Source organism: Lolium perenne, chromosome 1 (genome assembly GCF_019359855.2).
Source record: "Lolium perenne isolate Kyuss_39 chromosome 1, Kyuss_2.0, whole genome shotgun sequence".
NCBI classification, from domain to species: domain Eukaryota; kingdom Viridiplantae; phylum Streptophyta; class Magnoliopsida; order Poales; family Poaceae; genus Lolium; species Lolium perenne.
The window spans coordinates 24,506,950-24,651,128 of record NC_067244.2 but is presented as its reverse complement, the minus strand read 5'-3'; the positions used below and the strand labels follow the sequence as shown (position 1 = coordinate 24,651,128).

At 42.7% G+C, this 144,179-nt stretch overlaps 3 protein-coding genes, 1 long non-coding RNA gene, 1 other non-coding gene and 1 pseudogene across 6 annotated transcripts; 2 read left to right on the top strand and 4 right to left on the bottom strand.

The window, feature by feature from the left end:
• The first annotated feature begins 68,615 nt into the window (after positions 1-68,615).
• LOC127344551 (uncharacterized) lies at positions 68,616-78,322 on the top strand. Of its 2 annotated transcripts, none has more exons than XR_007878058.2 (3): positions 68,616-68,899; positions 69,521-69,611; positions 78,012-78,322. It is a non-coding gene; the product is annotated as an uncharacterized lncRNA (long non-coding RNA). The 2 variants fall into 2 exon arrangements; XR_011752476.1 differs by lacking the exon at positions 78,012-78,322 and adding an exon at positions 70,219-70,476.
• On the bottom strand, positions 70,023-72,751 carry LOC127344539 (obtusifoliol 14-alpha demethylase). Its single transcript, XM_051370842.1, has 3 exons — positions 72,595-72,751; positions 71,784-72,324; positions 70,023-71,167 (listed from the first exon to the last, which is right to left on the bottom strand). Exons 2-3 carry the CDS (start codon positions 72,279-72,281, stop codon positions 70,163-70,165), a joined length of 1,503 nt encoding a protein of 500 aa, XP_051226802.1. The 5' UTR covers positions 72,282-72,324; positions 72,595-72,751; the 3' UTR covers positions 70,023-70,162.
• A 2,204-nt stretch (positions 78,323-80,526) lies between the features above and the next one.
• LOC127330481 (receptor-like protein EIX1) lies at positions 80,527-82,788 on the bottom strand. The gene has a single exon (XM_071826398.1). The coding sequence runs from the start codon at positions 82,551-82,553 to the stop codon at positions 81,075-81,077; it is 1,479 nt and encodes a 492-aa protein (XP_071682499.1). The 5' UTR covers positions 82,554-82,788; the 3' UTR covers positions 80,527-81,074.
• Positions 82,789-87,643: 4,855 nt separating this feature from the next.
• On the bottom strand, positions 87,644-111,140 carry LOC127330389 (uncharacterized; annotated as a pseudogene).
• Positions 111,141-123,091: 11,951 nt separating this feature from the next.
• Positions 123,092-123,216, bottom strand: LOC127328032 (U5 spliceosomal RNA). The gene has a single exon (XR_007868939.1). It is a non-coding gene; the product is annotated as a U5 spliceosomal RNA (small nuclear RNA).
• A 4,477-nt stretch (positions 123,217-127,693) lies between these two features.
• Positions 127,694-129,725, top strand: LOC127330297 (uncharacterized). The gene is made up of 3 exons (XM_051356580.2): positions 127,694-127,776; positions 128,592-128,657; positions 129,090-129,725. The coding sequence occupies exons 1-3, from the start codon at positions 127,770-127,772 to the stop codon at positions 129,599-129,601; spliced, it is 585 nt and encodes a 194-aa protein (XP_051212540.1). The 5' UTR covers positions 127,694-127,769; the 3' UTR covers positions 129,602-129,725.
• Positions 129,726-144,179: the final 14,454 nt, after the last annotated feature.

Below are 144,179 nucleotides of genomic sequence, written 5' to 3'. Positions count from 1 at the left end.
GGGAGCGAAAATGCGAGAGGAGAATGAAGCAGCAATTCAACTTGAGATTGAAGCAGACGATTCAACATGAGGAGATTGAAGCGACAAATGCGAGAGGAGATTGAAGCAGCAGTTCAACATGAGGAGATTGAAGCAGCAAATGCAGAGGAGATTGAAGCAGCAGTTCAACATGAGGAGATTGAAGCAACAAATGCAGAGGAGATTGAAGCAGCAATTGAACATGAGGAGATTGAACCGATGGATCGAGAGCAGAGGGAATAGATGGATGTAGAATGGCTTCAACCGATGAGTCTAGAGGAGAGGGAACAGTATAGTCGAGAATGCCTCGAAAGTAGTAAGGCCATGATAGAAGCTAACTTCGAAGAGTACATGGCAGAAGAAAAAGCACAAGCTTTGCAGAAGAAGAAGAACAAGAAAGAGGGCAAAAGGAAGGTAGACACCGGTAATATCCCTGGTAGGGTTACCCGGAGTAAGGTGGTGGCCCCGGCGAGTCACACCAGGAGCAAGAGAAAGATTTTACTCTGAACAACTAATTTGAATTTGTATGAACAATTTGTATTGTGGTTCCCTTTGTATTGGGGATCCCTTTGTGTTGAACAATTTGTATTGGGGATGCCTTTGTGTTGAACAATTTGAATTTGTATGAACAATTTGTATTGTGGTTCCCTTTGCATTGGGGATCCCTTTGTGTTGAACAATTTGAATTTGTATGAACAATTTGTATGCCACATTTAAGCCACATTTATCATTTTAGGGTTTTAGGGTTTTAGGGTTTTAGGGTTCAATTCAAAATAATTCAAAACATGGTGGAACCTTCCCATGGAGCCTTGTTATGTTACCTACAACCTAGAGAAATAATAATGGAAAAGGAAATATAGAGATATGAAGTTTTTATGCCAAAAGCTTCAAAACCACTTCCTAGTCCATGAGCTACTAGATATGAAGATGCAGGGCTTTCTGCTCAATACACCTCCCAAATACCCACTATGCTTACAAACTTTGTCCAAATGAGTCCAAATTCGTCACACTTGTGTATCTTTGAGTTGCAAACAATATCTAGTCGGCCAAAATGTAATATATTGTTCAAATAACACAATTTTACAATTTTTATGCCAAAAGCTTCAATTACCCTTAGTCCGTTTATTATTTGGGTGCCTGTTTTACTTAGTGTTACTCAGTTTTCCTCCGGGCCCACTTGTTTTACTCAGTCATACTCAGTTTTGCCCTTCCGATAAACATTTCCTCACTTTTCCCCCTCTTAGTTCTACTCGGTTTTCCTAACTTGTACTCACCGGCTGATCTTTGATTGAGTCGAGATGTATGTCACACGGATCTTGGTTAGTTGAAAGCTCAACGAACGCTTGCACCGTTCGATCATTTATGATCGGACGGCCTCGTATCTCTCTCTCTACCACGATGGACGCATACGGAGACAAGAGCGAGCACATACCTACCAACCACGGCAACGCATATTCCGCCGCATCCTCCTCTCTCGTATTTCCTCTCTTACTACGGCGGATCTAACCGTGCGTCTGGCGGCGCGGATCTAATCTGTGCGTGCGGCGGCGTGCGGCGCGCGGAATCTAACCGTGCGTGCGGCGGCGAGCGGCGGCGCGGATCTAACCGTGCGTGCGGCGGCGTGCGGCGGCGCGGATCTAACCGTGCGTGCGCCGTGGATCTAAGAGTGCCGGTGAGGATCTAACCGTCAGAAATAGTTGAAATGTCTCTCTCTGTCTCTCTCTGTCTCTAACCGGTGAGGATTCTATTCTCAGATCTGTTGAATGATGAAGAACACCAAGACGGCGGCCGTGCCGACAGTGGTCATCGATGCCACGAACATTGAAGCCATCGCCTACAACATCGCTTCGACGGCGCAGACCCAGCCTTCAATGTTGGAGCCTGTTGATGTCTCACTTCCGGTGCCGAGAGTGCGAATCGATGCCAAGACGATTGAAGCCATCGTCTACAACCGCGCTGCAAAGCCGCCGATCCAGCCCTCCGTATATCCGTCGCTGATGAAGTACACCAAGACAGCGGCGGTTCCGACACTGGTCATCGATGCCACGAACATTGAAGCCATCGCCGATAACATCGCTTCAACGTTTGATGGCGCAGATGACCGTGTTCGACGCCGCAAATTGGGATAAATTATGATAAATTTGTATTTTTCAATTTCCAAATGGGATAAAATTGTTCGAACTACTACCTCCGTCTCAAAAAAAGCTTCTCCACGTTCTTGATGTGTCCATGTACATCCGTATGTATGATTTGAATTCTATCCCAACTTGATTGGGAAGATATTGATATGTATTTGATCCGGAGGCTGGTACATGCTTTCACTTTTGGGATCCCTTCACTTTTATAAAATGTTCATGCATTCTAAAATTATCGTGCGCATTACTTAGCACAAGTAGGAAATTGTACACCAAAATACAAAGGTTTAGAGCCACAACAAAATACGGTGGTTAGAGCCATCTACTTGAATAACAATTCTATACTAAATCGTCTACCGAGAACCACATAACTGCTAGGACAGGGATGACACCTAATAAAACTGCACAGATGAATCTACTTTTCTCCTCTCCCATCACTTTAAGTTCATGTTCTAGATTTTCTACCACTTGATCAAATACGGCAAGATCTGTCTCAACTCTCAACTTCTCCTTGCGAATAAGCTCTGAATTCTTCTTTTCTTCCTCCACAATACGCTTCAGCTCGAATATCATCAGGTTTTACGGGCCAATTCATCACCTAAATTGGCCACCTTCTCCTCCAAATCCATCCTCTGGCTACACCACCGGGTTGATTCATCTTGGTATGCAATGTACCATGGATCATCGGCTTGCACAGCTAAGCGTAACAATAATGGAAAAAAGAACAACTGAAATCACCCCAACAAGGCCATGGCGGAACTTCAAATTCAACGGTAGTACGAGAGAGCTGAAGCTAGATACCTGCACTTCCGACGAGGTAGGAGAAGTAGAACGTGGCCACGACATGATCGAATCCCCACCCTCGCCGGTGTACCCGCTACGACCAGACATTGAGGACTATTTCGTACCTGCAAACTCCAATAAATTACGGGAACCGAATCGATTAGGGGGCGGGGAGGCGAAGCGGAGGTCTTACCAAGCTATACCAATTGGTGCGCGGAACAAATCCCGGTCGTCGTGGGCGGCGGATCTGCTTGCGGCGGACTTTCTGCGGTGGGTACAATGCGTGCGGACGAAACAAGTGCTGGAGCCGTGGTTGACGTGCAGCGCCGCAGTTCGTCCGACGCCGCCGGGGGACAGAGCCGGCGGCGCGACGAGCCGCCGGCGATGGCTGCTCCGTCCGACGGTGGGGAACGAGCTGCCAGCGGTTCTCCGGTCTAGCTTAAGAATAATTAATTAGCGAACTTGTTGCTTCTCTCTATGATATTCTCTAAAGACATATATCAGAGCGGCAATATGTGAGTTTTCCTGAAAAATAGATGACCCCTTTGGTCATTGGCTGCGCAGCCCCACAGAGCGGCAATATATGATTTTCTCTCTAAATAAGTAGACGATCCCACTGGTCATTGGGCTGCAGCGATACAGAGCGACAATATGTGTCTTTTCCTGAAAAATAGACGACCCCACTGGTCATTGGCTGCGGAGGCCCCACAGAGCGGCAATATATGATTTTCTCTAAATAAATAGACGACCCCACTTGTCATTGGCTGCGGCAGCCCCACAGAGCGGCAATATATGTCTTTTCCTGAAAAATAGACGACCCCACTGGTCATTGGCTGCGGAGGCCCCACAGAGCGGCAATATATGAGTTTCTCTAAATAAATAGACGACCCCACTGGTCATTGGCTGCGGCAGCCCCACAGAGCGGCAATATATGTCTTTTCCTGAAAAATAGACGACCCCACTGGTCATTGGCTGCGGTAGCCCTATAGAGCGGTCCCATTTGTCATTGGCAGCACCGCGTATGAAATCATGAAATAAAACGGCCCACACGTCAGCGATAGATGGATGGCTGCTCCGACGTGTCTCCTGACCCTACCCGTCAGCACGAGACGGTCAGGGAGGAGCTGCCCCTGTGCGGCCCCACCCGGTCAGACTAACGGTCAAGGCCTCTGACCTGACGGCTACCGGTCGTTCCAGCACTTGTGCGTGTTTCAAACTAGAGGAGGGGAAAACTGAGGAAAAACTAAGGGACTGGGGAAAACTGAGTACAACTAACGAACCAGGGGCACAAAAATAGAAATCCCTTGTTCAAATTATGACATTACTCCATGAACGATGGATGAGTTATTATAAATCTTAATGGTGAAACACACATACATAACACTGACGCTAAAATGCCATAAGGCAAATGATTTGAATTCCACTTATTTGTGGAACCGCCATTTAGGTCATGTTAGAAAAGAACGCATGAAGGAACTCCATGCAAATGGATTTTTGGAGTCATTTGATTTTTGAATCATTTGGCGCTTGCAAATCTTTTCTAAAAGAGAATGACTAAAATACCGTTTATAGGCCAAGAGTTGAACGGGCAACTAACTTAGTGAAAACATACATGATGATGTATGTGGTTCACTGGACATAGTTGTGTGCGGGAGATTCTTCTACTTCGTGAAAACTTCAAACAATGAATTGAATATATATATGTGGATATATTCGATAAGGAAGAAGTTTGAAACATTTGAATAGATTCAAATAAATTTCAGCATGAACTGGAAATCATCGTAATAGAAAAGTCAAATATCTATGATTGGATCATGGTGGAAATATTTGAATTACGAGTTTTAGCGAACATCTAAGAGAGTTATGAAGTTGTTCTACAACTCACGTTTCTTGGAGTATCATAGTGATGATGAAGTATCCAAAAGACGTATCCAAACCTTGTTGGATCAATGATGAGATAAAATATTGATGCCATTATAATTTTTGTGGATTATGCTTTAGAGACTACCGCTTTTACACTTAATAGAGCATCATCATGATCCGTTGAAATGACCCCATACGAGTTATGGCATGGGTATGAATCCTAATAGTTTTTTTTATTAAATTTTTTGGTATGCATAGCTGATACGTCTCCGACGTATCGATAATTTCTTATGTTCCATGCCACATTATTGATGTTATCTACATGTTTTATGCACACTTTATGTCATATTCGTGCATTTTCTGGAACTAACCTATTAACAAGATGCCGAAGTGCCGATTCTTTGTTTTACGCTGTTTTTGGTTTCAGAAATCCTAGTAAGGAAATATTCTCGGAATTGGACGAAATCAAAGCCCGGGGGCCTATTTTTCCACGAAGCTTCCGGAAGTCCGAAGACGAGACGAAGAGGGGCCACGGGGTGGCCAAACCCTAGGGCGGCGCGGCCCCACCCTGGCCGCGCCGGCCTATGGTGTGGGCCCCCGTGCCGCCTCTTGACTTGCCCTTCCGCCTACTTAAAGCCTCCGTGGCGAAACCCCCGGTCACCGAGAGCCACGATACGGAAAACCTTCCAGAGACGCCGCCAACGCCGATCCCATCTCGGGGGATCCAGGAGATCGCCTCCGGCACCCTGCCGGAGAGGGGAATCATCTCCCGGAGGACTCTACGCCGCCATGGTCGCCTCCGGTGTGATGTGTGAGTAGTCTACCCCTGGACTATGGGTCCATAGCAGTAGCTAGATGGTTGTCTTCTCCCCATTGTGCTATCATTGTCGGATCTTGTGAGCTGCCTAACATGATCAAGATCATCTATCTGTAATTCTATATGTTGCGTTTGTTGGGATCCGATGAATAGAGAATACTTGTTATGTTGATTATCAAAGTTATATCTACGTGTTGTTTATGATCTTGCATGCTTTCCGTTACTAGTAGATGCTCTGGCCAAGTAGATGCTTGTAACTCCAAGAGGGAGTACTTATGCTCGATAGTGGGTTCATGCCTGCATTGACACACAGGACGATGTGAGAAAGTTCTAAGGTTGTGTTGTGCTTTGTTGCCACTAGGGATAAAACATTGATGCTATGTCTAAGGATGTAGTTGTTGATTACATTACGCACCATACTTAATGCAATTGTTCTGTTGCTTCGCAACTTAATACCGGAGGGGTTCGGATGATAACTTTGAAGGTGGACTTTTTAGGCATAGATGCAGTTGGATGGCGGTCTATGTACTTTGTCGTAATGCCCAATTAAATCTCACTATACTCATCATGATATGTATGTGCATTATCATGCTCTCTTTATTTGTCAATTGCCCAACTGTAATTTGTTCACCCAACATGCTGTTTGTCTTATGGGAGAGACACCTCTAGTGAACTGTGGACCCCGGTCCAATTCTCTTTCTTTGAAATATAATCTCTTGCAATCTTTGTTCTACTGTTTTCTGCAAACAATCATCTTCCACACAATACGGTTAATCCTTTGTTACAGCAAGCCGGTGAGATTGACAACCTCACTGTTTCGTTGGGGCAAAGTACTTTGGTTGTGTTGTGCAGGTTCCACGTTGGCGCCGGAATCCCTGGTGTTGCGCCGCACTACATCCCGCCGCCATCAACCTTCAACGTGCTTCTTGGCTCCTCCTGGTTCGATAAACCTTGGTTTCTTTCTGAGGGAAAACTTGCTGCTGTGCGCATCATACCTTCCTCTTGGGGTTCCCAACGAACGTGTGAGTTACACGCCATCAAGCTCTTTTTCTAGCGCCGTTGCCGGGGAGATCAAGACACGCTGCAAGGGGAGTCTCCACTTCTCAATCTCTTTACTTTGTTTTTTGTCTTGCTTAGTTTTATTTACTACTTTGTTTGCTGCACTAAATCAAAATACAAAAAAATTAGTTGCTAGTTTTACTTTATTTGCTATCTTGTTTGCTATATCAAAAACACAAAAAAATTAGTTACTTGCATTTACTTTACTTATTTCATAATGTTTCCTCCTAAGTTTGTTCTTAAAGATGTACCGGTAGGTCGAGGGTCTATCCTTGGGAAAGACAATATAGAAGATTTTTTCACTCATATTAGTACGATCGAAGATTTTGAAGATAGACACTTGGCAGAACTTGCCCCCACTTATGAAATTGCTGTTGCTTCTTTAGTACACGCATTAGAAGCTAGATTTGTTAATCTTAATCCTGTGATTCAACATATGTTTCTTACACTTAGTGATATGGAAGAAGGAGAAAAGAAAGATTTTGTATTAGAAACCCTTCTTAAGGAATTTGGGGGAATAGCGAGAGAAGCTAGAAAAGTTTTCACTAAATATAATATGCTAGGTTCTTATACCAACTTTGCCAGTACCCTTGAGAAGATGGAAAAGGATAGACAAAAGTACACTAATAAAGTTAATTATGAGGGGGATATTAAAACATCAATACCTTGCAAGCTCTTGGGAATGTGTGAGGCACTAGAAAAGAATTTTGATTGGATTGTTCCTGAAGATTTGTTTGATGAGAGTAGCAAGCCCAAGACTAATGAAAAGGGAGCCTCTGAAACTCACATAGAAAAGATAATATGCATAGTTGAGAACACTCCGCACCCCGCTGAGGATGTACCACCCTTTGATAATACTTGATACACACTTTCTGCGCCTAGCTGAAAGGCGTTAAAGAAAAGCGCTTATGGGAGACAACCCATGTTTTTACCTACAGTACTTTGTTTTTATTTTGTGTCTTGGAAGTTGTTTACTACTGTAGCAACCTCTCCTTATCTTAGTTTTGTGTTTTGTTGTGCCAAGTTAAGCCGTTGATAGAAAAGTAAGTACTAGATTTGGATTACTGCACAGTTCCAGATTTCTTTGCTGTCACGAATCTGGGTCCGCCTCCCTGTAGGTAGCTCAGAAAATTAAGCAAATTTACGTGCATGATCCTCAGATATGTACGCAACTTTCATTCAATTTGAGCATTTTCATCTGAGCAAGTCTGGTGCCATTTTAAAATTCGTCAATACGAACTGTTCTGTTTTGACAGATTCTGCCTTTTATTTCGCATTGCCTCTTTTGCTATGTTGGATGAATTTCTTTGATCCACTAATGTCCAGTAGCATTATGCAATGTCCAGAAGTGTTAAGAATGATTGTGTCACCTCTGAATATGTTAATTTATATTGTGCACTAACCCTCTAATGAGTTGTTTCGAGTTTGGTGTGGAGCAAGTTTTCAAGGATCAAGAGAGGAGTATGATGCAACATGATCAAGGAGAGTGAAAGCTCTAAGCTTGGGGATGCCCCGGTGGTTCACCCCTGCATATATCAAGAAGACTCAAGCGTCTAAGCTTGGGGATGCCCAAGGCATCCCCTTCTTCATCGACAACATTATCAGGTTCCTCCCCTGAAACTATATTTTTATTCCATCACATCTTATGTGCTTTTTCTTGGAGCGTCGGTTTGTTTTTGTTTTTGTTTTGTTTGAATAAAATGGATCCTAGCATTCACTTTATGGGAGAGAGACACGCTCCGCTGTAGCATATGGACAAGTATGTCCTTGGTTTCTACTCATAGTATTCATGGCGAAGTTTCTTCTTCGTTAAATTGTTATATGGTTGGAATTAGAAAATGATACATGTAGTAATTGCTATTAATGTTTTGGGTAATGTGATACTTGGCAATTGTTGTGCTCATGATTAAGCTCTTGCATCATATGCTTTGCACCCATTAATGAAGAAATACATAGAGCATGCTAAAATTTGGTTTGCATATTTGGTTTCTCTAAGGTCTAGATAATTTCTAGTATTGAGTTTGAACAACAAGGAAGACGGTGTAGAGTCTTATAATGTTTTCAATATGTCTTTTATGTGAGTTTTGCTGCACCGGTTCATCCTTGTGTTTGTTTCAAATAAGCCTTGCTAGCCTAAACCTTGTATCGAGAGGGAATACTTCTCATGCATCCAAAATACTTGAGCCAACCACTATGCCATTTGTGTCCACCATACCTACCTACTACATGGTATTTTCCGCCATTCCAAGGTAAATTGCTTGAGTGCTACCTTTAAAATTCCATCATTCACCTTTGCAATATATAGCTCATGGGACAAATAGCTTAAAAACTATTGTGGTATTGGATATGTAATTATGCACTTTATCTCTTATTAAGTTGCTTGTTGTGCGATAACCATGTTCTTTGGGACGCCATCAACTTTTCATTGTTGAATTTCATGTGAGTTGCTATGCATGTTCGTCTTGTCTGAAGTAAGGGCGATCTACACTGAGTTGAATGGTTTGAGCATGCATATTGTTAGAGAAGAACATTGGGCCGCTAACTAAAGCCATGATCCATGGTGGAAGTTTCAGTTTTGGACAAACATCCTCAAATCTCTAATGAGAAAAGAATTAATTGTTGTTGAATGCTTAAAGCATTAAAAGAGGAGTCCATTATCTGTTGTCTATGTTGTCCCGGTATGGATGTCTAAGTTGAGAATAATCAAATGCGAGAAATCCAAATGCGAGCTTTCTCCTTAGACCTTTGTACAGGCGGCATAGAGGTACCCCTTTGTGAAACTTGGTTAAAGCATATGTATTGCGGTGATAATCCAGGTAGTCCAAGCTAATTAGGACAAGGTGCGGGCACTATTGGTACACTATGCATGAGGCTTGCAACTTATAAGATATAATTTACATGATGCATATGCTTTATTACTACCGTTGACAAAATTGTTTCATGTTTTCAAAATCAAAGCTCTAGCACAAATATAGCAATCGATGCTTTTCCTCTATGGAGGACCATTCTTTTACTTTCAATGTTGAGTCAGTTCACCTATTTCTCTCCACCTCAAGAAGCAAACACTTGTGTGAACTGTGCATTGATTCCTACATACTTGCTTATTGCACTTATTATATTACTCTATGTTGACAATATCCATGAGATATACATGTTACAAGTTGAAAGCAACCGCTGAAACTTAATCTTCTTTTGTGTTGCTTCAATGCCTTTACTTTGAATTATTGCTTTATGAGTTAACTCTTATGCAAGACTTATTGATGCTTGTCTTGAAGTGCTATTCATGAAAAGTCTTTGCTTTATGATTCACTTGTTTACTCATGTCATATACATTGTTTTGATCGCTGCATTCACTACATATGCTTTACAAATAGTATGATCAAGATTATGATGGCATGTCACTCCGTAAATTATCTCGTGTTATCGTTTTACCTGCTCGGGACGAGCAGAACTAAGCTTGGGGATGCTGATACGTCTCCGACGTATCGATAATTTCTTATGTTCCATGCCACATTATTGATGTTATCTACATGTTTTATGCACACTTTATGTCATATTCGTGCATTTTCTCGGAACTAACCTATTAACAAGATGCCGAAGTGCCGATTCTTTGTTTCTGCTGTTTTTGGTTTCAGAAATCCTAGTAAGGAAATATTCTCGGAATTGGACGAAATCAAAGCCCAGGGGCCTATTTTTCCACGAAGCTTCCAGAAGTCCGAAGACGAGACGAAGAGGGGCCACGGGGTGGCCAAACCCTAGGGCGGCGCGGCCCCACCCCTGGCCGCGCCGGCCTATGGTGTGGGCCCCCTGTGCCGCCTCTTGACTTGCCCTTCCGCCTACTTAAAGCCTCCGTGACGAAACCCCGGTGCGAGAGCCACGATACGGAAAACCTTCCAGAGACGCCGCCAACGCCGATCCCATCTCGGGGGATCCAGGAGATCGCCTCCGGCACCCTGCCGGAGAGGGGAATCATCTCCCGGAGGACTCTACGCCGCCATGGTCGCCTCCGGTGTGATGTGTGAGTAGTCTACCCCTGGACTATGGGTCCATAGCAGTAGCTAGATGGTTGTCTTCTCCCCATTGTGCTATCATTGTCGGATCTTGTGAGCTGCCTAACATGATCAAGATCATCTATCTGTAATTCTATATGTTGCGTTTGTTGGGATCCGATGAATAGAGAATACTTGTTATGTTGATTATCAAAGTTATATCTACGTGTTGTTTATGATCTTGCATGCTTTCCGTTACTAGTAGATGCTCTGGCCAAGTAGATGCTTGTAACTCCAAGAGGGAGTACTTATGCTCGATAGTGGGTTCATGCCTGCATTGACACCAGGACGATGTGAGAAAGTTCTAAGGTTGTGTTGTGCTGTTGCCACTAGGGATAAAACATTGATGCTATGTCTAAGGATGTAGTTGTTGATTACATTATGCACCATACTTAATGCAATTGTCTGTTGCTTCGCAACTTAATACTGGAGGGGGTTCGGATGATAACCTGAAGGTGGACTTTTTAGGCATAGATGCAGTTGGATGGCGGTCTATGTACTTTGTCGTAATGCCCAATTAAACCTCACTATACTCATCATGATATGTATGTGCATTGTCATGCTCTCTTTATTTGTCAATTGCCCAACTGTAATTTGTTCACCCAACATGCTGTTTGTCTTATGGGAGAGACACCTCTAGTGAACTGTGGACCCCGGTCCAATTCTCTTTACTGAAATATAATCTCTTGTAATCTTTGTTCTCTTGTTTTACGCAAACAATCATCTTCCACACAATACGGTTAATCCTTTGTTACAGCAAGCCGGTGAGATTGACAACCTCACTGTTTCGTTGGGGCAAAGTACTTTGGTTGTGTTGTGCAGGTTCCACGTTGGCGCCGGAATCCCTGGTGTTGCGCCGCACTACATCCCGCCGCCATCAACCTTCAACTTGCTTCTTGGCTCCTCCTGGTTCGATAAACCTTGGTTTCTTTCTGAGGGAAAACTTGCTGCTGTGCGCATCATACCTTCCTCTTGGGGTTCCCAACGAACGTGTGAGTTACACGCCATCAATAGCATAAGTAAATAAGTTTACAACCAAAATCGGATGAATGTCTTTGTTGGTTATTCCAGAGAATTAATTGGGAATTCTTCCCACTATGTAGACAAAGACAAAAGTGTTTGTCAATGTTTCTTATTTCCAAGAAATTGTTTCTAGCGAAGTTCTTGAGTGGGAGGACAATAGAACTTGATAAGGTTTATGAACCTGAGCATAATGATCAGAGAAGCGCAGCATCGGAAATTGGTTCCGGAAGCGGCCACAACGATCATGGCTCCCATGACTACAAAGTGTTTTAGCCATGAAGATCGAAGTACATATTGAACCTTGTAGGTATGGTTTACTTTGTGATCAAATAAATGATTTGTGGACAAAGGATTGATTTTGAACAATGATAAACCAACTACAAACAAAGAAGTTATGATGGGCCCTGACTCCATTAAAATGGCTATACGCCATGAAATCCAAGATAGATGAATACTTTTTGAAAGTAAATGGATCTATAAAAATTGATGAAATCTTGACTTGTTGAAAAGTTGTTTACGACAAAGTTCAAAGAGTTGACTACGATAAGATTAGATCTTCCGTAGCAATGCTTATAGTCTATGTGGATTATTCTAGTAATCACTACATATTTCTTTTATGAGATATGCTAGTAGGATGGCAAAATACATTGTTTATAAGAAGTGTGTATTAAAGGTGTATACAAGATACAACCAAAAGTTTTGCTAGTCCGTAGAATACTAGATAGGTATACAAACTTCAATCGGATGAAATAAGTATCATGGAGTTGGAATCTTCACCAGATGAAATAGTCAAAGAGTTTTTTATTTCATCAGAGACGATGAAGAGACTTGCATTTGCAAGAAATTAAGTGGGAGCGCTGAGACATATTTATAATACTTTATGTAGATGACATATAGTTAGTTATAAATGATGTAATTATATACTTGATTAAAAAGGTTTCATTGAGAAATTAACTTCAATGAAAGGATATGGACTGAAACATATCTAGTGTCAAAATCTATGAAGATAGATTGAAACACAAAATAAGTTTAAGTCAAAGTACATAGAATGGATATTGAAATAGTTCAATATAGAAATATTAAGAAAATGTTCTTGTCATGTGAAGTTTTAACAAGACTTGAGTGTATCTGACACTCAATGAGTAAAAACACATGAGTGATTATAGATCACGGATAATATGTACACAATCAGATGTCCTATGCTCTTAAAAGCGTTATGAGCATGTACCAAAATGATTCATGTGATGATCATTGAAAAACAGTAAGAATATTCTTGAGTACTTAAGAAGAACCAAGGATATATATATAGTTTTGTATGGAGAAATGACAAACAAATTGCTGTAAGGTGTTGCACCGATATTTGTTTTGTCACATATGAAAATAAAATTTCAATCTCAAATTAGACTAAGTGTTGTTTGAAAGGTAGCACAATGAGCTAGAAGTTGTCTATGCTAGATTTAGAAGAGTTCTAAAATATTGTGACGGATTCTACAAAAGAAGGCAGAGTATGTCATTGTTTTGACAATGACAAAGGATGTTAAGTCAAGAGGTTCTTTGAGAACTTGGTGTAGTTAAAATGATCGAACTTTGAAGCTATATTGTATATGACAATATTAGTAACATATTTCAGACCGCGGAATTAAGGTTCCACCAGAAGACCAAACATATTTAATGCTGACTCATTTGGAAATGAGTGATGCGTTGAGACGCAAATGAATTACAAAATACATACGTTTCTGAGCATGTCAGATCCGTTGACTAAAACCTCTCCCGTGAGCAAAACATGATAAAACACCAGAAGGCCAAGGTGTTATATCTTTACAAATGTAAACTAGATTATTGACTCTAGTGCAAGTGGGAGACTGAAGGAGATATGCCCAAGAGGCAATAATAAAAGTGGTTATTATATATCTTTATGTTTATGATAAATGTTTATATATCATGCTATAATTGTATTAACCGAAACATTAGTACATGTGTGATATGTAGACAACAAAGAGTCCCTAGTATGCCTCTTAACTAGCTTGTTGATTAATGGATGATTAGTTTCATAATCATGAACATTGGTTGTTATTAATAACAAGGTTATGTCATTGTATGAATGATGTAATGGACACACCCAATTAAGCGTAGCATAAGATCACGTCATTAAGTTATTTGCTATAAGCTTTCGATACATAGTTACCTAGTCCTTATGACCATGAGATCATGTAAATCACTTATGCCGGAAAGGTACTTTGATTACACCAAACGCCACTGCGTAAATGAGTGGTTATAAAGGTGGGATTAAGTATCCAGAAAGTATGAGTTGAGGCATATGGATCAACAGTGGGATTTGTCCATCCCGATGACGGATAGATATACTCTGGGCCCTCTCGGTGGAATGTCGTCTAGTGTCTTGCAAGCATATGAATAAGTTCATAAGAGACCACATACCACGGTACGAGTAAAGAGTACTTGTCAGGAGACGAGGTTGAACAAGGTATAGAGTGATACCGATGATCAAACCTCGGACAAGTAAAATATCGCGTGACAAAGGGAATTGGTATCGTATGTGAATGGTTCATTCGATCACTAAAGTCATTGTTGAATATGTGGGAGCCATTATGGATCTCCAGATCCCGCTATTGGTTATTGGTCGGAGTGAGTACTCAACCATGTCCGCATAGTTCACGAACCGTAGGGTGACACACTTAAGGTTTGATGTTGAAATAGTAGAACTTGAATATGGAATGGAGTTCGAATATTTGTTCGGAGTCCCGGATGAGATCCCGGACATCACGAGGAGTTCCGGAATGGTCCGGTGAATAAGATTCATATATAAGAAGTCATATTCCAAGTTTGGAAATGATCCGGTGCATTTATGGCAGGTTCTAGAAGGTTCTAGAAAAGTCCGGAAGAAATCACCATGGAAAGTAGAGTCCCGGAGGGACTCCACCTTGCATGGCCAGCCAACCCTAAAGGGGAGGAGTCCAAGGTGGACTCCCCAAGGGTGGCCGGCCAACCCCCCTCATGGAAGGGGGGAATCCCACCCCAAGTGGGATTCCCACCTTGGGTAGGTTTCCCTACACATGGAAGGTTTTTGGTTCGGGTCTTATTCGAAGACTTGTAGTCCAACACTTGGGGCTTCCACCTATATAATGAGGGGCATAGGAGAGGGGGCTGACCACTACAAGCCCATAGCTTGGCCGCACCCATAGGTGGCCGGCCACCCCCTCTCCCAAACCCTAGGCGCCCCTCTCTCCTCCTCTTCTCCCGCACGCTTAGCGAAGCTCCGCCGGAGATCTCCACCGCCACCGCCACCACGCCGTCGTGCTTCCGGATTCAAGGAGGAGCTACTACTTCCACTGCCCGCTGGAACGGGGAGAAGGACGGCGTCTTCATCAACACCGAACGTGTGACCGAGTACGGAGGTGCTGCCCGATTGTGGCACCGTGATCAAGATCTTCTACGCGCTTTTCCAAGCGGCAAGTGATCGTCTACCGCAGCAATAAGAGCCTACTCTTATATGCTTTGGAAATCTTCAAGGGTTAGTCTTGATCATCCCCTCGTTGCTCCCGTCTTCTAGATTGCATCTTGGCTTGGATTGCGTTCTCGCGGTAGGAAATTTTTTGTTTTCTATGCAACGAATCCCTACAAGACATCCATACCGGGACAACATAGACAACAGATAATGGACTCCTCTTTTATGCATAAGCATTCAACAATTATTAATTTTCTCATATGAGATTGAGGATATTTGTCCAAAACTGAAACTTCCACCATGGATCATGGCTTTAGTTAGCGGCCCAATGTTCTTCTCTAACATTATGCATGCTCTAACCATTCTAGTGGTAAATCTCCCTTACTTCAGACAAGACGGACATGCATAGCAACTCACATGATATTCAACAAAGAGTAGTTGATGGCGTCCCCAGGAACATGGTTATCGCACAACAAGCAACTTAATAAGAGATAAAGTGCATAAGTACATATTCAATACCACAATAGTTTTTAGGCTATTTGTCCCATGAGCTATATATTGCAAAGGTAAAGGATAGAAATTTTAAAGGTAGCACTCAAGCAATTTACTTTGGAATGGCGGAGAAATACCATGTTGTAGGTAGGTATGGTGGACACAAATGGCATAGTGGTTGGCTCAAGGATTTGGATGCATGAGAAGTATTCCCTCTCGATACAAGGCTTAGGCTAGTAAGGTTATTTGAAACAAACACAAGGATGAACCGGTGCAGAAAAACTCACATAAAAGACATATTGTAAACATTATAAGACTCTACACCGTCTTCCTTGTTGTTCAAACTCTTTACTAGAAATTATCTAGACCTTAGAGAGACCAATTATGCAAACCAAATTTTAGCAAGCTCTATGTATTTCTTCATTAATAGGTGCAAAGTATATGATGCAAGAGCTTAAACATGGGCACAACAATTGCCAAGTATCACATTATCCAAGACATTTTACCAATTACTACATGTAGCATTTTCCGTTTCCAACCATATAACAATTTAACGAAGAAGATTCAACCTTCGCCATGAATATTATGAGTAAAGCCTAAGGACATATTTGTCCATATGCAACAGCGGAGCGTGTCTCTCTCCCACACAATGAATGCTAGGATCCATTTTATTCAAACAAAAACAAAAACATACAGACGCTCCAAGCAAAGTGCATAAGATGTGATGGAATAAAAATATAGTTTCACTAGAGGAACCTGATAATGTTGTCGATGAAGAAGGGGATGCCTTGGGCATCCCCAAGCTTAGACGATTGAGTCTTCTTAAAATATGCAGGGTGAACCACCGGGGCATCCCCAAGCTTAGAGCTTTCACTCTCCTTGATCATATTGTATCATCTCCCTCTCTTGATCCTTGAAAACTTCCTCCACACCAAACTCAAAACAACTCATTAGAGGGTTAGTGCACTATTAAAATTTACATGTTCAGAGGTGACATAATCATTCTTAACACTTCTGGACATTGCACACAGCTACTGAAAGTTAATGGAATCGAAAAATCCATCAAGCATAGCAAAACAGGCAATGCGAAATAAAAGGCAGAATCTGTCAAAACAGAACAGTTCGTAAAGATGAATTTTATTGAGGTACCAGACTTGCTCAAATGAAAATGCTCAAATTTAACTAAAGTTGCGTACATATCTGAGGATCACTCACGTAAATTGGCATAATTTTCTGAGTTACCTACAGAGAATTAGGCCCAGATTAGTGACAGCAAAGAAATCTGTTTCTGCGCAGTAATCCAAATCTAGTATGAACCTTACTATGAACGACTTTACTTGGCACAACAATGCACAAAACTAAGATAAGAAGAGGTTTCTACAGTAGTAACAACTTCCAAGACTCAAATACAAAATAAAGGTGCAGTAGTAAAAACATGGGTTGTCTCCCATAAGCGCTTTTCTTTAACGCATTTCAGCTAGGCGCATAAAGTGTATATCAAGTATTATCAAGAGATGATGCACCAATATTACCTTGGGTTTTGCACCTACCTTTCTTGTTCCTTTTCTTACTCTTTGATTTAGGGAATATATGTCTACCCCCCGGTGTAGAGGTGAATTTTAGGGTGCCTTCTCCCATATCTATGACTGCTCCCAATAGTTTCAGCAGGGATCTTCCGAGTGTGATTTGTCCTGTTCCTACACATTCAATAATAAGATAATCAATGGATATTGTTCTTCCAAGAATGGTTGTATGCACACCCGCAGCTATTCCCTTAGGAATTATAACAGAGTTATCAATAAGAGTTATTCCTTCTCCCCCTTCAACGAATCCCCAAAGTGCCAAAGATTCATGAATACTCTTAGGCATAAGTCAAAATTCAGACATAATATCACAATTGGCATGAAGAGTTTGATCACCGATAACAACTTTAATAGTAGGATCCCATAATGAAGGTTCAGAGTTCACTAAAACTTGATCAAGACGGTTACGAACATATCTATAATTTTCGTTCAAGCGAGATGCACTTGTCTCAAGAGTGTTTAATCTATTATAAATGCTAATAAGGGCTGAATCAAAGTTATTAGCTGAATCATGTGATGCAACCAACTTCTATATGGCATTAAAAGCTTGATCCCCATTGCAATGAAGGAAATCTCCTCCCACTAAAGCATCCAAAGCATATCTATAGCGAATCATAAGACCAAAATAAAAGTTACTAAGAAGCAAACTTAGAGTCATTTGAGGTTCAGCTTTACGATAAGAATCAAAATTCTGGACCAAGCATCTTTAAAACTCTCCTCATCCCCTTGTTTAAAAGTGAAGACTAATTCCTCCGGTGAAGAAGTAACAGGTGCAGAACTAGACATGGTAACAAAAGTAAAATGCAAGTAACTAATTTTTTTGTGTTTTTGATATAGAGTGCAAACAAGACAGTAAATAAAGTAAAACTAGCAACTATTTTTTTTGTATTTTGATTTAGTGCCGCAAACAAAGTAGTAAATAAAATAAAGCAAGACAAAAACAAAGTAAAGAGATTGGAATGTGGAGACTCCCCTTGCAGCGTGTCTTGATCTCCCCGGCAACGGCGCCAGAAAATCTGCTTGATACGCGTACAACACGCGTCCGTTGGGAACCCAAAGAGGAAGGTGTGATGCGTACAGCGGCAAGTTTTCCCTCAGTAAGAAATCAAGGTTTATCGAACCAGTAGGAGCCAAGAAGCACGTTGAAGGTTGATGGTAGCGAGATGTAGTGCGGCGCAACACCAGGGATTCCGGCGCCAACGTGGAACCTGCACAACACAACCAAAGTACTTTGCCCCAACGAAACAGTGAGGTTGTCAATCTCACCGGCTTGCTGTAACAAAGGATTAGATGTATAGTGTGGATGATGATTGTTTGCAGAAAACAGTAGAACAAGTATTGCAGTAGATTGTATTCGATGTAAAAGAATGGACCGGGGTCCACAGTTCACTAGTGGTGTCTCTCCCAAAAAAATAAGCATGTTGGGTGAACAAATTACAGTTGGGCAATTGACAAATAGAGAGGGCATGACAATGCACATACATGATATGATGAGTATTGTGAGATTTAATTGGGCATTACGACAAAGTACATAGACCGCTATCCAACATGCATCTATGCCTAAAAAGTCCACCTTCAGGTTATCATCCGAACCCCCTCCACTATTAAGTTGCAAACAACAGACAATTGCATTAAGTATGGTGCGTAATATAATTAATAACTACATCCTCGGACATAGCATCGATGTTTTATCCCTAGTGGCAACAGCACATCCACAACCTTAGAACTTTCTGTCACTGTCCCAGATTTAATGGAGGCATGAACCCACTATCGAGCATAAATACTCCCTCTTGGAGTTAAGAGTAAAAACTTGGCCAGAGCCTCTACTAATAACGGAGAGCATGCAAGATCATAAACAACACATAGGTAATAGATTGATAATCAACATAACATAGTATTCTCTATCCATCGGATCCCAACAAACACAACATACAGCATTACAGATAGATGATCTTGATCATGTTAGGCAGCTCACAAGATCCGACAATGAAGCACAATTAGGAGAAGACGACCATCTAGCTACTGCTATGGACCCATAGTCCAGGGGTGAACTACTCACTCATCACTCCGGAGGCGACCATGGCGGTGAAGAGTCCTCCGGGAGATGATTCCCCTCTCCGGCAGGGTGTCGGAGGCGATCTCCTGAATCCCCCGAGATGGGATTGGCGGCGGCGGCGTCTCTGGAAGGTTTTCCGTATCGTGGCTCTCGGTACTGGGGGTTTCGCGACGAAGGCTATAAGTAGGCGGAGGAGATAGGTCAGGGGGCCACACGAGGGCCCCACATGCTAGGCCGACGCGGCCATGGGCCAGGCCGCGCCGCCCTAGTGTGTCGCCAGCTCGTGGCCCCACTTCGTATCATCTTCGGTCTTCTGAAAGCTTCGTGTGAAAATAGGCCCCTGGGCGTTGATTTCGTCCAATTCCGAGAATATTTCCTTACTAGGATTTCTGAAACCAAAAACAGACTTGACAAGCGGCTCTTCGGCATCTCGTTAATAGGTTAGTGCCAGAAAATGCATAAATATGACATAAAGTATGCATAAAACATGTAGATATCATCAATAGTGTGGCATGGAACATAAGAAATTATCGATACGTCGGAGACGTATCAGGGCTCTACCGGTAGCTATGTGGTTCATCTCTCTCTCCCATGGTGTGATCTTTATGTGATCATGAGCTTTGTATCACTATTAATCTATGTGCTACTCTAGTGATGTTATTAAAGTAGTCTATTCCTCCTCCATGATGTAAAGTTGACAGTGTGTGCATCATGTAGTACTTGGCGTAGGTTATGATTGTAATCTCTTGTAGATTATGAAGTTAACTATTACTATGATAGTATAAATGTGATCTATTCCCCCTTTTGTAGCTATTGTTGACAGTGTGTATGCTATGTTAGTACTCGGTCTAAATTGCAACGGTCTATTATGCACTCTAGAGGTTACTTTAATATGAACTCCGGATGTTGTGGAGCTTGTTTACTCCGGCTTGAGGTGTGCTTTTATAGCCCTACACAATAAATGGTGTTTGTTATCCAACAAGAGAGTGTGAGAAAGTAGCATTTATTTATTCAGTTATGTGATCATTGTTGAGAGTGTCCACTAGTGAAAGTATGATCCCTAGGCCTTATTTCTAAGCATTGAAACACCGTTTCCAACAAGTTCTGTTACATGTTTGCTTGCTGCCATCTTTATTTCAGATTGCAATTACTACTTACAATCATCCATATTACTTGTATTTCACTATCTCTTCGCCGAACTAGTGCATCTATACATCTGACAAGTGTATTAGGTGTGTTGGGGACACAAGAGACTTCTTGTATCTTAACTGCAGGGTTGCTTGAGAGGGATATCTTTGACCTCTACCTCTCTGAGTTCGATAAACCTTGGGTGATTCACTTAAGGGAAACTTGCTGCTGTTCTACAAACCTCTGCTCTTGGAGGCCCAACACTGTCTACAGGAAAAGAAGCGTGCCTAGACATCAGAGGCCATATTTCGCACGTGCGTGGTTCCTGGGATGGGAAGCAAGGCACCGGTAGAGGATTTCCAATCCGACCCATGGGCGATGGTTTTTTCGTTTTCGGGATGCCAAAACGGGTTTTTTTTGTGAAGCAGCTACATGAGCTGCATAGTGGTAGTACACCGCCTCCGCACCACATATCACATGCCATATGTGCATGCTAGCTATCTGGGAATCCATGAGGCTTTCTGCGGTGTCCCGCCGAATCCGCTAGAAAGTGACCGGATTTGAACTAGGGCTACACTTTCTGTCACTCAATAAATTCCAGGAAAATGGTTTTAAATCTACGACACATCACTTTATGTGCTAAATTTTTCCCGTTTAGCGCGATGGTGAACGGGTGCACCAGCGCGCTCGGTACGGCCATACCGCATCTCCGTGGGGGGCCCGTTTTTGTCTGATGGCAATTTAAACGAAGTCAGAAAATTCCGCGGAGCCGCATGGCGTCATGTTATGTGTCCTAGTAACCACTCAGAAAGTCGGAATTAGGATACGACAATTATTTTGAAAAAACCCTTCACAAACAGAGCTATCACGTCCGGAGTTCTATGACTTTTGGGGCGAAACGATAGGTGACACCGCATAGTTTGTCGGAACGAGGCCATATTTGGCACGTTTGTGGTCTCTGGGATCGGAAGCAAGGCCCCGGGAGCGGATTTCCAATCCGACCCATGGGTGATGGTTTTTTTCATTTTCAGGGTGCCAAAATAGGTTTTTTTGTGAAGCAGCTACATGGGGCGCATTTTAGTATTGCGCGAGACCTCCGCGTAGTGGTAAGAAACCGCTTCCGCACCACATATCACATCCCATATGTGTGCGCTAGCTATCTGGGAATCCCCGCGGCTTCCTGCAGAATCCGCTGGAAACTAATCGTATTTGAACTAGGGGTACACTTTTCCCGCTCAATAAATTCTGCGATTTTTTTTTGGTCTATAACACATCACTTTATGTGCTAATTTTTGTCCATTTAGCGTGTTGGCGAACGGTGCACCAGTGCGCCCGGTACATCCATTTCACATCTCCCGAGGGGCCGTTTTGGCAAGATGGCAAACTTGACGTCATATTTGGATTACTCTAATTTTTAGGTTCAAATGATGATATGAATGTTATATTTAGATTCCTCTCATTTTTTTGATCGATTTAGACATATTATTTGTGGAATTTCGATTTTCCGATTTAAAGATATTAATTATTCCATATTAAATAGTAAAAGACCAAAAAATAAAATAATTTTATTGTTATTTGAATTTAATGTTATTATTACTTATATATTCATTATTGTTTACTTAAGTAATTGTTTAGAATTCAAAAATAAATAGGTGTGACATCACGGTCCAAGGGGTAATAGGGTTGATATGCTATTATTAGCACCTAGGTGTCAACTCTTTAATGAAAACTCATCCGATCAGGAAGTTAAGCGTGCCGAGGCTGGAGTAATATGAGGATGGGTGATCGACTGGGAAGTTTAACCATGATTGTAATTTAACCTACTTAGAGTTAAAAGTGTCTTGGGTGAAAGCTAAACAAGTAAAAAAAGAAATTAAAAGAAAAAGGTGTAAAATAAATTAAAATTTGAAAAAACTTAAAACTATATGCCAAGGGTTTTGCCGTCGGCATAGCCAAAAGTATATATTTTTTAATTTTTTTAATTTAATTTTTGAAAATGGAAATTTGAATTTTTAAATTTGTATGCCGACGGTTTTGCCGTCGGTGTAGCGCCCTACGCCGAGGGCCGTGCTACGCAGACGACAATAGTGACTCTGCCGAGGGAGGTAGTCTCCGAGGAGATATGCCGAGGGTGACTCTCGGCGTAGCCTATGTCGACGGTCAAAACAGGCTAAGCCGAGGGTTCCCGGCCCTCGGCATATCGGCCCATTCTTGTAGTGAGACAAATTGTAAACCGAACACGTTAATCTAATGACTTTTTTGTGATTTTTGTGCACTCACTGGTTGCAGATGAAGATGCTGGAATCAATAAAATCTTCACTTCAAAAATCTGACGAAAAGGAGGCAAGGATGTTGGTACAGTACCTGCCAATACTACTGTAGTAATCAAGGAAAGCCTACGGTTGTTGGACCAGCCTACACCTTACGGATCCAACATCCAGAAGCGTAAATCTCAGTTTGTACACAAAAATGGTACGGTGTTCGATCCCATATGCGTGATCATTGATCAGCCTGCCCAATCTTTTGCAATGAACATTTATGAGAAGCATCTTAGCTAGTAATACCTCTACAGTAGCCAGTTCTACTATTACAGTTAGCAGTTCCCGTGAAAAATGGTAAAATTGCGCAAAGCTGTAACACTAATTAAGATACTGCTTCTCCTGTAAGCTCGTACGTGTCTCCCCTACTTAAGTAATTGCTTAGGTCCCGCAGTTTCAGATCATGATGATTTGCCTTAAGCACTCAATTTCTTGTATGATGCTGATTCTTCCCCGTGCTCTCTTTTACTTTACAGGGCATCCACCGTGCACTAGTGTACCTTTCTCCCCATATTTCTGTTGTCATTGCCTTGGTCGGATCTCTGCCGGCAATAATTTGTGGGATGTAACTTTTCGTGAAACATGTAATTACTCCAAATGATGCGTAAATGTATTTGGTGTTGCTCATAGCTCCTACTGCTAAAGCCTCATCCATATTGGTTGAGCAAAGTCTGTGCTACCATCACATTTGCATTCAGGCTGCCAGAGGTTCCCATGCGGCTGGTTCACACTCTAAAGTGATAACCACGTATAGATCCAATGAGCAGCCTCGTAGATAACTTGGAAAAATAGAAGTTCAGATTTGTTAAAAGCAATATAACATGGTAATTTTTGATAGTTCAAAGTGAAGTGCATGGATCCGAGCCTTTAATTAGTTGCTTACCTCAGCTGATTCCTAAATATATTGGAAATACTCGTTGGTGGTGGTAGATTTGTTGGCGGTGGTAGATTATAAATAGAAGTTTAGATTTGTTAAAAGATATATATTCTGGTAATTCTAATAGTTTAAACTGAAGTGTATGCTCCACCGTGGATCCGAGCCTTTAGTTGGTTACCTCAACCAATTCCTAAATATATTGGAAACCCTCGTACGGTTGTGGTAGATTATACATGAACAATACTCCTAAGAACGGGCGGAAACAGGCAGAAAAAATGTTTTATCGTTTCACTCTCACCATAGAAACAATTGTTGGATGTAGATGGGCTGCAAACAATATAAGCAGTCTATATAGCTTACAATTTCTAAAATTTTAATGCCAGTGGTGGCATCTAGTGGAGCACTAAAATTTAGTCACATTGTCAGTTGGGAGTGAGTTTGAGTGGTTTATAAGGTAAGATGTTCTAATCCCACTAAGTGAGTTCACGCGCAATTCTCCTCCTCCGTCGCCCGCCTCGCCACGCACCCATGTCACGTGAATTGAGTTCGAGACCTGTTTTGTGGAAGGCTAATTGTTTGATCGGTGCACCGACTGGGTGTGTACGTGTCAACACATGTGTGCATGCTTGCACCGGGAGACATGCAATAGGATTTCGGAGAGCGTCTTGACGTGAATGCTTGCTGCTTTCAAGTTCTTCATCGCAGGTTTAATTCATTACCGCATGTTAGTTTCTTTTGTTTCCTTGCCGACTTCTCGACCCGGTAACATTATGGGCCACATCAACAACGAAGCTAGTGCAGCGACCTTTTCGGCCGCGATGTATGTGTTTATCCTATCTTACTTTGCACTATTTGTGGTTCCGTATGCAAATCCGGTAAATGTACCCAGTCTTATGCATGTGGTTAAGTCGGCTATTGCTTGCATAATGTTTATTTCGGTAATTAAACCCACACAAAAAATTTCTAATAACCTAACAACAATAATCTTTTCTTGTTCTATTTACGCATTGCCAAACGATCTTTAGCTATAGTAACTACCAGTAGAAGGTACAAAACAAACATTTCAACTTTAAGCTTGTGCTTCCATAGACTCCTAAATCTTAAAATAGTGTAAACCATCAAAGAGGTATCTTCCTGAGTGAAACACAAGAATGGTTGAGATTAAACGATACCATTCGGGATTAGGGGCAGGATGGCTGAGATTAAATCATATCATGATACCTCTTCGTAGGGTTACACTGTTTTGAGATAGGGTCTATGGAAACACACGCCTTAACTTTAATGAAACTACAAGGTTTCAAATGAGTTTACTTCGCAAATTATGGCCGTCGCTAATCATATCTATATACATTGACATGGTAGAAAATAATATTGAAGGCTCCATGCTCTAGTAGAAAACACCAGGCTCGTGGAGTGTGGTTTGTCGTGCTAAAGACCAAGGGGGGCTCGAAATTCATGACCTTGAGGTCAAGAATAGCATGGGTAAGTGGATTTAAGCTTCTTTCTAAAGATGGGGTGTGGCAAACCTTATTTAGGAGAAAGTATGTTGGCTCAAGTGTGTTATCTTAGATTTATTAGAAACTAGGAAACTCGCACTTCTTAGCTGGTCTTGTGGCAACGAAGAAAATTTTCTTCCCATATGGTTCTTTCTCAATTAGAGATGGCTCGGAAATTAGGTTTTGAGAGAAAAAAATGGCTAGGTAACACCACGCTTCAAGAAAAATATCTGGCATTGTACAAGATTGTGCGCTATAAAAGCGATACACTCGCTAAGGTGTTGTAAACGTCACCACCAAATGTGTCACTCAAAAGATATCTCGTTGGCCCTAGGCTAGCATCTTGGAATGCTTTGCTACAACATCTGGCTTTGGTCCATTTGGCGAAGGGGTCCGATGAATTTCGATGGAATCTACATGAGAGTGGAAAATTCTATGTGAGTTCTATGTACAAAGCTCTAATCCAACCGAAGTTGCCAATTGATAATAATAAGAAAGTTTGGATGATGAAAATCCCGCTTAAAACTAAGATTTTCGCATGGTATCTTCATCGAGGTCTAATTCTTACCAGAGATAACCTTGCAAATTTTAATTGGCATGGAAGTAAAACATGTGTCTTATGTCATCAAGATGAGGCTATAAACACTTAATCTTCCAATACAAATTTGCTATATCTAAATAGTCTGTCATCCAGATAGGTTCTACCTTGTATCCACCAAGAAGCGTCGTGAATATTTTTGGAATTAGCTCAATGGTGTGGATCCTATATTTAAGGTGGACGGGAGCGATTGCTTTATTTGGTCGCTATGTTTATGTAGAAATGATAAGATTTTTAATGATAAAAATGTTTCTCTTATGCATATCATTTACGGTGCATAGCTCCGCTCTGCTCATTGTCGTATCTACACATGTGGACAACCACGACCTGTTTATGGGAGGTATCTATACGGTTGGCGGATGCGGCAAGAGATATTTTTCCCCTACAAGGATACCAGCAGCGTGATCTACGAATTTGTCTTTCGTCCCCATAGGAGCTCTCAAAAGTTGTTGCCATGATTATTTTCCGAGAGCCTAAGTTTTTCTTTTTGCTACTCTTGAATTGGAACGGCTGTGTCTAGGCTGGTGTAATGCTTAAACTTTTTAATTAATAAAACGTTTTTGTCAAAAAAAAAGTCAGACTATCTATTTATCAATCAAAATCTTCTAGTGAAACTTACATTTAGCAGAGACCTAGTCAACACTGCAGGTGTGTTTCAAACTTCTCATAGTTGTGTGCATCAGTCGTTGCAGAAAATATCACTTTGAAAAGAGAAATCAACAAGAAACCTGTCGAAACTATATGCCTTGCATTATTGAAGGAGGGAGAGTACTGATTTCTGACGAACGTTGTGACTCCGGGTGGACGTTCGGTTCAGTCCACCAGAGAGTTGGCCAGTTGGGATGTGGTCACTTTCGGACAATGGATGTTCAGCTAAGCAGGAAGGCGATGGATGGCTTCAGACTCGCTTGGCTAGCTTGCAGATGCTCTGCAGGCAGACTGCTACTACACGTCCGTATTTGATGGTTGCAATGCAAGACGTTGTTTTCGTAGCTTCGTTCAGACACCAACACGCTACCTACCTTCATCTTCCGCCTCCTGGTCACACAGGTCGTTGACATGTGGTTCCTCCTCATGGGGCTCATAATATATACCAATACCCTCTAATATATATCAACATTCGCTTTCTATTTCTCTATGCAAAACAGAAAGTAAGTGATTCTATAAATCTAGAATAATATTTTCCAATAATTTTCTGTTCTTCTCCTCGAAATAGGCTTTCGCCCCGCTATATTAATATAGCAACCACGATACAACAAGCATGCTGGAGTCACAGCACAACCAAGCCCAAAGGAACCAACAGAGAAAAAGAAAAAGAAAAAGAATGCCAACACCAGCAGATCAACAAGAACGAGGACAACCCGCGACCGCTGCGCCTCCCGGAAAAGTCCTACCACACTCCTAGCACTCCAAACTACCGCGTACCAAACAACACCTTCAACAAGGAGGACGACGATGACGCCGCTGCTGTCCGGACTAATCATAGGGTTTCCCCCGGTCCACAGAGGGGATTGGGCGAGGGGGTACACCCGACGCCCTCCAGGAAGGCAAGGCGGCGCCCTCGGGCGTCACCGCGACGGCGTCGGCAAGGCCAACAAGGATTTCTCCCAACCCCCAACACCACCACCCCGTTCATCCGAAGTGCTCCGCCCAACCAACCGCCCACAAGCACGCGCCACCACGATCTTGACGTCGTCCTCGCTGTCTCCCCGGTGGTCCTCGACGCAGGGCCTAGGATGAGGTGACCGAAGATGGCAGGGCCGGGGAAGCAGCACCATAGCCTAGCGGGAGGGAACTACCTCCACCGCAATCGCGGGAGCCGACCGGACATGGCAGCACGGGACAACTAGGCCCGCCTGGCCTGGTACGCCCACGCCGCCAAGCTGCTACTAGCTGGCCATGGCGCCGCCGCCACCCTGCCACCACCGCCCCAGCCACCAAAACCCAGGAGCACCGCCGCCGGTCAGGGGGAGCTACGGCCTGCCCAGCCCAGATGGGGCCCGAACTGGCCCAGATCCGGGTGGAGCAGGATCCGCCGCCACCACGCCGGCCGCGCCGTGCCGCCGCCAACGGCGACGCCGCCGCACCTCCAACCACCCCGGCGCGCGAAAACCACGCCGCCGCGCCGGACCGCCGCCGCTGATTGCACCGCCGCCGTCCCGAGGCCCCCGCGCCCCCGTCCTAGCCGCTGGTAGAGTCCGGCCCGCCACCGCCGGCACCGCACGGGCAAGGCCCGGCGGCGCACGCCGACGGCGGGGGAGGGTTTTTTTTTTCCAATCTTCGCCAGGTCTTCTGTTCTTCTTAATCGGTGATTTCTTGCGTGGAGAGACGGCCCTCACAAATTGGAAATACTGTTTTTTGTATATTAAGAATCCATTGGATTGAATTCCTGGCGTTGTCGTTGGCTGTTTTGGTTATCTGTGGACGCAACTTGTTCTATTATATAGTACATTTTTTCCAAGCAAAATGATCCAAGCTAGCTTCATGTTCTTTTTCTGTTGAAAATATGTCAAGTAAGATTATTATGAAAAAAAATGTGAATTATGGTGTGCTATCAAAGAGCCGCCTAGGTCTAGGGAAGCTGTGGGATGTTGCGATCCATCGACGTCCAGATTAGCTACCTAGTCTATTCAAAATTGACACAATTCAAGTGGGTAGACACCGACGCAGACACCCTCCACACCGCACTCAATGACAGGCGCCCGGTTGCAATTTTGGAACCACGAAGAATTTTTGTGTTGAAATGTTTTTCAGCAATTTTACAAAGATAGCACAGTTCGATTTTCTGCCGTGAATCAATTAAAGAAAACCCAGCAATTCGTGCACGTGTGGAGATGGATGCATGCCATGTCTTGTGGTCATGCAGCTCATGCTATAGTAGCTAGTACATACTAGCTAGCTTCCAGAATCGAGTTATATCACGTACTAGTATCTGAGATCGCAACAGGCCCATGCATCGTTGTAAATATGGACCGATATATTGGACATTAATTTGCACGGGCATTTCTGATTACAATCCGGACTCATCTTCAACACCTACCCTTGCTTGGCCAAAGAAAGTAACGAAAAAAGATGAAGCTCGGAATCACCAGAAAGATTAAATATAAGTTTGAGTTTGATATTGCCGTGATTAAAATTATCAAGATCGTTTGCATGTCTCATCGTCCAAAGTCTACTTAAACCTTATTTTTTCCATTTTATGTTTTATAGGTCGCGGAACAAGTTCACCATAACACATAGAAATAACCATTGACTCGTCTTAAGCCGGACCGGATATCTAGAGATCTTTGTGGGATGTATAAGGTGAGGTGTGAACATAATACAATACCCTAATTGGTGTGGTATACTTATCTAACCCTCGTGGGGTTTATATAGGCATCGTCCTTAAGGGAGAGACTTGAAATACAAGACAAGTTAAAGCACATCAGTGGTGTTGATCCTCTATTTTCTAGCTATGTGTATCTGATCTACCTCTACAATTTTATGAGATACTCCTTTATCTCTAACCACATCCAGTTATACTTCTAACATGAGGTTGGCTAGAGTAATTTTATTTAAAAATCCACTTTCGTTCGAAATTATTGCATTTGCTCTCGTAGTTTTAGCTAACTTAATTAATTGACCCCTAAAGCATCGTTCAATTGCACCTAGCAAGTTTATGGAAGTACGGATGATATATTCAAAATGTAAGTTTAGTATATGCATATAAATTTAGGATACAATTTTGTTTTTTCTTCTTATTTGTAATACTCCCGCTTTAAGAAAATTTAAATGTTAGAAGGTTTCAAAATGTGTATTCTTACAACTAATTTACACTATGATATATGCATAAAGCCGCAAGAAATTATACTACTTTATAAATAATTTAGAGATGGATTAACATATAAGATTTCCTAATTTTACATAGAAATATTTGTGATAATACAATATGTAAGTTTCTGAAGTGTGGTCAAGCTATATCTGGAAGATCACTTATTTATAGGTTCGAGAGAGTATGTACATTTATTTGGTACCTAGTTCAAAACCTTTAAAATAGTTTGCTAGCACTCACCAGTTGATACCAAAAAATGAGTTGGTAAGTGTCTTGAAGTAAAAATAAATGCATTTCCCTTTCCCCCTCAGTTTAAGCCTCTAGGTGACTTGACATAAGTTTGAGTTTCTAGGTAGGTGAACCGGTTTGGCGCATGTAATTCATTAATATGGTATCAGATCCAAAAGTTCTTAATTGTAAGACCTTCCCAACACGCTATTAATAAAAATAATCGTGACCTTTATTAATCTCATGTGCAAGCTCTTGAGGGGCCTAGACGTGAGTGGGAACATTGGAATATATTGTGCTCTTTCCATTGCTATTGAATGGCAAGAGTTGTATTTAGGTTCGAATCGTCCAAAGAAAAATTCAGGCACAAGCAGAATAATAGACTGCTACTTATAAATGTAGCTTCAAGATAACACGGATTCAAATGCAAATTATGTTGAATTAATTCATGTTTAATATAGAACAATAAACTTCTAATTTTATGTGTGTATTTATTTCATTATATGCTCTCGATCCGAGTCCGCGCCGAATCTGCTCCATATCCCTAATCCAATATAATGCGCATTCAAATCCGCATCAAAAGATATGGTACATGATATGAAAAGAGCAATATCGGATCTGATCTGTTTACACCCATAGTTGTAGGAATATCTAGGAAGCTCTCATGTTCATCAAGCTCACCAAGAACAGACAAAATGAGAAGTACATGACAGTGCGCATTACAATGTCGAGTACAGAGCCACATGAACTTAACCCCAACATTCAATATTTAAGGGCCCATTAGATTCCTGGATCTTCAAATACATTAATTAAAAAACCTCAAAGTTAGAGTGCCATGTCATTTCAGTGGATTTAGGAAACTAAGGAAAATTGCAGTAAAGAGTGTTTGACATCACAAGAAAAGCAAAGAAATTATGACAAGATGTGCGAGTTGATGGAAATTTCCTCCAAAAATAGTCTAATGTAATCTTTAGAAAAAATTCTAAGGATTCTAATCTACGGATCACACGACATGTAGAGAAAATTCCTAAAAATTAGAATGCACCAAATTTTCTATGAAGTTATTTGGACCAAAGGATCACTAACTATGTGCAATCTAAGATGACATTTATACATGTAATACTTGTCATCCAATCTATGAGCAATCAAACAGAATTCACAGAAAAATATTTTGAATGAGCAATCAACAACCAATCAAGCTCCAAAAAGTAGATGACCATCTTTTGCAAGAGGGAGCGAATTTTCTGGCGATTTGCACAAAAATAACCCAAAAGTTAAAGAAAAGCACAGACTGACCCTCCGGCGAAACTATTTCACCAATCTAACCCTTTTGTGTGGCGCCCCTCACATCGGCGCCACACATGCCAGTGTGGCGCCCCTCCTGCCGGCGCCACTCTCCCAGCCGACGTGGCGCCCTCGACGCTGAGCTGGTCTGCCGATCCGACGTGGCATCACATGTGGCGCCCCTCCCAACGGCGCCACACATGCACTTGTAATTGCCCAAAACATACTGTGAGTCAATTAGTCTGGGACTTAGCCGTTTTGCGAGGCTCAATTTGTGGCGCCGATGCCACGGGCGCCACACTAGCATGTGTGGCACCGATGCCACGGGCGCCACACATCCACTTAAGTGTGGCGCCCGCACCCGCCCCAGCCCGACCCAGCCAGTTCTTCTCTCTTCTTCTCTGTTTCTCCTCCCCCAACCGCCGCCGCCGCCCGCCTCCCCTTCGGCCCCCCCACCAAATCGACCAAGGATTCGTCAGATCTATCTGGCCAACTCCTTCCTCCTCCATTCCTCAAGGTATTCCCCTTCGATTCCCTCCGATTCATCCACTAGTGTTGGTGGATTTGGTAGATTTGGATATGAACCCTAGATTTGGTAGATTTGGTGGATTTGGATATGAACCATTGATATGGAAATTTATGTTGGTGGAATCTACATTGTAGTATATGTGTTTGAACCAAAGATTTGTTGGAACCCTAGATATGAAATTTTACATGTATGTGTTGAAATCCTATGTATGTATGTGTTGAAATGTTGGTTGTGTTTGAACCAAAGATGTTTGAAATGGCTATGTATGTGTTGAATGTGTATGTGTAGGAACCCTAGGCATCAAATTTCATGAATGTGTATGTGAAGGAATAACTCATATGGTGTTCTATCCCTAGATATGAATGTATATGTATGTATTTGATGCATTTGTGATGGCTTATTTGGATATATTCTCATGTATGTGTTGCTCATAATAAACATGTAGGATGGTGTGGCTCCTGGATCAAGAGTATGACAGGGATCACCGGGCTGTTCATATGACGGAGAGGACAACGGATCTTCACCCTTTGAAGATTCGTTACCATGGCACAATTGATATAGCGTATGACGAGAGGTACACGGAGTTCATCCAGCCTACCGGTCTTATGCCGTTTATATCCCTTATAAGCCGTGGGGGGGGGGGGGGGCGAACATGAACCCCTCGGCACTCACCGCCCTTGTCGACCGGTGGAGACCGGAGACTCACACCTTTCACTCGGCGAGATGGCCCCTACTCTCCAGGATGTTTCCATGATCCTTGGACTACCTATTGAGGGCGAGCCACTGTGTATGAACACAGCTTCTGATGGGTGGCGCCAGCAGATGGAGGCGCTTATTGGCAGGGCTCCTCCACTGCCAGCACAACCAAAGGAGAGAGCTCCCGCCGGCGCGTCTTTCTCTTGGATCAGGACTAACTTTGGAGTATGCCCGGAAGGGGCCAACGAGGACACTCTGAGGACGTACACCAAAGTGTACCTATGGTACATGATTTCGAGGACTCTCTTTCCTGACAGTGGGGGGAAGCTGGCCCATTGGTGTTGGCTGAAGACGCTTACGGTGTTGGAGCACCGGTGGAGTTGGGGAACAACGGCACTTGCCTACCTCTACCGGCAGGTGATGATTTGTTCTATGTACTATTTTCCTATAGTAGTGTGCTAGACAAAGTACTAACCAAATGTCTTATGTGCGCAGTTGGACGAAGCTTGTCGCAGGACTGGGAGCAGGACTAGGAGCGGCGGTATTGGTGGAAGCATGCTCCTACTTTTCGTATGGAGCTGGGACCGCCTATCAGTTGGGCGTCCCAGGGTACTCAACGAGAGGCCATGGCCTCATCACCATGAGAACCTTGATCGGGAGCCCACTTGGGCATACCTTTGGGACAATGTCTCGGAGATGACGAGCGATCCAATGGTCATGTACAGGCAGTATACTGCGGAGTTGTACACTCTTACCGCTGAGCAGGTAACCGATCACTCTTTTGCAATCCTGGTTTTCATTGTTCTAAATTCTGAAATATTTGTATGCTGCAGGTGGAATGGGAGCCATATGGTGGCTACTACCGTATTGGCGCGGGGATGCCTGACCTCAACCACAAGTGCACGGAGGAGGCGCCCATCGAGTTCGATGAGGTTGCGCAAAGCCAGCACGACACCTTTGCTCGCAGAGGGAGATCGACTTCTATTGCTTCGGAGCTGAACTTCGTGGTAATGGATTCTCTCACTAACTAGTACATCATCTAGATTGCCATGTGCTCGCTTCAATTGTGTATGCTATGTTTGTCACAGCGGGAGGAAATCTAAAAAACAGCTCACGAGTGCGAGATTATGTGGGAGCAGAGCGGGACAGATGAAAAGCATGTCGGAGCGTTGCGGCATTTCATTAAGGTATGATCACCAACTTTGAATGTACGCTATTATGTTGTGGTGGCTTTGTAACCATGAGTTCCATGACGCAGAACACTGCACGAAAGATGCGGCGGTTAGCCAGCTTGCTAGGTTGCCGCGAAGGCGAAATCGCTACATCTTCCTCTTCAGAAGAGCGGGAGGTATGTACTATTTTGTTGCTGTCAAACATGTTCTTACTAATTTCAACTTTTGTAATCTCATGTGTTCATGTTTGTGAAGATTCCTGAGGACGAGCTAATTCTGAGTCAAAGCATACCTCCAAAGCATACCTCCAAGCAAGCCCCACGGTCAGCTTACCAGTTGAAGCCAAGGGGCAAGGGTCCAAACCGGTACACTCCGGAAGATTATGTCAACCGAGGAAAGAAGGTTGTCACTGAGGAGGATGAGGGGCCGCCACGGAGATCATCTTTGTCGAGGATGAGGAACGACGAGCCGTTCTCTTCAGAGGAGGAGGAGCAGCAGGAGCAGCAGGAGCAGCAGCAACAAGAGCCACGGCAGCAGACGAAGATGATGGCCGTCCGGAAGCAGCCCGCGAGGACGGCACGTCGAGGACGACACTAGGATGTGCTACGTGTTGTTGTGAACTCTTCATAATTATCGAGTTGTGAACCCTATGTCATTTCGAACAATGTCTGTAATGGTACTTGTTGTTTGAATTTAATTGCTACGATGTAGACTACATCTTCTGAGATTGCTACTTGTTGTGTATGTTCTGAGATTGCTACTTATTCTGAGATTGCTACTTGTTGTTGTTGTTTGAAAACTGTTTGGTAGGATTTTCCATGTTTTTAACACAAGCCAATGTGTGGCGCCCTTCACACTGGCGCCACACTGCACTGTGTGGCGCCCGTGGCATCGGCGCCACACGTGACAACTTATATCAACTATGGGGTCGAAAACATCCAGGGGCTTCGGACGATAAGTCCTTAGCCGTTTTGGCGACCCTCTTTGTGTGGCGCCCGTGGCATCGGCGCCACACATGCTAGTGTGGCGCCCGTGGCATCGGCGCCACAAATTGAGCCTCGCAAAACGGCTAAGTCCCAGACTAATTGACTCACAGTATGTTTTGGGCAATTACAAGTGCATGTGTGGCGCCGTTGGGAGGGGCGCCACATGTGCTGCCACATCGGATCGGCAGACCAGCTCAGCGTCGAGGGCGCCACGTCGGCTGGGAGAGTGGCGCCGGCAGGAGGGGCGCTGTAATAACCTAGAACATAGGAACAACGAAGGGTAGATTTAGAAATGGGATGTGCATTTCATCGCAAAACGGGGGAAATTTTCGCGCCTTATTGCAACTAAACCTAAGAGGGATCGAGGTTCTCTCTCATTTTGCACTTAGGGTTAGGCAATGTGAGTTAGGGTAATTTCGACATGATCTCTTTTGTATCTTGTTACTTTGGGGAATGATTGCATTTGATAAGTGTTAAACATTTAACTATACACATCACACAATATAAACAATGAATTCAAAATTCAAATACAATATATAAATTCAAATTACTTTGAATTTCAAAGTGAATATCAAATACAATATTTAATCAAGAATATAAACATTACATAATACAAAAGCTCATAAACCAAAACTTGAGCTTTATTGATATACAACACAATTACAAAGTCTTTACAATATTCTTGATACAAGAATTGAGACATAATGATCAGTAATAAAAGAAAAGGAAAATTACAAGTTTATTCTACACTAAACCTAAACTAAGTGGCTTGAGGATGATCTTCTGGCCATAGCATAATTCAAACCTGCACAACACATAGCAAAGAACTAGCCAGAATGTAAGTGTTAGCAAGGATCACAGGAAAATTCAGTTTGGACAGTTAGCCAAATAACACAGAGATTCAGTTTGGACAGTGCACACTGTCACAGCACACTTGTGCTTGTCCAAATTTCTGGACAGCACAAGATAGGCATAGGCAGACCAACACTGAGCAAGCCACATGGGCTCAAGTTTCACCATATGAAGGCTGTTGCTAGCCAAGCAACAACAAGGCAATGCAAGAGGTGAGTCATAAAGTAACCAGGCTTGTGTGTCATGGCCAGGGAAGAAGTAGAGACCATATAAATAGCACACAAACCCTAGAACCATGACAGTCGACCACATATGCAAATCACCAGGTAAGGGTGAAGCAAGAACCAGCACCAGTTCTTACTCAAGAACAGAAACCAACACAACCACTTAGCTCCAGGAATCATGGTGACCTGAGAAGCTCAACCAGAAACTGGAGGTGAAGGGTTGTGCACAAAAACCCCAAGTCTGCATCAACCAAATATTTCACACTAGGAGCTTGAACAAGGTATACCAAGTTCCTGGACAGATCCAATGGATCTGATCCATCATATATGCATGAGATAATCATGGGATTGAGCAGATGCTCAATAGGGTAGATCATCACTTGGTTTTCACCAAGGATTACTGCCACTCTAAAAGCTACTAAAAATAGAAAGCATCTAGGTACAGATCTTGTACACAGGAACTAGCACACATGCACAGATGCACACACTAGCCAGATCAGATGCACAGATAGCACCAGTAGATGAATTGCAAGGATTATCAGCTAATAAGACTACACAGTAAATCCTAAGCTATGAACCATCAGTAAACCCTAGATTTTCATCAGGCAAGCATATTGGCATTCATATCAAGTATGATTCCCAAATATGCAAGCAAAGGTTGAGTAGCCACAAGATCCAACTAAATAAGTGAGCAACCAATCAGTAGCAATACTACTGAGGTCACATCACACTTAAGCACCATTTAAATGAAAGCCAAATATAGCACATCATTATCCAGGAATGGATTCAGATTCAATTGCTTGCTAGACAATCATGAATAGCCAAATCATTTGCAAGCAAGTCATTTAAATCATTACTGCATAAGCAGTGCATCATCACTTAATTAATACAAGCATTAATTTATCACAGATCCATGCTTAGTACTGACAGCAGCATAATACAAGGCAACACAGTTTAATCACTGCATCATAGCCACTGGAGCAAGTCCAGGTAGCTTGAATGAGCAACAGCACAAGTAAGTAACAGCATAGTGATGCTTGAGCATCAACATCACAAGGAAATTGAATCACTTAGCCACAGAATTAATCAGTAAGCCATCACTGATATTGAATTGATCAATTAAATCAAGTCAAGCTACACAGGGAAGCTAGCCAACAAGCAAAGAATGATCCAATGGATCACTAGCTTGCATGGGAAGCACAGAAGCATATCACAAGCACCACTGGCACACACAAGTGTCACTGATGCATCACAAGTACACCTAGACAAGCAAGCATGATATGCCAGTAAGCACAAGCAAGCCATAATCAAGCATAGCATGGCATAGCAAGCTCATAAGCAAGCACAGCAGAGCATGGCAAGTACAGAGCATGCTAGGAGCAGCAGAGAAGCAAGTAAAGCATGAATCGCAAGCAAAGCAACACTGGCCAGTACCAGTAACTGGTAATTTTGGCCATGAGCTTGCAGTAGATAGCAGCACTGGAAGATTAAGCAGCTATGGCATAGCTCTGTGTGATCATAGGATCACCAGAGAGCAACAGAGCATGAGGAGGAAGAAGAACAGTAGCAAGGGAGGCGCACAGAAGAGAAGGAGGAGGTGAAGTACTTACTTGCGCCTGGAAGCAGAAGCTAGGGCATGGCGAGGCAGTGCTCGCGCGGCCCTAACAGCTGCAAGTCCAGGGTAGGCGGCGACGTTACGCCGGCGAACCCAAACACGAACCCAACACCACCGTAGCGAGCACCTGAGGCGACGGCACGAGTACTGCGAACAGCACCCGCGCCAGGTCAACCCCAGGAGCGCATCCATCGTCGGCGAGGACGAGCGCTCGCCGGAGTTCGTCGAGGCGATTCTCCTCGAGATCCAGAACGGAGGCGATTCGCCAGGAGAGGAAGAGAACGAGAAAACCACGCGGACAGATCGATAGATCTGCACGCGGCGGTTCTGGTTTGGTAGGTGGCTACGGCGGGGGAGCTCGGAGCTGGCCGGAGCGCGGCGGCGGCCATGGCGGCGACGCCATCGCCACGGGCGTCGCAGGAGATTAGGGTTAGAGGTGAACGAGAGAGAGAGGGCCGAGTGAGTGAGAGAGGTGGGCCATTCGGCGCCACCGACCCATAAGGGAATAGCCTTATTGGGCTGTCCCTGGGCTTTAGTTAAATGGGCTGGGCCCAATAGGGGCCAGGAGGGTATTTTGGTCTTTTAATAATTAATAAAAAGCCAGAACTTTACCAATTTTTAGTAAATAAAATACAACTCTAAAAATCCATTAAAAATTGGATTAATGAATGAAAAAAAATCTTAACAAGAATAAAATATGAAGTGGAATTTATGAAACACATTCAAAATTATGAATTTTAAGAATTTAAATAATAACTTGGAATTTTAAACTATTATTTCCTTGTATTTAAAATTCAAGGAAAAATCTCAAATAAGTTCAAATACTTATTTTCAAACATTTCAAAATGAAATTCTATTATTCCAAGTCATTTCTATTGGAAAAGGGTATTTTTCCAAGAAAAATACTATATTCCTTTTTATTCCAAAAACTATAGAGGTAACTCTATGATTCCAAATTATTTTTGGAATGATTAAGGAAATCACCAAGTAAAATAGTTTTACTTTGAATTGTTGTACTTTGTGTGAATTAAAATAGTTTATACTTTTAAATCAATTGCAAGTTACCGTCAAAGACATAAATCTTAAACTCAACCCTAAATTGATATAACTCAGCGGGGTAAAGGGATTCAACATAAAATAATACATCCATGATTGCATTATTTGGATTTATAACATTGTCCTTACCGGACAATGATGCTTCTTACAGAACCCGAGGTCCAGGTTCCATCAACTGCATTGAACTGCACTATCTCGCAGTCCACAGGCAAGTTCACCCTTGCTCATGTCAACTTGAGTATTTTCTACTACTTTAATGCAAAGCTATATACTTATCATTCCTGCATCGCAAATGAAATGTTACTTTCCAATTATGAATATGACTATGTGGCTGGCAATGGAACCATGGTATGTGTTGATATGGTGGAGGTTCCATTGCAATGGGTTATATCACCCTAGGATTAAATTACCAATGTCGTCCAGTGATTCTAGCGCCGTACAAACCGCGTTGACCATGAGATCTATAATGGCTCTGGGGAAGCCAGCCGTATCTTTTCCCTTCTGCACGCCAACGGATTGGTAGAGCCGGTGGGGTGTTGGAGGCACTGCCGCAATAGGTTGGGATATCCTTTTAAATCCCCATCCATTAGTGATGATAAGCTCTACCATCTATGAAGGATTGTCCGGAGTACACCGTGAGTAAATCCGTATTATCGGGAGAAGTCTACTGGGGGTGTACGGTTGGACAAAAGGGTGGGTTTGCAGTCGCGGAGAAGGCGGTGTGGGCTTGGATCTTTATACCTGGCCTCACACCAAAGGAAGTGTGAACGGGGGCAAGTCCCTGCGGATGGCAAAAAGGGTGAGATCTCTTGTGGGAAAAGTAACGCACCTCTGCAGAGTGTATCAAATTATGGCTGTCACTCCTTGTTCCGGGAAGGGAACTACGAACGCGGCAGGAAAGGAACTCCACGAAGTTCTAATCAACCTGTGAAGACTGACGGGCATAGTTTTCATAATAAAAGCAACCTTTTGAAGAAATGATTTCAAAACATGCATTGACCTGCGATTTCCTGATCAATGGTCGTAGCTAGTGCATCAAACACCTTTTCACTCTTTTAGAACTTGCTGAGTACCCCTGTACTCACTTTCTTTCGACACCCTTGCTAGACTGTGATCCGGAAGTGGAGGCCATCAACGATGGAGCACCAGAAGGAAGTTACGAGCTGGTCTACGAAGAACCTGATCTTATCGACGGAGTGGAAGGCGTAGACTATGGGATAGTCTACGGATCAGATGACACGGAGGTGGAGGAGTAGTGACATACCCTAGCATCATTGAGCCGAGCAACGTAGAACTTACCTAAATAAGTTGTTTTGCTCTCTTCATATTTAGTTATGAGTTGTAATCGTACTTAAGTAGTATCTTAGGATGTTCTCACAGGACCTGTGAGAATATCAACTTGTAAGACAATGTTTGTAATAATGTATGGAGTGTTATGACCTGCAATGTTTCTGTTGTACCACTCTGAGGGATATGGCAATTTGTGAAGAAGTCCCTTCACAAAGATCATATCAACGACTTGTATACTACAACATGTAGTGGTATACTGGGTCACCGTAGCTGGTATCAGAGCAAATGTTGCGACCTTAGGTTGGAAAAACCTAGTATAGGGAAGAAACCTGTAGGAGTCTAGTAGAAATAGTAAAGGATTCTCTAGAAGTATGGTGATTATTCACATGAGAATAGCAAAACCATATATTTTAGTGCGATAATTCTTTATTATAGCTATTATGATGCATTATCACTACTAATATTCTGCTTTTGTATACAGCCATAATGGCGAACACTTTTCCTAAGAGGACTTTGAGGAAGGTTGAGGGATGGCTCGGTGATTATGATGGACCAATCACGGCTCTCATGTGTGGGATGCTGAAGGAACTTCATTGTGACCCACGGATACCTGTTATCAAGTATACCTACTATGATGGGGAAATCCTAGCCAAGTGCAAAGTATTGGTCCAATTACCGACAAAACTGCTGATGAGTCGTGTAATGCCATACGGAGAAGCCAAAACTATCACCACAGCCTATCACATGGGCCTATTCAAGGCAATCCTTGAGATAAGGCAGCACAAGTCAGTAGAACTGCTATGTTCAGAATTTTCTCATATACCTCATGCCGAGGAAGATGAGGATCCCACTCTGAATCATTTGGTGTTAGCACGCAGAAGTCCTGAAGCTGCAGCACAGCACATGGATAGCTGTAAGTCTTTATTGACCACGATGTACCTTTTACACATGAAGATGAGAGGTGAGATTGACCACATGCTAGCTGAGTTCACGGACCCTGATAAAGTCCAAACTCGGATGCGTGATCTGAGGGCACAACCACAACATACTACACCTTTCTTTAGCCTAGACAGCTATGTAGATTTGAGTGACCAGTTGTCCCATAAAGATCCACTCACACCCAACTTTGTTCCACACTATCCACATGTGTCAGTATCATATGAGTCCGGATATGGGGGAGATGATTCCAGGAACCTAAACTGCTCGGAGTCACCAATCGAGAATTCGACTAGTTGGCGTTTCGGGAAACCATTTGGAGATGAAGGAGAACCCATCACTTGTGAATCAGAGGATGAAGGAGGCGCGGTTAACCAGAATGTTAATCAAAGCTTTGGGCAGGAAGAGAAAGATACCAACTCCATTTCTTTAGATTTGGAGATGGGATTACCCAAAACATCCCAGTACGTCATAGGTGAGAGTTCTGGAACCAAGAAAAAGAAGAAGAAGAAGAGGGGTCAAGTGAATAGGAATCCTCCATGGATGGCAGAAGAAGATGAGCTGTATCCCACTGGGGATACATATGAGTCTTTATCTAGATACTTTGGCATGACAGATCTCTGTCTCGGCACTTCGTCCGATTCAGACTACATACCTACTGGAAGGACCTTCATCCCGGACGGGGTTCGGAAGACAAACCGCTGTACCGGATGGACCCCAGGGATGTACGCGGAGGCAAGTTATGATGACGAGGAGTAGAGCTCCAAGGAAGAATAAAGTAATCTAGGTGGTATTTGATACGTCTCCGACGTATCGATAATTTCTTATGTTTCATGCCACATTATTGATGTTATCTACATGTTTTATGCACACTTTATGTCATATTCGTGCATTTTCTGGAACTAACCTATTAACAAGATGCCGAAGTGCCGATTCTTTGTCTGCTGTTTTTGGTTTCAGAAATCCTAGTAAGGAAATATTCTCGGAATTGGACGAAATCAAAGCCCAGGGGCCTATTTTTGCACGAAGCTTCCAGAAGTCCGAAGACGAAACGAAGAGGGGCCACGGGGTGGCCAAACCCTAGGGCGGCGCGGCCCCACCCCTGGCCGCGCCGGCCTATGGTTTGGGCCGCTCACGCCGCCTCTTGACCTACCCTTCCGCCTACTTAAAGCCTCCGTGACGAAACCCCCAGTACCGAGAGCCACGATACGGAAAACCTTCCAGAGACGCCGCCAACGCCGATCCCATCTCGGGGGATCCAGGAGATCACCTCCGGCACCCTGCCGGAGAGGGGAATCATCTCCCGGAGGACTCTACGCCGCCATGGTCGCCTCCGGAGTGATGTGTGAGTAGTCTACCCCTGGACTATGGGTCCATAGCAGTAGCTAGATGGTTGTCTTCTCCCCATTGTGCTATGATTGTCGGATCTTGTGAGCTGCCTAACATGATCAAGATCATCTATCTGTAATTCTATATGTTGCGTTTGTTGGGATCCGATGAATAGAGAATACTTGTTATGTTGATTATCAAAGTTATATCTATGTGTTGTTTATGATCTTGCATGCTTTCCGTTACTAGTAGATGCTCTGGCCAAGTAGATGCTTGTAACTCCAAGAGGGAGTACTTATGCTCGATAGTGGGTTCATGCCTGCATTGACACCTGGGACAGTGACAGAAAGTTCTAAGGTTGTGTTGTGCTGTTGCCACTAGGGATAAAACATTGATGCTATGTCTAAGGATGTAGTTGTTGATTACATTACGCACCATACTTAATGCAATTGTCTGTTGCTTTGCAACTTAATACTGGAGGGGGTTCGGATGATAACCTGAAGGTGGACTTTTTAGGCATAGATGCAGTTGGATGGCGGTCTATGTACTTTGTCGTAATGCCCAATTAAATCTCACTATACTCATCATGATATGTATGTGCATGGTCATGCTCTCTTTATTTGTCAATTGCCCAACTGTAATTTGTTCACCCAACATGCTGTTTATCTTATGGGAGAGACACCTCTAGTGAACTGTGGACCCCGGTCCAATTCTCTTTACTGAAATACAATCTACTGCAATACTTGTTCTACTGTTTTATGCAAACAATCATCTTCCACACAATACGGTTAATCCTTTGTTACAGCAAGCCGGTGAGATTGACAACCTCACTGTTTTGTTGGGGCAAAGTACTTTGGTTGTGTTGTGCAGGTTCCACGTTGGCGCCGGAATCCCTGGTGTTGCGCCGCACTACATCCCGCCGCCATCAACCTTCAACGTGCTTTTTGGCTCCTCCTGGTTCGATAAACCTTGGTTTCTTTCTGAGGGAAAACTTGCTGCTGTGCGCATCATACCTTCCTCTTGGGGTTCCCAACGAACGTGTGAGTTACACGCCATCAAGCTCTTTTTCTGGCGCCGTTGCCGGGGAGATCAAGACACGCTGCAAGGGGAGTCTCCACTTCTCAATCTCTTTACTTTGTTTTTGTCTTGCTTAGTTTTATTTACTACTTTGTTTGCTGCACTAAATCAAAATACAAAAAAAATTAGTTGCTAGTTTTACTTTATTTGTTATCTTGTTTGCTATATCAAAAACACACAAAAAATTAGTTACTTGTTTTACTTTACTTAATATCATGCATGTTTTTATTTCACTAGTTTGGCATAATGGACAAGAATGAGCTTCTATTTCTATTTCCTGATTTAAAACATGGATTGTTTGATGCGAAAATTAAAAAACCTATGGAATCTTATTTGCATGCTGGTAATAATATTAGTATGAACACCTTGAACACCATTTTTGATAATAATATAGAAAGTTCTAAGCTTGGGGAAGCTGGTTTTCATGATCTTTTTATTCCCCCAAGCATTGAGGAGAAGATTTACTTTGATGATACTTTGCCTCCTATTTATGATAATGATATTGGTCTTTTAGTACCGCCTGTTATGGAGGATAAATTTGATTATGATTACAATATGCCTCCTATATTTGATGATGAGAATAATAATGATAGCTACTTTGTTGAATTTGCTCCCACTACAACTAATAAAATTGATTATGCCTATGTGGAGAGTAATAATTTTATGCATGAGACTCATGATAAGAATGCTTTATGTGATAGTTATATTGTTGAGTTTGCTCATGATGCTACTGAAAGTTATTATGAGAGAGGAAAATATGGTTGTAGAAATTTTCATGTTACTAAAACACCTCTCTATGTGCTGAAATTTTTGAAACTACACTTGTTTTATCTTCCTGATCTTGTCACTTTGCTTTTCATGAATTTACTTGTGTACAAGATTCCTTTTCATAGGAAGCATGTTAGGCTTAAATTTGTTTTGAATTTGCCTCTTGATGCTCTCTTTTGCTTCAAATACTATTTCTTGCGAGTGCATCATTAAAACTGCTGAGCCCATCTTAATGGCTATAAAGAAAGAACTTCTTGGGAGACAACCCATGTTTTTACCTACAGTACTTTGTTTTTATTTTGTGTCTTGGAAGTTGTTTACTACTGTAGCAACCTCTCCTTATCTTAGTTTTGTGTTTTGTTGTGCCAAGTAAAGCCGTTGATAGAAAAGTAAGTACTAGATTTGGATTACTGCGCAGTTCCAGATTTCTTTGCTGTCACGAATCTGGGTCCACCTCCCTGTAGGTAGCTCAGAAAATTAATCCAATTTACGTGCATGATCCTCAGATATGTACGCAACTTTCATTCAATTTGAGCATTTTCATTTGAGCAAGTCTGCTGCCATTTTAAAATTCGTCAATACGAACTGTTCTGTTTTGACAGATTCTGCCTTTTATTTCGCATTGCCTCTTTTGCTATGTTGGATGAATTTCTTTGATCCACTAATGTCCAGTAGCATTATGCAATGTCCAGAAGTGTTAAGAATGATTGTGTCACCTCTGAATATGTTAATTTATATTGTGCACTAACCCTCTAATGAGTTGTTTCGAGTTTGGTGTGGAGGAAGTTTTCAAGGATCAAGAGAGGAGTATGATGCAACATGATCAAGGAGAGTGAAAGCTCTAAGCTTGGGGATGCCCCGGTGGTTCACCCCTGCATATATTAAGAAGACTCAAGCGTCTAAGCTTGGGGATGCCCAAGGCATCCCCTTCTTCATCGACAACATTATCAGGTTCCTCCCCCCGAAACTATATTTTTATTCCATCACATCTTATGTGCTTTTTCTTGGAGCGTCGGTTTGTTTTTGTTTTTTGTTTTGTTTGAATAAAATGGATCCTAGCATTCACTTTATGGGAGAGAGACACGCTCCGCTGTAGCATATGGACAAGTATGTCCTTGGTTTCTACTCATAGTATTCATGGCGAAGTTTCTCCTTCGTTAAATTGTTATATGGTTGGAATTGGAAAATGATACATGTAGTAATTGCTATTAATGTCTTGGGTAATGTGATACTTGGCAATTGTTGTGCTCATGATTAAGCTCTTGCATCATATGCTTTGCACCCATTAATGAAGAAATACATAGAGCATGCTAAATTTGGTTTGCATATTTGGTTTCTCTAAGGTCTAGATAATTTCTAGTATTGAGTTTGAACAACAAGGAAGACGGTGTAGAGTCTTATAATGTTTTCAATATGTCTTTTATGTGAGTTTTGCTGCACCGGTTCATCCTTGTGTTTGTTTCAAATAAACCTTGCTAGCCTAAACCTTGTATCGAGAGGGAATACTTCTCATGCATCCAAAATACTTGAGCCAACCACTATGCCATTTGTGTCCACCATACCTACCTACTACATGGTATTTTCCGCCATTCCAAAGTAAATTGCTTGAGTGCTACCTTTAAAATTCCATCATTCACCTTTGCAATATATAGCTCATGGGACAAATAGCTTAAAAACTATTGTGGTATTGAATATGTAATTATGCACTTTATCTCTTATTAAGTTGCTTGTTGTGCGATAACCATGTTTATCGGGGACGCCATCAACTATTCATTGTTGAATTTCATGAGCGTTGCTATCCATGTCCGTCTTGTCTGAAGTAAGAGCGATCAACCACCTTATGGTTAAGCATGCATATTGTTAGAGAAGAACATTGGGCCGCTAACTAAAGCCATGATCCATGGTGGAAGTTTCAGTTTTGGACATATATCCTCAAATCTCAAATGAGAAAATTATTAATTGTTGTTACATGCTTATGCATAAAAGAGGAGTCCATTATCTCGTTGTCTATGTTGTCCCGGTATGGATGTCTAAGTTGAAGAATAATCAATAGCGAGAAATCCAATGCGAGCTTTCTCCTTAGACCTTTGTACAAAGCGGCATAGAGGTACCCCTTTGTGACACTTGGTCAAAACATGTGCATTGTGATGATCCGGTAGTCCAAGCTAATTAGGACAAGGTGCGGGCACTATTAGTACACTATGCATGAGGCTTGCAACTTATAAGATATAATTTACATGATGCATATGCTTTATTACTACCGTTGACAAAATTGTTTCATGTTTTCAAAATCAAAGCTCTAGCACAAATATAGCAATCGATGCTTTTCCTCTATGGAGGACAATTCTTTTACTTTCAATGTTGAGTCAGTTCACCTATTTCTCTCCACCTCAAGAAACAAACACTTGTGTGAACTGTGCATTGATTCCTACATACTTGCTTATTGCACTTATTATATTACTCTATGTTGACAATATCCATGAGATATACATGTTACAAGTTGAAAGCAACCGCTGAAACTTAATCTTCTTTTGTGTTGCTTCAATGCCTTTACTTTGAATTATTGCTTTATGAGTTAACTCTTATGCAAGACTTAATTGATGCTTGTCTTGAAGTGCTATTCATGAAAAGTCTTTGCTTTATGATTCACTTGTTTACTCATGTCATATACATTGTTTTGATCGCTGCATTCACTACATATGCTTTACAAATAGTATGATCAAGATTATGATGGCATGTCACTCTGTAAATTATCTCGTGTTATCGTTTACCTGCTCGGACGAGCAGAACTAAGCTTGGGGATGCTGATACGTCTCCGACGTATCGATAATTTCTTATGTTCCATGCCACATTATTGATGTTATCTACATGTTTTATGCACACTTTATGTCATATTCGTGCATTTTCGGAACTAACCTATTAACAAGATGCCGAAGTGCCGATTCTTTGCATTTTCTGCTGTTTTTGGTTTCAGAAATCCTAGTAAGGAAATATTCTCGGAATTGGACGAAATCAAAGCCCAGGGCCTATTTTTCCACGAAGCTTCCGGAAGTCCGAAGACGAAACGAAGAGGGGCCACGGGGTGGCCAAACCCTAGGCGGCGCGGCCCCACCCCTGGCCGCGCCGGCATATGGTTTGTGCCACTCGCGCCGCCTCTTGACCTACCCTTCCGCCTACTTAAAGCCTCCGTGACGAAACCCCCGGACCGAGAGCCACGATACGGAAAACCTTCCGAGACGCCGCCAACGCCGATCCCATCTCTGGGATCCAGAGAGATCGCCTCCGGCACCCTGCCGAGAGGGGAATCATCTCCTGGAGGACTCTACGCCGCCATGGTCGCCTCCGGAGTGATGTGTGAGTAGTCTACCCCTGGACTATGGGTCCATAGCAGTAGCTAGATGGTTGTCTTCTCCCCATTGTGCTATCATTGTCGGATCTTGTGAGCTGCCTAACATGATCAAGATCATCTATCTGTAATTCTATATGTTGCGTTTGTTGGGATCCGATGAATAGAGAATACTTGTTATGTTGATTATCAAAGTTATATCTATGTGTTGTTTATGATCTTGCATGCTTTCCGTTACTAGTAGATGCTCTGGCCAAGTAGATGCTTGTAACTCCAAGAGGGAGTACTTATGCTCGATAGTGGGTTTATGCCTGCATTGACACCTGGGACAAGTGATAAAGTTCTAAGGTTGTGTTGTGCTGTTGCCACTAGGGATAAAACATTGATGCTATGTCTAAGGATGTAGTTGTTGATTACATTACGCACCATACTTAATGCAATTGTCTGTTGCTTTGCAACTTAATACTGGAGGGGGTTCGGATGATAACCTGAAGGTGGACTTTTTAGGCATAGATGCAGTTGGATGGCGGTCTATGTACTTTGTCATAATGCCCAATTAAATCTCACTATACTCATCATGATATGTATGTGCATGGTCATGCTCTCTTTATTTGTCAATTGCCCAACTGTAATTTGTTCACCCAACATGCTGTTTATCTTATGGGAGAGACACCTCTAGTGAACTGTGGACCCCGGTCCAATTCTCTTTACTGAAATACAATCTACTGCAATACTTGTTCTACTATTTTCTGCAAACAATCATCTTCCACACAATACGGTTAATCCTTTGTTACAGCAAGCCGGTGAGATTGACAACCTCACTGTTTCGTTGGGGCAAAGTACTTTGGTTGTGTTGTGCAGGTTCCACGTTGGCGCCGGAATCCCTGGTGTTGCGCCGCACTACATCCCGCCGCCATCAACCTTCAATGTGCTTCTTGGCTCCTCCTGGTTCGATAAACCTTGGTTTCTTTCTGAGGGAAAACTTGCTGCTGTGCGCATCATACCTTCCTCTTGGGGTTCCCAACGAACGTGTGAGTTACACGCCATCAGTATTGTAATAGAGCGTATTTTAAATTCCCGTTGGCTTGGGCTTTGAGCCAAATAAGTGGTTTATATATACCACATGTAATATAAGTTTGTGAGTGTGTTATGTATTATACAAAGTATATGCATAATAAATGTTTGTTTTGTATTTGCTTCTTGATTTCATTGTGTGACTAGTTCTGGGCATTGAGTTGAGCTCAGAAAGCAATTGCATGGTGTAATTATGAGTAATCGCTCTTTGTTACAGGACTAGGGGGAAATGGCGTTAGTAGAAACCGAAGAGGCTCACAGAGAGCGGGAAGCAAGAGAAAAAGAGGAGGCAGATGCAGCAGCTAGAGCAGAGAATGCACCACCACCACCACATCCAATGATGCACCCAGACTTCCAACAGTATATGAGGGTAATGGAGGAAGATAGGAGGCGTTACCAGGAAAGCCAGAGCAAGAACATGCAAGATTTCTTTACCCACGTCATCAATGATAGGGGTAATGAAGGCAAGGGAGTAACTCTATCGGACTTCCAAAATGCAAGACCACTACCGTTTACATCAGCTCCAGAACCAATGGACGCTGAAGATTGGCTTATGGATACGGAACGGAAGCTGAAGACCGTTGGTTGCAACGATGAGGAGAAGATCAGATATACTACTTATCTGTTGTCAGGACCAGTAGCATCATGGTGGGAGAATCTTGTAGCAGTACACCCTCCAGATAAGGTGTTCACCTGGGAGGAGTTCAAGAAGAAGTTCCGGGATGCTCATGTTCCGGACAGCGTGGTGGAGCTGAAGAAGAGGGAGTTTGAAGAACTACGATGTAATCGCACCCATCATGCAGTATGTTCGGGATTTCAACAGGTTATCCAGGTATGCACCTGAGGATGTTGATACGGAGGAGAAAAGGAAGAAGCGGTTCATGAAAGGCATGAATCCATACATGAAGATGCAACTAAGGTTGGCACGGACTGCCGAATTCCAGGAACTGATTGACTCGGCAATCACTTTCGAGGATGATTACAGGCAAGTCCAGGAGGACAGGAGGAAGAGGGCTCGTATCGAGCCAAGGAAGTACCCAATTAGTAAACCAACACCTGATCGGAGTTTCAAACCCCGATACCGACCTACTACTGGTAATCAATACAACCGGGAGGTCGAGTCGAATCCAATCAACGGATCATCTGCAACAATTGTGGCCTAAGAGGTCATTTGCAGAAGGATTGTCAGAAACCCAGAATCATCTGTTATGGTTGTGGGAAGGAAGGACACATCAAGCCGGATTGTCCAAACAAGGCGTCCTGGAGCGGACAGAGCTCTGGAGGACGAGGTGGAAACAATAACAACAACAACAACAACCGCAACAACAACAACAACAACCGCAACTACAACAGCAACAACAACAAGAGGGGAAAGCCTTATGGAAAGCTGAATTGCACATCTTTGGAACAAGCGGAAGAGTCGGATCAAATAGTCTTAGGTACGCTAAGCATTCTTACTCATCCTGGCAAAGTATTATTTGATACTGGAGCAACCACATCATTTCTTGCATTGGAGTTTGTGGAAAAATTCGGGCTTAGATGTTCTAAGTTAGAAACTCCTATAACTGTTCTATCCGCGGGGGGAACGATCTTAGTAACCCACGTGAAAGAAGCACAAGTCCTAACCATATGTGACTGTGTGTATTTCGCGGACCTATTCATCATACCCATGAAGGACATATCTGTCATCCTAGGGATGGATTGGTTGACAGAGAATGGAGCGGTGATTAACTGTGGAGACAAAACAGTATCACTTCGCAATTCCATCGGAGGTCGAATAGTGTTCCAAGGAGATAAGTACAGTGAGTTGGAGATCGGATTGGAACTCAATAGTCTGAAGGAGGTGAGAATTGAAGATATTCCTGTAGTGAATGAGTTTCAAGATGTATTTCCTAAGGAACTACCGGGGATGCCACCCGATAGGGAGATTGAATTCACAATCGATCTGATTCCGTGCACAAAGACCAATAGCTCAACCACCATATAAGATGGGGCCCAAGGAATTAGTGGAACTGAAAGCTCAGATTGATGAGTTAGAACAGAAGGGATTCATTCAAGAAAGTGTGTCACCATGGGGTACACCAGTTATTTTTGTGGATAAAAGAGATGGAGGAAAGAGAATGTGTGGAGATTACAGAAATTTGAACAATGTAACTATCAAGAACAAGTATCCTTTACCTAGAATCCAAGATCTTTTTGATCAAGTTCAAGGAGCTGGAGTCTTCTCGAAGATAGATTTAAGGTCAGGATACCATCAAATCAAAATCAAGAAGGAGGATGTACCAAAAACAGCGTTCGTATCAAGGTATGGACACCATGAATACTTGGTTGTACCATTTGGACTAACAAATGCACCAGCAATTTTCATGAATTTTATGAACAAGATATTCATGAAGTACTTGGACAAGTTTGTGATAGTGTTCATAGATGATATTCTAATCTATTCCAAAGATAAAGAAGAACATGCCAAGCATTTGAAGATAGTTCTGCAAACTTTGAGAGAACATCAGCTATATGCAAAGTTTAGTAAGTGCAAATTTTGGTTAGACAGTGTTGAATTTCTTGGACATGTCATAACTAAAGAAGGCATAGCGGTGAATCCAAGCAAGGTTCAGTCCGTATTGGAATGGAAATCACCTAAAAATGCTAAGGAGATACGAGGATTTTTTGGTATGGCAGGCTATTATCGGAGATTCATAGAGGGATTTTCGAAGATTGCAGGACCAATGACCAAGTTACTCAAGAAGAATACTCCATTTGTGTGGACTGATGAGTGTGAAGCCAGCTTCCAAACACTCAAAGATAAGTTAACCACAGCACCAGTGTTAGCAGTTCCTGAACCTGGAAAGGATTACACGGTGTATTGTGATGCTTCCAAGAATGGACTTGGATGTGTTCTTATGCAAGATCGGAAGGTAATAGCTTATGGATCAACGCAGTTAAAACCACATGAACACAACTACCCAGTACATGATCTAGAGTTAGCGGCAGTTGTGTATGCTTTGAAGAGTTGGATACAATTTCTATATGGATCCAAGTGTGAGTTATACACCGATCATAAAAGTTTGAAATATTTCTTCACTCAGAAGGAATTAAACATGAGGCAGAAGAGATGGTTAGAGTTGATTAAGGATTACGACCTTAAGATCAACTATACACCAGGCAAGGCTAATGTAGTAGCAGATGCCCTAAGTAGGAAGAGTACGGAGAATCAACCTACGGAATGGGAGATTCCAAAGGAACTTCGGAAAGAGCTAGAGGAGGCTCAGATTTTGTTTATTCAAGGTGATGATAAGGGAAGTATAGCAACCATGAGGATTATGGATGCGATGTATTCAGATTTGAAATATGAGATTATCCGAAGGCAAGCGGATGATTTGTTCATCCAAGAGGAAATCAAGAGGATTGGAGAAGGAAAACCATCAGAATTCCATCTACGGGATTTTGATTCATTATACTTCCAGAAAAGGATCTGTGTACCGGATGATCCAGAAGTGAAGTCAATCATATTAAAGGAAGCACATGAAACCCCTTATTCAATACATCCGGGAAGTACTAAGATGTATATGGATTTGAAGGAGATGTTCTGGTGGAACAACATGAAAAGAGAAATAGCACAATATGTCTCGGAATGTCATACATGTCAACGAGTGAAGGCAGAACATCAGAGTCCTGCGGGATTACTCAAACCACTAGAGATACCGGAATGGAAATGGGATGAAGTCGGAATGGATTTTGTTACTGGTCTACCAATGACTAGTAAGAAGAAGGATATGATATGGGTAATAGTGGACAGGCTTACCAAGAGTGCTCATTTCATAGCCGTAAATACAAAGGATACTGCAGAAAAGCTTGTGGATATATATGTGAAGGAGATTGTGAGTAAGCATGGAGTACCAAAGAAGATAGTCTCAGATAGAGGTTCAATTTTCACATCAGCATTTTGGAAACAACTCCAAGAAGCTTTGGGATCCAAGTTGGATTTCAGTACAGCATATCATCCACAAACCGGAGGACAAACCGAAAGAACTAATCAGATACTTGAGGACATGCTTAGAGCGTGTGCTCTGAACTTTGAAGGCTCATGGGAGGATCATTTACCTTTAGCGGAGTTCTCATATAACAATAGTTATCAGAGTAGCATCCAGATGGCACCGTACGAAGCATTGTACGGAAGAAAGTGTCGATCACCAATTTGTTGGTTTGAAACCGGAGAAAACAAGGAGTTTACACCGGACTACATCAAGGAGAGACAAAAAGTCATCGAGGTGATCCGGGATAGACTCAAAATAGCTCAGAGTCGTCAGAAGAGTTACGCACCTGAAAAGAAGGGATTGGGAACCAAAAGTGGGAGACATGGTTTATTTAAAGGTTAGCCCAATGAAAGGACTTAAAAGGTTCGGAGTGAAAGGAAAGTTAAGTCCTCGATATATAGGACCATTTAAGATACTCAGTCAAAATCGAGGAACAACTTTTGAGTTGGAGTTACCAGCACAACTAAGTCAAGTTCACAATGTGTTTCATGTTTCACAACTCAGAAAGTGTTTGAAGGCACCGGATGATCCTATTACATATGAAGAAATAGAATTGCAATCTGACCTAACTTATGTGGAGAGACCGGAAAAGATCTTAGAAGTACAGTGGAAGAAGTTAAGAAACAGAGCAATCAAATACTGCAAAGTTCAATGGCAACATCATCCTGAGCGAGAAGCAACTTGGGAGACGGAACAAGAATTAAGGAAGTCTTACCCCGAGATGTTCAGGTACCAATCTTAACTTCGGGACGAAGTTTCAAGTTAGGGGAGAGGCTGTAATAACCCAGAACATAGGAACAACGAAGGGTAGATTTAGAAATGGGATGTGCATTTCATCGCAAAACGGGGGAAATTTTTGCGCCTTATTGCAACTAAACCTAAGAGGGATCGAGGTTCTCTCTCATTTTGCACTTAGGGTTAGGCAATGTGAGTTAGGGTAATTTAGACATGATCTCTTTTGTATCTTGTTACTTTGGGGAATGATTGCATTTGATAAGTGTTAAACATTTAACTATACACATCACACAATATAAACAATGAATTCAAAATTCAAATACAATATATAAATTCAAATTACTTTGAATTTCAAAGTGAATATCAAATACAATATCTAATCAAGAATATAAACATCACATAATACAAAAGCTCATAAACCAAAACTTGAGCTTTATTGATATACAACACAATTACAAAGTCTTTACAATATTCTTGATACAAGAATTGAGACATAATGATCAGTAATAAAAGAAAAGGAAAATTACAAGTTTATTCTACACTAAACCTAAACTAAGTGGCTTGAGGATGATCTTCTGGCCATAGCATAATTCAAACCTGCACAACACATAGCAAAGAACTAGCCAGAATGTAAGTGTTAGCAAGGATCACAGGAAAATTCAGTTTGGACAGTTAGCCAAATAACACAGAGATTCAGTTTGGACAGTGCACACTGTCACAGCACACTTGTGCTTGTCCAAATTTCTGGACAGCACAAGATAGGCATAGGTAGACCAACACTGAGCAAGCCATAGGGGCTCAAGTTTCACCATATGAAGGCTGTTGCTAGCCAAGCAACAGCAAGGCAATGCAAGAGGTGAGTCATAAAGTAACCAGGCTTGTGTGTCATGGCCAGGGAAGAAGTAGAGACCATATAAATAGCACACAAACCCTAGAACCATGACAGTCGACCACATATGCAAATCACCAGGTAAGGGTGAAGCAAGAACCAGCACCAGTTCATCCAGTTCTTACTCAAGAACAGAAACCAACACAACCACTTAGCTCCAGGAATCATGGTGACCTGAGAAGCTCAACCAGAAACTGGAGGTGAAGGGCTGTGCACAAAAACCCCAAGTCTGCATCAACCAAATATTTCACACTAGGAGCTTGAACAAGGTATACCAAGTTCCTGGACAGATCCAATGGATCCGATCCATCATATATGCATGAGATAATCATGGGATTGAGCAGATGCTCAATAGGGTAGATCATCACTTGGTTTTCACCAAGGATTACTGCCAGTCTAAAAGCTACTAAAAATAGAAAGCATCTAGGTACAGATCTTGTACACAGGAACTAGCACACATGCACAGATGCACACACTAGCCAAATCAGATGCACAGATAGCACCAGTAGATGAATTGCAAGGATTAGCAGCTAATAAGACTACACAGTAAATCCTAAGCTATGAACCATCAGTAAACCCTAGATTTTCATCAGGCAAGCATATTGGCATTCATATCAAGTATGATTCCCAAATATGCAAGCAAAGGTTGAGTAGCCACAAGATCCAACTAAATAAGTGAGCAACCAATCAGTAGCAATACTACTGAGGTCACATCACACTTAAGCACCATTTAAATGAAAGCCAAATATAGCACATCATTATCCAGGAATGGATTCAGATTCAATTGCTTGCTAGACAATCATGAATAGCCAAATCATTTGCAAGCAAGTCATTTAAATCATTACTGCATAAGCAGTTCATCATCACTTAATTAATACAAGCATGAATTTATCACAGATCCATGCTTAGTACTGACAGCAGCATAATACAAGGCAACACAGTTTAATCACTGCATCATAGCCACTGGAGCAAGTCCAGGTAGCTTGAATGAGCAACAGCACAAGTAAGCAACAGCATAGTGATGCTTGAGCATCAGCATCACAAGGAAATTGAATCACTTAGCCACAGAATTAATCAGTAAGCCATCACTGACATTGAATTGATCAAATGGATCAATTAAATCAAGTCAAGCTACACAGGGAAGCTAGCCAACAAGCAAAGAATGATCCAATGGATCATTAGCTTGCATGGGAAGCACAGAAGCATATCACAAGCACCACTGGCACAAACAAGTGTCACTGATGCATCACAAGTACACCTAGACAAGCAAGCATGATATGCCAGTAAGCACAAGCAAGCCATAATCAAGCATAGCATGGCATAGCAAGCTCATAAGCAAGCACAGCAGAGCATGGCAAGTACAGAGCATGCTAGGAGCAGCAGAGAAGCAAGTAAAGCATGAATCGCAAGCAAAGCAACACTGGCCAGTACCAGTAACTGGTAATTTTGGCCATGAGCTTGCAGTAGATAGCAGCACTGGAAGATTAAGCAGCTATTGCATAGCTCTGTGTGATAATAGGATCACCAGAGAGCAACAGAGCATGAGGAGGAAGAAGAACAGTAGCAAGGGAGGCGCACAGAAGAGAAGGAGGAGGTGAAGTAATTACTTGCGCCTGGAAGCAGAAGCTAGGGCATGGCGAGGCAGTGCTCGCGCGGCCCTAACAGCTGCAAGTCCAGGGTAGGCGCCGACGTTACGCCGGCGAACCCAAACACGAACCCAACACCACCGTAGCGAGCACCTGAGGCGACGACACGAGTACTGGGAACAGCACCCGCGCCAGGTGATACGTCTCCAACGTATCCATAATTTCTGATGTTCCATGCTTGTTTTATGACAATACTTACATGTTTTGCTTGCACTTTATGATGATTTCATGCATTTTCCGGAACTAACCTATTAACAAGATGCCGAAGTGCCAGTTCCTGTTTTCTGCTGTTTTTGGTTCCAGAAAGGCTGTTCGGGCAATATTCTCGGAATTCGACGAAACGAAGACCAAACATCATAATTCACCGAGACGGACCAGGACACCGAAGGGGAGTCAGAGGGGAGGCCTGGGGCCCCCACACCATAGGGCCGCGCGGGCTGGCCTCTGGCCGCGCGGGCCTATGGGGAGGCCACCCTGGTGCCCCTCCCGTGCCGCCTCTTCGCCTATTTAAGTCCTTTCGACCTAAAAACTCGATACCGATTGACGAAACTCCAGAAAGACTCCAGGGGCGCCGCCGCCATCGCGAAACTCCAATTTGGGGGACAGAAGTCTCTGTTCCGGCACCCTGCCGGGACGGGGAAGTGCCCCCGGAAGCCATCTCCATCGACGCCACCGCCTCCATCATGCTCCGTGAGTAGTTCCCCCATGGACTACGGGTTCTAGCAGTAGCTAGGTTGTATTCTCTTCCATGTACTTCAGTACAATGATCTCATGAGCTGCCGTACATGATTGAGATCCATCTGATGTAATCGGTGTTGTGCTTGTTGGGATCCGTTGGATGATACATTATGATTAGTCTATCTATAAAGTTTGTGAAGTTATTGTTGCTGCAATCTTGTTGTGTTTAATGCTTGTCACTAGGGCCCGAGTGGCATGATCTTAGATTTAAGCTCTATAATTATTGCTTAGATTGTATCTACAAGTTGTATGCACATGTCACTGTCCGGAACCAATGGCCCCGAAGTGACAAGAATCGGGACAACCGGAGGGGATGGCGGTGATGTGAGGATCACATGTTTTCACGGTGTGTTAATGCTTTGCTCCGGTACTCTATTAAAAGGAGTACCTTAATATCCAGTAGATTCCCTTGAGGCCCGGCTGCCACCGGCTGGTAGGACAAAAGATGTTGTGCAAGTTTCTCATTGCGAGCACGTACGACTATATATGGAAAACATGCCTACATGATTAATGAATTGATGTTCTTTCTTAATGCTTTATCAATCCTATCAATTGCCCAACTGTAATTTGTTCACCCAACACTTGTCACTTATTGGAGAGTTACCACTAGTGTAGATCGCTGGGAACCCCGGTCCATCTCTCATCATTATATACTCGTTCTATATGTCATTGGAGGTAGTATCAACTATTTTCTGGTGCCATTGCTCCTGTGTTACTGATATCGCTGCTGTGTTACTTTTACTATTGCTCTCATATTACTGCTGCTTTCACATCACCCCTGTTACTAGTGCTTTTCCAGATGCAGCTGAATTGACAACTCAGTTGTTAAGGCTTATAAGTATTCTTTACCTCCCCTTGTGTCGAATCAATAAATTTGGGTTTTACTTCCCTCGAAGACTGCCGCGATCCCCTATACTTGTTGATTATCAAGACTGTTTTCTGGCGCCGTTGCCGGGGAGGCATAGCTCTACTCATAAGTTCACCTGGGGAGTACACTCTACCTCTCTCTTGTTTTTATTTTATTTTGTTTTGCTTAGTTTACTTTTGTTTAGTTCATTTGTGCTTAGTTTATTTCTGTCTAGTATTACTTTGTTTAGTTTACTTTTCTCTAGTTTCTTTTTGTCTTGTTTTACTTTTCCTATATACCCAAAAATCCATAAAAATTTGAAAAATCTAAAAATTAAAAACTGCTGCTATGGGAGAACCCATAACCTACTTGGAGCTTATAGAATATTATAATAATTATAGAGAATCAAGAACTGGTAAAGTAATGAGTGTTGTGATAGAAAAATTGAATACAATTGCTAAAATTTTGCTTAAACGCCATGATATAAATTGCTGCTCTCAACAGGATACTAAACATCTGAAATTTCAATGTCGCTTTAGTGAAGAAGTTTTAATTAAGAACTATAATCGGAATAGCTATATTCATTTTGGGTTTGAAGAGGTAGAACAATTTGTCATATTTATGGGAGCCTCTGAGATAGAATCCTTCATGGTTAAGAATTATGAAACTTGTGTTGTTTGTAAGGACCTTAAAGATTATGTCTCTTCTATCCTTAATTTTTGCAATGAATGCTACAGTGATAATCCTTATATCATTGATTATAAAGAGAGACTCATTAATGCACAAGAATGCACTCACAATTTGCAGGAACCTGTGGAAGAAGAAGTTGATGAACCTGAAAGCTCATTGGATGAAAAAGAGGAGGAAATTGATGAAAGTGAAAGCTCATTGGATGAAAAAGAAGAGGAGAGTGATGAACAAAAGGAGGAAGAATGGATTAGCTACCCATGCCAACCTTCTAATGAGAGTAACTCTTTATCTCTTACACTATTTGATTGTCCTCCATGCTTACCGAAAGAGGTTGAATGTTATGTTCCTGTGGATTCTCTTGAAATATTACCTATGAGTAAAACTTGTGAGAATAATTATGCTACTATTATTTATGATAATCCATGCTACTTTGATAAATCTTATGATAATGCTTTGTTTGTGCCTGATGTCGAAATGCATGGTACTAAAGAATTTTGCGTAGCAAATGTTTATGATAAAGCTCTTGATGATGGTCCTATGTTACTTGATAATATTAATTGTACTACTAATGAAAATGGGATTGGAGAGTTCTTGACTTTATCTAGGAGTCCCATATCTCTTGAGATTGATCAATCATCTTGTTATATTATTGATAAAAGTGTGTTCGAAAGTTTTAATCCCACTATTTTTGAGCTTGATAAAAATTATGTGTCTATGGATCATGAAAAGAATGCTTTATGTGATAGTTATATTGTTGAGTTTATTCATGAAGCTACTGAAAATTATTATGAGAGAGTAAAATATGGTAGTAGAAATTTTCATGGTACTAATACACCTCTCTATATGCTGAAATTGTTGAAGTTACTCTTGTTTTATCTTCTTATGCTTGTCACTTTGTTCTTCATGAATTTATTTATGTACAAGATTCCTATGCATAGGAAATGGGTTAGACTTAAATGTGTTTTGGATTTGCTTCTTGATGCTCTCTTTTGCTTCAACTCTTATTTCTTGTGAGTGCATCATTAAAACTGCTGAGCCCATCTTAATGGCTATAAAGAAAGAACTTCTTGGGAGATAACCCATGTCTTTATTTTGCTACTGTTTTGTTGTGTCTTGGAAGTTGTTACTACTGTAGCAACCTCTCCTTATCTTTATTTTATTGCATTGTTGTGCCAAGTGAAGCCTCTAATCGAAGGTTGATACTAGATTTGGATTTCTGCGCAGAAACAGATTTCTATCTGTCACGAATCTGGGCAGTTTTCTCTGTAGGTAACTCATAAAAATCTGCCAATTTACGTGCGTGTTCCTCAGATATGTACGCAACTTTCATTAGTTTTGAGTTTTCTGATTTGAGCAACGGAAGTACCTCTTTAAAATTCGTATTTACTGGCTGTTCTGTTTTGGCAGATTCTGTCTCTGTTTTTTGCATTGTCTCTTGTGGACTTTAAGCAAGGCTTTCTACACGTGGAGAGCTATAGCTAATGTTTTATTGAGTTCTTGCAATGTGTCACTACAGGACTAAAAGTGGATTCAAGTTTTTTGAGTACTAACCCCTCTAATGAAGTTTATGAGAAGTTTGGTGTGAAGGAAGTTTTCAAGGGTCAAGAGAGGAGGATGATATATGATCAAGAAGAGTGAAAAGTCTAAGCTTGGGGATGCCCCCGTGGTTCATCCCTGCATATTTCAATAAGACTCAAGCGTCTAAGCTTGGGGATGCCCAAGGCATCCCCTTCTTCATCAACTTATCAGGTTTCTTCTATTGAAACTATATTTTTATTCGGTCACATCATATGTGTTTTACTTGGAGCGTCTGTGTGCTTTTATTTTTGTTTTTGTTTGAATAAATTCGGATCCTAGCAATCCTTGTTTGGGAGAGAGACACGCTCCGCTTTTTCATATGAACACTTGTTCTTCATTTTACTTTTAATGTTCAATAATAAAAGTTGGAAGCTACAATACTTATGGTTATTTGGTTGGAAACAGAAAATGCCTCATATTGTCTTGGATAATTTGACACTTGGCAATTGTTTTGAGCTCTCAAGTAGATTATGATTAAGTTTTTTCATGTAGTTTAAACCTATTAGTGGAGAACTACTGTAGAGCTTGTTAAAATTGGTTTGCATGATATGTCTCTCTTAAGGTCTAGATATTTTCTGGTAAAAGTGTTTGAGCAACAAGGAAGACAGTGTAGAGTATTATAATGCTTGCAATATGTTCTTATGTAAGTTTTGCTGTACCGGTTCATACTTGTGTTTGCTTCAAACAACCTTGCTAGCCTAAGCCTTGTATCGAGAGGTAATACTTCTCATGCATCCAAAATCCTTGAGCCAACCACTATGCCATTTGTGTCCACCATACCTACCTACTATGTGGTATTTCCTGCCATTCCAAAGTAAATTGCTTGAGTGCTACCTTTAAACAATTCAAAATTTATTACCTCTGATTTGTGTCAATGTTTTATAGCTCATGAGGAAGTATGTGGTGTTTATCTTTCAATCTTGTTGGGCAACTTTCACCAATGGACTAGTGGCTTCATCCGCTTATCCAATAATTTTGCAAAAAGAGCTGGCAATGGGATTCCCAGTCCCAAATTAATTAACCAAAATAGACACTCCTCCATGGTATGTGATTGTTGGACGGCACCCGAAGGATTCGGTTAGCCATGGCTTGAGAAAGCAAAGGTGGGGAGGAGTGTCATCATAATAAAACTAAAATAAAAAGGCACTCCTTCATGGTATGAGATTGTTGGCAGGCACCCGAGGATTCGGTTAGCCATGGTTTGTGAAAGAAAGATTGGAAGGAGTGCCACCCAAAAATAAAATAAAATGGGAGCCGCTCTTTGAAGGTTTGTCTGGCAAGGGGGTTAGAGTGCCACTACCATTCGTTGACAACAACAAACACCTCTCAAAACTTTACTTTTATGATCTCTTTATGTTTTCAAAACCAAAGATCTAGCACAAAAATAGCAACCCCTGCTTCCCTCTGCGAAGGGCCATTCTTTTACTTTTATGATGAGTCAGTTTACCTACTTCCTTCCATCTTAGAAGCAAACACTTGTGTTAACTGTGCATTGATTCTTACATACTTGCTTATTTGCATTCATCATATTACTTTATGTTGACAATTATCCATGAGATATGCATGTTGAAAGTTGAAAGCAACCGCTGAAACTTATATCTTCCTTTGTGTTGCTTCGATGACTTTACTTTGAATTTATTGCTTTATGAGTTAACTCTTGTGCAAGACTTTTGATGCTTGTCTTGAAAGTACTCTTCATGAAAAGTTTTGCTATATGTTATCTATTTGTTAGCAACTATAGATCATTGCCTTGAGTCACTTCATTCATTTCATATGCTTTGTAATAGTATGATCAAGGTTATGTAAGTAGCATGTCACTACAGAAATTATTCTTTTTATCGTTTACCTACTCGAGGACGAATAGGAACTAAGCTTGGGGATGCTGATACGTCTCCAACGTATCCATAATTTCTGATGTTCCATGCTTGTTTTATGACAATACTTACATGTTTTGCTTGCACTTTATGATGATTTCATGCATTTTCCGGAACTAACCTATTAACAAGATGCCGAAGTGCCAGTTCCTGTTTTCTGCTGTTTTTGGTTCCAGAAAGGCTGTTCGGGCAATATTCTCGGAATTCGACGAAACGAAGACCAAACATCATAATTCACCGAGACGGACCAGGACACCGAAGGGGAGTCAGAGGGGAGGCCTGGGGCCCCCACACCATAGGGCCGCGCGGGCTGGCCTCTGGCCGCGCGGGCCTATGGGGAGGCCACCCTGGTGCCCCTCCTGCGCCGCCTCTTCGCCTATTTAAGTCCTTTCGACCTAAAAACTCGATACCGATTGACGAAACTCCAGAAAGACTCCAGGGGCGCCGCCGCCATCGTGAAACTCCAATTTGGGGGACAGAAGTCTCTGTTCCGGCACCCTGCCGGGACGGGGAAGTGCCCCCGGAAGCCATCTCCATCGACGCCACCGCCTCCATCATGCTCCGTGAGTAGTTCCCCCATGGACTACGGGTTCTAGCAGTAGCTAGGTTGTATTCTCTCCCATGTACTTCAGTACAATGATCTCATGAGCTGCCGTACATGATTGAGATCCATCTGATGTAATCGGTGTTGTGTTTGTTGGGATCCGTTGGATGATACATTATGATTAGTCTATCTATAAAGTTTGTGAAGTTATTGTTGCTGCAATCTTGTTGTGTTTAATGCTTGTCACTAGGGCCCGAGTGGCATGATCTTAGATTTAAGCTCTATAATTATTGCTTAGATTGTATCTACAAGTTGTATGCACATGTCACTGTCCGGAACCAATGGCCCCGAAGTGACAAGAATCGGGACAACCGGAGGGGATGGCGGTGATGTGAGGATCACATGTTTTCACGGTGTGTTAATGCTTTGCTCCGGTACTCTATTAAAAGGAGTACCTTAATATCCAGTAGATTCCCTTGAGGCCCGGCTGCCACCGGCTGGTAGGACAAAAGATGTTGTGCAAGTTTCTCATTGCGAGCACGTACGACTATATATGGAAAACATGCCTACATGATTAATGAATTGATGTTCTTTCTTAATGCTTTATCAATCCTATCAATTGCCCAACTGTAATTTGTTCACCCAACACTTGTCACTTATTGGAGAGTTACCACTAGTGTAGATCGCTGGGAACCTCGGTCCATCTCTCATCATTATATACTCGTTCTATGTGTCATTGGAGGTAGTATCAACTATTTTCTGGTGCCATTGCTCCTGTGTTACTGATATCGCTGCTGTGTTACTTTTACTATTGCTCTCATATTACTGCTGCTTTCACATCACCCCTGTTACTAGTGCTTTTCCAGATGCAGCTGAATTGACAACTCAGTTGTTAAGGCTTATAAGTATTCTTTACCTCCCCTTGTGTCGAATCAATAAATTTGGGTTTTACTTCCCTCGAAGACTGCCGCGATCCCCTATACTTGTGGGTTATCACCAGGTCAACCCCAGGAGCGCATCCATCGTCGGCGAGGACGAGCGCTCGCCGGAGTTCGTCGAGGCGATTCTCCTCGAGATCCAGAACGGAGGCGATTCGCCAGGAGAGGAAGAGAACGAGAAAACCACGCGGACAGATCGATAGATCTGCACGCGGCGGTTCTGGTTTGGTAGGTGGCTACGGCGGGGGAGCTCGGAGCTGGCCGGAGCGCGGCGGCGGCCATGGCGGCGACGCCATCGCCACGGGCGTCGCAGGAGATTAGGGTTAGAGGTGAACGAGAGAGAGAGGGCCGAGTGAGTGAGAGAGGTGGGCCGTTCGGCGCCACCGACCCATAAGGGAATAGCCTTATTGGGCTGTCCCTGGGCTTTAGTTAAATGGGCTGGGCCCAATAGGGGCTAGGAGGGTATTTTGGTCTTTTAATAATTAATAAAAAGCCAGAACTTTACCAAGTTTTAGTAAATAAAATACAACTCTAAAAATCCATTAAAAATTGGATTAATGAATGAAAAATAAATCTTAACAAGAATAAAATATGAAGTGGAATTTATGAAACAAATTCAAAATTATGAATTTTAAGAATTTAAATAATAACTTGGAATTTTAAACTATTATTTCCTTGTATTTAAAATTCAAGGAAAAATCTCAAATAAGTTCAAATACTTATTTTCAAACATTTCAAAATGAAATTCTATTATTCCAAGTCATTTCTATTGGAAAAGGGTATTTTTCCAAGAAAAATACTATATTCCTTTTTATTCCAAAAACTATAGAGGTAACTCTATGATTCCAAATTATTTTTGGAATGGTTAAGGAAATCACCAAGTAAAATAGTTTTACTTTGAATTGTTGTACTTTGTGTGAATTAAAATAGTTTATACTTTTAAATCAATTGCAAGTTACCGTCAAAGACATAAATCTTAAACTCAACCCTAAATTGATATAACTCAGCGGGGTAAAGGGATTCAACATAAAATAATACATCCATGATTGCATTATTTGGATTTATAACATTGTCCTTACCGGACAATGATGCTTCTTACAGAACCCGAGGTCCAGGTTCCATCAACTGCATTGAACTGCACTATCTCGCAGTCCACAGGCAAGTTCACCCTTGCTCATGTCAACTTGAGTATTTTCTACTACTTTAATGCAAAGCTATATACTTATCATTCCTGCATCGCAAATGAAATGTTACTTTCCAATTATGAATATGACTATGTGGCTGGCAATGGAACCATGGTATGTGTTGATATGGTGGAGGTTCCATTGCAATGGGTTATATCACCCTAGGATTAAATTACCAATGCCGTCCAGTGATTCTAGCGCCGTACAAACCGCGTTGACCATGAGATCTATAATGGCTCTGGGGAAGCCAGCCGTATCTTTTCCCTTCTGCACGCCAACGGATTGGTAGAGCCGGTGGGGTGTTGGAGGCACTGCCACAATAGGTTGGGATATCCTTTTAAATCCCCATCCATTAGTGATGATAAGCTCTACCATCTATGAAGGATTGTCCGGAGTACACCGTGAGTAAAGCCGTATTATCGGGAGAAGTCTACTGGGGGTGTACGGTTGGACAAAAGGGTGGGTTTGCAGTCGCGGAGAAGGCGGTGTGGGCTTGGATCTTTATACCTGGCCTCACACCAAAGGAAGTGTGAACGGGGGCAAGTCCCAGCGGATGACAAAAAGGGTGAGATCTCTTGTGGGAAAAGTAACGCACCTCTGCAGAGTGTATCAAATTGTGGCTGTCACTCCTTGTTCCAGGAAGGAATCGCTGACGCGGCAGGAAAGGAACTCCACGAAGTTCTAATCAACCTGTGAAGACTGACGGGCATAGTTTTCATAATAAAAGCAACCTTTTGAAGAAATGATTTCAAAACATGCATTGACCTGCGATTTCCTGATCAATGGTCGTAGCTAGTGCATCAAACACGTTTTCACTCTTTTAGAACTTGCTGAGTACCCCTGTACTCACTTTCTTTCGACACCCTTGCTAGACTGTGATCCGGAAGTGGAGGCCATCAACGATGGAGCACCAGAAGGAAGTTACGAGCTGGTCTACGAAGAACCTGATCTTACCGGCGGAGTGGAAGGCGTAGACTATGGGATAGTCTACGGATCAGATGACACGGAGGTGGAGGAGTAGTGACATACCCTAGCATCATTGAGCCGAGCAACGTAGAACTTACCTAACTAAGTTGTTGAGCTCTCTTCATATTTAGTTATGAGTTGTAATCGTACTTAAGTAGTATCTTAGGATGTTCTCATAGGACCTGTGAGAATATCAACTTGTAAGACAATGTTTGTAATAATGTATGGAGTGTTATGACCTGCAATGTTTCTGTTGTACCACTCTGAGGGATATGGCAATTTGTGAAGAAGTCCCTTCACAAAGATCATATCAACGACTTGTATACTACAACATGCAGTGGTATGCTGGGTCACCGCAGGCGCCACACTGGCATGTGTGGCGCCGATGTAAGGGACGCCACACAAAAGGGTTAGATTGGTGAAATAGTTTCGCCGGAGGGTCAGTCTGTGCTTTTTTTTAACTTTTGGGTTATTTTTGTGCAAATCGCCGAATTTTCTCTCCCTAAGAGATCATTGAGCTGGCGACATTGATTGCCCTTTCATTCCTTCTCTTTCTTTTTTCCAGCAGAGATGGACGGCGACGGGCTCGTCTGATGGTTTGTATCCTGCCAGACTATGATACATAGTGTGTACCTTTTCCTATACCAGCAAAAAGCTTTGGTCAAGGAAAATAAAGCCAATGTTAGACAAATTGACTTATATTGACTATCACTAGTAGAAAAATAGGCTTCCGTCCACCCCCATTAGTCCCGGAAATATTCGAACCGCGACTAAAGGGGGCTTTAGTCGCGGTTCGGGAGGCGACTCGCGACTAATGATCCATCCGAGACGAAAGGGTACCCCTTTAGTCGCGGTTGGTAACACCAACCGGGACTAAAGGGCTATGGAGGGATGCGGCCGGCGAAAAAACCTTTAGTCCCGGTTGGGGACACCAACCGCGACTAAAGGCACCAACCGCGACTAAAGGGTACCTCTTTAGTTCCGGTTGGTGTCCCCAACCGGGACTAAAGGTTTTTCCGAGTTTTTACACTCCCACGCACCCTGCACCCCCCCCCCCCCCCCGCGCGTGGATCGCCTTTTTTTTGGTTTGTAAAATACAAAAGAAAATGATAGAAAATTCAAAAAAAATTGTTTTCATATTCTTGTATGTTATGCAACCTACTATTCGGAGAAATTGAGAAATTCAAATTTTCACTTTTTTTGCAAAAAAAGTTTAAAAATGGTAAAACCGCAATAACTTTTGCATACGACGTCGGAAAAAAACGTATAATATATCAAAAAAATCCTGGGAAAAATTTACATCCGAATTTACCGGGATTTACCCGGTTAGCCAATTTTTAGATTCTCAAAATTCCAAATGAAAATATGAAAGCAGGATGATTTTAGTTTTTGCTATAAATTATGGATTTTATATTTTTTAAATTTTTTTTAAAATAAAATTAATAATCGCATCCAGCATAAAGATTACTATTACTTTTACCCAATTTTAAGATTTTCAAATTTTTAGGTTTTAGGTTTGGCAAATTTTTTTTAAAAAAATTTAAAAAAATTTAAATTTAAAAGTTAATGTTTATTTATTTATTCACGATTATTATTACATCATTATTTTTGTTTATGAAAAAAAATTATTTGAAATTCAAACAATAAAAAAATGTGACATCGACCAACATGTTAATAGGATTGATATGATACTAGTATCACATACATGTGCGCGTAGCACTTGGATGCGAGACGGAATGCAACTTGGAAGTTAAGCGTGCTAGAGGTGGAGTAGTGGGAGGATGGGTGACCGAGCGGGAAGTTTGACCACGAGTAAGTAATTTGACTAGAGATAAGTGTAGTTAGAGATAGAGACTAAGCTATGCAAATAACTGAAATAATAGAAATTCCGAAAAAATAGAAAAAAAAACGGAGTGAAAAAAATTAGAAACCCAAATGAATATTTTTTTTTAACGAAATAGCCTTTAGTCCCGGTTGGGGACACAAACCGAGACTAAAGGTCCTTCGCCCAGGCGCATGCTAGCCGCCCACGTGGACGGACCTTTAGTCGCGGTTCGTAAGCAACCGCGACTAAAGGGGGGGCCTTTAGTCGCGCTTAATTAGTCCCGGTTGCGCAACCGCGACTAATGGTAGTTGCGAACCGGGACTAAAGCCCTTTTTTCTAACAGTGTATGTTGTGTAAATAGATTGTTTTGGCTAACTAGTGACAAATCAAACTTCAATAAAATCAAACACTTTTAGCAATTCAATCTAGGTTCTCCGGTTATTTTGGGAAGAAACGAGAACCTTTCCCAAAGCCATTTTGAAGTTTAAAATATTTTTCTAACTTTCATTTAAAATTGAATAAAAACTCAAACTTGTAAAAATAATCTAAATTTATCAGCAATTTAAACAAAATTCTCTGAGGATTGCGTAAATTTGTGTGTTCATTTTCGCCCAACTGTTTGATAGTTTTAATAAATAGAATGAGCCAACTCCTTGTTCAAATGGTTGGTCGATCTCTGTCGCCCCCAAAGTATCACGACAAAGAAAAAGAAACTAGAAATAAGCACACAAGGAATACTCTGCACAAATGCCCACTACTCAACTACGAAAACAATCGAGTTCATCGGTCAACGTCATTCACACGTACAAAAGATCAGTCGATCTCTTTCGCCCCAAGGATATCACAACAAAGAAGAAGAAAAGAAAAAGAAAAGAAAAATACAATGTACAAAGACCAACGTGCATAGCCGGAAAACGACGAGCTACCAACGTTCGTCCGCATCAGTCCAACTCTTGAAAGAAACACAAGCTGCGTGCCATGATCACGGAGCGCATGCTTCAGGGACGCGACAAACAAACCAGAAGAATGATAAGAAATCAAGTCGTACGGTCGATCGATCGATTGGCTTTCTTCCAGCCAGAACAAATTGGTTATCGTGTAATGCAGGCACGTGAACGTGGAGAGTCGCAGGGCATAGTCATCAAGTTCTTCTGTTCATATTTTCTTACCGTAAGAGAGGCACGATCCTGCTTTTGGTTCTACCTTGGAGAATCGCTAATTCGCTATGTAGTACCGTGGGATTATAGTACTGGCAGATTAGATTAGTCATCGCCGAGCCTTTAGCGCAAAGCAATACCCAAGGTCGCCAAAAGGAGAGCCAGACACGGGGAACAAGATACGGTCCGTCGCCAGCGACTAAACAATTATTGGAAAAGCTACACATGTCAAATTCAGGCAAGCTTGAGGCTGGAGCAGCAAGAGAAGTTGCAAGGGGAAGGTGTTTCAAGGATTCAAGCTTTTAGTACACAAAAATAGAACAACCAGCTGCGGCACGCACAGTGTTCATATGGAGTATGTCAGGGCATCTCCACCAGCAACCCCAATAGTTTTATAGGATGTTTTTGGGCTTACACCCGGAAGCCCTAAAAAATAACACCATTGCAGGCCTCTACGTACGGGGTGTAAATCGGGCGCAGCTACGTAGGATTTTTAGCTTGGGGCCATCCTGTCAGCGACACAAACATCGTGTCACGTTCTAAATAACCGCGTGGCGAGGCCGGTCGTCGTCCTCAGTGGCCGCGCCAATTTCCGAGGCCACGATGCGACGGTGCGCCGATGGCCTCAACGAAGCGCTCGCCCTCCTCCTCCGTCGAAGGCGGTGATGGCGTGGAGAGCACGAACTACGACGCATTCGATTAGTTGTTTTATTTTAAATTTCGCAATGCTTTTGCATAAATTTCAATGAAGTTCAGCGTCTATTTAAATTTATAAAGTTTTTAATTTTTTTTTTTTTTGGTACCGACCGTATAAGTGCGCCGGTGTGAAACAGCGACGCTGGAGATTCATTTTCCCCCATTCTTGTTCTACCTCCCTTCCAGCCCAATCCTCTCCTTAGCTTAGGCCTTGTTCCTTTCTACTATGTCCATCGTCTGGCCCATCAGCCCATGACAAGGCCAAATCATTTCTCCTCGACCAGTGCTCCGCGCCGCCGCTGCCACACTCGTCGGACTCCTCGCCGCCGACCTGCAAAAGAGAGCTGCAGAGCCAGGGTTCGATGTAGCCTGGCGCCGCCCCGCACGCTCGCGCCTCGCTTCTCTCTCAGCGCCGCAATGCCGCTGTTCTAATCAAGCACGCGCGCGCGCGCAACAGCTGCCGAGTTGCCTGACGAGGCCACGCTGGTGGAGACGCATCGGCACACTCGTTCGCATCCGCATCCGTGGTTGGTTTCTTCGAACTGGAATCTCCCTACTGTTTTCGAACTTCCCCATTCAGTTGTTTTGATTTCCCGTTGTACATGTATACTAACGAGCAGTCCATGTTACTGTCATGGCCGACCTTTTCACCTGTACCATGCTTTTGTTCTGAAAAATGGAAGGTACCCCCACGGCTCTCCTCATCACGCTGACACCCTCCGTTGCTACTGCTGAGTCTCGCTGGCGACGCAATCGTCTGATTTTGTAGCAGGCACTCAGGCACAGGCAGAATCCTCTGTTTCTTCCTGAACCTGAACGACAGAGAAAGCTCTCATTCAGTTAGCCCAGCTAGCTTTTCCTCTTTCATTGAGCCCAATCCAATAAAAAAAACATTGCCAAATCAATGTCTTCCCCGTTAAATCTAAATCATTCGGCTAGTTTCAACCCAACACCGTAAATCCTATTTGTACTTGCACCTAAATTATCTTTCATCTTCTTTCTTCTTCTTCTTCTTGAATTAGCGGAGCTGGAATTTATTTGTGTTTGAATTTATTTTAGTTTCAAGTTTCAGAAGTATTTACATGTTGTTACTAGCTTGAATTAGCGGAGCTGGAATTTATTTGTGTTTGGATCTGTTTTGCAAACAGGACACGTAAACGTCGAACCCCAAGTACACGGAGGAGTTACGTGGTGAGGTCGACCCTCAACTGGAAGACCAGATGGAGAGTGGGATACTAGGCAAGTCATATTTCTTTATCCATGCTGATCCTACATGCCACATGAAAAATATTTACTATAGCTTGATAATTCATATTCCTGGATGCTTTTTATTTACCAGCTTAATTTTGAATGACATACAATTAGCTTATGCCTAACACCGATAAGCCTGATTGCTTCCATATGTATTTACTAATTTTTTTTGTTTATGTTTTGGAAAATTGAATATCATTTATCATTTTTCAAAATTCGGGGTTTCCTGTAGTCTGGGAGCCAAACCGACTGCTCTGTAGTCCACAACCATTTCAATCCGATGAAATTTGCTTGCTCACACTTTCTCTATCCTCCTTTTCTTCTCCAGATAAAACTTTCTTGTTCTCCTGATAAAACGATATTATTTCTTATTTATAGCTTGTGGGAGCCACCACTATATGTTGCATACACACACGACAAGAGATTACACACACATGTACAATCGGTCGACTGCAAGAACATCACACACGAGAAACACATAAGACAAGTGCACATACATGCATCCACACAAATGCCAACAAGTGCATATTAGTTATTAACTATGTGCTAGGGACCTCCTGACGCCTCTTATAACTTACCAGTACTTTCCCTCTAGGTAAAAGCACAAACTTACTCCAATCTGGCTTGGGGAAAGGAGACATCAGTTGGAGATCAAAGTTCCTTAACAAATGGCTCCATATTATTTTAATTTGCATGTAAGCATAGGCTTCACCAAAGCAACCATGATTTCCACCACCACCGAAAGATGTGTAAGAGAACTTGCCTCCAGCTTTATCCTCCGCTCTCTCAGGAGAAAACCGATCTGGATCATATACCTTAGGATCTTTATAAATGTGAGGCATGCTATTGTTCAGCACTACAGGGCTTGCTAGTGTGTGCCCTTTGGGGATGTCATACTCATTGCCTTGTTTCGTCAACACTGTGAAGTGTTTATGTGCCTTGCGAACCAACATCGGTGCTGATGGGTGCAGGCGTAGTGCCTCTTTGATGCAATTGTGCAAGGTATCCATCTCTAACAATACGTTGTAGTCTACCTGGCCGTTGTATTTTCTAATGATCGCCTTCTGCTCCGCCACAACAGCTGTTAAGCACTTTGTACTGCTAAGTATGCAAGCTCCGGTCCATGTACTGGTGTGAGCGCTAGTGAGTTTTCCGGCAAAGAGCAAGGTCATGATCATACCTGTGATCTCTTCTTCGGTCATGGACCGGCCGTCTTTATACTTGGAATCGATCAATCTTTGCATCATATCCTCCTCAGTTCCACCGGATCTCCTACGTGACTTTACAATCTCAGATAGTGTTTCAGTAATCTTGAGAAGTGCACTATCCCGTCGTCGGTGTGCTGGAATTGGGATATACGGGAAGAATACACTAACAAAACTCACGCCATTTTCTATTTCACGGAACAATGTGCTGAACTCATCAAACATCTTCTCTCTGACTTCTTTTCCCAGTAAGCATCGGGCTGAGATCAGCATCAGCACCTCTTCGATTTCATGTTTTAGATCAACTATGCCGTCATCTGCCCATTTTGAAAAGTACGCCTATGGAACATAAATGCAATCATGTATTAAGTTGCGCATAGTGCAATTTGTATCAGATATGATCTATCTGTACAAAACAGGTGATATATCTGTAAGGAAGTGTGTATTTCTTGGTCACTGAGTAATAATTGTTTATGAATCTATGATCTTGGATATTTCTATCCAATGGCTAATTGACTGGTTGAACATTTGCGAAGTTGTGTGAGAACCTTAAGATGTGCAACTAGTAAACTGCAATTTCTGTAGTACAGTACAAAAATTACAAAACAGTTGTGCAGTTACAGACTTGATTACGATAACTCTGGCCCCATGACTGGCCATATTATAATAATCTATTATATGTCCAATCTTATAACTCTCAGATATTATTTTTTTGAATCGGAAGGTTGGTTACATAGATTTAGTACCATTTACTAGTCACAGATAATATTTACAACAATTTTCTACACTTGACTACTATTTGATTACATATTCATACATAGACTAAAAATTGTTCAACGTAGAATATCGCAGGCCGTGCTATAATTTTGAAACTGAAGTAGTTATGATAAGATTATTCAAACAAATCGCATATAGATTAACGAGTAAATAAAATTAGCTATGCACGCGTGCATACCTTGACTTCTCTAAGGATGGGTTCAACGTTGCTCCTCAACTTGGACGGCTTGAGTGCTTCAACAAAGATACGGAGCTGCTCATCGCGGGTGCCTCTGTTGATGCCATAGCCAACCTCTCGGCCAAACATTGGCACGGTGAACTCGAAGAGATCGCCACGGCTGATCTCGGATGCTGGTGCCCGAAAGAAGTGAGACAGTACCTCTTGCCCGATCAAGAAGGTCACCTTCTGCCCGAACAAGAAGCTCACCGTGAACACGTCCCCGAGCTTTGCATGTAGCTCCTCTATGGTAGCTTCTGGGCCCTTTCTGAATACCCTGAGTAGGAGTCCTAGGAGAGCGATGCCACTCACCAAGGGGGGACGCGATGGTTTCATGCACGGCGAATCGACCGCGGTTCTTCGCCTTGTTGTTGCCATCTTGGTAGCCACAGCAATTGTGGAAACAAAAGCTATGGCTAGCCACACAGATGAAGCATTGCTTGTTAATTGGTAGCCCATGTTGTTGTTGATCGTATTGCTTGTCGGTGCTGCAGTTAAAAATCTGCATCGAAGAGAGTTGGACCCAAGTAATCAAGACTTCGTTTACGGATTCTGAACTGCGGTGTGCTGAGATTATTTTGCAAGAGAGCAAATATACAAGAGATGTTTCTAACTTTTGGATCCAATATATATACTGCAAGCAACTTTTGGGGTTGCAGCCCAGAAATAGACGCCCAAATCTCCATTTTCCGACCCAGGACGAATTACGTCTAAAGAACATGGTCAGGTAGTTTTTCACCCCTCTGGCAAGAAAGTTTACGAGGACATATACCTGAACTCTTCAAAGGTTATCTATAATTATTCCCTTCCTTAGCGCGGGTGCTGCACTATGTCATGCCTCAAGGAAGATCTAAAACGCATCAGAAGAGGATTGGTATCTAGCTCAAGTGTTCACTGAACTCCTCAAGACCTCGTAGATGCGATATAGCCCGACAGACACTTATATATAGGAAATATATAGTCGATGGGAATTGCCTGATGTAATGCCAGGTGACTCGTTGGGTCAGTGACGCCTAAGCATAGCAAACAGGAATACTGAAGCCACGTTACATGCATGAGTATTGTATACTCAATCATATCACTGAGCGACCCATATGATGCAGCCCCTTTGTTTGGTGTATATCTGACTAATTGTAGCCAATCAAGTTAGACCCATACTTCCTGCATGCGTGTCACAGAATCTTGTATGGTGTATTTATGATACTCAACCATATGAATAGTAAAGTATGGTTGTCTGACAGCTATGGCGATGAAATTAGCGGACCACCATGCGCATAGGATCAGGCATGGTAAATTGGGCTAAAATCGGAGTACACAAACGTAGAAAGGACTCTACAATGCCATAGAGGTTTTCTATATATGTGTATTCTACATATGGATCACTTTGGAGGCCTCCGAGGCAGGTTAAATATACCTTTCTTCGAAGGAGAAAAAAAATCTTTGAAGCAGCAGCTCATCTCATCTTTCTTGGTCCCTGACGGCTGGTGTGGTTTCTTCTGTCTTAGGGTTAGCTCTCCTCCAGCTCCCTCCTTTTATAGGTCAGCACACATATGGGCTTGGGCCACTTGGGCCAGAAACATGTCCAGTGTTCAACACCCCCCCACCCCCCCCTCAAGATGGATGGTAGATATCTATCAATCTCATCTTGTCACATGCCAAGTTGCATTCCCTTGTTCCCAGTCCCTTTGTCAAGCAATCAGCAATTTGCTTCCCAGAAGTGACATGAGTAAGGCTGATGATCCCAACATCAAGTTTTTCTTTAATGAAGAAGCGATCAATTTCCAGATGTTTTGTCCTATCATGTTGGACTGGATTATTTGCAATACTTATGGCTGACTGATTGTCACACCAAGCTCTGAAGGGCCCCTTTCTGAGAAGCTTTAACTCGCTCAGGAGATGCTTCACCCAAAGCATCTCACACACCCCTTTAGATAAAGCTCTGTATTCAGCTTCTGCCGTTGATCTGGACACAACTGTTTGTTTCTTGCTTCTCCATAACGCCAGATTTCCTCCCACAAACACACAATAGCCTGATGTTGATCTTCTATCATCTCGACAACCATCCCAATCAGAGTCACTATAGCCATCCATCTCAAGGTGTCCACTCTTTGCAAACCACAACCCCTTTCCCGGAGTTCCCTTCAAGTATCTCAAGATTCTGTGCACTATATCAAGATGCCCACTCCTTGGTTCATGCATGTATCTGCTCACCACACCCACGGCATATGTAATGTCAGGCCTGGTATGACACAAGTACAAGAGTCTCCCAACCAATTTCTGATAATTTTCCTTATTCACTAGCTCACCTGATTGTGCAGTCACTTGATGATTTTGTTCAATTGGGGTAGGGGCTGCACGACATCCATCATGCCCATGTCACTCAAGAGATCTAGGGTGTATTTTCGTTGACATAAAGATATTCCCTTCTCCGTCCGAGCCGCTTCTATACCAAGGAAATATTTTAGGTTGCCCAAATCTTTCACCTCAAACTCCTTGCTCAGACATTCCTTCAATCTCTTTATTTCCCTCTTGGTCATCTCCAATGATGATAATGTCATCCACATAAACTGCAAGAATGGTGATCCTCCGTTCAGCGTGTCTATAGAACACCGTGTGGTCACCATTGCATTGACCATACCCCATACCACACACAGCTCGTCTAAACCTATCAAACCATGCCTTTGGAGATTGCTTCAGACCATACAACCTGGTGGTATCTCCATGTACACTTCTTCCTGCAGGTCACCATGTAAGAAGGCATTCTTGACATCTAGTTGATGCAACTTCCACCCAAAGTTAGCAGCACATGAAACCAATATTCTTACTGTGTTCATCTTCGCCACTGGAGCAAACGTCTCATCGTAGTCAATTCCATAAGTTTGACTAAACCCTCTAGCGACCAATCTGGCCTTATACCTTTCTACCTTCCCTTCAGGATTCTGCTTCACAGTATAGATCCACTTACAACTCAGTGCCTTTTTCCCTGTTGGCAGTGTGGTTAGCATCCATGTCTTGTTTTTCTTCAGTGCTTCCAACTCTTCTATCATCGCTTCGCGCCACTTCGGATCTTGCTTTGTTGTCTTCCAATCGTTTGGAATTGACACGTTTTATAGAGAGGCCACAAAAGCTCTATAGGAAGAAGACAAAGCCTCGTAAGAAACAAATTTGCTAATGTCATGTTCATCAGAAACAGTTTGTAGAGCATGCATTTCGCAAAGAGCCTTCCTTGCCACTTCACCCTTTCTGGCTGCTTCACGTGTCTCCTTTCGCAATGCAATTGACAGCTGTGTCAGATGAGCTGCTAGCAATGCCTTGTTGCTCCCCCTGCACATGTGGCTGCTATCCCACCGTGTCAGATGAACTCACATCACTACCTTCCCGCTCCTCTTGCATATGTGGCTACCGTCGAGTGTACACTTGGAGATTCTGCGGCCACCGATCCTGAACAGGAGCAGGAACCTGGGGAGAATCAAGCGGAATCGTACCCACTATTGGTTAGACCTGAACCTCCTGAACCTGCACATCACCATCAGGTTTAGTACCCATAGAATCGCCCTTAGTGTGAGACACTACCTTCTCCCCCTCATGACCATCTTGCACAGAGTGAAGTTGGTCAAGTTCTGCAAACAACAAGCTCAGATCAGTTTGCTCACAATAGAATGGCTCGGATTCCCTGAAGGTGACATCCATACTTACAAACATGCCTTTCGCAGAGGGACACCAACATTTATACCCCTGCTGACTAGAGTAATAACCAACAAAAACACATTTTACTGCTCGTGGGTCTAACTTCCCAATCGATGGTCTATGATCCCGAACAAAGCATGTACTGCCAAATAATTTTGGAGGGACAACAAACTTATTTTTCCCAAACAACAACTCGCATGGAGATTTCATACCGAGTATCCTGGAGGGTGTCCTGTTAATCAAAAAATGGCTGTCATGACTGCTTCACTCCACATGAACTTGGGCACATTCATTGTGTACATCAGCGAGCGAGCTACTTCCAAAACGTGTCTATTTTTCCGCTCTGCCACACCGTTTTGGGGAGGGGTATCCGGGCAAGTCGTTTGGTGAATAATACCTTGTTCAGACAAGAAGGCCCCAAAGGTGGTGTTCAAATACTCCGTGCCATTGTCAGTCCAGAGCACCTGCACTACTTGAAACTGATTCTTTACATATGCATGGAAGTTCTGAAAACAGTGAAACACCTCATCCTTGTAGCGCATCAAATAAACCCAAGTCATACGAGAATAGCAGTCAATATAGGTAACAAAGTACTTCATTCCATTCAATGACACCACTGGGGAAGTCCATACATCTGAATGAATAAGTATAAAAGGAGATATGCTCCTAAGCCCCTTACTCACATATGAGGCTCTTGTATGTTTAGCATATTCGCAAGCATCACATGTTAACTTGCCCTTGCTTATTCCACACATAATATCAGGAAATATTCTACTCATCTTATTGAAAGACACGTGCCCCATCCTACAGTGATGGATCATAGCTTGTTTTCCCTTGTCCTCCATGGTTGCAGCATACACCAACTCTGGTTGCACCCCCTTTTCCACATACCAGAGCCCCTTACGCCTGGTGCCAGTCCCAACCATCTTCCTCCTCTCCCGCTCCTGAATCACGACACTAAACTTGTTAAGAGTCACACTATAGTCTATGTCATCAATGAGAGCACTCAAAGAGAGCAAATTAACAAGAAACGCTGGGACGTGTAGAACAGATGACAAAGAGATGTTTGAAGTGCACTTTACTGTCCCTTCTCCAACAATAGGTTGTTTTGTACCATCAGCAGTTTGAATGGTGCCTTTATGAGTAGGAGGATGCTTAATGTAAGATTCAAACACAGCGAATTTACCCGCAACATGCTTAGATGCGCCAGAGTCTAGAATCCATTTTGTATCATTCTCATTAGTAGCAAGGGATGCCTTTTCAGAATTGCTTTCATCTGTGGAGACCAAGTTAGCAAAGTTTCCATAGGCAGCACCATCCACTTCTGCATCCTTTGACGTCCCATTGTCCACTTCAGTCGACATGTGTGCACTCTGACCACCGGAGTTTCCGATGTGTCCTCCTCTACCTCTAGCAGTTTGACGTCCTGAGTATCCACCTCTACCTCCTCCCATCCTGCTACTCCCCCCTCTGTTATATCCCCTACCTCTACCACGAGTTGGGCAGTACGACTTCAGGTGACCAGTCTCCCCACAAATGAAACAGTCCCTTGTCTCTTTCTACTCTCTACGCTCGGTCACAGCAAAAGTTGGAGCTGACACAACTTTCTCATCTGCTGGTTCCAGAGAGAGCCGCACCTCCTCTTGAGCCATTGCTGCAATGACCTCGTCAAGAGTGGGCAAGGAGGTGTGGTGCAGCAGAGATGCCTTTCTGCCATCAAAGCACTTACTTAGCCCCTCCAAAAACTTGAGCACACGCCTGCGTGCTATCCACTTGTGCCCTGACTCGATAGAGGCTGCATCATAGAGTTCGAGGGGGTCACAGTTATCCTGATCAACCCATAAGGCTTGCAGCTCTGCCACATATGCCATCACTGTCATGTCCCCCTGACGGAGATGGCGAATCTTCCCATCAATCTGAGCAATGAGCATGACATTGCCCTTACCAGTACTGGATGGACAAGGTCTTCCATATTTTAGCAGCTGTGGACAACCCCTCCACGGAACGCCCAATGGAGGGCACCACCGAGTTCAACAGCCACCCAATAAGCACAGAGTTGACGGTTTTCCACTTCTTTCCCTCAGCACTAGTCTTGTCTCCTGGTTCTTTGACATTCCCCAATAAGTACCCATCAAGATTTTTCTGATCCACAACCAACATTGCCCTCCGAGACCAACTCAGTTAGTTGGTAACCCCCTCTAGCTTGATGTCCGTGGGTGGCATGTCAATCTTCTGAACCACTTCTTGTCGGGGAACAATGGCCTCAGAGCCACCCCTTTTGAGAGAAACACCGTGAGCTGCTCGAGACCCTCCGCAAGGCCTTTGGACTCACCCATCTGCACCGTCAGTTTCCAAATGCGGAGTACCATTTTTGTTATGGCATGATGGTTATTCTGGGACATGATATAGTATTTTTTTTAAGATCTGACTTTACATTTAGCAATAGGAACAAGCAATTAAAATGTATGCCTTCGTATGACCATGTGTATTTATTTCTGGCAGGCCACTTGTGTGACGGTGATCGATGCAGTTAAGATATGTGGTGCTTTTGATCTGTGCTCTCGTGTCTGCTTATCTTGGCTAAAATTGAAAAATATTATAAATTTTGGTAGCGTTTGATAAAGGATGTCTTATTGGACTTCGATCCAGAGTCAAGGATCTTTGTTTGTCCATGATTTTGTCAATGTTGAATTAAAGTTCGGGTACATAGAACCAAAAAAGACTGAGTGCTGGCCATTCACTTGGTTCCTTCGCTTGGATTTTTCTTTAGCCTAGGTTTCGTGTGGACTTCAGTTAGGCTTATGTATCCAAAGAAAAAAACTATGCCTACATAAGCCAGTAAGAGGTTATATTTTCAGTGGTAATGCAGTGGGATTAGTTTCTTGGTTCAAGTTTTGATTTTGTGCAGATCAGTGTAAGTCTGCAACTTTATTCAGGCTCCTCTTACATAAAATATTTGAGGCAGAAGTAGACCCTCAATTCCAGCCAGTGTGTGAGGAACAAACTGACGGTCATCTTGTTCCCTTTCCTGCAGAGCAAGTGTTCTTGACATGTTCTTGACAGTTACTTTGTTTCCTGGAATATTTGCATACTGTGAAGTCCCATACCAGGCATATTCCATTATTTATTTTTCCTCTTGGTCACTGGACAAAAATGACTAGACCAATTGGAGGAAGGCTATCTGGTGATTAAATGCTTAAATCATCTAAGTGGATTTAAGAGAGGCATCCGAGTCTAAACCATTACTTTCTGCTCTTCCTGGTGGTTGTGCAGTTCCCCATATGCTTGTTCTGGCCCGACAACATCAATGGTTAAGCCTAGCCCTCCTGACGGAAGCGCGGCGCTGACCCCATCCTGCTTCTGGTGGTTTTGAGTTCTTCTCCATTTAAAATGCAGGTCTGATCAGTAAGTTTTCAATTGCTTCACTGGTTATTTCATCTCTTTCACTCAGTGGTAGGTTTTTTTTTCAACAATGGGCTTTATTACTTTAAGCAATAGACCCGACCTTTGCATAGTTAGGATGCACACAGCCGTACCAGTATAGTTATTACAATCACGAACCAACGAAGAGCACGGCAAGTACTAAGGAGTTATGGAAATGAAAAAAGGAAACATCTAGCTAGATTGACCCAGCCTTAGGTCACGCTGTCACCCATGTTAGGAAAAAATATCTCTCGCCGTATCCTCCATTCCTCCAACTGTGAAGACACATCCGTAAGGAGGTCTTGATGCTCCACCCGCTGAAGAGGCAACCATGACCGGAGCGTAGCTGGTATATGACCTGCATAAGAGAAGAAGAAACATTATTAAAAACCATGTCATTTCTACATAGCCAGAGCGACCAAATAACGGTAATCACTCCATCCTAATAAGACGTTTAAACTTAGTATCCCCACCATTAAGCCAGTTGCCAAAAATGTTGGCAACACTACGTGGTGGGTATAAGGTAGAACCTATCTGGATGGCTGACCATATAGATCCAGCAAAATTACACTTGAAGAATAAGTGCTTAATGGTCTCGTCATGATGACAAAAGACACTTTTTACTTCAGTTACGTTTGGCAAGGTTATTGGTGAGAATGACACCAAACCATGCAGAATCTGAGTTTCTATACTAACATCTGAATGACACGGCATCTGGATGCCATTCAGTTCCTATATCTGTTCTCACAGTTCTCTGTGTTTCGTGTCTGCGTAGAGACTACTATTAGATACGGCCAGCCAGTACGGTCCTGGTAATTTTCCTTTGTTATTTCGTACCAATTTTATACCGAGAGAAGTCCAATTTACCCTCCTAAATTTGTCTTAAAGTTCAGCTTGCAACCCTCAATTTTACTTTGGTTCAACTTTCAACCCTGAATTTTAAAAACGGTTCATAATCACCCCTTGCATTGTATTAAGCTGGTTTTTCTTGTACCGTGTATGTTGTATGTTGATGAGTTGGCACAGTATATAGGACGAAAACCCCCTAACTAGTCAGTAAAAAGGTTCAAAACATGTCAAAAAGGGTAGAAGGTCCAATTCCAAACGGTTTATAGAATTCAGGGTTGAAGATTGAACCAAAGTAAAGTTAAGTGTTGTAATCTGAACTTTCAAGTTTACGGGGGTAAATTGGACTTCTCTCTTTTATACTCTCACATCTGATCTATGAATAAGCTATACTAACATTTACAACAGAAAACTGTGAAGTTAATAGTAATGTCCCTTAATGATTGCGATTATCAGTTTTCTGCACTATCATGGCTAACCTATAAGTATGCCCGTTGTGTTTGCACCAGCCTGTTGGTCTGGCACCACATACAAAGAGCGAGAAGTAATGCTACGCTGAAGGGTGAAGAACACTTGTAAATCACGATATAGCAGACCTGAGATTAGAGAACTGTAACATGGAGTAACAGTTGTAAATTCAGGCGGATTAAAAACACACGCATCAACGTGGAAATTGATTTCACCCAGTAGTAATTAAAAACAGACCAGCAAAATCAACTCATACATCTCATGGTCCAAAACAGCCACCTACAAATACAAATAATTCCATATAATATTCCACTAATGGGTATGCAGTAACATGATACATTTTTATGAGAGAGGAAACCGTCAGGTATAACTATCACCAGTTACATAAATTTTATTTTTTTTACTTTGTACTATGGTATTTTGTATGACAAAGTGTTTGACAATACAATATAGCAATAAGTCATCATCCCCTTATTCGAGTAGCAGCATCTTTGTATAGAGCAACCACCCTGCAGTTCTTGCTTTAATGCACACACATGTTGCTGAGCCATTTCCTCCAAGTAACAACAGAGATGAAATACAACCTATCACATAGCCTGTCGAGTAACCCGTAATAAGCATACCTCCACCTCTTCATGAAGAGAATTCCGCAAAATACCATCCAAGCACCTGCCACAAAACCAAGAATTGATCCTAGAAGGAAATCCATTTGAGAAAAATCATCTTCAGACCATCTTGCTGAATCATCTCTGGAAGGACATTCCCTTAGAACTGGATGTCCACAAAGACCCGGATTACCAATGTACATAAAAGCTGCAAATCTGGAGTTCAGAAACTTGATGCAAACCCGCTTAAAGAGTTTCTGGATATGTCCAATGACACAATTGTTCTTGGTAACTTAGGTAGCAGGCCAGTAAGTAGATTTGAATGCATTGAAAATTCAATCAATGACATGAACTCCAGACTGAGTGGTAAGTCACCGCTAAGTTGGTTCAAGGAGATGTCCAACAATGTAGCATCAGAAAAGGTAGTCCAAAACCAATGTGGGATCTTATCAACTAGGCCTGTGTTTGAAATATCAAGTTCGATGACCTTCAGGCATCGAAGCCATTTTGGAAACTGGGGACCCAATTGACAAGACGAAAACGATGCAAAATCCAAGTTGAACGGATGTACCCAATGCGAGTCAATAATAAGTTCCAAACTATTATAAGATATGTCAATGAATTTTAAACTCTTCAAACCAGAAAAATGATCTTCTGATATCACACCACTCAAGTTATTGTACCAAAGGTCTAAGTAAGTCAAATTTGTAAGCCTGCCAATCTCCACAGGCATTGAACCGCTCAACTGGTTGCCACTGATCTCAAGAACACTTAAGCTAGTTAGGTTTGACACAAGTTGTAATGTTGTGCCAGTGATGTTGGCATCATTCATATGTAGCTCTTTGAAATTCTTCCATGAACAGCTGGGTATCCTTTCTATCACCTCTCTTATGTCCCCATATCGATGTTGTTGCCGCCAAGACTTAGATGACACAATTGTTCCTGGTATCATCCCCTTGATGTTGTTAGATGATATATCAAACGTCTCTAACAAGGTCAAGTTTCCCAACTCGTCAGGGAACGTGCCTGATAATTCACAACCACGTAAGCTTAGGCTCTTGAGGCTAGTTACATCCCACAACCAGTTGGGTATAGCCAAACTGTTCAAAGAGTTGCCAGAGAGGTCAAGCTCCTCAAGAACTGTAAGGTTATTGCGTAGAAGTGATGACGGAGCATTACTCATATGAAGGCCACATGAACTCAGAGTCAGTACAACCAAATTGGGAAGGGCGTTGACTGTATGGACCCAATTAGTGACCCCACTGAGGTTGACCGAGCGCACGCGAAGATGCTCTAACGAGCAGAGATGGCCTAACCAAGATATATCGTCTGAGTATAGTTCCGGGTACAAGAAGTTTCCCATGTCAAGTTGTACTAGTCTGGTCAGGTTGCCTAGCTGCGGAGGCACTCTACCACGAAAACCCGTTTCGGAGAGGGCAAGATAGGTCAATTTCCAGAGAGAGCCCAAGAATCCGGGCATAGCCATTGCATCTCCGAGAACAACATTCACGCTCAGGTCTAGATACCTGAGTCTACGTCGGAGAGCAAGTAGCGAAGAAGATACCTGTCCATGCAGTGAATGGTCTTCGAAACCAACGAAGAAATCCTCTCCTAGAGTTGGAGAACGGTTGCGGAGGTCGAGCTTGATGACTGTGGCCTGTCCGGCTACTGCAAGTGACACCGCTCCACCGGCAACAGTCATGTCCTTGCTGCCACGAAGCAATGCAATTATCCGGGTCGCTCGTGATGCCAGCCTTGAAGGAGAGCAGCGTGGCCCTCTCGGCCGGGATACAGCTTCCGTTCAATATTTTGTTCATGTTGTCGATGGAGGAGGAGGCTGTGGCTAGGGTAACTAAGAAGAGGAACCTCGCTGCAGCCATGGCAGGCATGGAGGGGACTCTGACCAAGAACATGGTGAGTAGAATTCTAGAGAATGATGTACTGTCAAAGGGGGAAAACTGTGTGCCGTATCTTATAGGGGGCTAGGAATGGGTCACAAACTAGGAATTAGAGCTGCTACCATCGGCCATTCCCTCTCCTGCAGACCGACAAGAAATTTTGATAGTTGGAATAGTCGATGAGATGTCGTGATCATCTTCGGTATGAGCGCCGGTTTGATTCACAGGAATCTGAAACGTAGGAATTTAAAAAACATGGAAATGTGATAGAATGTGTGAGGTATGTTGTCGTCCACAATTTCGGAAGGGTAACACACAGTAGTTGTCAAAGTAGAAAAATTTTGTTCCTGTAGGCGCTATCATCTACCACAACTTGGGATGGGCCACACACTAGCAATTAGAGCCGCGACTGTCTGTCAGTCACTCTCTTGTTGACTGGGAAGACATGACATGAACATATTTGGCAGGGCTATTGCTCCGGTGTCCCCCCTCTCTAAACTTTGTTCTATTTAGACGGCTAGGATCTGCTGATACCCCTTCGTGGGTTGACTTAACGTGTGTGTTTGGTTCATGGGTAAATATGTACGGAATGGGATGGGATAAAATATGTTTAATTAACGATTAATAGAACTATTAACACACCGGTTAATATGTAATTAATGGGTCCTTTTCCCTTCGTGGCAGAGCCGGACCTAGCGGAGCGGCCGCCTACCCATGTCTAGCAAGGTCACTGCCCGCACGTATTTAGCGAGGCCGTTTCTGTCGATTGGGTGTGGCGTGGACGTAGCAAGCTCGCTGCTCGCCATGCCATGAAGGCCGCCACCGCCGAGTAGGGAGCCATGTTGAAAATCAAGCTCGCCGCTCACCGCGCCCTGGAGGCCGCTGATGCCGAGTTGGGGAGCCACGCGGAAAAGCAAGCCCACCGCTCGCCGCGACATGGTGGCCGCCGCCGAGCTGGGGAGCCAGACATACGACGGTGGTAGGTGTCGGAGTCGCGTCGATGGCCATGGACTCTCAGATGGCTAGTGAGATTAGTCATGAAATTCATGGATCATATGGTTCAGTCTTTCTCAGAAATATTCAGTTTTTGGGATGGGATCATCCATATTTTCTGATCACGAACCAAACGCACGTTTAGCCCCTTCAACTTTGGTTGGAAGGGGACTAGCAATTATAGCCAACTCGGCACAGGCTCATATTCTTTTAGGAAGAAAAGTGCACGTGCAGCAAATAAGTGGATGTGTTCGAACACGAGAAATGGTTAACAGGATGCTATTCTAAATCGTACAGCTGAAGGGCAATATGAACACGAGAAAAGGGAAGGGAAAACTTGCCTTGAAGAGCGATGGAGGTGGAGGCAGTGCCTGGATTGCCAAATATGAAAGAGACATCGCCTGTAAGAGCGAAGCTAGGCGGAGGCAGTGAGGGCAGACTGCTGGTGGCCCTAGCGATGTCGTGACGGCCTCACCAGCCCGTTCCACCCCAGCAGTTCCCACGGTACCTCAGCTTGCGCAGCAGCCCCAACAGCGGCATTGAACCACGGCGAAGCAGGCTGACGACGGGACGAGGTGAGCTTGAACCGGAAGCAGACGCTCGTCCTGCCACCTAGCCTCCGCCAACTTATTATCCATCGTCGTCGATTTCTTATCCGGGCACACCTCCATCAGTCCCTAAGCCGCCGCACCTTCTTATGTCCTGTAATGGCCTGAAACCTCGACACTATCATAAATTATCAATCACTCAACTCACTCCCAAGAAGTAGGCACTGAATTCAGAGTTTATATTGTGGCAAGTAGCCGATTGCAGAGGTGCCTCTTGGCCAACCACGAACAGTGGCATCTATGGGGAATAAATCCTAATACATCTATGCCAAACCCTAAGAAGTCGTTTGAAAGCCAGGCTTTCATTTCGTTTGTAGCATTTTGAAATGAATACATGTATTCATTTCATTTACATTGTAATTTTAAAAATAGACACTTGTTTGGTTGCCAGAGGAATTGCAAATGACAGCAGAATTCAATATTGAATTTGTAGAGGCTTTCATAGAGAATCGCAAATGACAGGTCTCAGTTTGGAATTGTGTTTACCCATAGGGTCATTTTGCTGGAATCCTAAATGAAATGACCACCCAATTCTGTGGCAACCAAACAACCCACCTATGGAATTCTAAAATGAATTCCAGAATTCCAGACCCAAATGATGGATACCAAACGACCTCAAGAGGAATTCGAGAGTAAATAGAAGAGTTCGACTACAGAACAAGAAATACAGCAGTTGAGGTGATAAGGTTACAGCTATAAAGTTTAAATAGTGACCCGCCGGTGATCTTCAGCCGTCTATGGGTGAATCAACGTCGATAGCTTCATCCCAGTTGGCATGAAGTGTACTGGACGAATCTGAGAGGCTGGTTTGACGATTAAGAGCATCTCCAGCCGTGTCCCCAACAAGGCCCCCGACAACCGTTTTTTTACATCCGAACGGCGTTATTCGGCCAAGCCGCGTCCCGGCTCCTTGTTTTCCCCGGATTTGGCCTTTCATCCGTTCGAAGAGCCCATGACATCCCCGCCCCCTGGGGTGCGCTCAGGGACTCCGGACGAGAGAAAAGCGGGGATGGGCCTGCTCTATCGGCGAGAGAACACACGAACCCCACCACTTTGTCGTCGCAAATCCCCCTCCCCTCCCGTTGCTCTGTCGCCGCCGGCACAACCCCTCGCCAATCCGCCGGCCGGTTGCCACAACTCCGCCGTTCCTCCACCCAACAACCTATATTTCGCCGCCCGTCCTCCCCTCTGCGTATTTTCCGCCCTCCAAAAGCTCCCTCGCGTCGCGCCTCGTCGACACGCCCGGCAGGTGTTCGTCCAATTGCCTGGCCGGACATGGACTCCGACGAGGAGGAGCAGATGTTCGCCGAGATTTTTGAAGAAGAAATGGCAGCCGCCGCCTAAGACGAGGAGCACATGCTGATCCTAGCTTGCCTGTTCGGCTTGTACGACGAGTCGGCCATTGGTCGCCGTGGTGGGTCGGCACCAGGTCGCCGGAAGTGCAAGCCGAGGCAGCGAATGGAGGGCTACTGCATGCTCTACGCCGACTACTTCGCCGATAATCCATTGCACGGTGAGGCTGTTTTTAGGCGCCGTTTCAGGATGAGCCGGAAGCTCTTTCTGAAAATTGTGCATGCCCTTCGAGAGTACGACTCCTATTTCAGATGCAAGTTGGGTTGCACCGGCATTGTAGGGTTCTCCGCCCTCCAAAAGTGCACGGTGGCTATGCGGATGCTGGTATATGGAGCTCCTGGTGATTCTACCGATGACTATCTTCGGATGGCGGAGTCTACCGCCCTTGATTGTTTCTACCGGTTCTGCAGGGCGGTGATAGCAGTGTTCGGGGACATCTACTTGAAATCACCCACTGTCGATGACACTGCTAAGATCCTCGCTGTCAATGAAGCTCGAGGATTTCCAGGGATGCATGGAAGCATTGACTGCATGCATTAGAAATGGAAGAACTGTCCGTTTGCCTGGCAGGGAATGTACAAGGGTCACAAAAAAGGTACTTGAGGCAGTGGCTACCTATGATCTCTGGATTTGTCACTCCTTCTTTGGTATGCCGGGATCCAACAACGACATCAACGTCTTGCAGTGCTCGCCGATCTTCTCCAAGTTTGTTGAGGGTCATGCTCCTCCGGTTAACTTTGTGATCAATGGCCGGCAGTACAACAAGGGATACTATCTTGCAGCCGGTATCTATCCGAAGTGGGCAACATTTGTGAAGACTATCTCAACCCCCCCCCCCCCCCCCTCCCGAAGGAGCAACAGTTTGTCAAGGAGCAAGAAGGTTGCCGAAAGAACGTCGAGCGTGCATTTGGTGTCCTCCAGCAGAGATTTGCTGGTTCCCGTTGTGTGTGCTTACACAACATGATTATCGAGAATGAGCGGAAGTATGCGGTTCCTCCGAGCGAGCAAGCTGCACCATATGACACAGAGGGTCTTCTTGCACAGCCTAACCACCAGGTGTCGGCATCGTGGGCTGTGTTCATCGCTATGCGTCAGGAGATTCGAGACTCCATAATGCATCAACAACTGCAGGATGATCTGGTGGAGCATATATGGACGCTTCGAGGTAACACCAACTAGTTTCCATTTGATTTGTTTCAAAACTTGTCTTGTTTTGTTGAACTGTAAAATTTATTTGTAAAAATAAGCCAAATGTTGGCAAAACTGGTCAAATTCGCCGAACTATGTTGGATATTTTATTTTGGACGTTTCCAGTGACGTTTTTTTCTCAAAAACGCCGAACACCGGGTGTCTACCGGGGAGACGGTTGGAACTTCGGCCCTCTCCGGTCGAAACTTTCGTCCAATCCGGCGCTATTTAGCGCCGGATTTGGTCGTGGGGAGCGCCATCGGCTGGAGATGCTCTAAGGGTATAGCAAAGCTTCTGTTTTTGAACAGTTAACTGGTTCATGACAACCTCCCCCCTGATGAGAGTAGACTTGCCCTCAAGGCTGGAATGCAGGGAAAGTCCTCTGAATGAAGCTAGCATCCTCCCAGGTGGCTTGATCAGCGGACATATTTTCCCATTTTACAAGCCATTCAACAATAGGAATCGAAATGTCACCTTGTACTCGAGAGCAATGAGTTTTCTTTCCAGTATAGCTTCCGGGGCAATAAGAATGGAGACTTCCGTTTTTCTTTCTATTCTTTTTCAGAGTGATGAAGAATATATAGGCTAGGGTTACATGCTACACTACAAACGCACGTCACACTTTTACAACACTACTGTCGATGCATAGTACGAAGACATATACACACTAGACAGTCCATGTCAAGCTACACCAAGTGCTCGCATGCCATGCCTGTACTACTACGCTGCTTATCAAGATGCAGCACAACAGATGACCGAAAACACCATCAGATCATGTGCTTATACAATTGCATCAAGCCCCAGTTTAGCAGCTTAATTAAGGTACAAAACATACTCAATACCATGCACGCACCCTGCGACGGTCTTCGAATCCGGAGGGGTCGACAAGTTTATTGTCTAAGCTCATGCTATGGAAGTAGAATCCATAACCACACGCCGGGAAGACGAAACCTTGAGGAGGGCGATCGAGTGGCACACCTCCACCATGGTGGGCCGCTCCATCGGCGAGTACTGAGTGCACACGATCCCAAGGTTGATCAGTTCGACGACGATGTGGCCTGCTTGTACCGCCGACAACATCGCATCCATGGCCGCTAGCCATGACTCTGCGATGATGGCGGCAACATCATGCGGGTGGTGTCGCCTGACCCAGTCATGCAGTGTGAGTCCTTCTTGGAAGAGCGCATCAGTCGGGCGCTTCCCGGTTATCATCTCCAGTAGCATCACCCCAAAGCTGTACACGTCACCTTCTGTTGAAGGGTGGCCTCCTAGTCCGTATTCTAAGACCATGCAACAAAAACACCATGAAAAGCACGTCACGTACATTTTACTCATATGCTATTGTATGTTAATTCGGTTGTCTTGTAGTAAATTACCTGGTGCGATGTAGCCCACGGAACCTTGCAACAACCCGGCAATGGAGCTGCACGGATCAGCAAAGCCGGTGATTTCGTCATCACCCATGTCCTTGACCAAGCGCGCGATGCCGAAGTCAGCCACGACGGCTGTCATGTCGTCGTCGAGGAGCACGTTGCCGGGCTTGAGGTCGCAGTGTATGATGCGGACGGGTGCGTAGTGGTGCAGGTAGGTGATCCCCTCGGCTATGTTGCTGGCGATGGCGACCAGCCATGTGAGGTCCATGCCATGGTCAAGGCCACCGTCAGATGGGTAGAGGCGGCTCTCGAGGCTACCATTGGTCATCCATGGGAGCACGAGCGCGTGGAAGTCCGGCTGGCTGCATGTGGTGATCACGCGCACCAGGTTCCGGTGCCGCGTCCATCGCAGCACATCGCACTCGCGCTTGAAGCTCCAGGAGACCTCACCGCTCACGGTCATCGGGTCGAGCACCTTGACGGCGACACGTGTGCCATCGCGGAGCGTGCCGCCGTATACGCGCCCGAACCGCCCCGCACCGATCAGCCTCGACTGCTCGAACCCGCCCGTTGCCTCGGAGAGCTCCCGCTGCGAGATCCTCGGGTGGTCCCCTCTGTTGCTTGGCTCGCCGCCGCCGACGTATGCCAGCAGCGCCGAGCGCCGCCCGTCTCGTCCCATGGCGTGGCAAACGGTAAGCACAATGATCGCCATTGTAAAGCTGGCAATAGTGAAGACAACGGGCAACACCACTCGTCGGTTGTGGAGCATGCTGTGCTTCCCGCCACTGCACCTAGCCAAGCCAGGAACCATCGACGCCGTCCTTGTGCACAGTCTGGCATTGCCGAGAAACGCGTCCTCCGAGAACCCCGCAAATGGCCCGCCCCTTGGCACCTCGCCCCAGAAGTCGTTGTAGGAAAAGTTAGCACGCTCTAACGACGACATGTTCTCCAAGGATGGAGGCAAGGCCCCCGTGAGGCTGTTCCAGGACACATCCAGGTACTTTAGCTCGACGCACTGGCCGAGCTCCGGCGGGATTGTGCCGGAGAGCCGGTTTGACGATAGGTTGAGCACTTCCAGCTTAACCATCTCGCCGATGGTCACAGGGATCGCTCCAGACACAAGGTTGTTAGAGAGGTTGATGTAGAGCAACCCGCTTAGCCTCGACAAGCCAGCTGGGATCTCACCTCGCAGCATGTTGTGGGAGAAATCAAGAGTTTGCAGAGTCACGCAGTGTACGATGCTCGGAGGAATGGCGCCGGTGAGCCGGTTCTGCGAAATATCTATGAGCCCGAGTCTCGGGATCATGCCCAGAGATGGTGGGATGTCTCCGGAGAGCATGTTGTTTGAGAGGTCCAACCGCTCGAGCTGCCACATGCTGGTGATGCTCTGTGGGATGGAGCCATTGAGGAGGTTACGGGAGAGGTTGAGGAGTCTGAGGTTGGAAAGGTAGGAGAGGTTCGCCGGGATCGGACCAAAGATTTTGTTGAACTGAAGGTGGAGGTTCATGAGGATGGGGGAGAGGCGACCAATGACAGGTGGGATCGTGCCGACAAGGTCGTTCCCGGCGACGCCGAGCTCCATCAGGCTGGTGCAATTGGTAAGCGAGGCAAAGAACGGTTCAAGGCTGGTGGTGTTCCGCTGGCTCGTGAAGAAGTTTCTCGACAGGTGCAAGAATTCTAGGCTCTTCATGCCACTGAACATGTCGTCGGACGGCAGCTCTCCGGTAAGGAAGTTGTCCTGCAGCAGCAGCCACCGGAGCTTCGTCGAGTTTGACAAAGAGCAGGGGATGCTGCCGTTGAGCTTGTTGGACCACACCACGAGCATCTCCAGATTGGGGAGCGGGCAATCCGATCGGATGGGGATCTTGCCGTCGAGAGAGTTGAATGATACATCAAAGTAGTACAAGGCAGAGTGGTTGCAGAAGATGGCCGCCGGGATGTGTCCGGAGAGGTTGTTCTCGCCGAGATTGAGGCATTCCAGGCTACGGATGCGCGCCAGCTCCCCCGGAATCGAGCCCTGCAATTGGTTTTCACTGAGGCTCAAAATCTCTAGTTGGGTGAGCTTCCCGAGCTGCGGTGGCACTGTGCCGACAAACAAGTTCTCGGAGAGATCGAGGCAGCTAAGTCTCGAGAGGTTGCCGAGTTCTGGCGGGACGCTGCCGGTGAAGTGGTTACGAGAGAGGTCGAGTTTCCTAAGGTGCCAGAGGTTGCCAAGTGTGGGAGAGACCTTGCCAGAGAGGGTCAGATTACTTAGTGTTAAGTTGACAACATGGTGTGTCACCACGTCGCAAGCGACCCCGGTCCAGTTGCACACGTCTGGCGAGCCCCAGCCAGCGAGCGCTCCCATGGGGTCGCCGGTCACTCCGGCCTTGAAGCCTAAAAGCACGGAGCGGTCATCCTCTTCCGACACTCCACCGACGCTAGCTACGCTGCGAAGGAGGAGGAAGACGAGAAATGTGAAGATGTGAACCGTGATTGACCTGGGTCGCCAGGACGCCATATGCATGAGAGAGAGAGAGAGAGAGAGAGAGAGAGAGAGAGAGAGAGAGAGAGAGAGAGAGGGATGCTCTTGAGATCAGAATCAGACCCGAGCTAAACGACGATTGGTGATTCACTGATTCTAATATAGCAGGGTTTGCTGCAGAGAACGTGGGGTTTTAAAGGAGAGTGGAGGAAGAAACATTGATCGCCCTGCCTAACTAATTAAGGTTTAGATATGATCTGCATGCATGTCTGTGGGCCCTGGTGGTTTGAAAACGCCAATGCAACTTGAACAAAAAGAAGCCACTTAAGTAGAGTTACCATCACATCAACCTTTGCTTATTGCTGCTATGGCTGCAACGACCCCAAAAGTACCTTAATATGACATGTGCATGGTCAATATTCCAATATCGTGTGAGATACTACCGACCTTTCACTAATGAGGCTCACAAACTTTGTTCTTTCGGTCAAGTTAATGATGTTTTGGATCACGCTTTTGACATTTTCAAATAAAATTGTACATCTTATACTAATGCTGAAGCCCTTTTGCTCTTGTATATTCAGATCAAAACCGGCCATAACATTAGTAAAATGTTTGAGGTAACAATCTTTCTTGAGTAGAACTAGTGTGTCGCTTGCTTTCTACTGCATGCTTTGAATCTGACTAATTGAAGCTAGCAAGTGTGCCGGTTGAAAAACCTAAATAATCTGAAAAAGATTACCGCAGTTCTTATCGAATCTACAACAACACTAAACTACAATGCGGGTAGTGAAAGGAAGTTCTTATCGAATCTACAACGACAATAAACTGCATTGCTTAACGAATCAGATGTAAGGAATAGTGCCGAGCAAATGTTATGTAACTTGTTTATGTCAATTTGGACGTGAAAGCGCTTGACTAATGGCCTAACTCAAGATCCTTTTGTTTTTATCTTGCTGGTGAGTGATGATGGTCAGGCAGATGACCGGATAATTAACAACTCAAAGAATTACTAGCACTAGTCGTTTGTACAAGTAGGTAATCCCCAACCATCAAGTCATTGGTCAATTCGATGGGTGCTAATTAACAGGAGTTGGAAAGAGCAGCGAACAACGTACGAACGATCGTGGTAGATGATGTACGTCCAGCAGCGTCACCCTCCCACCTAACCCGTACGCTATTTCAAAAAAAAAAGAAAACTAGCCTCTACTTTTTTGATAAACGGAATATATTAATATCAAGAGATAACAATTACAATTAACCTCTGCAACAACACACTACCCTAATGGTAGTACGGATGCATACACAAAAAAAAAGTCCCACTATGATAGTCTAGCTCTAGAAGCAACAATACAACTACCACCAAAACAACACCTGAACTCCAAGCTCTCCAAAAACGACGTCTTCAAAAAGGGAACAAAGGAACATTGCACACACGCTGTCATCGCTGGATCAAAAGATCTTAGATTTTCATCCTGAAAATAGTCTCCGCTCCCAAAACAATGCCTTCAACAAGGCCATTGCGAGGCACAACTAATTAAATTCAGACCTTGGATTTTCACCCTGAAAGATAAGACTCTGAACTTCACATGTGTTACCGCCCGTACTTGCATACTGCTGTTGCGAAACCCGGAATGCCAAGAAAGTCCCTCAACATCAAAGAGACTCAACCCTCCATTACTAGTCATCTAGTCCAGCCATTATTGGATTCTCCGCCTCTGATTTCACCATGGACCAGAATATCATCTGATGGCAACACAGAACATAGCTTCGCGCCGCTCCCTCCAGAACCAAACGGTCGGAATAAAAGCTTGGGGGTGCACGACCGAATACCACCCGATGCAGCAAACTCCAGGCATAAGTTGCACTGTTACATTCACCGGCGGAGCCTTCTGGAACTTATCACTCCGGCCAGATGAAGAAGGAGAAGCCTCAGGAAGGTCACCATCTTTGCAAAAGAAGAACCCTAGGACAGCCACCTTTATTAGGCAGATCAGTCGGCCTCCACGCCGCCGTCCGCTACAACCAACCAGCCGACCACCTCCGATGGAGGAGGAAGCCACCATCGCCATGCCCAATCTCCTCATGGTGCGGATGAAGCCCTGGATCAACTGGGTGTCGACGTCAAACAACGAAGCGTGAGGACCAATCGAGACCAACCTGAACCCATCTAGGCCCAGATCGGAACCGCCTGAACCACACTGCATCGCCGGCCACCGTTGTCACCAGCATGTCGTGCTCCTGGTTTCCGGCAACCGCGCCACCGCTACAAGGTTGGTCGGCGAGCGGGTGCTAGCTAGACCAAACCAGCAACTGAGGAAGTCCATCGTGCCGCACCACCAGGACTTTGCCCGGAGACGCCTCCGGCAGCGGCGGGATGGGGTGCAGGAGGGGAGGGACGCGAGGGGGAGTCATCGGGGGCCGCCCTAGCGCGGTGCGCCGCCGCCGCGCGGGGACGAGGGTTCAACTAGTCTCTATTAGTGCAACTCTGTACTAAATAAGCGACAACAAATATAGAACGGAGGATACTATTATTCTACGTATGATTCATGCAGAACAGTGAAGGAGTTAACCTTGTATACAATAATAATAGGGGTTATTTATTATCTATAATTCCCGTTTATTAGTATGTTCACCTTTTATGCTATTCGAAGAAAAACAATGATGTGTCCCTTAAATATGCTATTCTAAAAAAACCTCACAAGCACCTGTTGAGAGATAACAAGAAAAGAATATATCTAAATCTTGCCTCTAAATATGAATAGCTCATTTGTTGTTGGATGATCAAACTTTTCTAACCATTAGTATATTTATTGTAACAAGGATGTTGGCAACAACAAGGGTGGATCATTTGACTAAAAAATTACCCTGAACATACCTAAGTCATTGATATGTTGTGAAACACATTCTTCATGGTTAATAGAAATATCTTTAAGTGTTATATTATGTAAAAAAATCCTTAGACCATGAGCAAACTATAGCGCCCTCATATTGGAGGGAATTCTCGGATCTTATCAAGATTAAACCTAGATGTGAAAACTTAAGATTCAGGTATACCCTAAGGTACTAGAGCTTAACCATTCAAGTGTCGGATTTGTTCCTCTTAACGAATAAGAGATATGATCTAGACCCTTTCGGTATTGTGATGTCAACGCAATATTCCTGCGCAAATACTATGTGATAGAATGATAGTGATCATAGGACATCATCAATATACACCAAACGAGAAGAGAGTAATTGATACTGGATCGACATATTGTGATTAAGGAGTTGATTCATGGGAATACTTAAAGCCTCACCTTGGATTATCAACATACTGTGAAGTAAATGGATTAACATATGCATCAACACGGAAGATTAGGTTTGTTATTTCTTCGAGTATGCAATGGAACCATATGGACGTCCAGGTCCCAACGTGGTTATTCATCTGTAAGTGCTCGGTATCATTTTTTTTTCGATAAAGGGAATATATTAATATCGAGAGATACCAATTACACCCAGCCTCTGCAACAACGCACCACCCTAATGGCGCTACGGATGCACACAGCCAAAAAAAAAGGAAAAGAAAACTAAGAAACAAAAGTCCCGAACCGACCTAACAACAGCAATACAACCACCACCATGACAACACCTGAATTGCAGACTCTCCAAAAAACGACGCCTCCAAGAAGAGAACAGTGCTCCAACACCGTCGTCGCCCGATCAAAGATCTTAGGTTTTCACCCTGAAAATAGTCCCCACTCTCAAAACAATGCCTCCACTAAGGTCCTTTGCCGAGGCACAACCGATAAGGCGGACCTTTGGTTTTCACCCTGAAAGGTAGGACTCTGCTCTTCACATGTATTGTCGCCCCCACTTTCATACCGCTGCTGTGAAGCCCGGACACCAAGCAAGCCCCTCAACAACGCGGAGACTTGAACCTCCCTTAGCTAGTCCTCCCCTCCGGCCTTCATGAAATTCTCTTCTTCCGACTTTCATCATGGATCCATAGTCACTTGATGTCAACACAGAAAAAGAGCTTCGCGCCGCTCCCTCCAGAACCAAACGGTCGGAATAAACGCATGGGTGCGCACGACCGAATACCTCCGATCCAGCAAACTCCAGGCAAAGCACTGTTACATTCGCCGGCGGAGCCTTCCGGAACTCAACCCTCCGGCCAGATCACGAGTCCAGGCCTCCGGTAGGTCCTCCTCTTCACGCAAGAGAGGCTCTAGGACCGCCGCCTTTATTCTGGCTGGACCCCCACGTCGGCGACCATCCCGGGCTGGCCAACCCAACCCTCCACCGGCGACACCATCGCCGGCTTCCATGCACATCCATCTCACCGCCGGATGGCGATGATAGATCAAAAATCCACCACCACCAACCGCAGGCCGACCCTCTCCGGCGAAGAAGAGGCCACCTCCTCCGTCAAACCCAAGGCTGCTGCCCCGGGCGCCCTCGTGTCGCGGAAGATGCCCGAGATCGCCTCGACGCACCAACGAGAGGCGGGGGTGGATGGCATGGCGCAGACCGAGGGTCTGGCCGCCGCCCACCACCAACCCCTGCCGGAGTACTGCGGGAAGCCGACGAGAAGAGGGAGACCGCAACGCCGCCCATCCCACCCGCGCTGACCGGTCCGCCAGGGGACAGCCGACGGGAGGAGGGCCGCCGCCGCCGTCGCCCATCCCACGCGCGTCTTCTCCGCCAAGCATCGAGGAGGTGGGGATCCGGCCACCGATCTCCACGCGGCGACGAGGAAGGGCCCCCGCCGCCGCCACGCCCCGAGGGACTTTGCCCCCGGCGGCGCTACCGGCGGCGGCGGAGGGCAGGGTGCGGGAGGGTTAGGGTTGGGGGCGTGCTTGTGTCCTGTGTCTTGAGTGCTCGGTATCATGACTGTGTATTACCGAACCTGACAGATGATGGCACCAATCAACTGGATATCAGTTCGTTAGAACTTCAGGGCAAAGTAATATTGAAAGGGCTTCTTCCCCCCAAGGGTAACTCGAGGGTTTATACCCTTCTCTTCTTTTCAAAGAACCTACCTTGTGTCCCCAACTCGATCGAACAGTTATCAAGCACAAGGTGTTGTATTATAATTAAAACAAATATATATTATATATATAGTGTAGTAAATAAAATAAATATACAAGAAGTAAAGTAAAGTAAATGCAATATGAAACGTAAACTAAATGATATGCAAAAGTAAAGTGATATGGTGATGATACTGATGTAAACTTCATGAAAGAGCTAACAAGTATGGTAATTTCTTTTGTATTTTTGGATAAATTAAGTTTTGAAATTGTAAAGTTATTAAATCACCTCAAATTTTTAGCCCTCTTTAAAATTTCCTAAGCAATTTTTTTTACCCTATTTAAAATTTTAATTTTGATTTATGATACCTTCTTTAATTCTCAAACCTTGGAAAACTTGAAAAATATTTTATTTGGCCTCTTGAGTTTTTGAACCCATGATATAAGGTGACACATTTCATATTTTTCTAACCAAAACATAATTCAAAATGATTTTATATACTTGTTTTAAAGAAAACCTTTATTTCTCACTTCTCCAAAGGAACCCTATTTTATCTTGCGCTAAAAATTGCTAAAAAATTATGGAGTGATCCTAGATGTATTGAACGCATTTTATACAAAAACATCCCATATTTTTTTTAGACCAAAACCCTTTTAGTTTTAATTTCTCTTTTTTTCTTATTTTAAAATAATTACAAAATGATTTTTCCTAGATGGGCTAGTACCCATATTGGGTGCCCCGTATGAACCTCTTCAACATACTGAAACCCTTAACCTTTTACTTTTTTAAAACCCCTTCAAAATCTTCCAAAACCAATCTTTCCTATATGAGTTTCCAAATTTGCACCAGTACCAAGTTTTGAATTTTGGAAAAAGGTAGTTAGAAAAGATGTTAATTTTTATGTGCGGCCTCAACTACAAAAAACCCACCTCGTAATATTTCCAATTGTATCTTCAAAAGCCTCCATGTTGGTTTCTACTGATATGTATTTTCAAAATCCTTGCATTACAAAGTTTCAAAATCTTGGTTTAGAATAATCTTTTATTTTCTAGTTGGAACTCAAGTGAAAATTCCATCTATTTTTCTTTTCAAAATCTTGATCAAAAGCTTCTAGAAAAGTATCTGCTGTTCTGAATTTTGAAATTTATTGGTTTATTAACTTTCAAATTTGCAAAAGTTTTAGTTTACAAAAAATGTTGGGAGTGCAATTTGGTGGACGGGGAACTTTGAATCACCTCAAGCCAAGATTCCTAGCCTCCAGCAAACCCTAATGCCGACTATGGCATAAACCCAAGTGGCCACCGCTGGTGACCACATCCGGGGGCGCTGCCCCTGGATGGTCGCCGACATTCCCCACTCTGCCCAGCCTCCCAACCAAGTCCATTCTAAGCACAAAATTCCATGTACCTTCCACACTGTCCGTTTCTATCCTCTCCCGCTAGTGCCTCCAAAGTGGCACGACCGCCACCGCGCCTGTCAACACCCGGATTTTTAAGTCCAGATGCCTATTATGCCATTCATCGTAATCCCAGGAGTATTATTTTTGCGAGACATAATAGATTGATATCACAACACATCATTCATTACATACCATAAGCGTCTTACAAAATAGAGGATCACATGATCCAGTCTTACAACATAGTGGATCTAGAGATCCAATTACAAAGCACAAAGCGGAAGCGAAGTAGCGGTCGTGGTCCATCTGTTACACAGGCAACTGTTGACGTCAGGAGTAGTCCTAGTTATCATAGACGTCCTACTGTCCATCTTCTTGGTTCTAGTACTCCTCTTCATAGTCTGGCCATTTGAATAGCCAGGGACAAAGCCATGAGTACTTTAAAGTACTCGCAAACTAATACTAGTGTAAGCACTATCAACTATGGTAAGGGGGTTCTAAGCTCTAGGTTCATTTGCATAAAGCCAGTTTTATTTCATAAGCACTTAGTAATAAAAGACTCTTTATTTGCCTAACTAACTCAAGTGGGAACATTAGTGTCATTCCCACAACTCTGTTGTGATTCAAGTCAAATTCACCTTTCAAGTTCAAGTCACAAATCATATGTCACATTTTTGAAAATGGTCTGATGACGGAACAGTATGGCCTTTCTAACCGTCCATAACCGTGGACACGGCTATTCGAATAGTTTTACACTCTGCAGAGGTCGCACACTTTTGCCACAACATTTGCAATAATCCGTCATGGTTAACTGGCCCTGATTTATCACACTCCGTGTGCGGACTACCAACCATAACCTTTCACTTACATACCCTAGTATAGGCACCTCTCCCCATGAGCTTGGCCTCCTAGTGAAGACAAACCGTCAGCCTGGGAACTGCACAGGGCTTGGGCCGGATATTCACCTCATTTCACGTCATTTCACTTTCAATGGAGGCAGCCTCGGCATAATCCCTATGATGCTTGTTTAGAGGGAACCCATACTAAGATACATAAACTTCCAGTTAAGCCCTACCTATAATCAGGTATTGTGGGGGTACTCAAAAATTGGAATGGTATCACATCCGAACCCAACCATCAGTTTTTGTAAAGTTCACCATGTCATTCACAAGTCATATTCACCTTCAAAATCTTTCAATAGAATGACTCATCATTCCAAAGTTTTCAAAGTCATTGGTTTTCACATGTTCCCATCTATAGTAGTCACTTTTAGTTTTAGCACTAGCAACTAGTCATGAGGGGTACTATTTAACTTGTAGCTTTCTAGGCCTCTGGTACTACTCTATATCTAGATCAAGTAAACCATTAATCAAAAATAAACTTTGATAAATCAAAGTTAAAAACTTGTAAGGTAAAAACTTGGGATAGGATCAATAAGCATAAAGTAATATGTAATGGTGCCTTGCTCTTGTAGAGCTTTGCACTAGGGCAACTTGCAAGAATATTAGCTTGCCTTGGTTGATGTAGTGATCAAAGTTCTCTTCTTCTTCAAAGTAGACCTCCTCCTCTTGGTAGTCTCCGGTACTAGCATCTATAAACGAATACGAGGATAACAATCACCAATCAATACTTAAGGGACTACTTAGCCTTAATGGCTCACTCAAAAATGATCTATCATCATCACAATTACTTAGCAACAACTAGGGTTTTCTATTTAGGGGTAGGAAAATAATTTCCTCTCATTGAAATATTTATTAGTGTTTCTATTTATTATTCTTGAGAAATAATTTCCTCTCCTTGAATCTTGTTAAGATTTAATCTCCTCAAATAATAAAGTATGAGTACATGTTGACCAAGGTCATTACTTCATATTTATCATTTGGGGGAAAATGATTTAAATGGGGTATTACACCTCATGCAATTTAAATACTACTATAGACATGATTTAATATTCTCAAATAATAACATATGGGGTCATGAAGACAAATGTCATCACCTCATATTGAATTACTTGAGAAAGTGATTTAAATGAGGTGCCACACCACATAGATTTAAATTCCTAAATTTGAAAAATAATTTTAAATGGGCTAGTAATGACTACATAGCCATTATTTGATTCTAACCCATGATCATCTGAAATAACTATGTTATATTTTTACATAAACAATTAGAGTATTTGAAATGTGAATTATGAGAATTTGAATCACCTCAAAATTCATTATGGTTGAATTTTAATAATTATTTGAAGTTTGAAAACCTACTGCCTTGTTATTTTTATCACATAAATTATACAATGAATCTAGGGTTGAGACCAGTGTATTTGGATAGATAATTTCACAAGCTTTCCAGATATATAAATTTCATTAAATTTGGCTTTGTAGATTTGAAGTTATTAAATTTTGAATTTGACACCAGTATGCAATTTGACTGAAATGAATTAAATCGAATTCAAATTTTTGGGCCTAAGCGGGAAAAGGAAATGGGCCAGAGAGGGGTCAAACGGGCCAGCCCAGCTGAGCTGCCACGCGGGACGCGAGTGGCCTGACGGCGGGGTCCACTGTCAGCCTCTATTTCCCTTCACCGAAACGGTACGCAGCGACGACCGTTAGATTAAAAGAGGATCGGACGGTGCACGATCGTCACCTTCCGTGACGGCGAGCAAACCCTGGGCGCAGTAGAGGGGGTCGACGGCGGCTGGCTGGAGGCTCGGCGAGGGTTGGCGATGCAGGCAAACGATCGAGGAGTCGATGGCGAGTCGAAGGAGGGTCGAGGGAGCGGCGGAGGTTGCCTGGAGCTTCTCCTCCGTCGAGATACTGCCGCGGCGGTCTCCGGCGAAATTGGAGCGGCGTGGTGGCTAATGTGAAGGGGAAGAGGGTCGAGGAGAGGCAGAGGAGAGAGGGGAGTGGATTGGTGTGCTCAATGGAGGCCGGGGCGCTCTCCTTTTATAGCGATGCGAGGTGGGCGAGGGCGCGGAGCAGGTGAGTGGTGACGACGGCGATGGAGGTCACGCGGGGCCAGGGGAGTAGGCGCATCGTGTAGGCGATGTCACCGCGGACCTAACGCGCGTCATGGCGAGGACATGGGTTGACGGAGGCGGGCAGGAGACGTCGTGTACTGCAGGACCCGTGGCGGAGGACGTCGACCATGCCGTCGTCTACAGGGAGCCGGCGAGCCAATGAGGTTGTCTACGGGGTTGCTGGGGTCGTGGTGAGCAGGTGGGTGAAAGGAGAGGGTGAAGGGAGAGCTGTGTCGACGGGACGCGTGCGTGTACCGGCGTGTCCGGGGCGCGTCCATGCACGCTCTGGCGCGTCCTGGCACGTCTGGTTACGGCGTGTTCTGGGCATTGTCGGCTTCTCCTTGGCCAGGGCTCGCGCCAGCAGGTACAGGGTGATGAGGTGAGCCTTCAGGACAAGGTGAGAGAAAAAGAGGAGGGCCATGGTGAGGGTTGGCATGGTGGTGATCAAGTTGCCGGCATGGTGATGGCATGGGATCAATTGTGCATTTTTCTTTGTCTCCGAGGGCATGGCCTGCTGTAGGGGGTGAGACCAAAGAGTTTGACAAGGTTTGCTAGGTTGGAGAGAGCTAGGGTATGCAAAATTAATCAATTCCAACATGTATATGTGATACATGTAATGACATTGAGTGTCCTTGTGCTAGGGTGAGCATGGCTAGGCTAAGTGAGGTCATTGGGAGTTGTTGTGGTACCTGGTGCACTATGGAGGAGTACAAGAGAGGTGGGGTGAGGGGTACAAAGTGGTTGAAATAGTGGTTGTACCTCGATGTAAACAATTTGATCATAAGCCAAGGTCTCATGTGTGTTTGAATTTTGGCCAAATTTCTGCATAGATGTGTTCTAAATAATGTTTGGCATCCATTGGTGACTTTGGTTTGGTTTTTGGAATTGATTTGTGAAAATTCTAATAATTTGGGTAATATAGAATCTGTTTTAAAGTGGCATCTTGGCATCCTTATATTTAGAGTTTGACTTTGAACCAGCAAGGTTGACTTTGACTAAGTTGTTCACTTTCACGAGGTCTTGGATGAGGTGCAAAGAGTGGGGAGAGTTTGGTTTAAGAATCTCTAGATACAAGGGCTCAAAGTGGGTATCATGATATAATTGTCAATTTTGACCATTATCATATGTGGCATGATTTTAAATTTTCCTTTGCTTTGATTTGGGTTTCTTTGATTCAAAAAGTGTTCTTAAGTGTTTAATAACATTCTCCAACCAATGGCACAAGCCAAATTGGCCTAAGTTAAAGATTTACAAAAATGGCCATAGCCTCATATGTGAATTTCATATTTTTATTTTCATTTCTTTTCTTTGACCAAAGTCACTAATTTGAGTTCATTGGGGTTTAGGTTAGGTTTCAGAATGAGTTCAAACCATTTGGCAAGGTAAAGGTGGCATAATACAAGAATTGCTATTATGGCTATGTGCCACATATGTCTCTTTCCTTTATTTTATTTTATTTTTATTTGTTTCTTGTTGGCTTCAAAGAGCAAGGTTTAGGGTTTAATAGCATTGGTGAACACTTCAAACAATCATCATGGCAAATGTACACATATATGCATGATCACTATCCACTAAACTTAATTTAATAAAAGTTTTTGTTGGTTCCAAAATTTGGAAAAAGGAAATTCATTTTTCTTCTTTGTTTGAAAATTTGGGGTGTTACGCACAATATAGTATGGCACTGTGTAGTGGTAGCACACTCCCGTCCACGCCGCCTCCGTCCAAGCCGCCCCTCTTCTCATTATCGACACACCACCCATCGATAATCGCCTGCTAGTCATCCACCCCACGTGCAGCCGGCCCCCTGTTCGTGACCTCACCCGCTCGGCCACAACCGCCGCAGCACCTCTTCAATCCCCTATAATAGGAATCCCCCCTCGCCAGTAGACACTTGCACCACTACTCTGGCCCCTTCAACTTCTAGCATAAGCGTAGCCCCCTCGAGCTTCCGTGCCCAAGGCAACACCACCCACACTCGGACAAAATTTGTTCTCCCCCGAGAGCTCCCTTGCCCAAGCCAACACCAATCCCCTAGACCTAGGCGAGTCGGCAACTGCCCTGCTAGTGTGCAATGGTGCATGGATGTGACGTCGTCATCCTTGTATGATATTCCTCCACCGGTCGAGCACGGTCACCTCACATCCGAGCCCACCCCTTGTTTGTGACCTAGCCAAGCAATGCCCCACTCCACCTCAAGCCTCTCCGCCACCTCACACCCTCCATATCCTCGTCAGAGCACCGACAAGAGCGCGTCGGAGCATCGCCGGCATCTCACCGTGGCCACGTTCTCGCAAGAAATAAATGGGCGCACCGTTTTCAGGTTCGAGTCTCCATTAAGTGGTGGGCCCCCCTCATTAGCCTTTTAAACTTTTCCAACTATTTTTCCAGAAAATTTGATTTTTTTTCATGTTTTTAGATTTTAAACCCTGACTTTGAACTGATATATTTCCTAAAATACAAATCCTTTTGAGTTTATTTTGTCTGCATTGGTTTTGTGTTTAAAATATCTTTCGATTGGCACTGGTTTAAAAAAAATATTTTTGTTTGCTTGTCTACTTATTTAAAGTCTTGGGAATGGATTTTAATACATAAGAATAATATTTTTTGATGAAACCTTCAACCCAAACTTGGAGTTTAGTTTGTTCAGCACCAAAACACCAAAGTAATGGCATCAACATCTTGTGTGCTTGTTTACAATTTTTTTGGAATATTGAATCTCGTTTAAATACCTTGTTGTTTAAAATCTTATATGTGCCTATTATTTTGCTGTAATGTTTTGTTGTATTATCTCGTTGTATTACCTTTCTATATCATGTTGTATATTACCTTGCCTCGTTATTTTGCCTTATTGTATGGTGCTTGTACTTTAAATCTTGATATAATAGCACGTGCTACTATTTTGTATGTGCATATCACCTGTCATATTGCATGGTGCTTGCACCTTAAGTGGATTTATTTTACGCACTAATAACAACCCTGGTGCCTATGATTGTTTGCAGTTTCGCCTCCTCAAGTATTGCTTGGTGTAGACCTGCCAATATTTGCCGACATAGCATTTGCCTTTTTTTGTTCTCCCATTTCTTCTTTGTCGAGACTAGGGCGGAAAAATGTCAGCCCATGATCCACGGGGCTGGAGGCATTTATCTTAATGCTTCTTGTTCTCTCCTCCCCATGGAGCCCAAGAACCATTTGGTTTTAATGTGTGATTTCTCACAACACTTGACCGCCGACATTTTGGAGACAACATACCCCTACTCCCCACTTCATGGTCAATGGTTGGAAGGTAAGGCCGCCAAAGACTCGTGCGTGGAGGAACGGGATGCGTAACAAACTCCGCCTTAAAAATATATGCTAATAACAAGTTCACCAACCATATTCCACCATGCCAACAATAATCAATTGTACCAGTTTTATTCATCCATGCCAACTTGCTACAATTGCGAAAATGATATTTTTTCTTTTGAAGATTAACTATTTGCATGGTTTTTGTATTGTCAATACATGTGTGCATGATGATCTAGTTTAATTCATTTCCTTCAGGGATTACAGAACTAATGATTAATTTCGTAGGTATATTTTCTTTTATCTTCTATCCACTTCGTTGTCTAAATAATTTTCTAGTTCCTACGAAGCATGTTCTTCGTTATTCAGTTCTATCATGTTGAATGTTCTGTATTGGAAGACACGTGTATCTATTGCTATGCATTCTTACCTTGTTCAGTTAACTACTCTATGTCTCTCTCTCATTGTCTACATCTTTGTGCACACTCCATTGAACTTGATCAGCTGCAAACTTGTAGAAAGTTAATAGTACGGTACTTGTGGACTAGTTGACCTGCAATTGTAAACATGCATAAACTACTACATTCATATGTATACCCGCTAATTGTATTAAAACGACAAATATGGTATTTTTTTGGACACTAGTGGAAAACGGCCCTTTTGCACCGGTTCATTAGGGCCATATGCACCGGATTGTGAACCGGTGCAAACAATCCGGTGCAAAAGCCCCCCTCCCCTTTTGCACCGGTTTAGTTACGAACCGGTGCTAAAGGGGGCACCACGTGGCCCTCTGTGGATCGCCCGGCGGAGGACCTTTTGCACCGGTTCGTATTGCACTAAAACGATGCCGCGACAGACTCTGCCGCGGCAGGAAATTTACACTAAAACGCTGCCGCGGTAGACTCTGCCTCCATTCGAAACACGTTATAATGCATACATATATATAGGAAACCATTATATTACATATATCGATCGAAGTGACACACGTTCATGCATGTATATATATATATATGTCTACATCTACTTTGAAAATAATTTCTATTCAATATTGGATGGCGGGCACATAGTGATCTCCGTCTGGAGCTATGACTTGCTCAAGTAAGAATCCCGACAGTTCTTCTTGAATTGCTCATACACGCTCGGTTGCTAGAAGACCGTTCCGCAACCGTTGGATCTAATAATTTCAAGAAGGTACGGTGGTCAGTATATATATATATATATATATATATATATATATATATATATATATACCAGCACTATTCTGCAACCGGTTGCAGAATAATATTCTGAGCACCGACTTGTACTTTCCTGGACACAAGGTTGTACTTCCCGGATAACAAGGTTCAACTTTCTGTCGAACTTACCTGAACTTCCCGTTTTCTTCATAGGTACTGATTATACCTCGAGTTTCTCAACCATTTATCGGAACTATGTAAATGATACACCGTTGGATAGATAATGAAAAACCGCAACATTTTCATGTTCACACTTTTCACAGATTTTGCACGATTTAAATTTAATTTTGAAAATACGAAAACGCTTCTATTTGGCCAGAAAACGAACTTTTAGTTCGATTTTCGAATCGCTTATCGAAACTGTGCAAATGATATACCGTTGGAAAGATAATGAAAATTTGCAACTTTTTCATGTTTTAAGTTTTTTCAAAATCCTCACAGTTTTTGAACAATTTTGAAAATACCGCAATTCGGACGTACTAAAAAACGAGCGGACAGTAATTTGGATGAATTTTTTCAACCATTTGTCGGAATGATGCAAATGATATGGCGTTGGAAAGCTATGGACTAGGCGCAACTTTCTTATTCGAATTATTTTCTCTAATTCCTTACAGTTTAAGAGAATAACTCGAATTACTGTCCGCCCGTTTTAAGTGACGGGCACTGAATGATTTCCCCGCGATTTCCATTCGGGGTATTTAAACAATGGAAATGATATACGGTTGGAAAGCTGTCAAAATGGCGCATCTTTCGTATTGACCATTTTTGCCAAATCCGAACGGTTTAAACTAATTTTAGAAGTTTTGAAATCATATTTCCGGTATATTTTGTGGGATAACGGTTTGAATTTGATGGCTTAGATCCATTTATTTGTTGTAAATGTTGTAGGTACTGAAATTAGACATATACTCTACCATATAAAGCTTTTGGTGACAATGATTGAAGTGGTTGGTGATCAAAACGATGAGATTTGGACAATAGATTTCTGCCCCATAAAAACAGAGCGTTGAACTTCTCTCGACGTGAACTTGTACTTACCGGGAAATAGGGTTGTACTTCTTTGTGCGGTTTCATGTAAGTATTCAGTAAAATAGAGCTATAATTTTCACCACACAAAATGCTCAGCACAACCACGCGCATATGAACTTCCCGTGACATGTCCTTGTACTTCCTGGCCTTCGTGGTTGTACTTCCTGGAAATGTTTTGATGCTAGTGCGTTTTACAAAAACTAGCATGTGTGCTTCGAAATGATAATTTTAGATTGTCCCTATATTCTTTTTAAGAGATTATGTACTTCCTGGATCCTAATATTTGAACTTCACAACGTTGCTATGTGAACTTGTGTGGGGGGTATTTTCTTGATGTAATTACCTCTTGTACTTACTGTTGTGTCCGCATGTACTTCTCGGAATCGCTGCTCGTACTTCCTCGTAGATGATGGGATTATTTTGTTTTTTTCTAAATTTGGACTATATCGGGTTTCTTGTACTTCCTATATTAAGTGTGTGTATTGCTCGTGTCGAATGGTTGTACTTCTCATTGTCAAGTATATGAACTTCTTTTAAGGGTGATGGGATTATTATTGTTTTTTCTATGTGGACTTATGTGGGAGTATTTTCTTTGAACACTTTTAATTCATGTAATTACCGCTTGTACTTCCTATCATCTCCGCGTGTACTTCTCGTAATCACTGCTCATACTTCCTCGCAGATGACAGGATTATTTTGTTTTTCTACATTTAGATTTCACCGGGTTTCTTGTACTTCCTATATTAAGTGGGTGTATTGCTCGTGTCGAACGGTTGTACTTCTCATTGTCAAGTATATGAACTTCTTTAAGGGTGATGGGATTATTATTGTTTTTTGCTATGTGGACTTATGTGGGAGTATTTTCTTTGAACACTTTTAATTCATGTAATTACCGCTTGTACTTCCTGTCATCTCCGCATGTACTTCTCGTAATCACTGCTCGTACTTCCTCACAGATGACGGGATTATTTTGTTTTTCTACATTTAGATTTCACCGGGTTTCTTGTACTTCCTATATTAAGTGGGTGTATTGCTCGTGTCGAATGGTTGTACTTCTCATTGTCAAGTATATGAACTTCCTCGCGGATGAAGGATTTTTTTTGTTTGTTACACATGTACTCGCATCTTGCCCTTCTTGTGGTCACAACTTGTACTTCCAGTGATCAACGGTTGTACTTCCCGCAGGATAAAAAATTCCAATAAATTATACTAGCTCAAAATGAACTTATGCACTTACCCGTTTTGAGTACTTTTACTTCCTAGTTAATGGTTTTTTAGAATTTTTATTCACTTCCACGTGGACCGTGTACTTCCAAAGACCGATCTATTGTACTTACCAATGTTATACTACATATACTTCCTAAGCCTGATCTCATGTACTTCCTGATGTTGAAACTTTGCACTTCCCAGCGACATTATTTGTACAAATTGGTTGTTCTTTTTAGTAATATTTTTGAACTTTTTGAACCAAAAATGTGTACTTTCGGGCATTTTAAGAATGATAAAGTTACATGAAATTTTGTAAAAACATAATGTTTTAAAAACAGAGTACTCGAACTTCCCGGCCTTCATCGTCAAAATGATCTAACACTACTGAACGAGTGCATTTCCAAAAATGCTGCTAGTGTACTTTCTTTCTGAACTGAATAATACACACAAGAAGAACCTGCTAGTCCTTCGGTTACATTTGCTTAAACAATTGGTGGCAAATGCTTAATCATGGGGAAAATAAATAGATTTCCAATGGTTTCTAGTCCACGGTGGTGAAGTTTCTCTCTAACACACGTTGTCAAGTTTAGGTGCTCCCAATGGTATGTCATGTTCCATCTCTTTCTGCTTTTTTTTTAGCATAGTGCGACCAAATCAACAGAACCAGAAGCTTGATTTGAAAAAAAAGAGTGGAGCAGAGTGGAACCCAACAACTGCCGCAAGAACAAAACCGACGAAGAAAGCTGACCATCCAACATCAGCAACAACATATGTGTTTTTTTTCCGCATTAGCAGCAGTAGCGGAGAAGTGCTGACCGAATCAGAAATTTCCTACAAGAGTAACAACGACGAAACTGAGCAAATAATAAACACATATCATTGTCGAGCCCAGCCATCCACGGACGGAGAGATGAATGAAACATGTACTTGTTACAGTCTAAAAACGAAACTTGTACTGCCCGTAGAAGATAGAATTGAGAGATGAGAAGAAATAGGCTCGGCCATGGTCGGCCGCCCTGCAGCTGGCCGGCCGTGTTGGCTGCGCTGTTGGGGAGGCGGGTCGGCGTAGGACCTTTGTTGTGCGCAGATGGCAGGGAGTCATGCCGGCGGCCGCGAGACAGAGCTGCAGAGCGGGATTACAGTCCTGCACTTCACCATTGGCAGCCAAGCAATCTGAATTTCGTCTACCGCACAATGTAACTTAGCACCAGAGCAGACACCACATGCTAAGAAAAAAATTGAAGCATCAAAAACAACTAGACAAACTACTTGTTGCTTCGTTTCAATGTCCGTTTTTGCAAATAGGGATGGATTCCTGTACCTCCGTTGCACTTCCTCTATTAACCCAAGTGCACTGCTCTAGATCAACAAACGAATGGGGATGGATGCAGAACCACACAGGAGCGGCTCTGCCCATGACCTGTGTTGTTAGGCAGCGGGAACACAGACTCTGATGACGCTCATGAGGCCAAGTACAGCAGCGTGCGTGGTGGAGTAAGGATGTGCTGCGGCCACATGAATCCAGAGGCGGACCAAATCTTGAATGGAAGCAGCTGATGCGACAGGGAATTTTGGTGCAGCCGCGGTCGAATTCCGAGCAGGGTCGTAGGCGACGGGTCGGTGGTGTCGGCAGTACAGGTCGGGGGTGCCGACAGTATAGGTCTGGGGTATCGGCAGTACAGGCCTGCGGCAGCGATGCATACGTGGAGGTGACAGTATACGTCGATCTGGTTGTCGGTGGGGCTCGCTCCGGCGATGCGCAGGCGACCGTGGAGGCGGCGCTAGCAGAGGCCGGCAAGCCACGATGGGGGAGACCGGGCGGCCAAGTATGTTGACCGCAGGCGCCAAGAATCCCGGCCACCGGAGCCAGGGGAGACCGGCGGAGTGCCGACGGAGCAGCCATCGGAGGCCCGTCCCACCCCGACCAGGCAGGCTCGTCCCGTCCCGACCGGAGGCCGCACGCGGGGCAAAGGGGCGGGAGATCAACCGGAGGCCGCGCGCGCAGGGCCAAGGTTGGGCAGCGGGGGAGGAAAGCCACGGCCGGCGAGGAGGAAGACCACGACCGGCGGGAGCCGTCGAGTATGGAAGCGGGGAAGAGCTCTGGCAGCACGAAGTCCCATCAGCGGCGCGAGGAACTGGCCGGCGGCAGGGGAAGGCGTCGGAGTCGTGCAGAGCGGGCCCGGCGGTGGGGGGCGGCGCGCCCCGGCTGTCTGCGAGGATGGCGGCGGAGGGACCCGGCCGGCAGCGCGCTCCGGATGGCTGCCAGGATTGCGCAGCGGGCGCCGCGGCATCCAGAATGCGGCGACCCGGCCGGCGGCGAGGTGGGCGGCAGCACGGCCGACGGCAGTTAACTCATTGGGGATTTAGGGAGATCTGAGCTCGTGCGGAAGGAACGGGTAGGAGTGGGCATTTTTCTGTTTTTTCTCTACAGGGTTCAGTTCTTATTTTCCGGTGCGTGTCGCCTCCTATACAGATCGTTGGTGCTCAGAATAATATTCTGAGCACCGGTTTCAGAATAGTGCGACCCTATATATATATATATATATATATATATATATATATATATATATATATATATATATATATATATATATATACGGTGGTCAGTATACACCAGTTAATTTACATATATATATATATATGTGTGTGTGTGTGTGTATGTGAATGAAACACAAGGTGATAAAAGAAAGTCATGAATGTTGTTTACGTATATCAAGTTGTTCCAAAATTTTGGTCACATGGTTGGTATTCTGGCGGATGAACTCGCAAACGTAGAACCCGCATAAATTATTCCCGTCCTCTTGTCTCAAGCACTTTACGAGAACAAAGTTCAATCAAAATAATATATAATCAAGGATGATAATGGTATTGAAACTAGAATCACATGGTTACACACACACACACACACACACACACACACACACACACACACACACACATATATATATATATATATATATATATAACACATGGAGTAAGCGAAAAAGATTTAATGTGTGAAGAGTAACACTGACGCGAAGTTTTAAGGAAATAGTATTTCCCTTTTGTATGAGTTTTTCCTTAAGGCATATACCAAGTTATTCTCCGTGTCCTTGGGAGAGTTGTCGACAGTATACCCATTCACGGTATACGGGTCAACGAACCCAAGATCATAGATTTGCCCCTTGCGGCATTCGCGGATCTTCATTCTGCATAATATAGATAGTTATATGCATGCAATAGACGAGCCGCGGTAGAGACTTAATTACATAAATAATACTTACAGACAGTAGGCACTCAGCAGAGATTTGTCGAGGCCGTCTTGATTGAATAACTGAAATAATTCACAAATTTCGATGTTCATCACATCAGTTCGCCCGTAGTGCTCATCTCTGATTGCCACCATGATCCAGTTCTGACAGTTCTTACATGCATCCAAGTACCAATTGTGCAGTCTTCGCAGTTGTGTTGATAGATTAGGCAACTCCTCAGCTCTGACAAGAGGTTGCCCGTACTTGAACTGGTATGCTATTTGAACATCACCCGTGTTCAAGAATTCGATGCGGCTTAACTCCTCTAGTTGGGTAGCGGGCAATCCGCTCGGATGGGGATCTCGCCGTCGAGAGAGTTGGATGATACATCAAAGTACCACAAGGAAGAGAGGTTGCAGAAGATGGATGGCTGTCGGGATGTGTCCGCCGAGGTTGTTCTCACCAAGATTGAGGTACACTAGGCTCCGGATGCGAGCCAGCTCCCCCGAAATCGAGCCCTCCAACTGGTTTTCGCTGAGGCTCAACTCCTCTAGTTGGGTGAGCTTCCCGAGCTGTGGCGGCATAGCCTCGCCAAAGAAGTTCTCGGAGAGATTGAGGCATGTAAGTCTCGAGAGTTTACCGAGCTCTGGCGGGATACTGCCGGCAAAGTGGTTGCCAGAGAGGTCGAGTGTCTTGAGGTGCGAGAGGTTGCCAAGCGCGGGAAAGACCTTGCCAGTGAGGTTCTGGTTACTTAGTGTTAACTTGACAACACGGTGTGTAACTGCGTCGCAAGCGACCCCGGTCCAGTTGCACATATGTGGTGAGCCCCAGCCAGTGAGCGCTCCCATGGGGTCGCCGGTCACTTCGGCCTTGAAGATTAAAAGCACAGAGTGGTCGTCCCTCTTCTGACACTCCGCCGACACTAGCTACGCTATAGAGGAGGAGGAGGACGACGAGAAATGTGAAGATGTGGACCGTGGTTGGCCTTGGTCGCCAGGCCGCCATGAGAGAGAGCGTGGGATGCTCTGGAGATCAGAATCAGACCGGAGCTAAGCGAGAGTGGAGGAATAAACATCGATCTGCCTGCCTAACTAATTAAGGTTTGGACATCATCTGCATGCATGTCTGTGGGGCCTGGTGATTTGGATAAACTAATGCAACTTGAATAAAGAAGCCAATTAGCGTTAGTCACCATGCTTTTGCTTAGTGCTGCTATGACTGCGACCCAAAAGTACCTTAATATTTTTGATTAAAAATATATTAATATTAAAAGATACCAATTACATTCAACCTCTGCAATAACGTAATTCCCCAACGATAGTACGGATGCACACAATCGAAAAAGCGAAAAAGAAAACTAAGAAACAAAAGTCCCACTACAGCATCCCAGTCCTAGCAACGGCAATACATCCACCACCAAGACAACACCTAAAATACAGATCTCCAAAAACGACGCCTTCAAAAGGGGAACAGTGCACCAGCACCGTCGTCGCCCGATCAAAAATCATATGTCTTCACCATGAAAATAGGCTCCGCTCTCAAAACAATAGCTTCAACAAGGTTAGACCTTGGGTTCTCACTAAGTACCTTAATATGATGTGTGCATGGTCAATATTCCAATGTCGTGTGAGATACTACCGACCTTTCATTAATGAGGCTCAAACTTTGCTCTTTCGGTCAAGTTAATGACGTTTGGATCACACTTTTGACATTTTCAGATAAAATTGTACATCTTATACTAATGCTGAAGCCCTTTTACTCTTGTATATTCAGATAAAAACCGGCCATAACATTAGTAAATGTTTGAGGTAACAATCTTTCTTGAGTACTAGTGTGTCGCTTGCTTTCTACTACATGCTTTGAATCTAAAAAAGATTACCGAAGTTCTTACCGAATCTACAACAACACTAAACTACATTCCGGGTAGTGAAAGGAAGTTCTTATGGAAACTACAACAACACTAGTAGAAAAAAGACCTTTCATCCCAACCCATTAGTCCCCAAATACTTTGATCCGGGATTAATGGGGTCTTTAGTCTCGGTCTGCTGGTGAACCGAGACTAATGCTCCGGCCGGGATTAAAGGGCTACGCAGCCTACGCAGGCCTCTTTAGTCCCGGTTGGTGTCCCCAATCGGGTCTAAAGGTTTTTTCTATTTTTTTACTCCCCATAAATTGCATCCTGCATAAAGATTACTATTTTTTTTTGCTATAAATTACGGATTTTATATTTTTTTATGAAAGCAGGAAGATTTTTTTTTGCTATAAATTACAGATTTTATGTTTTTTATTTTTCAAAAAATGAAAATTAATAATTGCATCCTGCAAAAAGATTACTATTACCTTTACGCAATTTTTTGATTTAATTTTTTTTAGGTTTTAGGTTTGGCAAAAAAATAAATTTTAAAAAAATTAAGAATTAAAAAATTAAAAATAATACGAATTAAAAAGTTAATGTTTATTTATTTATTCAAAATTATTATTACATCATTAGTTTTGTTTATTAAAAGAATTATTTAAAATTCAAATAATAAAGAAATATGACATCGACCAACATGTTAATAGGACTGATATGATACTACTATCACATACATGCGCGCGGAGCACTTGGATGCGAGACGGGATGGAACTCAGAAGTTAAGCGTGCTAGTTTGACCACGAGTAAGTAATTTGACTCCGGTTTACTGCGGCCGGCCCAACTGCCTTGGAAGAGAGAGAGGTATATCCGCAGCCTACTCCGGCGGCGTCAGGTAGTGTTGTGGATTGGGACTTTGTTCGATCTGCAGCGGAGAGGCCGGCGATTCCCGATAGTCGAAGACATGGCTGTCGCTTTCGAAATGGTAATGTCTGTTTTTTTTCTGCATATGTGTGCTCTGATTTCAGTCTATCTCTAGCTCCTGCGCGTTTTCATTTTCGGGCAGTGTCGCTGGTTACGTTGTCGGTGCTTGGTTGTGAGGTGTGGGTAGTTTGAATTTTTTATCAGGTAGCGATGCTGCTGTAGTTGCGGAGCCTATTCACTGTCATGGCAAACCTGCAGAGTGCAGTTCATGTTGACCAGGAGTCCGAGCTCGCCGAGGTTGGATTATGGTTCATACTAGGTTAATTTCATTTGTGTTCCTGTTCTCTGTTGGTGAGCTCCACCTGTAGTTTAGGTTTCAGGTTTGGTGTGTAAGATCGTCTAATTTATATTAGGGCTCAGTTGATTTTGAGGTTATATATTTTTCTTACTTTTCTTGAGCAGATTTTTCATGTTTTCACTGGTGTGCTCACGCCTTGAATACATTAGGTTTTAGTTCCGTGGTTTCAGCATGATTTTTTTCATGATGTATGACTCTATTACTTAGTTGATTGTGGGTTAGTTTTGCACTTCAGATTTCTGTAGGTTGTCAGCATAGTTTTTGTTTTCAGTGCTAGTAGATGGCTGCTGCATCCACTTGGGCAAGAAAGTAGCTGGGCTAGATAAGAAAAGGTAGCTAGCTTCAGAATGTGTAGAGAATTTCCATCCAATAATTTTATTTCTGGCCATTGGAATCGATTTCCTATTCTTCTCGTGTATGTACTGCTACTAGTGACAAATGGTTTTGCACCTCCAGCTCAAATTGAAGGAACGCAATGCCTAGTAGTAGTTGTTGATAGCAAAACAGAGTGCGGAACACATGTGGGTTGCAAATTAGCTTACAACTCTGTAATCAATCAAGATTTGTAGCTGATGTGCTAGATCCATCAAGACAATATGCACTGGTTATCAACTGCAAATGGAGAGAACTTCAAATTCTGCAACCCAGGTTGATTCAACCAATGGAATGCTGAGTTCAGAACCATCACTATCACCAGTGATGACGATCTCGGTCTGGATGATGCTCCAGGCGTTGCTGCTAAAGCGGGTTGGTGCACCGACGTCCGGCCTCAGACATGGCAAAATTTCTAGTTGTGTGCTTTGTTTTTATTTAAAAAATTTGGTAGTCTCTAGGAATATCCTGCTAGATAGGAAGCAAATGCTTTGATACATATATCATTCGGCCATCGACAACAAGTCAAGAGCTTAGTTCCTAGATTTTCTTGTACGTGAGCTTTTAACATGCAAGTAGCTAGCTGGGCTAATATAAGCTTATAGTCGCTCTGGGTAACATTCAAGATATAGGCCTTTTAAACAAGCTTGAAGCTCGCCTTCCTCCGCGCTTATGTAACAAGCTGACACATCCAAAGTAGAGACAAGAACGGCTCTCGGAAGATCGTGCACCACAACACCATTTTCTCCAAAATGAGACTGCATCAAAACTAGCATCTTATTGAGGTTTCGTTATTCAGTTAGTGATTCTGATATTCTCAGTTAATTTCTTCATTTTTCATTTTCTATATAATGACCTTACTCTTCATTATTTGCATTCTCAGATTGTCAGTGTGTTACCATTTTATTGTCCTTCATTCTCTTTGGTTCAGTGATTAGTTTCTTCAGATTTCTGTTTCTCGGTCACTTTTGTTTTGAGTTCACTCAGTTTCCGTATACAAGTTATTTTATGAGTCCCATTTCTATAGTCTATGCCTGCTTCTCAGTTTCTCAATGTTGTCGGTCACTAATTTCTCAGCTATTCATTCTTTTATTTGATCTATTTATCATCTTCTTCTGTCATTGTTCTTTCTTCAGTCTCTGCCCTATGTTTTTTTAAAGTTTTCAGTCACTCTTTTGTTTGTTTCCTTTTATTCACTCTTTCAGTAATAAGTATTTCAGTTTTTCAGTCAGTAAATTCTCCTCGAATTTCCATTCCTTTTCAGTCTCTCTTTGTATTTACTCAGTGTTCATTTCAGTACTTCAACATTTTTATTTTTTTTGTCCAATCTTCGCCCTTTCAGATTATTTCTTTAGTCCCTCACAATCTCATTTTTCAGTTAATTTCTTAAGTATCTTAAGTCTACTTTATTTGACTTTCAGTATTTCACTTTTTCATTACATCATTTTGCATTTATTTTGCCTTAAATTATTTGTATTTATCAGAATTCCTAAGTATATTGCTTTAGTTTTTAATTACTTGATTATTTTTTTCTTTCATTGACTTTTTTGTTCTCTCTTCAGTCCTTCATTACTTGAGTTATCAATATCTCTCTCTGATTTGTAGAACTTCTATCATTTTCTTTCTTTATGCTTCTTCATTTATTCAGATATTCATTCATTTTCTCTTTTTTTAGCTTGTGATCTTTGAAAATACATAGGTTTCTTTTGTTTCATTGTGATTTTAGACTTTGATTCTATCTTTTTGGGGGTCATGGTGGGTAACTCCGCCTATCATACACTTTAAGGTATGCTCAAGTTTGATAGCCGATTCTGAAACCGGGAAAAGTAGGAATGGCCCCTTTGTTGATTTTATCTTCTACCGAGCAGTTATCTTTTTGAATATTTTTCTACTACCATTTTCTCACTCATTGTTTCTTAGTTTTGTCATTGCATCGGGGAAATGAAAAGCTGAGTAGTACACTTATTCTGTAGGGAGGTTAAGTTTCAGAACTAGATGGAACTATTTCCCTGTTTCCAATGAACTCGAAGCAGGTCTGGATGTGATGATGATGTTCTATATGACTTTTTCTCGCCATGTCAAGGTATCATTCCATGTGCTTTATGCTCAGATACTCGGAGAAGTCCAAAATGGTGCAACAATGTATTTTAGTTACCATCTATTGTTTTTGATCAGGGGATGAGTTTGCAAGCTAGTTTACAATAATCATTTGTTCTCTAGTTTTCCCATCTTTATGAATGCGCCCATTTATTTATAATTCCTATTATTTCCCTATAGTGGTTTGCAAACTTTGATGTGACTAGCAATGCATGATATTGGTCCTGAAGCACTATCATTTTCTTTCTGTTCTTCTTGAAGTGATTATTGTTGTAAGGTTTCTTTTCCCTTTTGGTTCTAGATGGATTGAATGGTCATCCCCAGGTATGACCCCCTATACTGCAACCCTCAATGTAATTTTTTTATCACATCTTTCTACACTAGTTTGTATCTGCTAATACCCTCATCTGACTCCCTTCATGGTACAGGTTACCTCATTGGGACTGCAGAATTTCACCAATTCCAAGTAGGTTATCTACCGGAACTTGTTACTCCTTTATCTCTAGTTCTACCATTCCAGGTCTAACTTCTCCTTTTCCCTTCTTTTTTTCTGTCTATTCCACCCTGGGCGTAGCGCCAGCTTGGGATGGAGTTGGAGGGCATGCGGCGTTTGCTTGCTAAAGAGGATGGCCCGGGTTTTTTTATGTGGCGTATTGTCTTAGTGTGTATTGGTCCTTTTTAGCTACAGGCTGTGTGGTTTCCCATTTTCGTTTAGAATGGTAACTCAACATTGGACTGATAACGAGAGACACAAAGAGCCGTTAGAACTCAATGTTTTTGGGCTGGCAGAAATGTGTCTATTTTCTAATTTGAGAACAGACGGTTTTTCTCATTCATTTTTCTGTAGTTTTGAGTCATACATCTGTCATCTTACTATTGGCTACGGAAATGTGTCTGTTCACGAATTTGAAAACAGATAGTTGTTCAATAGTCAGTCCCTTATTCTATGTATTCCCTCCTGCCCAAAATATGTTGCATATAAGTTTTGGTCAAAGTCAAACTTCTTAAAGTTTAATCATCTATATTAATAAAAATATAAACGTATACAATAAAATATTAATATTTTAAAAAAAATTACGAAATTTATTATCATATTATATGCATTTGACATGATAGATCTTTGTATTAGTATCTATATTCTTGATCAAAATTCGCACAGTTTTACTTGCACGGAAAATTATGCACAACATAAAATAGACAAGAGAGAGTATGATTCATGCAGAATAGTGAAGGAGTTAACTGAATAGTAATAAGGGTTATTTATTATCTATAATTCATGTTTGTTAGTATGTTTACCTTATCTTTTATGCTATTCGAAGAAAAACAATGACGTGTCCCTTAAATATGCGATTCGAAGAAAAACTCACAAGCACGTGTTGACAGATAACAAGAAAAGAATTGATCTAAATCTTGTCTCTAAATATGAATAGCTCATTTGTTGTTGGATGATCAAAATTTTCTGACAATGAGTATATTTATTGTAACAAGGATGTTGGCAACAATAAGGGTGGATCGTTTGACTAAACAATGACACTGAACATACCCAAGTCATTGGTATGTTGTGAGACACATTCTTCATGGTTAATAGCAATATCTTTAAGTGTTATCTTATATAAAAATCCTTAGACCATGAGCAAACTATAGCAACCTCATATTGGAGGAATTTAGACAATGAGCAAACTATAGCAACCTCATATTGGAGGAAATTATCTAATCTTATCAAGATTGAACCCAGATGTGAAAACTTAAGATTTAGGTATACCCGAAGGTACCAGAGTTTAATGATTCAGGAGTAGGATTTGTTCATCCTAATGAACGAGAGATATGATTGCTTAGTCCCAGTTGCACATCTGGGACTAAAGCCTCATACCAATTGGGACGAAAGCCCCATTTTCCAGAAGTGTGATCTAGGCCCTCTCGGTATTGTGATGTCAACATAATATTCCTGCGCAAATACTATGTGAAAATAATGATAGTGATCAGAGGACATCATCAATATACACGAAACGAGAAGATGGTAATTGATACCGGATCGAGGTTAACAAATATTGTGATTAAGGAGTTGATTAATGAGAATACTTAAAGTCTCACCTTGGGTTGTGAAGCAAAGGAATTAACATATGCATCAACACGAAAGATTAGGTTTATTATTTCTCCGAGTATGCAATGGAGCCATCATGGATGTCCAGGTCCCAACGTGGTTATAGATCCGTAGGTGCTCGGTATCATGACTGTGTTTTACCGAACCTAGCGGGTGATGGCACCAATCAACGTGGATATCAATTCATTGGGACTCCAAGCACGGAGTGATGTTGAAAGGGCTTCTTCCCCCCCCCCCCCCACAAGGGTAACTCGAGGGTTTATACCTTCTTTTCTTTTCTTTTCTTTTCAAACAACCTGTCTTGTGTCCCCAATTCGGCCAAAAGGTTGTCAAGCACAAGGTTTCTTATTATAATTGAAAAAAAAATATGTATAGTGTAGTAAATAAAGTAAATATACAAGAAGTAACGTAAATGCAATATGAAAGGTAAACTAAATGCTATGCAAAAGTAAAGTGGTATGGTGATGATAGTGATATAAACTTCATGAAAGAACTAAAAAAAAGTATGACAAATGTTTTCGTATTTTAGGATTAAATAAGTGTTGAAATTGTAAAGGTATTAAAGCACCCCAAATTTTTGGCCCTCTTTAAAATTTCCTAAGAAAAAAATATTTTTTACCCTATTTCAAATTTTAATTTGGATTTATGATACCTTCTTTAATTCTCAAACCTTGGAAATATTTTTGGCCTTTTTACGCTTTCGAACCTATGATATAAGGTGAGGCATTTCATATTTTCCTACCACAAAATAATTCAAAATGAGTTTCCATATTTTTTAAAGAAAACCTTTCTTTCCCACTTTACGAAGGAACCCTATTTTATCTTGTGCTAAAAAATCCAAAAATATTATGGAGTGATCCTAGATGTTTTGAACGCATTTTATGCAAAAATATCCCATATTTTCTTTGGACCAAAACCCTTTTAGTTTTTATTTCTCTTTCTGCGCTTTTCTTAATTATTTTTTCAAAATTACAAAATGGATTTTCCTAGATGGGATAGTACCCTTTTTTGGTGTCGCATATGAACGTCTTCAACATACTGAAACCCAAAACCTTTAATTTTCAAAAACCCCATCAAAATCTTCCAAAACCAGTCTTCTCTATTTGAATTTCCAAATTTGCACCAGTACCAAGTTTTGAATTTGGGAAAAAGGTAGTTAGAAAATATGTTAATATTCGTGTGGGACATGTACTAAAAAAACTCACCTCATAGTATTTCCAATTGTATCTTCAAAATGCTCCATGTTGGTTTATGCTGATATGAATTTTCAAAATCCTTGCATTACAAAGTTTCAAAATCTTGGTTTAGAAAAATCTTTCATTTTTTTCATTTGGAACACAATAGTGAAAATTCCATCTATTTTTCTTTTCAAAACCTTGATCAAAAGCTTGCAGAAAAGTATTTGTTGTTTTGAATTTTAAAATTTCTTGATTTATTATAACTTTTGAATTTGCAAAAGTTTTAGTTTAAAAAAATGTTGGAAGTGAAATTTGGCGGACAGGAACTTTGAATCACCTCAAGCCGAGATTCCTAGCTAACATCCAGAAATCCCTAATGCCGACTATGTCATACACCCAGGTGGCCACCGCTGGTGACCACATCCGGGCAGCGCCACCCCTGGATGGTCGCTGGCATTTGCCAGTCTCCCCAGCCTCCCAACCAAGCCCATTCTATGTAGAAAATTCGCTGTACCTTCCTACCACATAGTCTGTTCCTATCCTCTCCTGCTAGCGCCTGCAAAGTGGCCCGACCGCCGCCGCGCCACACGCATAATACGACACTATGCATGGTAGCACACTCCCATCCATGCCACCTCCGTCCAAGCCGCCCCTCTTCTCATTATCGACGCACCGCCTATGAACAATCACCTATCAGTCGGCCACTCCACGTGCAGCCGGCCCTCGTGAGCGTCCTCGGCCAGAACAGCCGCAACACCTCTTCAATCCCCTATAAAAGGCCCCCCTCTCCGGTAGACATTCGCACCACTACTCTCTCCCCTTAAATCGACTTCTAGCCTAAGCCTAGCCCTCTTGGAGCTTCCCCTCGCCGCTGGCGAGATCAATCCACCGCTCAGACTCGGGCAAATTTTGTTCTCTCCAGAGCTCCCGAGTTGTTCGGGAAAACTCAAAATTTTGTTTCGAATGACTCTGAGTATGTAGCTAGCTTTTCGCAAGTTATTCACGAGCTGCTGGCGAGTTTTGTGAGTCGACTCGAGTTTATATGACTGGGTTGTTGAATGAGTCAAGTCGAGCTAACTTGTTAACGAGTTTTAGCGAGTCGAGCCAAGCTGGTCCGGCTAGGCTCGAATTTCAGGCAATGTGAACTAAAAAATGGAATGCGAACTTTAATGAAACCAAATAATTAATGACTTTTTAAAGCATGATTTTTGCAAGTCGGATACTTCTTGAAAATCATGAACATTTTCCCTGTTTGAAAAACAAAGAAAATGAAAAAAAACTATACATAAAAGAAAATGTTCATGATTTTTCAAAAATAACGCTTGCCCGCCAAGGAGGGGAGTGCGTGCGATCACCCGCTAGCGCTTCCAGGCAGCAAGCGTTGCATGTATATGGGTCCCATGCAGCGGGTGGCAGATATTGCACCCGCGGAAGGATATCGTTGTGCCCGTGTGCTTCTCCTGGCTGGCCAGCCCATTAAGTTTTGATGAGTCGTTATTCTATCTAGGCGAGTGTTTGTTTTTTTATTTTATTTTATGGGTTTTCAAAATAGAATAAATTTTAAATCTGAACATATTTCAAATCTGAAAAAATTGAATTTAAATACAATTTAACGATCTAAATAAATTTCGGACCTGAATTAAATTCAAATCTGAACAAATACTGAATCTCAATGAAATTTAAATCTGCACGTTTTTTAAATTTAAATAGTTTTCAGATCTGCAGAAAATCTAAAGCTGAACAAAAAAAGGAAAATAAACATAAAAAACCAAAACAGCAGAGAAAACAGAAATGAACGACGAAAAACCGAGTGAACCAGAAGACTAGAACAAGAAGTTTCTAGAAACTTCCCGAAACAGGAAAAATACCAAGACGCAACTGGGCTGCGGCTCAAGATGATTCCGTACGCTGGCGTGCACGAATAGTGACAGATAAGGGTTTTCGATGAGAAAGACTGAAAGCTGGTTACTAAGTTCGTTCCTGGGCTTAAATTTTCAGTGTGGGCTTCGGTTAGGCCTATGTACCCAAAGAATACCCCATACCGGGTATGGTGAGGATGAGATGAGCTCAAGCTCATTGCTCACTCATTTTTTTTGATAAAGAAAAAATATTAATATTGATAGATTTCAATTACACCCAGCCTTTGCAACAACGCAGTACCCTAATGGTAGTACGGATGCACACAGACAAAAAAGGAAAAGAAAATTAAGAAAAAGAAGTCCCGCTACGGAACTCCAGTCCTAGCAACAACAGCACATCCACCACTAAGACAACACCTGGAATCCAGACTCTCCACCAGCGACGCTTCCAACAAGGAAACAGTGCACAAATATGGTGTCGAATGCATTGTGCAACAGTCCACGGAGAAAAAAAAATACTATGCTTGAATAAGCCAGTGATAGGTATTCTTTTCAGTACGTGTCAACTCGGTGTGGGGACTACTTTCTTGGTCGGAGTTCTGATTTCATGCAGATCAATGTAAGTCTGCAGCTTGTGTGGAAGTTACCCCCTGAAGAAGAACTTGGCGAAACTGGCCAAGATTGGGTGCTTGTTCTTTTGGACAGCCTAAACCAAGATATGAGAAGTAAAATGATGTTTATTTGGTGGAGGTCTTGGCACCATCGTAACAACATCATTTTTGATAAGGGTGATGCTTCTGTAGATAATTCTATAAGATTCTTACAAAATTATTTAGACATTGTGCAGGGTATTTCTGCTAGAAGACCCATGGTAGACAGGAAAGGCAAAGCTCATGTATGCCAAACTCAGAGGGATTTAAGCACCAAAGATAGTGAAAGGAAGAAACCCAGTTGGGAAAAACCCCAGGAGGGGTGGATGAAATGTAATGTTGATGCAAGCTTCCTAGAAACCGAGAAGAAAGGTCACTGGGGTGCGGTCTTACAATACCTTAATGGTGCAGTCATCTGCTCGGCATGGGGTGTCATTCCACACTGTAGGTCTGCAGCCATGGAAGAAGGAATTGCTTGTCTACAAGGACTGAAGATTTCTATACAATATTCTTCGGAGAACCTGATCATTGAAACTGATTGTTCTGCTGTGTTGGAAGCCTTTAGCAATGAAAACCTTAACAGGACTGATCTAGGCATTGTTGCAAAGGAATTTAGATTGAAAAAACCTCCTGATCGCCAAGTCTCTCCACTGAAGGTTGATAGGAACTGCAATATGGTGGCTCATTCTATATGTCAGATGAGTCGTAGAGAGTTGAGTAGTGGTGTGTTACTAAGTGCGGTCCCGACCTGCGTGTCGAGATCGGCTTGGAATAATTGTAATCAAAACCCTGTTGATTAATTAATACAATACCACTTTCAAAAAAAAGTAAGTCTGCAGCTTTGTTCAAGTTTTTTTTAGGGGAATAGCTTTATTCAAGTTAATTTTACATACTACTAGAATATCTGGAGCAATAATGCTAGCAAGTAAACCGTCAGCCAGTATGTGAGGAACAAACCGAAGGTTACCTTCTTCCCTTTCGAGCAGAGTAAGAAGTGTTGTTGCCAGTTACTTTTTCCTGCAATATTTAGATACTGTGAAGTCTCATGACATGCATACTCCTTTATTGTTTTTCTTATGGGTCACTGGACAAAAAAAAACTGGTCCAATAGGAGGTAGCCTATCTGATGATTAAATGCTTAAATCATGGTGGGGGGACTCAAACAAATGCTTAACCCATGCATACATCGTGCATAAGAGCCCTGTGGACTGCATACGGAACAAATCCACTACTTCAAGAGCTTGGTTTACGCAAAGCTCTGCTAAAGAACCTCATAATAGCTTTACTCATGCTTAGGCTTGCGAAGGTGGTAAAGATAAACAGATGAAAGCGTGTTTGAACTATTTTTTTTCCTTTTGTGTGTCGTGGTGGACTGTGGTTACTTGGGTGGAAATGAATTTCTACCTTTTGTCTGCTAAGGTTTTCTGAACTTCTTCCAGTGATCTCCTTGTTTGTTCTTGCTTCCTGAATCTGTTGCCGCTTTGATGATAATGCCACATATTTTATCAGGACCTTTCTTCAATCATAATATGCTTTCTTAAATTTTATCTTGGCTGAATTGTTCGACCCCTCCTCTAGAGAAGAAACCTTTAAAAAATTAAATGTATGCTGCTTAGTGTGGTGTGCACACGGTATTCTTTAGTAAAAGACAAAAGAATATAATATTTTTGTTGTGCTCACCAAGCAGCTACTTCCCTCTCACAGCCCAACATGGATGCCCTATTATAGGGCCGTTGGCGACCACTCCTATATGCCCAAGCAATATGGGACTAAAAACGGGAACATGAGGCTAGAGCCACTACTTGCAGTGCTCCTGGACCGTGCACTACGGCACAGTATTGGGCCTCTAGGATGGTGAAAGAATACAGTCTCGCTGGATCCATTCAACGACTTTGATCGTGATGATGGAAATCTTCACCAATAGCTAATGATAAGAACAATGACACAAAAATCTTATCAGGTCATTAAGTTTCACATCAAATTTGACCTGGATTTTGAGATTAAGAAAAACATATTTCTTTTGTTAGAAAAGAGATCCAAAACTAAAGGAAGTGGGAGAGTGACTATTCAACATTTATTTGTTTTATGTATTTTTATCTTCCTTTTGATGGGAACAGTAGAGAACGGCTCCTGTTAAAAGATCGAGGAATGCAAAATGATAAGGAAATCATGGTCTCACGGAATGACCAGGAACTTTGTACCTATTAGTAATTTAGTGCACATGTTTAAAAAAAGTCATTCAATGCAGCAACCGCCTGTTTTTCTGTATTATTTGGTGGTCTTTTTTTACAAGCTGCCATCACCGCATTGTATGACTTTTGTTCGTCGTAGCGCTCTAACTTGTGAGTTTTTCAATGTTGTTTGATGGAAAGAAATTCTTTTATCTTTGATGTACTATAATACTTTATATTTAATATATACGTACCCTCTTGTTAGCTCTCGGTAAGCTCAGAACTTTCTTAGCGCTTCGTTGACACTTCACCGTTAGGTCAACGCACCAAGATTCGTTCGATCGATGGGCTCACATTATACTATTATGCCCACCCCATTATTCTTCTTCGTGGCACACATAAAAGATGAGGGATGGTGAGAGAAGAGACAAATACGGAAGGCGCATGACGAACCCCGAGTTGACACGGCCTTGCTGTCACGGTGGCGATGGCGATGGCGAGGAATAGAGCGAGTGGAAGTTGTTGATGATGTGGCAGAGTCGAGCAAAAAACTTAGGGTGGGGAATGGTGGTGCTTGCCGGTGCCATAGATGATGTGGCCTTTTTATGGACTTAGAGGGATGGACAATGCGTTGTTGTACTAGTGGAGGAGGAGATTGAGGCATGGTGGGTGGCGAGATGCACCTTAGCATGCCGGACATGGGCATGGAGGATTGTTGTTTGGCCGGTTGTGACTGCGGGGTGTGGCTGGCCGATGCAGGATAAGAAAGCCATGAAGGATGTGGGTTCTGCGATAAAATCAGTCGATTGATAATTTGCTAAATTATCGATCAGGTGAGTGCTAGGCTAGGCGTGCTAAATTATAATGTAAATCACCGGTCCCAAAAAGAAATTTACCTTTTTGTTGGATAGAAAAATAATCAATAATGAGATGGGCTACCAAGAAATAGTATGGGAATTATCTCCATAGAAAACAAGGAAAGGGCATAATATCAAGAAGAACAAAAAAAAAATTGAATGTGACTATAGCGTGCAACGAATGCATGCACAATGAACGGGGTACATGAGTCCCACCACAGGGACGAAATTCAGCAAGCACAATGCCTACCTAGCTCTCATACATACCTCATGTTGTACTTGTACTTGCACACACAAAGAGCTAGTAAGTTCCCACTTAAATTAAACTAGCCATGTACCAACTCTTGTAGATGTGTGTGGATCATTATGCCTAACTAACTAGTCAATCCATCCGCCATGCGCATCTGGTGCTGTCTGCCGATGACTTCTCTTTGGCCTAAATATTATAACCTTACGGTAAGCGGGTACTTGATGTGCCAGGTTGGCCATAACTGGGGACTTCACAAAGTGCGTTCCAGCGGCACCATTACATTCATCTCAACAGAAATATGTACGTATCATGCACAACCATATGCATGCATCGCTTTTTTATATATAAAAATGCATGCATGTATATGGCTGCCCCCGAGCCCAAGCTCCGCTTCGCACGACCACCGTCAAGAGGCGACCACCGCATTCTGAGGAGATCCCCACCATGAGAAGAGGCGAGGATACTCATATAAATGCGATGGATATGTGATCCCCCATTGTTAATTTAATTTGCAATTCTTTCTTTATATTTATGTTGTTTTTATTGTGTGCACAATCGAGTGGAATTCGTAACCGAACTAGTGCTAGCTTAGCACGGAGTGTTGGAAGTTTGAAACATCGAAGAGGGTTACGCCAATGTTTTGTGTTCACGGTGTTGTTAACCTGCCAACGGTAGTGGAAACACCACATGGGGTTCCATCAACTTTCACACGATATATAACTCTCACTATAATAGCTAACAAGGGCGACAACACACATCACATGGACGTCGATACTTACCGCCCAAAACGAGCAATGTGTAATTTTTTTTTGGCACACGTCATAGTTATACCAAAAAGTAGTGATATATGCAAAAAAGGATATGCCGCTACTTGTTGGGCCAGACCTCCGGCTTGTTATCAAGTGGGGTCATTACAAATATAGACAAAATCAACGATATTCTAGAGAACAAGTGCATGGCTACATTTTGGACCCAACAAGCAAGGTTCAAGTTTCCAGGGTCTTCACTCATTTATTTGTCCTAGACCAGTGACGTGTGCTGAGACTCCATAGTACAAGCGACATATTTTTATTTTTCTTGTCAGCGTTATGTGATGCGGACCAGCCAATAAACTATCGGTTTTTGACCGCCACATGTATAAATTGACAACAACATACTTCTATTTGTTCATCACTGATCTCGGCTATAAGCCTGTTTTCTAGTAGTAGTAGAAGGACCCAACTACATATGTTGTTCCCACGATTTTTTAGATGCCATAGATGCTTGTTGTAAAAATGTGTACCATTCTTTCCCATGTACATGTGTGTGCATGTGGTTTGTTTCTTGCGGTGATTATTTTATCATTTGACAGTTGGCATCTTCGATGTGTGTGAATCATGTATTAAATAAGGGAAATACCCCCCCTCCCCCCCAAAAAAAATGTTCAAAGAAATATGTATCACAATACATGGTTTAGAAGTTGCCTCGTTCTGGGTAAATATTGACGAAATGAATAATAAGTTGTTGTTGTGGAAACTTTTGTTATGCTTTTAAGAAATCAAAAGTTAGTATGTTTCGAAATGTTTTGGTCTAAACATTTGGGCACAACTTGCCCACCTGTGGAAAACCCCAACTATAAAAAACCATGGGCTACTTGAAAATTTTCCATATTTTGCACCTAGAAGCCACCAATAATCAGAATAATAGGTTAGTGTTTGTTTTGTTTCTTCGGCTTCTGATGACATGAACAAAAGAAAAGTTGGCCGTTCTTTAATGCTAGTTGCTTAGAAAAAAAAGTTATGTAGAGTTCCCTTCTTGTGCTAGTAAAATAGCATAAGTACATATTTGGATGTCGCTATTGGAGCTTGGAATTTGGAATTTTCCATGTGTAAGAACTATTTCGACCATTTGGATTGTCACGGAATTCATATTTCGTAATTCGGCATGAGTACCATGTGGTTTTTGGCACTATAGCAGCAGCGGAGCATTAGCCAACAAAATAGAGCAGACGAGAATGAAGAGACGTACGTAGCAGACTAGGCTAATATTGGGCTGGCTTTTGTCAATAAATAGGCATAAAATTAGTTTCTCAACTGGGCTAGGTGGCCATAGCCCAGTTTTGTCCTAACTAAGATCCGCCAATGCACAATAGCATGGCTCTTTTCCAAATTAAATGTTCTATATATTGGTATTAGGGAGAAATCACCCTACCCATTCACCCCTCCCCACAAACAAAAGAAACAAGCTTGTCGGCGTGGCGGCGGAGAAACTCCAGGCGGCATCGCAGGTAATTCCTCCGGCAATCCTCCTCCCTACCCCAATTACCTTCGACCCCGCATGTCCTCCCTCCCCCTCCCTCCCCCTCTCCCTCCCCCTCCCTCCCCCTCTCTCTCTCTCTCTCTCTCTCTCTCTCTCTCTCTCTCCCTCTCTCTCTCTCTCTCGAAATCACCCTACCCATTCACCCCTCCCCACAAACAAAAGAAACAAGCTTGTCGGCGTGGCGGCGGAGAAACTCCAGGCGGCATCGCAGGTAATTCCTCCGGCAATCCTCCTCCCTACCCCAATTATCTCGAAATCACCCTACCCATTCACCCCTCCCCACAAACAAAAGACCTCTCTCTCTCTCTCTCTCTCCCCCTCTCTCTCTCCCCCTCTCTCTCTCTCTCCCTCTCTCCCCCTCTCTCTCTCTCTCTCCCCCTCTCTCTCTCCCCCTCTCTCTCTCTCTCTCCCCCTCTCTCTCCCCCTCTCTCTCTCTCTCTCCCCCCCCCTCTCTCTCACTCTCACCCCCTCTCTCCCCCTCTCTCTCTCTCTCTCTCTCTCTCTCCCCCTCTCTCTCTCTCTCTCTCTCTCTCTCTCTCTCTCTCTCTCTCTATTTAGTTCTCCTCAAGATAGCGCCGTCCAACGCCGGATCCCCATCTAGAGCTCGCCTATCTGGGCCCCATGTTAAGCAAATCCGGTGGAGGTTAGCCTCCTTTACATCCGCCTCATGGCAGGTTGTCTCTCAGACCTTCCTCTCCCAACTCTCTTAGATCTAGTAGGTGCCTGCGGTAACCCTAATCCCATCTATCCCCAAATGCAGTTCACAAAGGATGTAGTTTTTGTTATGAAATGTTCAGCTTGTGTAGTGCTCTGTATTTTTCTATTAATCCCCAAAATTGAACCAAAGCTTGTGAAATACATGAATTTTTTAGGTTGTGCAGTTAGTTGTATCACTGATAGATTTTTTTATATTGCATACATTTTGTGGAAACTTTTATTCATCGTTTGTGAGAAATTTTGTTGTTATAAAAAATGTTTGCATAGAATTTTTGAATCCATAATTATTATTATATATGCACATGGTATACATATTTATTTTCTAGAGAAGTACATCATAGTAGAAGTTTTATACTTACATATATGTACAATTCCACACTTGATCCATCAGAACAACATTTTTGAGTTTGTGCCTCACCAGGATTCCTTGAGATAATTCAATGAACAACCAATTAACATAATTTAAATTTATCCCAGTTTTAGATTCCTCGGTGATTTGGTATTCTATAACTCTTCAATTCCTAGCCCTCCAATACATACATCCAAAGATAACCTAAACGTGATGATAAAATCATAATAGTACAAAAACTAGTTGCCTCTTATTTGTTAACTAATTTATAAAAAATTCAAAAATTGAAAGGTTGCCTAGTTAGAAAAATGGAGTTTCCTCTTTTGTCACAGTGTTTTCCTACTTTTACACAATTCTCAATCTTCAAAAACTTGCACGCGAAAAGATTTCCTAATGGGGTATATATTTGCATGGAATGTGCAGGAATGGTAGGCCTAGACTTGAACAAATTCCCCGATGAGATGAGGTTGGGCGGTGACTATGCAAATGGTAAATAATTGACCCATTATTCTCTATAGGGGTCTATAGGGGTACCACAAGCTGGTTGGCCTAGACTTCCACATGTGACTGGATTAATTCTTCAAATCTTTGCCTTTTTGCTTAGGCTTGTGATGATATGAACATAATAAAATTTGGTCTTGTCTTTATGCTAGTTGTGAAGTGTTATTTTTCTAGAGTTCCCTTCTTGTGCTAGTGAAATTGCATAAATATCATGATAAATCAATCCAACATAAAATTGATTGCCTCTTTTTTGTTATTTCATTTGTAAAAAATGCTATGTTCCAAAATTGTCTAGCCAAGAAAAAGGAGTTGCCTCTTTTTGTCATCATTTTTTTCTACTTTTACAAAATTTCTCAATCTTCAAAGACACCCACTCAAAAAATTTCCTAATGGGGACATATGTTTGCATGGAATTTGTAGGAAGGGAAGGACTTGACTTGAATAAATTTCCTAATGACATGTGGTTGGGTGGTGATGATGCAAATGGTCAACAAGGTGACGCATTATCCTGTGAAAAAGTTCAAAATGGTAGGGGGTATACCCGGGTTGATGGCACAGGAGAATCTTCGACCTTGGCTAATCAAGTGCACGATAATGCTGTAACAAAAGCTTTTGGGGCAAACAATTATGTTGCAGTTCCCACTGATGCCACTATTTCTCCACTTTCTGCTCCCAAGGGTCATGGTCATCGCAAGGTGCCTAGACCAATTTTTGAGACTCAATGGAAGCGTTGTACCCGTAACAATAAAGAGGGCTACATATTTGAGGCTCTTCCTGATCGCAAAAAACGACGCAAGACCTCCTCAGTTCCCAAGGATAAGCCACCTACTATGATCCCGGTCACCGAAGTGCAACATATTCGACTAGAAGAGTGCCACAATGTCACTAAACAGCTCACCGAGGAGCATCTAGACCAACATCCCAAGAACTAGTTGTGTCGTTTGTCAGTTGGGTTCTTTATTTTGGTTACCTCAACTTTATATGTTAGATGAATTATGTGAACAATGTGTGGCATGTTTTAAGTTGGAAGATTGGGAGTGTCAACCAAAAGTGCATGTGGCCCTTATCTAAAACAAAACCAAAGAAAGTTTGTGTATTATTTTCCTCCAATAAAATAATTTGGGGTATTTTTGGTTGGAATTTGTTGATGATTTGCTTAATGTTTTTTTGACTTTTTTTTCGTTTCTTCTAAGGGATGTCTAGGGTTTTGTTTGTTCTTTGGGAAAGCAACGTGTTTGATGGCCATGTCATGATCCCGACAAGCTTTGGTATTATTTTCAACTTTGTTTCGGATTATTTTGGTTCATTTTTTTTATTTTGGTTCATGTTTCTAGTCCCTCACTGGTTGCTAGAATTTTCTGTCGTGCAAGTTCCATCTAGCTATAACCGATGTATCTCTTTACTGCTAGTGGGTGATTTAAATTTCTACTGGTCTTCTAAATTTTTAACGGGCTAGGAGCAAAATTTGATGAAATTTTCTATTTTAGTGACAACATTAGTTACCTTGTTTTGATTGAGCTCCCGATTAATGGTCATCCTTGCACATGGAATAATATGCAATCCAAGTCTTTACATGAGCAGCTCAACTTCTTTTTGACACACTCACCGTAGGACAATCTTGTGGGACCCCCGGGATTATGGCTAGACAAATCCCAGAGCCTAACCTAGAGCTTGAGAGCCTAAAGTGAGAGAATCAACAGTGACTCTACGACTAAAAGGAATAATATTACAACTCTTAACAGAGTCAAGATCCAAATTATTACACGCAGAGGTCACTGACCCAACATTACATCAATCAACAGAAGCAAGTTATGCTACTAGGATGTAGCAAGATTAACAAAAGGCCTAAGAGGCCACAAGCATAACATCGACATCCCATTCAACAGCCCCAAGCTGTTGTCTGGGAACCCCAAGTTACTCTGCGATGTCAATGTAGAAACCACCATATGGCGGAGTGACTTCGTCTGCAGCAGAATTGTAACAAGCTGATTACAAGGACTCAACAAAGACTTAATACAACCTGTTAGCAAAGCGGGTATGCGGGCTTTCTGTAGAGCATCTTTTGCATAAATCAAATTTTCGTTGTAAAACAAAAGTAAGTAGAAGCTCGACTACTCACAACATTTAAAGGGGATATGAGAGAGATATCACCAGCTCTACTGATCATCATATTGCATCCACCGAACCATCATCATCATCTGGAACTACTAACCTCGGATCACCCCCTCAAAACCCCGGAGGGATCCTTATTCACATGGTTGCCAACTTTTTCGATTAGGTTCAAGTTTTCTATGATCGCATCGTCCACTCCAAGTCGTCCATAACTGTGGAACCAGTTTTTCGAAAAGATTTAACCCTGCACGGGTGTATAACTTTGCCTACACATGACAGCCGTTTCCATTAATTAGCCACATGATGCCCTTTAGGTTGGGCACTGGCGGAGGGGTGATCGCCTACAACATTCAACACATGTCATAGATGCGCAAACAAGAATGATAACATGACCTATTTATAATACTAAAATTATCACTATGAAATTATCATCAATTTAAATGAGGTTGGAATGCATTAATAATAGCATTTCCATAAACCCCGCATATTAAAGAAAAGGGTTCATTTGTTCTCCTATTATAAAAAGTGTTCAATTGCTTAAGCATGCATGGAAATGATATGAACATTTTGATCCTGTTTTTATGAACATGTTGATATCTTATTTGCATTTTTCTGATTTTATATGAATATTCTGTGGATTTTACAAGTTCGCTTTATTTTCTGAAAAACAGAGAACAACAGAATGCGAAACTCAGTCTTCTAAACTTTCTGAAAAGACCTCACCTATTTTGTTAGGCAACTCTTAGCTTAGAACTTCATTAGTGTAGTTTTGTACCAAAAACATGGTTCAGTTTTGCAAGTACTAGCACAAAAGAAAAGGGAATTTCATGCCACTAGTGGATGGACTCATAAGTATTCAGATTGATCAGGAACAAGAGATTCAGTGTAGCTCCAGTCCAGAAACGTGTAGGTATGCGGATTAAACTTGAACATAACTCAAGTAGAAACTACCTACAGCCATTTAGAATGGTTCAACTGCTTAACAGGTTCTCAAACTGGAAGAACCGGTGCCCCCTTGCTCCCTTTGGATTAAACTGAAACTGTCTGCTGTAGTTCAAAAGGTAGCTAAATTTGAGAAGGGATACTACAGGAAACTTGTCTAGAAACAAGCCCTATCATGAAAGAGAAGATCTGAAGTTTCTCCCATTCCATTCAAAATACTGTTTCGACCTCTGACCAAAGCTAAAAACAGGAGCACGTGTGCTTACAAACTGAAGGTTGTGTGGGATGTTTTCTCAGGCGTCGGGACTCAATAGCTAAGGTGGTCTGCTGTTTTGGTATGTGATACGATGGGGAACAACAATACTAATTGGCCACGTCTAGGGAAGTTAAGTGCAGTGCTAGGTCTTCCTAGATATTCAGATGGTAGGTACTGTAGCTAATATATATCCATCGGAGGTTGCTATACAATTGGATCTTGCTAGCTCAGGTGCGAGCTCAAACTAGTTATACTACAGTTTGTCTCTTTGATTTGAACAAAGTAACTTTTAACTATCCTTTTGTAAATACAAGCTTGGCGAATCGAAACAAGTAGATAATTGGTATAAGTAAAATTAATATTTTTACCAGTTACCTCTCTTGTCTAGAAATACAACATTCTTGTTTGAAGACTTATTGGAGCATTTAAATTAGACCGAAAGAATTATCCAATTTAGGTCCAATTTAGGGTTTCCATTTTGTTTTAAACGCGAAAATTTCTTAGCGGAATTTTTGATGATGCTTATGATGCAAATGCACTTAATTACAAACATGGGATGTTACAAATTTCCTACGTTGTGAATTTTATATATTTAGACGAACAAGGTACAGAAGCAACTAAAGTGGCAGAATACATCAAGGAGGAAAGCAATGTCTCGAAACTAACATCGAGATAAAAGAAACAACTATAGAAAGATAGAGAAAACCCATTCATAGAGGGGTTGAACAATTGCAGACTTCACTTTGTATCCGTGCAGCAGAAGATCACTTTGAAAATCCAACTTCCATCTATTGAAGGTTATCAGCGATGACATAAAAATGAAGTCCTTTCGAACCCTCCAAATATTCCGTGTAGCACATGCAAAGACCTCCATGAAAAATGTCCCCACGAAGTTAGCCCGGTCTGACAAGGATTTGGCTAAATTCCAATGAATCTCAAGAAAATCCCAGTATTGAGATGCAAAATCACACTTAAAAAATAGATGATGTCGGGTTTCAAGATTTTTATTCACACACAACACACAACCAGGACCAGTGTCTAAATTCCAATGTTTTCTATGGTCTACCATTAGTAGAGAAAAAAAATCAGTTTTGGTAGATATTTGGGCTTCCAAATATCATTGAGCCCTAAATCTTTTGGAACCTGCTCACTTGCTCAGACAGAAATTTATAGAATCTGGCCAGTGTGTACTTTTCTCCCCAAACAAAGGTGCGTTCGTATATTGCTGCGGCTTCCAGAGGAGTTCGAATCAGCAACTGATTAACCTGTTGAAATTCTTTGAAAGCTTCACCAAAAAGTGGCAGTGTAAAGCATCTACTTAAGTCATCCACTCGAGCAAGGTCCGCTACTCACATGTCTTCATCCAGAGCAAAAGAATAAAGCCTTGGATATTTTTCACATAGAATATCTCCGTTTGTCCATAAGTCTTTCCAAAATAGAACTGAAGTACCACTAGTTACATTTTTTTAGATAAAGGGAATATATTATTATCAAAAGATACCAATTACACCCAGCCTCTGCAACAACGCCCCACCCTAGTGGCAGTACGGATGCACACGGTCAAAAAAGAGTAAAGAAAACTAAGAAATAAAAGTCCCGCTACAGCATTCCAGACCTAGTTACATGCCATGTCAAAATGCTGTAATAATCTCCCACCAAACTGAATATATCATGCCACCAAAAGGAACCTCTCTTACTTTGAGTGTGAGGAACGCTATCACCATAAAGAGACCAAACTAGGTTCACCCAGGGAACAAAGCTCTACAGTAAAATTTACGGAGTTGTTTTAGGAGAAGTGCCTTGTTTTGCAGCTCCAAGTTTAAGACACCAAGACCACCATGATGTTTAGGTCTATAAACCATCGACCAAGCAGCCAACCCATTTGCCGAAGAAGAGTCCTCCTCTTTCGCCCACAGACAATACCTTTGAGCACGATTAGAGATGTTGATCATTGTTTTCTGAATTTTGATGGAACAGATAAAGAAAGTAGGCAGCATCGAAAGAAATGATCTCACACATTCCAACCTTCCTCCATAATCCAAAAACCAAACACTTGCATTTAGACGGTGCACAACGAGACCCACAAGAGGAGATAAATCTTGGATGGTCGTTTTTGTATTCCCTAAAGGCAGCCCAAGATATGTGAAAGGGAGTCTCCCAACCGAGAAACCAAAGGTGTTTGCTAGGGACTCTAGTAGTTCTTCCGATATATTAATTGGCATAAGAGAAGATTTAGCATAATTAACACGCAAACAGTGGCCTGAGGAAAAACTTCTAACAAGTCCTTTAAGGACGAGAGTTGCACCGAGCTGTGTTGAAGAATAAGCAGCGTGTCATCTTCATACTGAACGATGGGGAAATAATTGTTTGGGATATCGAGAGGGGCATGAATGATCCCGTCCTTGAATAACCAGTTAACCATGGCCTGAAGAAGTCCGGATACACCCAACATAGTAAAGGTGAGAGTGGATCCCCTTGATGAATACCTCGCCGATAGCAAAAAATATTTCAGGTACTCCGTTTAGAAGCACTAAAGAGGTACCGGTTGACATAATCATCCGTAGAAAATTTAGCCATCTTAAATCAAAACCCAAACTTTCAAACACGTTCATGATCGCTTCATGGTCAACCGTGTCGAATGCTTTCGCAAAATATAACTTGAGAATAACAGAGGGTACACCCACCTTTTTACAGTGATGAATGTATTCATATGCTTAGCCGACACAATCTTGGATATTCCTTGAATGAACAAAACCATACAGATTTATATGCACTATATCAAGGATTTTACTTCGCAGCCTATTATCCCATAACTTAGTGAGCAATTTCAAACAAATATTTAGAAGCGATATTAGTCTATAGCCATTCGGGCCTTCAGGTGAAAGAACGTTCAGAATCAAAGTGATAAAAGAGTCATTCATGCTCTGCAAGTTATCTACCCGTGCCCAAAACTCATGACACAACCTATAAAAATCAAGTTTCACCACCAGCCATCGCACCTTAAGGAAAAGACCAGAAAAACCAGCTAGGCCCAGCGACTTGTCCCCCGGCATATGGGCAACCACCTGATCAATTTTCTCGGTTGTAAATGGCTGAGGTAAATTTCTAGACCCTCAAAAGTTTGGCTGATAGGCAGAAATCCTATTATGTTGCGAACGGAATTCCAATGAATCCCAGCTTTTTCATGATGTCCTGAAACAATAGAGCCATCATTGCGAAAGAAATAAGAAATCGTATTTTTTCTAAACCTTATTGTGGCTAAAGAGTGATAGAACACCGTATTTTCATTGCCCAAGCGTGCCCATCTTGCTATACATCTCTTCTTCCAATACTCCTCTTTGCATATAAGCAAGTTCTACAGTCTATTTTTAACAACGTTCCTAAAATTTCACTCGGAAATATGCAGGGTTCTACTCTTCGATAACTCATCAACCATGAGGATGATCCAATTGAAGTTCTTGATCGCAGCATTAAGAACTAATATGCTCAAATTGCATTGTTTCAAACCTTTTCTAAATAGTTCAAATTTTGCAGAAAGACATTTAGCACTATCACCGGGACAAGAGATATCCCAAATTATTTTCACCTTGTCAAGAAATCCAGGGAGCCGAATCCAATATTTTTCAAAACAAAAACTTTTTTCCTTTAGAATATAAGTCTCAATAGACACCACACAGCGCACATGATCTGATGTTGGACGTGCTAGAGGTTTAACCAAAGTATTTGGAAATTTTAACATCCAAGAGGTGGAAGTAAAATAAACAAATCTAGTTGAACGAGCAGAGGGTCAGTGTGCATATTACTCCACGTAAAAAAATGCCCCTTGATAGAAAGCTTGAGCAGTCCAAGATACCTAATTATCTCATTGAAGGTAGCAATATCAGTCAGATTGGCTCCCTCTCTGTTTCAGTTCTCCACAAAATGATAAAAAATAAAATTTCCTAGGAGTAGCTAGAGATCATCATCAGCCATATTGAGGTGAAACAACCAAGCAACAAAATTATCACGCTCAATTCAGAGCAAGGCCCATACACATTCACAAGATTAAAACATTCTGTAGATAGTGGAGGCGAATGACATGGCCAGTCCAAAACTCTATTCCAGGAGAACTGGACCTGTAAACATACTGCTAACCCACAAAAACAGCAGACCTCCAGATGCACCATCAAAAGGAATAAAGGAATAAACAGCAGACCTCCAGATGCATTTTATGAAACCTGAAGCGAAAGAAGATTTCTTTGTCTCCTGCAGACAAATGTTTGATGCATTGCTCTCTTCAATTTTAAAACGAATAGCAGGACACTTAGCCGGATCATTAATCCCACGAACATTCCAACACACAACTTGCCACATCCGGTTGTGGTTCATTGCGTCCAGAGTAAAACAAGTTCCTACCAAAGAATAAGAAACTTGTTATGACAAGTGCAGCTACTTGACAGCAGTTCAGCACGGCCCTTCATCAGCTTCTCGACCGTGAGCTCCTCAGGGTCAAATCTGGCGGTCTTCCACCCCAAGCCGCTGCATCTCTACAATCTGAAGCACAGCTGGTGGCACAACTTTTGGGGTCTTTCAAGCTTTGCGGCGTGTCAGATGATATGGGAGGGAGAAGCTGCTCCTTATACCCTTCCTTATGATTCCTTGTGCACCTACGAACAAAAGCTTCCGACTTTGGAGCCTCGTCTGTACTGTATTGGTCAAGAGCACCCCCAGGCAACATCGAAGAAATCTGGAACTCCTGAGACAACGAATCTGAACCAACAGAGACATCCTATAACTCACTGACACTGACATCCTGAGCCACAATCCAAATTAGCTCTCCCATGTCATTGAGCGAAAGATATCCAAAAGAAACTGACCAGGCCTGAGGAAATAGCAGCCAGGATACTGCAAGTTTAAGCGACAGATCCAAAGAGCTAGAACCAGCTAGCCACTGTCCTAAGACAGCAAAGAAATAAATCAGCTTCAGTTCATGGCCCATCTCAGTGATATTGAACACTTCTAAGTTGAAACCAATCTCAACCACATCCAGCTGGTCCACGAGAAACTCAAAGCCATCTGCTACGCTAGGCAAGCTTAGAGATTGGGAGTAGATAAAGTTACTGAAGAAAAGCACAAGATCTTTGAACCTATGAACCTCGAACTGTATTTCGCCAACAGTTATCATCAGAACTGATCTGAACCCAGCTTTGCGACGATTGGCGGAGTTACTTCCAAGCTCATTTTCGACAGCACGATACCACCTTGACCATAACCCTCCCCTTCAAGTTCAACATCAGACCCACCATCACGAACCAAAGAGCACCACATTACCAAGCTCGACTGTACATGAAACAATACCTCTGAACCTGTAGTAGTAGCCGGAGTACCATATTTTTCTTCAACAAAAATTGCAGTACCATTTGCTTTAACGATAGAGATGGCCTTAAAGTTGGACTGAAAAATATAACTGGCCACCAAGGTAGACTGAACCAAAGGGCTGGCTACGAATAAATCCTTAACTGAAGTTTGATACTGTATTTCTTTTTAACTCAATGTTTACGGACAGAGCACTTGGATGTTAGATGCCCAGAGCCTCCACATTTCTTGCGGCAGATCTTCGGAGACGAATCTAGTCCATGGCCGAATTGATGACAACACACACATAATGGTTGCACATGACAATCTTTAACTTTGTGCCCAAAACCATAACAGCCTAGACATTTGATGTCTCGTGTGCAGTCTCTGCGAATGTTGCCCAGGTAGAGGCACCGAAAACAGCAACGCCTTGGTTCCTTCAGTGAATCATCAGAGAGAAAACCAAGTGGGCCAGTAGGTCGTCTGGAAACTTGGCGCACCTCCGGGCATTTTGAATGAATATGACCATTAGCCTTCCATTCTTCAGGGATACGGACTGAAAACTGACTCAAGCAAAGATATCCTGAAGAGGATTGTGGTCACCAGAGAAGCGACGACAGACCCAAACTTCAAACTTTCAGCACAGGGTTGACCACTAGCTAGAGTATTTGAGACAGAGGGCTGAATCAAGCTAGGCTTGGGTCAATCTTTTAAATTATGAAACGAGAATATAAACTTGGCCAGCTCTGTTGCCAAGGACCAATCCCCTACAGAATTCAGATTCGGTCTAAAGGCCGTTGGAGAGCGTTGACCATTATCAGTCATCTTCTCAGGAGATTGAAAGAACATCTCTCATAATATATTTTGTGTGTTTGATGTCAATGTATGTTATACACTAATGTTTGATTAAGTGGTACAGGGATTATATAGATACATGTATGTATGTATGATGGATGTGGTGAGACGTGTCAAAAAGAAGCTGTAACACGATCACCAGGCCGGATATTCCGGGCCGGATATTTCCAAAATATCCGGCCCCCAATTTTCGGCTAAGGACTTGAGGATTTGTGGCTCAGTACTCCCTGGACATGGGCCGGATAATTGCCCGGATTTGCCCCAGGGCCGGATAATCCGGATATTTCCAAAATATCCCCCCCCCCCCCCCCCCCAAAAAAATCGGCTAAGGACCTGAGGCGATGCAGCTCTGGACATGAGCCGGATATTTGGCCGGATTTTCCCTCTGGCCGGATTTTCGGGGGGGGGGGGGGGGGGGGGATTATCCGGCCCCAACTTAGGCCGGATTATCCGGCCCCCCCGAAAGCTCCAACGGCTGGAATTTGGAGGGGGTATTTATAGCCCCCTTCTTCTACCTTGCTCCTAGCTCAATCATTGCACAAAAATATGCCAAGCTTCACCACCATTAGAGTCACCTCAAGAACACAAGATTTGCAAGATCTCCTTCCTCCCCCAACCAAAGCTCTTGATCTTTGGAGATTCGAAGGAGAAGACACCGATCTACATCCTCACCGAAGCGATTTACATGTCCCCCTCTTTTGTTTGAGGGCCCTCTTGCTAGTGTTCCTCTTTGGATCCCTAGTTGTTTTGTGTTGATGTATTGTTCTTGATTGTTGTGTTGTTACAGATTTGGGAGCCTCCAATTTGGTTGTGGATGTGTGCCCCAAGAACCTTGTAAAGGCCCGGTTTCCGCACGAGGAAATCCCTTAGTGGAAGTGGGCTAGGCCTTCGTGGCGTTGCTCATAGGAGATCTGAGTGAAGCCTTCGTGGCTGTTGGTTTGGCTTTTGTAGTAACCACACTCCTCCAAACGTAGACGTACCTTCTTGCAAAGGAAGGGAACTACGGGAATCATCTCCGTGTCTCCGCGTGCTCCACTCTTAGTTACCTCTAACCTATTCTATCTCTTATATTGCGTAGCTATATCTTGCTTAGTTGTTTACCTTGTAATATAGGTAAATTCACTTAGTTGCATATCTAGAGAATTTACCTTTGTGTCAAGCCTAAATTGAAAAAGAACTAAAAATTGGTTAGCACCTATTCACCCCCCCCCCCCTCTAGGTGCGGCATACGATCCTTTCAATTGGTATCAAAGCCTCGGCTCTTATTTCGGGCTTAACCGCCTAAGAGTATGCCGGACGAAGAACCTATGGAAGGGGCCGCTAAGATGGTCTCCATGGATGATTTCAATTCGTTGAGGTCCTGCATGGAAGCTCAAATGGAAAGCATGAGAAAAATGATTTCCGAGCTTTTGACTCCGGCCCCTCCCTTGGCTCCCACCAAAGAGGTAAATGTCACGGATGGGTTAGAAGAGGGAGATGCTTCGGTATTACCCTCCTCTACCAAACCCGTGGATGGTGATAAATTAAACACTATCAAATCTCCCATTGCATCTCCTAGGGGAACTAGTGGAGGTGAGAGCTACAATCGAGTGCCTCCACCTTTTCTATCTCCCGATATACCGGTTCCCCATCGTCATATAAACATTCGGGGCGACTAATACGTCCAAAACGTATCCACTTTCCCGAACACTTTTGCTATTGTTTTGCCTCTAATTTGTGTATTTTGGATACAACTAACACGGACTAACGCTGTTTTCAGCAGAATTGCTCTGGTGTCTTGTTTTTGTGCAGAAATTCAACTTTCGGGAAAATCCTCGGAATTTATACCAAAGGGCCTATTTTACCAGAAGATTCATGGAACCAGAAGGGCAAACCAGGTGGAGGCCCGAGGGCCCCACACACTAGGCCGGCGCGGCCTAGGAGGGGGGCGCGCCGCCCTAGCGTGTGGCCCCCTCGGCTGGCCTCCGACGCCCTCCTCTGGACTACTTAAAGGGTTCGATCTAAAAACGCGAGCCAGGAAGTCGAAGTCGCCAGAAACCCTCCAGAACGCCGCCACATCGCGAAACTCCGTCTAGGGGACCAGAAACTCCGTTCTGGCACTCCACCGGGACGGGGAATTGGAGGAGATCATCGCCATCATCACCACCGACGCCTCTCCATCGACCAGCAATGTTTCCCCATCCATGTGTGAGTAATTCCCCCGCTGTAGGCTGAAGGGGATGGTAGGGATTGGATGAGATTGGTCATGTAATAGGATAAGATTGTTAGGGCATAGTGCCTAGTGTCCGTAATTGGTACTTTGATGATATTGTTGCAACTTGTTATGCTTAATGCTTGTCACTAGGGCCCGAGTGCCATGATCTCAGATCTGAACATGTTATTATTTCATCATGATATGCATTGTTTTATGATCTTACCTGCAAGTTGTATACACATGTCGCTGTCCGGAACCCGAGGCCCCGAAGTGACAGAAATCGGGACAACCGGAGGGGAAGGCGGTGATGTGAGGATTACATGTGTTCACGGAGTGTTAATGCTTTGCTCCGGTACTCTATTAAAAGGAGTACCTTAATATCCAGTAGATTCCCTAGAGGCCCGGCTGCCACCGGCTGGTAGGACAAAAGATGTTGTGCAAGTTTCTCATTGCGAGCACGTACGACTATATACGGAACACATGCCTATGGATTGCTTTATACTTGGATACCGTTTTATTATTATCTGCAAATGCCCTGCTTTGATTGTTACATGAGTTTCTCTCATCCATGCAACGCCCGTCATCCATCCCTGTGCCTACAGTATTTTAATCCCGCTGTTTATTAAAATCACTACTGCTGTCTTTGTTCCACTGTTGCTGTTATTTCACTACTGCTACTGCTATAAAACTGTTACTACTGATAAACTCTTGCGAGCAAGTCTGTTTCCATGTGCAGCTGAATTGACAACTCCACTGTTAAGGCTTTCAAGTATTCTTTGTCTCCCCTTGTGTCGAATCAATAAATTGGGTTTTACTTCCCGCGAAGACTGTTGCGATCCCTATACTTGTGGGTCATCAAGACTATTTTCTGGCGCCGTTGCCGGGGAGCATAGCTTTATTTGGAAGTTCACTTGGATTGATATTGTTCGCTGCAAATTCTCCATCATGGGTAAATCTCGCGATTCTAAAGTGGCCATATTACCATCCACTACAAGAAAAGGTACAACTCTGAGTACCTCTGCTGCTCTTGATTCACCATCTGTGATGAGTCAACTTGTTTCATCACCGCAAGCTTCACTTGCTGGTACTTCTGCTGAATCTGAAAATTCTCATAATATTGATAATGTTTCTGTTGTGCTTGATGATAGTGGTTCATTGGGATCTTTTCTAGATGCTACAATTGCTAGGTCTAGACAAATTGAAAGTGCTGAAACTCCTAATGAAAATGCTGCTACACCTGTTAATTCACCTGAGTCTGTTGATTATTCTAGTGATGATCCTGATGAGGATTATGTGGAGCTTAATGATGATTTTATTAATAGATGCAATGCTACTGCTGATGCAAGAAAAATTAAAAAGTTTCTCGCATAATATACTGTTAGATATAAGCTATCTCCTGATCCTAAATTTGCCACATCTCCTATAAACATTAAGGATAAAAATTATGATTTTTCTCTTGATCTATCTCATATAGCTATTGTTGAGAAAACACCCTTTTGTGGTACTGAAAAAGAAAGTGCTGTAGAACACATGAATGAACTTTCTTCTATGAGTAGCTTGTTTTCTGATGATGTCAAGATGCGCACTTATTTCGTTGCTAAAAATTTTCCTTTCTCATTAAAGGATGATGCTAAAACTTGGTATAATAATTTTCCTCCCGGCTCTATTAAAAGTCCAGGTGATTTGCTTGATGTTTTCTTTCGGAAATACTTTCCTGCTAGTGCTCAACATGCTGCTTTGCAGAAAATTTATAGCTTTGACCAGGAAGATGGAGAGAAATTGCCAGAAGCTTGGGCAAGATTTTGCTCTCCTATCAGAGCTCGACCTGGACATGATTTGGAAAAGCATGATTTACTTGATATATTTTATAGTGGACTAACCGTTGAGTCTAGAGCATATTTGGATAGTTGTGCTGGTTGTGTTTTCAGGAAAAGAACTCTAGACGAAGCTGAAGAATTATTGGCTAAAATAGGCCGGAATCATGATGATTGGACTACACCTGAACCAACTCCGACGCCAATATTGAAGAAGAGGGGTTTAATTAAATTAAATGATGAAGATATGAGGGAAGCCAAGAAGTCTCTCAAGGAGAAAGGTATTAAATCTGAAGATGTGAAGAATTTACCCCCCATAGAAGATATATGTGAGATAATTCCCCCTTCATCCATGATCGAGGTAAACTCTCTTCAACGCTTTACTAGGGAAGATATTCCGTATTCAAAACCTCCTGCTCAATGCTTAGATGAGTTTGATAATTATATTGTTAAGCAAGAAAATTTTAATATGAGAGTAGAGAATCATCTAATGGAAAATTCTCAAGCTATTAGCAATTTGCATGATATTGTGGAGAGAACCTCCAATGATGTTAAGATGCTTGTTAAACATTTTCAAATGGTTCAAACTCAAATTGATCAACTCACTAAAGTGCAAAATGACTTGTTAAAAAATAATTCTAAAGAGAAACATGCTTATGAAGTAACAACTAGAGGCGGTGTCTCTACCCAGGATCCTCTATATCCTGAAGGGCATCCCAAAAGAGTGGAACAAGATTCTCAACGAATTGAACCTAGTGCTCCTTCTAGGAAAAAGAAGAGGAAGCATAAAAATGTTGTAGAATCCTCTGAACCTGTTAATGATCCAAATAGTATTTCTATTTCTGATGCTGAAACTGAAAGTGGTAATGAACATGATAATGATAAGAATGATGCTTCTGATAAAGAAGAGGTTGAGGATGAACCTGAAAAGCATGCTAAAAATAAAAAGTATACTAAAGAAGATTTTATTGCTAAGAAACATGGTAATGAAAGAGAACCATGGGTTCAAAAGCAAATGCCTTTTCCTGCTAAGAAACTAAAATCAAAGGAAGAAGAACACTATAATAAATTTTGCGATTGGATGAAACCTTTATTCTTGCAAATCCCTTTGACTGATGCTATTAAATTGCCTCCTTATTCAAAGTATATGAAAGATATTGTCACTAACAAAAGGAAAATTCCTAATGAGGAGATTTCCACTATGCTTGCTAATTACTCTTTCAATAGCAAAGTTCCAAAGAAGTTGGGCGACTCAGGTATACCGACTATTCCTTGTTCTATTAAGAATAACTATGTTAGAACTGCTCTATGTGATTTTGGAGCGTGTGTTAGTGTTATGCCTTTTTCTCTTTACAAGAGACTTTATTTAGATAAGTTGATACCTACTGATATATCTTTGCAAATGGCTGATAAATCTACTGCTATTCCTATTGGTATATGTGAGGATGTTCCTGTTCAAGTTACTAATAACTGCTTGATATTAACTGATTTTGTTGTGTTGGAAATGCCTGAAGATGATAATATGTCTATTATTCTTGGGAGACCTTTTCTTAACACCGCAGGGGCTGTTATTGATTGCAATAAAGGAAAAGTTACTTTTAATGTTGATGACAAGGAGCATACCGTTTATTTCCCCAAGAGGATTGATAAAGTATGTGGAGTTAATACCATTTCTAATGTGAGAACTATCAAAGTGGGAACTATTGATTGTCCTATATATGAGCCTAAAGAAGGATATCAAAATCTTATGATTGGATCCATATCAATACAATTCAAGGTAACATGATTGATTTGAGGTTTATTTCTTCTTATGCTATGTAAAATTTATTTGGTGGCAAGACTTGATCAACCTTGTTAATAAATACTTTTTATATGCATAGAGGAGGTAAACAACATCTCTTTCTTCCTCCACTTGTTCTACTTGCTGTAGCACTTTTGTTTTGCAAAGTTCCTAGGTTAATTAGAGATTTCAAAATCTTTTCCTGTCCAGTAATAATAAACTT

Coding starts and splice junctions, on each gene's coding strand:
- LOC127344539 (XM_051370842.1), bottom strand. CDS start 72,281: ATGGGCTACCAATTAACAAGCAATGCTTCATCTGTGTGGCTAGCCATA. Junction 71,168..71,783: donor CCATCCTTAGAGAAGTCAAG/GTATGCACGCGT, acceptor TATGTTCCATAG/GCGTACTTTTCAAAATGGGC.
- LOC127330481 (XM_071826398.1), bottom strand. CDS start 82,553: ATGACTGTTGCCGGTGGAGCGGTGTCACTTGCAGTAGCCGGACAGGCC.
- LOC127330297 (XM_051356580.2), top strand. Junction 128,658..129,089: donor GGGCGGTGACTATGCAAATG/GTAAATAATTGA, acceptor TGGAATTTGTAG/GAAGGGAAGGACTTGACTTG.